The 144179-nt window shown below is 44.7% G+C and overlaps 1 long non-coding RNA gene across 2 annotated transcripts; it reads right to left on the bottom strand.

Annotated features, from left to right (window-relative positions):
* Positions 1-44936: 44936 nt before the first annotated feature.
* Positions 44937-140499, bottom strand: LOC123586494. 2 transcript variants are annotated; one of them, XR_006706829.1, is made up of 4 exons: positions 140141-140499; positions 131757-131863; positions 89374-89521; positions 44937-45296 (listed from the first exon to the last, which is right to left on the bottom strand). It is a non-coding gene; the product is annotated as an uncharacterized LOC123586494 (long non-coding RNA). The 2 variants fall into 2 exon arrangements; XR_006706837.1 differs by lacking the exons at positions 131757-131863; positions 140141-140499 and adding an exon at positions 96922-97605.
* Between the last annotated feature and the right edge of the window lie 3680 nt (positions 140500-144179).

Here is a 144179-nt window from a genome sequence, read left to right as displayed (position 1 = left end):
ACTTCTAACCCTCAAGACTGTGGGAAGATAAATTTCTATTGTTTAAGCCACTTAGCTTGTGATACTCTGTTACAGCAGCCCAAGCAGATGAGGGTGTTTTACTCTAGTTTGTTTTTTTGAAGTTGGAAAAATATCATGTTAGCATCGCTAGTAATTTTCTGTTATTTTCCGAGCATTCTTTCTTTGAGGAAATAACCAGAATGGGCCCCTTGGTCACATGCCTCTAAAGCAGTCACTGCCTCTTGTTTGGGGAGACCCTGATATCACCATCCCTGCCTTCGAAACAGACGCTTCACGTGAGATATGGGCTCTCTGTATATTCAGGGAGGCTGTGTCTCCGTCCTCTTGAGGGCTGCTTGTGTGTCTTTCCGCTAAATTTATTTTCAGTTTTATTAAGATATAATTAACATATAGCACTGTATGGCTTTAAGGGGTACAGACAACGATTTGACTTATATATATATCGCGAAATAATTATGATTAAGTTTAGTTAACAGCCGTCATCTCAGATACAAAGAAAAAAGAAAAAAAAGAGTTCTTTCCTTGTGATGAGGACTCTTGGGATCTACCCTTAAGAACGTCCTAGGAGTCTTCCCTCTAAATTTGAATTGAGGGTGCCTTGACCTTCAAAAAATTGCCTGCTCTTGGGAGATGGGTGAAGCTCTTGGGGGTAGTTCAAAAGTAGCTCCAGAAGGGACCAGCTACTGTTGAGTGCTGTCTCTGCCACATACTGTTTTACGCGCTGTAAAATGGATCATCTCATTGGTTGAGCATAGAGGTCTTTCAAGGCAGGTACTATTATTATTGCCATTTTATAGGAGGAAACCAATGCACTGTTGGTCTTAATAACTTGTTCAAAATCATATGGCTAGCAAGCTGCAGAGCTCAGATTCAAGCTCAGTGTGATTTTCGAGTCTGACCCCACCATCACACGCTCACACACACACACACACACACACAAACACAGGAAGGAGATGCAGAGTTGGTGTCTTTGCCGATGCTGGAAGGAACGATTATAAAAATGACGAGGTTTGGACATTGCAGGTGGATGGGTCAGCTGGTGGCCCACATGATGTGCTGGTTATTCTCCTTCTGCTCTGCGTCTTTCTCAATCCGTTCTCTCCGTTCTCTGCCCTGGGACGCTGGCCCCTGTAGGCTGCATCCCGGGAGCTCCTTGCTGACTGGCTTCCAGGCGGGTTTGGTCCAGACAGACAGTGGTGGGGCGCCAGAGAGGGGAACAAGAGAAAATGGACAACCGCCTCCATCCTTTTGGTTTCTTACAGATTACTGACCCGTGGCCACCTTCCGCTCTTATGGGCTCCGTTAACTCGATTTCCTTCTTATCTCTCTAGCCTTAGTGGTAGCAGATGGCTTCCCAAGTCACTAGTTTCTGGATACCTTCATTCTGTTTTTTCCCCCTCAATCGTGGTCGCACATCTATAAATAGTTTTTTACAAAATCTCTTTGAGCCCCCTGAGATGAATTCTGTGTCTTCTCAGACCCCTGAATGATACATGTGGTTTTGGTTATCACCAAACAGGTCAAACTTTGGCAAGTGCGTTATCAACAATTGTGATTGTCTTCTCTGGGTCGTGGAAGCAAGATCACTGTCAACACTCTTAGGGCTTCAGATTCTTCTCTGGAGCCAGGGGAAGTTTTCAGTATAGACTCTAAAAAGACAGCCAGGGCCCCACTGGTGGGCAGTTATCTGGCCCCTGTAGCATGGTGACAGGTAGAGAGAAATACTAAGAATAGAAAAGACCAATAGCAAATTCCCAGTAAAGGGACATGGCCAATGGGCTCCCACCAAATTGAGTTCAGATTGGTTAACAGTGACCCAAAGAATGGGAAAAGTTACATTGTTTCCTATTCTAATTTTATGAATAGCTTATTATTTTGCCTCACTCTCTTCCCCCACCAAAAATAAAACCAGAACACAAAAATAATGAAAATGATACTTCAAGTTTCAGCCAAAAAAAAAAAAAAAAAAGAGAGTGTTTAGCTTTGGGGATTGGGATATCAGTGTAATCTGTTACAGTTTTGGTTCATAGTTGTCATCATGTGACTGCAGAACAAGAGGAATCCGCCCAGGTGTCCTCTACAGGACACCTACAGGTCCTCTACAGGTCCTCTACAGCAGCCATGGTGTTTTTCTGCCTGCTCTTCCTTTTTTCCTTTTGGAACTCTTTCATGTTCTCTAAAAGATCTGTGGTTCTTCCAATCGAGAGTTCTCGCTGCCTCTGCCATGGGGACAAGTGCACAACTCAGTCTGGCTGATTAGATTATTTGGGGGCCAGCGAGTGTCCAGGGGCGGACTCAAGGTTAACCAGGATCCTTTATGGATGTAGATACTGGGAGAGGAGCTGGGAGGGCAGCGTAAGCTCAAAGCTATCTCCAGCCATCTTGCTGTTACAGACAGCTGTTACAGACAATGACACCAAACAAACAGAGAGATGGAAAGAGAGAGAGAGCCCATCTTATTCTTCCAACCTCTGAATCCAGCCATGCCCGTAGTCCACTCTTTGGACTTTCATTGATGTGAGCCAGTGATTTCGTCTTTAAACAAAGGAGCTAGCGGTTGTGTTTCTGTCCATGTACAGTGAAAAGGTCTTGACTAATTCTCTTGACCTCAAAATGATTAGTGTCCATCAATACAAGGAAGTATGTCTTTTTTTTCTTAAAGCTTTAAAGAAGAGGGTCGTGCTCTTTTACCTGTTTCAGTAGTGAAAGCCTCCTTATATCGATCCCTCTAAATCTCTCCTGTAGCAATTTAACTAGGCTTCCTTTGTTCTTTTCTCAGGGAATGTGCAAAATAGCTGGTTACCATCTTTCTCAGAGCAATCTTTGTATACATTGAGACAATTAATGGGTTGCTTTGAAGCCAGGTTCCTCCAGGCTAAGAAATTCTAGTAGCTTAAGTGTATCTCAAAGATCTTTTTAAAGCACATTTCTCTCTGCATTGCAGAATTTTGAAACTTGTCATTTGATCTGGAGAGGTGAGGGTGGGGGAGTTCCAGACACTGGAGGTTTTTGTTGGGAAAAAAAAATGCTCCAACCGTAAACAGATCCTCTTACTATAATTTCAATACTAAAGAAATGTTGAAGTAAATAGGGTACAAAAAATTTCAGGCAGAGAAAACATAAATATGCGTATCTATAAACCACTTTTGGGTTCAGTTTAAAAGCAGATGGCAATTTTCTGGGGACGCAGTTAGTGAGTGGTTTGGCCATCCTGTCGATGTGCAGTCGTCAATGTGGAGAAGGAGGTGAGGGAGACACCTTTGATGTCTACAAGGTGGGGGCTTTCAGAGGCTCATCACTACCATGCCCGAGTCTCTATCCTCAAAAACAGAGTCAACTCCCCAGAATCGGTTGCTCCTGGTCCCTGCGAAAATAAGCTTTTAGAGAATTAGGCCAAAGGGACCAGAATTTCTGGGACCATGTCTCATATCAGGAAGCCTTAATTAAAGAGTGGGAGGTATAGATTTCCTTAAAGAAAGACCTTTGCTAAAGATCTATTTTTAACCTTAATGAATGTGTTATTAATTAAAAAGTCTTTGGATAAGCCCCAAGGACTTGCCATGACATTATTGTCTCCTCCATTTAACCCAGGAATGCGATACAAAATGCTTTAAATAGAAAACTTGTTACATTTAGAGAGACCTTTCTCTCAGTAAAATAACGTGCGGAATAATTAACTTTCAATTTGCTTTAATTACTTTTAAACATATATACATTTTCAAATACCCAGAGAGCACACCGTGCTGCAGGGAACCTTGGGGGCAGGGGGTGGTCCCGCAGATGAGCCGTTCTGTCTCCAGCAACAGTCCTGTGCGCGTGCCCACAAATGAACCATTGAACAGAAACTCAGCTCTCCTCTTTTCTGTCACTCCTTCCCTTTCTCTGGCTTCTAAGTATGTTCGATCATAGGTTTTGGTCATTTAATTCATTGAATTACTACCACTTGCAGAAAGAACAGGATCTATTCCTCGTTAGCTAAATTATTTTGAAGCAAATGGAACATTGAGAAAAGGGGTTTGAGTCCCTGTCTGCACATTAACATTACCTGCAGAGCTTTAAAAATTACCCGTACCCTGGTTCCACCCCCAGAGGTTCTGATTTAATGGGAGTAGGAGGGAGGGCAGGAGCTATTAGTAGTTTTTTCAGCCCCTCACCATTGTAACGGGCAGTCAAGGTTAGGATTCACTGATTCAGAGACTGAAAGAAAGAACACCACCACCAGTTCAAAAGCAACTCCCTGGAAAGCAGTGTGGCTTTGTGGAAAGAGTACGGGATTCAGAGCTGAGAATTCTAACCCTACCTCTACTCTGTCCACCGTTTGGACTTGCTTATGTTCTCTGCATCTTTGTGCATCATCTCTTTAATGGTAAAACTGGGATTATTGTGGCCATTTTACAGGGTTGTTTTGAGGAAAAGAAATACCTAGCACATGGGGGAGCCTCCATAGCAGGGATTGTTATTAACGTAGTGTGTAGCTCGTCCTGAAAAATATTTTTCTCCCTGCTCTCCTTGTTTCCTTCTGCTGTGCTGATAGGAATCCAAGCCTATACTGTTCCTGGAGACTCTGCATTCCCTGAATGGGCGTGGGTGGCCCCCAAAGCTATAATGAGGTTGCAGTCTTGGGGGTTAGAAATCCAGACACCTGTTCCTTCCAAGCTGAAATGAGTCTGAAGGTCTGAAACCAGCTTTTTCACAAACAACTGTGTTTCTGTCTCTGTTACTGGAAAGGTTACCAACCAGCTCTGGGCCCCTGCATTTCTTGATTGGTAACACAGGATTGGATTAGATGATCTATTCTATTCTCTTCCAATAACACGAATCTATGAGCTTTAAAGAGCCTTCAAGACTCAAATCACATAAGCTTGCAAATATTTTTTACCTGTCTAGAGGAGAAAATAGTGTCCAAGCATTGTCTGCAATAAGGGGGTCCCATGAAGACAGTGGACTCTGGAAAATTGGTTCTTTTGCAATTAGTAGTGGAAACGGGCCCCATCCTGAATTTTGGCTTGGGGACAGCGTGCCCAGTCAGTCTCCATGAGAATACGTGCTCAGGACTGACCTTAGGGTTTTATTTCTTATTGAGGCCCTAGGAGATATGGAATACATTTGCCTATGCGAAATTCAGAGCGAAGTTGTCACACTGAGTATGTCAAAGTGAGGAATGATGTAGGTCATCTGATCCTGGGACCACACTCTCAGGACCCCTGCTCTAGGTCTTATGGCAAAAGCTCCTGTGATGCTAAGAATCACATAGAACACTTGTTAAAAATACTAATTCCCAGGGGCGCCTGGGTGGCGCAGTCGGTTAAGCGTCCGACTTCAGCCAGGTCACGATCTCGCGGTCCGTGAGTTCGAGCCCCGCGTCGGGCTCTGGGCTGATGGCTCAGAGCCTGGAGCCTGTTTCCGATTCTGTGTCTCCCTCTCTCTCTGCCCCTCCCCCGTTCATACTCTGTCTCTCTCTGTCCCAAAAATAAATAAATGTTGGAAAAAAAAAATTTAAAAATACTAATTCCCAGATCCCTCGAATGAAGAGTCTGATTTAGTAGGTTTGGAATGACTCCTGGGGATCTTTCTTTCTTTCTTTCTTTCTTTCTTTCTTCTTCCTTTCTTTCTTTCTTCTTTCTTTCTTTCTTTCTTTCTTTCTTTCTTTCTTTCTTTCTTTTCTTTCTTTCTCTTTCAGGCCATTCTTATTATCAGGGAATTTGGGGAAATCCTGACTGGGTCACTACCCACTCATTACAACAGTATCACTTGGGCGGGTTGGGGAGGGGGGGACTTTTAACAAACACTTGGGACCTACTCCTACTCTCCAGAATCTGATTCTGAAGAGTAGGGCTGGGAGACTGAATTTTTAAATCTTGTCAGGTGGTTCTGAAGTGTAGTTAAGTTGTCTCAGTTTGTAGGTGAGGGTCCTAGGGACGTTGACGTATTGCTCTAGGTTAGTGGCCGATGTCATAGAGCCTGCATGGCTGAACTCCCTGTGCTTGGCCCACATTGCCATATTCCCTTTTACCTGGACAGACAGAGGCAATGGCTCTTTCCTCTACCACTGACTTTCAAAAGGAGAAGTCCGAGGAAATGAATACTGAACTAAGTTCTGATACTGATTCTCTGACACCAACTGTGTGTCCTCCAACCCAATTTAATTCTGGTACTAACTATCTGGAATTAGCATCAGATCTCACAAGTTAAATAGCAAAGTTCCAGTTCTTTGAAAAGATCAACAAAATTGAGGCGCCTGGGTGGCTCAGTCCAGTAAGCATCCAACTTTCAGCTCAGGTCATGATCTTGAGGTTTGTGAGTTTGGGCCCCACACCAGTCTCTCTGCTGTCAGCATGGAGTCTGCTTTGGATCTTCTGTCTCCCTCTCTCTCTGCCCCTCCCTCCTTGTCACTCTCTTTGTCTCAAAAATAAATAAACATTTTTAAAAATCACCAAAATCAGTAAACCTTTAGCCAGACTCATCAAAAGAGAGAGAAAGAGAGGGAGAGAGGACTCAAATAAAGTAAAACAAAAATGAAAAAGAAATAACAACTGACACAAGAGAAATACAGAGGATTGTAAGGGAATATTACACAAAATTATATGACAACAGACTGGACAACCTAGAAGAAATGGATAAATTCCTGGAAACATAGAACTTCCCAAAACTGGATCAGGAAGAAATAGAAAATTTGAACAGACTTATCACCAGCAGTGAAATTCAATGAGTAATCAAAAAACTTCCAACAAACAAAAGTCCAGGACAGATGGCTTCACAGGTGAATTTTACCAAGCATTTAAAGAAGAGTTACTATCTATTCTTCACAAACCATTCCAAAAAATAGAAGAGGAAGGAAGACTTCCAATTCATTCTATGAGGACAGCATTACCCTGATACCAAAACCAGATAAAGGCACTACAAAAAAAGAGAGAACTATGGGTCAATATCTAGATGAACATAGATACAAGGATCCTCAAGAAAATCTTAGCAAACTGAATCCAACAATACTTAAAAAAAATCATTCACTGTGATCAAGTGGGCTTTATTCCCGAGGTGCAAGTGTGGTTCAATATTCACAAATCAATCAATGTGATACATCACACCAACAAGAGAGATGACAAAAACCATATGATCACTTTAATACATGCAGAAAAAGCATTTGACCAAGTACAACATCCGTTCATTATAAAAACCCTCAACAAAATAGGTTTAGAGGGAACATACCTCAACCTAATCAAGACTGTTTATGGAAAATCCACAGCTAACATCATATTCAATGGTGAAACACTAAGAGCTCTTCTCTGAGAGATCAGGAATGAGTCAAGGATGTCCACTCTCATCACTTTTACTCAACACAGTACAGGCAGTCCCAGCCACGGCAATTAGACAACAACAAAAAAAATAAATAAAAAGCATCCAAATTTGTAAGGAAGAAGTAAAACTTCCACTATTTCCAGAGGACATGGTACTCCAAATAGAAAACCCTAAAGATTCCACCGAAAACCTACTAGAACTCGTAAATGAATTCAGTAAAGCTGCAGGATACGAAATCAATATACAAAAATCCACTGCATTTCTATATACTAATAATGAAGAAGCAGGAGAAATTTAAAACATTCCATTTGTAATTGCACAAAAAATAATAAGGCATCTAAGAATAAACTTAACCAAAGAGGTGAAAGACCTGTACTATGAAAACCATTAAAAAACATTGATGAAAGAAATTGAAGACGACACAAACAAATGGAAAGATATCCCAAGCTCATGAATTGGAAGGACAAATATTGTTAAAATGTCCATACTACCCAAAGCAATCTGTAGATTTAATGTAATTCCTATCAAAATGCCAACAGCATTTTTCACAGAACTAGAACAAGCAATCTTAAAATTTGTATGAAACCACACACACACACACACACACACACACACGCACACACAAATACCCCAATAGTCAAAGCAATCATTAAAAAGAAGAACAAAACTGAAGTTATTTCAAGATATACTATAAAGTATAGTAATCAAAATAATACAGTACTGTCATAAAAACAGACACACACATCAATGGAACAGAATAGAGAGCCCAGAAACAAACCTATGATTATAAGGTCAATTAATCTTTGGCAAAGGAGGCAAGAATATGCAACGGGAAAACGCATCTCTTCAACAAACGGTGTTGGGAAAACTGGACAGCTACAAGCAAAAGAATAAAACTGGACCACCTTCTTATACTATACACAAAAATAAATTCAAAATGGATTAAGGGCCTAAATGTGAAGAGAGCACAGGCAGCAGTTTCTTGGACATTTAGAAGTAGCACCATTTTTGTAGATATGTCTCCTGAGACGAGGGAAACAAAAGCAAATATAAATTATTGAGACTACAGCAAAATAAAAAGCTTCTGCACAGCAAGAGAAATCATTAACAAAACTAAAAGGCAACCTGCTGATGAGAGAAGATATTTGCAAATGACATATCCAATAAAGGGGTAGTATCCAAAATACACATAAGAACTTACACAACTCAACACCAAAACATTAAATAACCCAATTAAAAACTGGGCAGAAGACATGAATAAACATTTCTTCAAAGAAGACATACATACGGTCAACAAACACATGAAAAGATACTCAACATCACTCTCCATCAGGCAAATACAAATCAAAACCACAGTGAACTATTTCTTCACACCTGTCAGACTGGCCAGAATGAACAACTCAGGCAACAGCAGTTGTTGGCAAGGGTGCAGAGAAAGAGGATCTCTTTTGCACTGCCGGTGGGAATGCAAGCTGGTGCAGCCACTCTGGAAAACAGTATGGAGGTTCCTAAAAATATTAAAAATAGAACTGCCCTATGACCCAGCAATTGCACTACTAGGTATTTATCCAAAGGATACAAAAATGCTAATTTGAAAGGGCATGTGCACCCCAATGTTTATAGCAGCACTATCAACAGTGGCCAAATTATGGAAGCAACTCAAGTGTCCATTGATAGACGAATGGCTAAACAAAACATGGCATATATACAATGGAATATTACTCAGCCATCAAAATGAATGAAATCTTAGCATTTGCAGCAACATGGATGGATTTGGAGAGTACAACGCTAGTTGAAATATGTCAGCCAGAGAGCGACACATACCATATGATTTCTCTCCTATGTGGGATTTAAGAAACAAAACAAGTGAACCAAGAAAACAAGAGGCAAACCACAAGACAGACTCTCAGCTATAGAGAACAAATTGATAGTTACCAGAGGGGAGGTAGATGGTGGGGGGGGGGGGGAATGGGTGAAATAGGTGATGGAGATTAGGAATACATTTATCATGATGATCACTGAGTAATGTATAGAATTGTTGAATCACTGTATTTAATACCTGAAACGAATATAATACTGTATGTTAACTATACTGGAATTAAAATAAAATTTTTAAAAAATTACACACACACACACACACACACACACACAAGGCAAGGTCTTCCACAAGACTGCCCTTACTTCGGATGCCAGTCGCAGGTGTGGTTCTCAAGCTACCTGCACTTCTGTCTGACTGGGCTACAAATTTGGAGCTTCCCATAATGTTTTCCAGATTGTTGGTTTGCTAGAACAACTCACAGAATGTGGGAAAGTGCTATGCTTCCTCTCACTGTTTCATTCTAAAGGATACCAATGAGCAGCCAGATGGAGAGACACAGGATGAGCTCTAAAAGTGCCCCCAGAGCAGGAGGTTCTGTCCCTGTGGAGTCAGGGCACATCACCCTCCCAGTGAACTTCAATATGTTCACTACCAGGAAGCCTCCTTGAGCTTTGGTGTGCAGAGCTTTTACTGGGGTTTCATGACATAAGCATCATTGATTACATCGTTAACTACGTGATTGACCTCCATCTCCAGTCCCTCTCTGCTCCCTGGTGATCAGGAGTTAGGGCTGAATGTGCCAACCCTCTAATGACATGTCTGATCTTTCTGGTATGGCAGCCGCTTCTTGAAACTATTTAAGGTCCCACCTGAGTCACCCTATTGGCTTAAACTTAGGTATGTTCAAAGAGAGCTTATTATAAATAACAAAATGCACCCCTATCACTCAAAAAATTCAAGATTTTTAAAGCTCTGTGTTAGGAACTCGGGACAAAGACCAGATATATATTTTTTTACTATATCGCATGTACCCACATCCTCCCAAACTTGGCCTCCCAAACACAGTTCCTTAGAGTCTCATCTTCCCATCCCCCACCATGTACAGGGGTAGAGCAATTTGGCAGATTCAAATGCAGGCCGCACAGCCGCTCAGCTCATTAAAAAAGATGTTCTCCTCACCTTCATAGGAAGAGCCTCCGGGTTCCAATTCGGTCTAGCCCCCTGAGCAACTCTTTTTCTCTCTGGATGTGTGTAGGAAATGTGGCTCCCGGCCAGCCTGGTCCCACCTGTAACTTGCTCATTCCAAGTAATGCAGTTCAGAGAGACATACGTCTCTCAGTTAATAATACCTAACTTTTGTTTACTGCATTGCAACTTTCAAAATACTTTTACGTTTCTACCATAGGCCCCTCAACAAGCAACCTTCTGAAGTGAGTAGGGAGGAAAATAATGATTAGCATAGGATCCATTCAAAAACCACTCGGTGTGTACCACGGATGTGCCTGGCATTGTTGGAGCCACCGAGGGACAAAGAGAAATGAAATTTGGTTCCTGCTCTCATCGGATTGGGGAACCATTGTTCACATAAATGGAATGACTTGCTCAAAGCCGTGTGGGTCTTTTGGCTCTTTTCTCATTGCTCTTTCTATCACAGCGTGCAGGAATCTTTCAGGAGAAGAGTCCCCGGGCTAGCCTGGCAGCAGGCAGGGTGTGCTTCTCTAGGACGCACGGGGCGGGGGGCAAGGTGTCCTTGATCCTTAGGTTAATGTACCGTGGCTGCTGTAACAAATAGCCGCAAACCTGGACGCTTAAACCAACAGAAATGTGTCTTTTCGCAGTCTGAAATCACTAGCTGAAAAAATAAAATCACCGTTCTTTGTCTCTTCCAGCTTCTAGCAGCATTCCCTGACGGTGGCCTCGTCCTCCAGTCTTCAGGGCCAACATCGATGAATCGCTCCGTACTCCGTCTTCACACCACCCTCTCTCGTGTGCGTGTGTGCACATGTGGTGTGCGTGAAATTTTCCTCTGCTTCTCTCTTGTAAACACATTTAGAACAGCATTTAGGGTGCCTATGGGTAATCCATGGTAATCTCCCTCACCCGTCTCAAGATCCTCGACCGCAGGTGCAAAGAGACTTTTTTTATAGGTTCCAGGGAGGGTCGGGGACCATTCTTCAGTCTACTACACACCTGCTAACCAAAGTACACTTTGAGAAGAGACCGTGAACGTTTACGTTTTCATCTCCAGAGGAATCCCGCTCGCCAGCCAGAATGCTGGACTTAGAGGGAGTGCGGAGAATCCGGTACAATGGAGGTCCAGGGAAGGAAGGGTCTTTCACAGTTTCCTTGTGCAGAGCTAATAACTATGGAGGGATCTGGTCTATTTGCCTTTCAGTCTAGGGCTTTTTTTGCAAAAACATTTCCCACGGAAATCAGAAATGGGCACTCTGTACCTACAGGCCTCCTCTCCTCTGCTATCATTCCCCTCTTGGGCCTCTCTCGATAGGCCTGTTATGACTGTATACGGGAGGAGAAAGTTTTCCTGCACCCTTCTTGGTTCTTTGGCTGGTCTAATAATTACATTTAATGTGGGACAAATTAACAGGAGAAAAACAAATTTAATTACATATGGATGGGGGTCTCCTAAGAAAATGAGACCCATAGGCGGTCAGGCAATGATGCTTATACACCGTTCTGAGCTAAGGAGAAGGGGGTAGGGGTTTGGGACTTCAAAGAGGAGGCAGACAGTTCACAGGAAGTTGGACAGAGCACATGTTTGGTAAACAAAGAGTTGCCATGCCACTTAGAGACAATGAGACGCAGAGGAATTTGACCTCCAGATTCTGCGGAGCTGAGCTCCCCGAAAGCTTTCCACACCTTGATGGTGTTCTTTGTAGTCATCTCTGGTGATAGATCTCTTCTTGGACCCGGACTCTATTTAAATTCTTTTAGGCAGTTAAGGGAGAGGCGAAAGTGGTTCTTCCATCTGTTGGATCTTGATCGCTTTCAGCTCAGAACAGTCCACTTGCCAAAGCGGCACATTTTAGAGAGATAGGTTCCTTCGAACCCTATCACTCACTTGCTTCCTCAACCACTGTTGCTACAGGAGGGACCTTAGGAGGCGAGGTAGGCTGTTCCAGCCTGGTGTGGGAGCAGAGAGGGACAGGGCAGAAGCTGTTCATCCGGCAGGAGGAAAAATCCTGGTTCTGGTCCCAGTAGACCACTGTCAACCGTTCCTTCCTGCCTCCACCTCTGAGCAGAACTCCAGCAGAACTTTCCAGGTGATCTATCTCAGGGCTGCCAAGGCTGACGAGCAGCCGGAGCAAAGGCACTGCCACATCTCATTAGAGCCAGGCGCCAAGGTTAGGTCTCTGCGAATGCTGAAACAGAGGAGCCTTTGAAGTGGAAATTCCGAACTGCTGAAGGGTCTTGGTTGTTTAAAAGATTTCCGCCTAGTGACTGATTAGATGGAAGTTCTGGAAGTTTCACGTCACACAGCATAAATGCCAAGTACTAGGGGGCTTGCCTAGAAGGACGCACATATTAGAAAGAAACCTCACCTTCCCCAAACTAGCTACTCCTGCAGATGTCTGGCCATTCTCTGTCACCCAGGCGGCAAGCCTGGGAGTCCTCTTCCTTTCACTATCACTCCTAATATCGAACCGGTTGGCACATCTTAGAAACTTGGTCTCTGCAATTCAGCTCACAGCAGTCCCTCCCTTTCATCTTCACCGCCCTACTTCTGGCCCTCTTGGCTTCTCCCTTCTTTCTTTTAATCATAACAGTAACATACACTCGTTTCAGAAGGGGCCAAGAGCCAAGGAGCCAAGGAATAAATACAGCTCTAGGAGCTAGAAAAGACAAGGAAACCAATTGTCCCCTGGCACCTCCTAGATTTTGGTCCAGTGAAACAGATTTTGGACTTCTGACCTCCAGAACTGCAAGAGAATAAATGCCTGTGGTTTTGAGCCATACAATTTATGGTAATTTGTTACAGCAACCATAGGAAACTCATATAGGCTGTTTCCAGCTGTTTGGATTTATAAATATTTTATTACCTTTTACCTCTTGACAAGAACCCCTGACTCCAATCTCCCCTAGCTTCAGCCTGTCCCACATGGCCATTCCTCTCATTCCTCTGCTCTAGGACCTTTAAGGAGTCCCCAGTTCTGGAAAATGAAATCTAAATTCTTTAGGTAGAAGGCCCTCCGTGCACTAGCCTTAACCCACTTTTTTTTTTAGCCTTAAAATTGATTATGCTATGACCACCCCCACTCTCAGCACAGATACTTCCCATATTCAATACTTGGCTTAGAAGATTTTCTATACACGAAACGCCTTCCCTAGCCCATCTATGTCAATGGTATTTGAAGCTCCAGCTCAAATGGAAAATCTCCCAAAAAGGACCCTCTCTATCCTCAGCCGACCCTCAACAAGGTGTGGTCTTTGCCTTCTTTGAACATGCATAACACTTTGCATCTCTCTTGTGGTAAATATCAGTTCTACCTTGTGTTGGAGTTGTGTATTTATACATTAGGTACCTAGCATTTAAATGATTAGCTGACTTACTTCCTCATTAAATATCTGTTGAATTGAATTGACATATGAGCCTTGCTACAGAATGAGGAGTATTTCCTGTTTGTGTTATAACTTGATACCCATGGTGAGATGGAAACACCACTGATTTTCATAATGGAAGATAGACATAAGAAAGGAGGACAGAGGAAATGACTGGGCTTACATCATGCTTCATTTTTCAAGTCTCATCCCTGTGTTGTGCCTTGAGAGATTCTAGAATAAATATGATAGTAGTTCATGAGTAAAGAAAGGACTTGAGAATATTTATTGACCCCAAATTCAGGGATGATTCCCCACTATGATTTGTCGTGGAAAATGCTCATGCCATCTCAGGCTGCACTCACAGGGGTCAAGTTCAGAACAAGAGGGGATTGTCCCACAGTGTTTTCGGACACATCTACAGTAGGTTGGATCAATGTGGTTACTGTTTCCCAGACCTGAATCAGCACCAGAATAACCTGCGAAGCTGTTTGAAAAACGCAGGTTTCTGGATTCCACCTTCAAGAAATTCTGAATGAACAGGTTAGGGAAGAACTGAGGGATATGCATCTTAACCAGCACAAATTGCTTGGGGCTCACTAGGCTAAACCAATCTTTAAGGTTGTTTCTAATTCTGGAATTCTATTATTCAGAGTGTTCGGTTTCTGGTTCCATGGTCTCCAGCTCCCGGCTTACTGCCTCTGCTGGTTCTCATTATTGGTAGACTCGAGTTTGGGTCTCCTGATGCTCTACCTATGGGAAAGAGGACACCTCTGGATTGGCCAGGAGGTAAGATTTGGGGTTTTAGCTAACTGGTTATTTTAGTGTCAGTCACTTAAGGCAGCAAGCCTCAGTTTCCCCATTAGTAATGAGGGCTATAACTCACAAGCCTCAGCAACTCAGTTTATCCTCTAGAGATGAATGAAATGGACCTAGGATATTATCCCAGCAGAGGACCCACCAAAGAAAAACAAATATGCGAGGGTTGTATTAGATGATCTTGAGTACCTGAAGATGAGCAGATCCCAGGTGGCAGTGATACAGATAGAACTGGGATCTTGTCAGAGCTGGTTGTGTATTCTAGAAGGAGGCCTGAAAAGAAGTTGTGCTGCCCATAACCCCTTCATCACCCTAGAGGCAGAAGCAGTGTTAGTTGTGGGAGAAGGAAGCCAGCTTCTCTGGCTCTCTTGCTCTGTCCATTCTGATTTTGGAGGTTTACGGCCGCCTTCTAAATAAAGAAGGCCACTGGAGCTTTAAAAGCCCAATCCAGACAGATGACCAAGAGAAAGGAGTTATTTTTTAGCCTTAACACTATATGTTTATCGTGTGTCCATTGTCGTTAACCCCTAAGAGTGAAAGCAGACTGGGTCATTTCATTTTCCGTTATCTAGTTTATGATGTTGTTAAAATTAATCGAGTGTTCTTCTCAGCATATAACGAGTGGGCCATGTGGAGGAGGCAGCGCTCCTGGAAGATCACTGGTGGCGGGTCTGAGTGTGTCCTCCCCTTCGGCACAGAACAGCCCGGGCCCTGCTCCCATGAAGGTCACGCAACCTGAGCTAGGACCGTTGTGTAGTTACAATGGTCACTACCTGCTCTCAACACACTGTTTCTTGGTAGAAGACGCCTCAGGACCGAAGCACTGCTTGGAGTCAGAGAGGAGAGAGCAAGACAATTTGCACACTTATTTCTTCTGGATTTAAGAGAAAGTGGAGAGCTTCTGTTTGGGACGATGGCAATGTTTGGGAAGTGGGTGGTGGTGATGGCTGCACAATATTGCTGAATGTACTTAATGCCACTGAATTGTACGTTTAAAAATGGCTAAAAGTTCATGGGTAAGTTTTAGATTATGTATATTTCACATATGTATAGTTTACCATTTTTTTTTTTTTTAAAGAAGTGGGTTGGCTTATCCATAGACTAGTCCAATCATTGGGCGGGAGATAATTAACACTTGCCACCTTCCCTCTTGGTTTCAAATGGCACACTGAATGGGTGACCTTCTGTCCCTTCTGTGGGGTTGACTTATCTTGGGAGCAGTGACAGAAGCTGCTTTTTATTGTAGGAACCGTACAGGTGTTTATGCCCATTCTAATTCTGGACCAAATGGAAATTCTCTAATTCATAATACCTAAATATGTTTTAGAAATATGCTTGAACTCCTTTTATCCTCCAAAAGATGGACCTAAGAGTTTGTCTCTGGGGTAGACCATCCTACTTCACCTGTGGAAATGATAAACAGTTCGTCCCATTTAGTATAGGTACACAATACATTTTTTTTTTGAATGTCAACTCCCTCTACCCCGCCCGCCCCCCCCTCCCTTTTTCTCTTCCCGAACTGAATACTTCAGTGCAGAGCTAGAAAAGGTAAAGGCTTTGGATTTATGACCCAGGCTCATGCCATCTTTGGGACTATGAATGTCTTCACCGGCCGGCATTCAGAAACATATAGAATCGGAAGGTTGGGAGAGGACTGGATGGGCAGATTCACCACCCATGTGATGCCTGCCAAATGGTCACAGTCTTTGGTCAGACACATGCAGGATGGCTTTTCTCTTTGATAAAGGTCATACCCTGTGACCATTACTCACCCTGTCTCTCTAGAGAGTCCTTCAAAGTTTTAGACATAAACATATTTTTAAAGTATCTTCCACTCATCCAGAGGCTCATGGTTCTGCTGGCTCTGGATTGGGTTCAGATTGCATTATTTTACTGTTCCCGGAAGCCTTTTGTGAATTCAGAAATTTCAGTTCAATTCACGTTTTCTACTTGTAATTTCTAGCTGGAAATTATACACAGAAGCTGAGTTCACCTCCCCTCGCTCCTGGAGCTTGCTGGCTGTTTCCAGGGCCTTCCTCATTATTCAAACCACTACTCATTCCCATGAATACCAAAAGCAATACTTGATGGTTGTGAAAGATTTTCATCCTCACAGGTCATGAAATGGAACAGAATACTTTCTGTTTATCACCTACACTAAGGATTTACGATTGCCTAAGTGTTATATTTCTAGACACTATATTCTGAAGGAAAGCATCCTGCCCTGAGGTAAGGACAACTTCTTTATTCATATTGAAAATGACAGCAAGTAAAGGGAAAGAATTTTTTAAAAAAATCCCACTTTTGGTATGTTCAGAATGAAAATCATATTAAAATAAGACCTTTAGAGTGCCTCCTTTCACTGTTCACTTGGGAAGATACTTCACAGACGGTACAGATATTCTGAAATGTTGCCTTGTCTGAAATGTTTTATCTGTAGTTTTAGAAGAGCAAAGGGTATGACATATGGAAAGGAGAAACCAGCCATGGGAAGGCATGGCTAGGGACAGAGACAGGAATGTAAATTATATAACTGATTCTCACCTCAGAAGATTTCTGGTCAGTTTCTAGCCGTGGAGTCTCACACTCGAGTACAGGAGGGAGCTTGCATATGGGGCAGTTAAGGGCAGATGTGATTCGCTGATGGTGACATAGACCTGCAAACTTTGTAAGGCCCAGCCCTTGACCAAAGCCACATTGTTTTTAGGTAATCATGGTTGGCAAGGATTGAACTGTGTCCCCCGCACCCCAAATTCATATATTGAAATCCTAGCCCCCAGTATCTTAGAATATGACTTTATTTGGACATAAGGTCATTACAAATGTAATTAGTTAAAATGAGGTCATTCTGGAATACGCCCCTAATTCAATATGACTGGTGTCCTTATACAGGTGGAAATTTGGGCATAGAGACAGACATGCACGGAGGGAAGATGATGTGAAGACACAGGTGGAATCCCATCTACCAGGAACACCAAAGATTGCCAGTAAACCATCAGAAGCTAGGAGAGGAGCACGAAACAGATCCTTCTATTAAAAACAAGACAACGGCACCAAATGGAGTTGCTTACATTAAGCCCCACATCACCAAACCAAGACTTAACTTTATTACAGTTTTGGCTCTCCAGAAATGGAATCTTAAATCAGTCGATCACAAATTGCTTAATGAGCATTAGTTAGGTCACGTGATAGATCCCTGTCACCCCCTAAAACCTTTCAATAACCAGCCTGTTTTTGCCTGGTATAACTTCCTTGTTCCTGCTCCCTTCTGCCTAGAAAAGTCTTTCCTTTTGGATAGTTGCTCAGACCTGCTTTCTGTCTGTTAGACTGGGTGCTGCCTGATTCATGACTTGGTGAATAAAACCAATAATATCTTTAAAATTTATTCAGCCTAAGAGCTCCTGGGTGGCTCAGTGGGTTGAGCATCTGACTTTGGCTCAGGTCATGATCTTGCAGTTTGTGAGTTCGAGCCCCACATCAGGGTCTGTGCTAACAGCCCAGAGCCTAGAGCCTGCTTCGGATTCTGTGTCTCCCTTTCTCTCTGCCCCTCCCCCACTCATGTTCTGTCTTTCTCTCAAAAAATAAGCAAACATTAAAAAATAATAAAATAAAATTTGTCCAGTTGAATTTTTTTTTTTAATACCACACAGCACTCAGAAGGAACCAACTCTATCCACACTTTGATCTCAGACATCTAGCCACCTAAATTGTGAGAAAATAAACTTCTATTGTTGAGGCCACCCAAGTTGTGGCACTTTGTGGTGGTGACCTGAGCTGACTAATGGTCAACCTGAAAGCACCCAGTGTGTGCCTTGTTTTGCAAAGAGTCGTAGAGGCCGCAACACCTAAAGTTGCGATTTTATTTTCAAAACATTTATGATTAGAAATGTGTCTTCTTCTTTTTTTAATTGTTTAATGTTTATTTATTTCTGAGAGAGAGAGAGAGAGAGAGCGCGTGAGGGAGGGGGGGGAACAGAAAGAGAGAGAGAGACACAGGATCCAAAGCAGACTCCAGCTCCAAGCCGTCGAGCCCAACGTGGGGCTCGAACTCGCCAACTGTGAGATCATGATGTGAGCCAAAGTCAGACACTTAACTGACTGAGCCACCCAGGCACCCCAGAAATGTTTTTTAATATCTTGATTTCTAGCCTATTGCTCATGGACTCTCCTCATGAGCCCATGTAGATTTTTATGTAATTCGTAAGGTCTTTCTCTACTCCTGATTCCTTGAAAACTTTCCAAAGACTTGAGAATCTTGATATCTCAATGCTATCACCTTAAAATACCACATCTAAGATTCCTTAACACGTGTTCCACTTTGGGCATCCCTTTCTGTCCACCTTCCTTCTACCTTGAAGAGCTCCTTGCCCACCTGTGTCATTTTTAAAAGTCTGTATGTCTCTGGGGTTATACCGGACAGGTCCATGGGCACTTCCACAGGCAGCTGGAGGTGGGCTCTCTGATTATGTGGTCCCGGTTGTTGGAAGAGGTCTCGTGTAATTCTGGGGCCTCTAGTGAGGTGACAGGGCAACAGGCACCCCACATTTATTATTTCCAGATCACGTTTGCTCTCAGGGAAGCCGCGGATTCCCTTCTCCCACCCCACTTCCAAATCTCCAACTGCAACTGCATTCTAAATCTGGATGTTTTTGCATTTTGCTCTCATAACCTGAGCCGATACATCTTTGAAGTTGTCATTTCTTTCCCAAACGGTTTTGACGAGGAACAAGTTACAAATTTCATATTTAGAAATTTATGTTTCTGTGTGTACACGTATTCACTAAGTTGGCAATTATTAGGCTAATAAGTTTGTTCCTATGATCAGTCTGCTGAGCTATACTCTGACTTTTTGGGTTTTGGGGCCAGAGTTTTCTGAGGTAAAGACATGGGCAATGACGCCTCTGTTACCTGGAGGTGGCAGGTCTCATCATGACACTCTTAGCTCATCGGTGCGACCCAACAGAACTACAAGTCAATTCTCCTAAGAGCATGGAAAAGTCATGCAGACTCTTGAAAAGGCATCAAAGCAGAAATTGCAAGGCACTGAATGTCACGTGGTAACATGTTCCAAAGTCCTTCTCACACAGGAGTGACCCTTCCCTTCGCCATCTCTCCTGCACATCAGGGCAGGTGGACAAACGGACTAAGAACAAGGCCAGTCTGCCCCAGCCCTTCCTGCAATTCACACCCATGGGTCCCTCTCTGGGCCTTTTACTCTCGGGCTGACATTATCATCATATTGATTCATTTAGCATCTCCTGGATTTTTCCACATGTCGTTTTCACTCTTATTTAAATCGGTGGTCTTCAGGGGCCCCTGGGTGGCTCAGTCAGTTAAGCATCCAACTTTGGCTCAGGTCATGATCTCATAGTCCGTGAGTTCGACCACTGTTTCGGGCTCTGTGCTGACAGCTCAGAACCTGGAGCCTGCTTCCGATTCTGTGTCTCTCTCTCTCTGCTCCTCCCCTGTTCCTCTCTCTCTCAAAAATAAATAAACATTAAAAAGATAAAAAATAAATAAATCAGTGGTCTTCAGACTTTTGACTGTTTATACCACGCACAAAAACAGATAAGCAGAGAGAGAGAGAGAAAGTTTTAAAATATGTAGATACTATTGAAGTATATGTGTTATCTATTATAAAATATACAGCAAAATTTTAAAAGTTTGAGACAAAGGTCATATTTATAATCTCTTTTTGTGTATATATAATTTTTTTAATGTTTATTGATTTTTGAGAGAGAGAGAAAGAGCAGGCACATGAGCAGGGGAGGGGCGGAGAGAGAGACAAGATCTGAAGTATGCTCTGAGCTGAGAGCAGAGAGCCAAGTCGATGTGGGGCTTGAACTCAAGAACTGTGGGATCATAACCCAGCCCAAAGTCAGACGCTTAACCAACGGAGCCACCCAGGCACCCCTCTCTCTATATATTTGAGGTAATTTATTGACAAATTAACAAAACTTTGCCCTCACTCTATAACTCATTAATAATAGCTTTTGATGAGAATGGTATGATTAAATATATTTCATTATTTTAAAATAAATTGGTTTAGTACTTGTGATACACCAATTTTAATTCAGGTTATAGGTATAGTTCTCTCTCTCTCTCTGTCTCTCTCTCTCTGTCTCTCTCTTTTTTGGCTTTATTGCTTATAGCAGCTGAAAAAGACACACAGAACCAGATGGAAGAAATGGCTGTTTAAAGGCTCATTTTCATTCCATTCCACTGGTTATGCGAAGGTTTTTGTTTAAATTCTGCTAGTAAATTTTATCTTCTCTGACGTCAGTCGGTGGCTCTTCCTAAGTCATCACAAGTTATTTCATTTTTATGCTTTTAACCAATAGGTTCAAAATCCACTAAAACTCTTGGAGAATTTTCAACAGATTTTTGATAGTCTCTCCAAGTGTACTGATATGGGAGTTTTTATGGGTGACACACAGATTTTTTTTTCAGGTAAAAACAAAATCACATAGACTTGGAGATGTTTCCAAATATCCCCTTTCAAATTGTTCTTTTCATAACACACGTCTCCTCAAAGAGCACTTTCTACCAGATTGACCAATGTCTTTTCAAATCCAGTAGGTCATATCTGATTTTTAAAATACCCCATGATGTGGGCAGATGAAGAATTCACTTGGGGAGTGGGGAAAAGGGTCAGCTCTCCCATGGTCTTGATATTCTCATGCTTGCATTATTATTATCTTCAATTGGCTATTTGGGTTGTTGGGACATTTCTAGGCAAGCTTTCTGTGGTAAAGACATAGGCAGTTCCTTGTAAGTGTCGTTTTGAGCCACTTATTCACTTTGTGAGGATAAGTTTACTTAAGTCTAGATGACATGATCCACAAATCCATGTAGCCAGGGACATGTCTGCTGCAATATCTCTCAGTGACCTGCCAGGTTGGGACTGTCATCAACCTCCTCGATCAAAGAGTCTCCATTCTTTTTTGAGGACATTGGGGATACCATGGGGGCTCCATGACCGGGTTTGAGACATACAGACTAAGTGAGGGTACCAATTCCAACATGCATATCAGTATTGGTTAGGTTAATCTTCTTTATTTTTTAAATAAAACTAAATATACATGAAAGTTCTAACCTTTTCTACTGCATCCCAGTGGATCAATGCTGGACACCTCATTTTGGAGATCACTAATCTAGATCAACACAATGAAATCACAGGACCCAGAGAAACTCAGAAACCTTCTTATTGGGAAGGGTGGCTGGAACGGCTATAAAATGCTCTGATATATATATATATATATATATATATATATTTTTTTTTTTTTTTTTTTTTTTTTTTTTTTTTTTACATTCTGCTGTATTGTTTACAGTCACTTTGGGAAACACAGGGTGAAATGGATCACCATTGTCCAGTGAAGGAAACCCACAGCAAGGCATCCGGGGCACGTCCAGGAGTGTGCATTACTGGGACCATGTCTGTTATATGACCTTGAATCACTAATTGAGCTTTTGTTCCATTTTCACAAAGCTGTGCTGTCCTTCCCTTATGGCTCCAGTGGGGCTTCTAAAGATAAGCCAGAATATCCAATAGCAAACTGTTAGCAACTGTATCAGACTCATTTGTTAGGATTTCTTTTTGGTCAATTAAAAAAATCGCTTTCCAAAGCTCTCACAAAGGCTTTTGCAGAGCTTGTAAAGGTAATGTTCAAACTGTCTCTAATGATTCCTTGACTATGATTAAGCAAAGCAAACAAAACGAAACAAAAATCTCTTTATTTCCCAGAACCCTGGGAATATCACAAATGCTGATGAGGTTCCATAAGGTTGGGAGTGATTATTATGCTTTATTTTTCTACACACACACACACACACACACACACACACACCCATGCACTGATTTGTTTCCGAGTGATTTGCAAGGATATTAAAAAAAATCATTTGGTAAATATATGTGCTAGTGTGAGTGGGTAGAAGTTATTAGTTTTAAATACTTTATGTTATATGAATTGAAAGGAACAAGCTTCTCAACTAAAATGAATTTTTAAAAAGTGATACCGTGGAGGGGTGCCTGGGTGGCTCAGTCGGGTTTTGGCTCAGGTCATGATCTCAAGGTTCGTGAGTTTGAGCCCCGCATCTGGCTCTGTGCTGACAGCTTGGGATTCTCTCTCTCTCCCTCTCTCTCTGCCCCTCCCCTGCTTGTGTGCATGGGCGATCTCTGTCACTCTCTCTCAAAATAAGTAAATAAACTTAAAAAAACAAAGTGATACTGTAGAAACAAGCATGGTCCCAGAAACTCCCGTATCAGTGTCACCTGGTGAGGTCCCTCCCCCCAAATTCTGATGTAAGAGAGCAGTAACACAGCCCCTAGAGGTGATTCTCATGGGCACTGAAGCTTAAGAACCACTGCTTTCGGCTGTGCGTCAACTGGGATAAAGATACCAATCCCGGTGGTCACACGGATCTGCCGCACCAAGGAACAATCACTTCTTTCTTCCAGATCCATTCATGGCTTCTGTTCATGTCAGAATACCTTCCGAGACTCGGCAGTTATACAACAATGAATCCGTTTCCTCCAGATTCTTGGCTGTCACTCTCCTGACCTGCCACCTGTGTTACATTCCATTAGGTTCTGAGAATGAGTCATGAGCACTTGTCACAGACTGACGCATATTGGGGCAGAAACCTGATAGGATAGGATAGGCTGAGCCAAAGCAAGCAAGCAAGCAAGCAAGAAAGAAAGAAAGATGAATCAAAATACAACTTTCCTAGAAAACCTTCTCAGACAAAACCAACTCTGTGACACAGCACTTTGGGGAAAGTTTGGTCACTGATGGAGGTGAAGTCTAACAGGTCTGTTCTCTCTCTATCAGGGCAATGAGGACAATGATAGCTGGTTCAGAACCCAGTTTCTGTGACATGCGTATCTCAGCGTCTGTTCTGTAGAACATGAATCCTACCGATGCTGCAGGAACAAAGGGTCTCATGGTTAAAATCTTTTCTTGGACGTTTTAAATTATTTTTTTAAGCTTTCTGTTTTGAAATAATTACAGAGTCACAGGAAGTTTCAAACTGGCACAAGTAATCCCATGTATCCTTCACCCAATTTCCCTCATAAATACATTTATATAGCTGTAGTGCAATGCCAACCAGGAAATTGACATTGGAACACTGTTATTAACCAGACTATAGGCCTTATTCACTGTTTCACTTTTTACATGCATTTATTTATTTGTGTGTGTGTGTGTGTGTGTGTGTGTGTGTAGTTCTATGTAATTTTATGACCTGTATAGATTTGTGTAACCATGACCACAATCAAGATACAGAACTACTCCCTCAGCGCCAAGGGACTCTCTTATGCTATCCCTTGGTATTCATACACCAGCCCCCAGCCCCCGCCATCTTTCCTCTGGAAACCACTGATCTGTTCTTTCCCTTTACAATTTTGTCATTTCAAGAATGTTATATAAATGGAATCACACAGCCTGTAACCTTTTGAGATTGCCTTTCTTTCACTCAGCATAATAAATCTTAAGTTTGGTCTAGGTTGTTGCATGTATCAATAGTTTGCTCTCTTACATTGCTGAGTAATTAATATTCCATGGGAGGGACGATTAGTTTAACCATTCACCCAGTGAAGAATATCCGGGTTGGTTGTTCCCAGTTTGGGGCTGTGGATAAAGATGCTATGAACATTTGTGCACAGGTTTTTGTACAGACGTAAATTTCCATTTCTCCAAGATAAATGCCCCCAAATGTAATTGTTTGGTTGTATGGTAGTTGTGTGTTTAATTATAAAAGAAATGGCTGGCGTCCCATTTTATACGCTCACAAGGGAATTAGGAGACGTCCAGTGTCTCTGCGCTTTCTCCAACATTATTGTTTTTATTTTAGCTCTTCTAATAGGTATGTAGTGACATCTCATTGTGATTTTCATCTGCAGTTCCCTAATGGCTAATGATGTTGAACATCCTTTTTATGTGCTTATTATTCATCTGTATCTCGTCTATGGTGAAATGTCTGTTCACGTCTTTTGTTCATTTTATGCTTGCATTTTTGTTTTGCTTTATTACTGTTGAGTTTCAGAGTTCTTTATGTTTCCAGGCCCAGTCCTTTGTCAGGCATGTGCTTTGCAAATATTTTCTCTCAGGCTGTAGGTTGCCTTTTCTTTCTCTTAACTGGGTCTTTTGCAGCACAAAAGCTTTCGGTTTGATAAGGTCCAACTTACTTTTTCTTTTATGGATTAGGCTTCTGGTGTCATGTCCAATAACCTTTCACCTGGCCCTCTGTCCTGAAGGTTTTATCTTATGTGTTCTGAAAGTTTTATAGTTTTGTTTTTACATTTAAATCTGCTCAAATACAGTATAGAGTCATAGTTTTACATTTAGGCCCGTGATTCCTGTGGAGTTAATTGCTATATAAGGCATGAGATTGAGGTCAAGGTTCATCCTCAATGCTTTTTAACATTTTAAGGGCTGACGTTCTGTAATGGCAGACATTTATTTTTAGATTTAAGTTGAGTTCCCCATACTTGGCCATCTACTCATGCAGCACATATTTGTTGGGACACTTTCCCAACAAATAGGCCCGGTCTCTGTTCTTTAGTAACTGTTTGTATACGCACAGTTTGCACAACATGCTCACGACTGGATTTTGTGGAAATCCTTTGGGAAATTCTACTCGAGACAGCAGACTCAGAGACTCAGTCAGATACTGGTGTAAGCAATGAGAGATGCAAAATTGAAAGAGCGCCCGGGGAAGAGGCAGCCTCCCTGAGAAAGCTGGACTCGAGAGCCAGAAGAGTAGAAAAAAAAGTGAGGACTCGGGAGGTGGGGAGAGAGCGCCAGGGACAAGGCACCTTGTGGCGGACTGTGTTGTCTGCACCCGCCCCCTCCTTCACGTCTGAAGATATCAGGTGCCTTTTCTTTCCTTACTTGCTGGGCTCTTCAACGTTAATGTCCGGCTCCAACCAGCTACGTCATAGATATATGAGTAAGTGTATGTATGTATACACAGTTGATCCTTGAACAACACCGGGGGCGGGGCTCTAACCCTCCGGCCGTTCAAAAATCAGCCTATAACTTTTGACTCTTCCCCAAACTTAACTACCAAGCGCCTACTGTTGACAGGAAGCCTCATCAATAACATTGACGGTCTGTTAACACACATTTTGTATGCTATATGAATTATGTACTGTATTCTTACAACAAAGCTAGAGAAAAGAAAATGTTATTAAGACAACCATAAGAAAGACAAAATACATTTGCAGTACTGGATGTATTTACCGAGAAAAATCCTCATATTAGTGGCCTCGTGCTGTTCAAACCCATGTTGTTCAAGAGTCAACGGTGTATATACATATATGTAGGTGTATATGTGTATAACTAATATGTATATGTATATTTGTAAGTGTGTGCATATATACATATATATATATATATACACATATGTGTGACACATTTAATATACATATACATATACAGTAAAACCTTGGTTTGCAAGCATAATTCATTCCGGAAATGTGCTTGTCATCCAAAGCACTTGTATATCAAAGTGAATTTCAAGAACTGTTGGCTCAAGACACATGAAAAGATGCTCAATGTTGCTCCTCATCAGGGAAATACAAATCAAAACCACACTCAGATACCACCTCACGCCAGTCAGAGTGGCCAAAATGAACAAATCAGGAGACTATAGATGCTGGAGAGGATGTGGAGAAATAGGACCCTCTTGCACTGTTGGTGGGAATGCAAACTGGTGCAGCCATTCTGGAAAACAGTGTGGAGCTTGCTCAAAAAATTAAAAATAGATCTACCCTATGACCCAGCAGTAGCACTGCTAGGAATTTACCCAAGGAATACAGGAGTACTGATGCATAGGGGCACTTGTACCCCAATGTTTATAGCAGCACTTTCGACAATAGCCAAATCATGGAAAGAGCCCAAATGTCCATCAACTGAAGAATGGATAAAGAAGTTGTGGTTTATATATACAATGGAATACTACTTGGCAATGAGAAAGAATGAAATCGTGCCATTTGTAGCAATGTGGATGGAACTGGAGGGTATTATGCTAAATGAAATAAGTCAGGCAGAGAAAGACAGATACCATATGTTTTCACTCTGATGTGGATCCTGAGAAACTTAACAGAAGACCATGGGGGAAGGGAAGGGGGAAAAATAGTTACAAACAGAGGGAAAGAGGCAAACCATAAGAGACTCTTAAATACAGAGAACAAACTGAGGGTTGATGGGAGGTGGGGGAGAGGGGAAAATAGGTGATGGGCATTGAGGAGGGCACCTGTTGGGATGAGCACTAGGTATTGTATGGAAGCCAATTTGACAATAAACTATATTAAAAAAAAAAAGAACTCTTGGCTCAGTTGTGATCATGTGACGTTGGGCGTCACATACTACCCGTATTGCAAGACATGGCTCATTTATCAAGTTAAAGTTTATTAGAGATGTTTGCTCATCTTGTGGAACACTTGCAGAACAAGTGACTCACAATCCAAGGTTTGACTGTATATATTACATATACACACAGTTAAACATCACCTTTAACGTACAATTGTTTCCTAGTCCGTATCAGTTTGGAGGTAAAAACCTATGGTCCCAGCCACCCTCACAACAGATTTATCTGGCATTTCCAGATGCCTCACATCCTTTCCCATCATTATAGAAGTGCTTATGCGTTGCCCTGTGCTCCCCGGTCCTTCCTGATGACTCTAAGAATGACGTCTGTATTCTTTCCTGTTCCCGCTCTCAGTGGCGACATCTTACGTGGATGCATGGACGTCGGTGTCAAGGGGGCTGCTGATGTCACCGGCTCCACTCTGCCCCCACCGGAAGCACTCGTGTCCCTGCTACTGTCCTGCCTCCAGTGCAGAAAGCATTTCCAATGCACTATAGCTGTGAGCACTTTCTCTGTTTTTTTTCCTTCTCTTTTTCTCTAAGATGTGGGCATTGGTCCATGGGTCCAGCCTGAAGTACGGCGTCTGATATTCAGTCACCTTGTTCTCTGACCTTGACTCATGGTCTAAAAACCAAAGTGTGTCCTTGCTTGTCTTCCTGAGGCACATCAGGCCCTCTTACAAATATGTTTCCTGCGGGTCCTCCTGTCATTTAGAAATGCTCTTACTTATCTGAATCATAGTTCTGGTTCTAGTCATTTACAAGAGAACTGGCTGTTCCCAATTTACAAGAAGGTAAATTCTGGAAGTAAGTCGGGAAGCCAGTTCTTTAGAATGAGGGCCTCACATCCCATAGTTACAGAATTATACATCATGGCAAAGTTCCCAGGCCCATCCACAAAAAAAGCCTACTTATCCAAAATGTAGCTGAACCGAGGTAATAAAGCTATATGCAGCTTAACCATGCTTGGTAATGTGTTTCCATTGGAATGCGTGTCTTGTACCAACTGGGAAGCCAAGAAGGCAGAGTGAAATAAATCTTAAATTTGAGTCTATCTTGTTGTTGGGGATTTTGTAGCCTGTAAACCAGGATCCCGAGGGTGTTGAAATGTTGGATGTAGATGTTCATGGAGTCATTTATCAAATCCTGGGAGCTTCCAAAAGAATGTGCAAAATTATAATTTAGTTCTATGGAAGGAAAGCCTCAATTTAATACCGTCTACCAAAGCACTGCCACATCTATCATCTTGGAATGAGGTTGAAGTCCCAGAATCAAGAGCGGATGAAGGCACAGCTCTAGGGGGTGGCGCCATGTTCTGGAACACGCCCAGAAATTGATGGGCAGAAATGCAGGTGGGACTCTGGCAGGGATAGCATACTGTTGGCCACCTGGTTTGGGAAGCGGTTTTAATCCATTTTGATTACAACTACATCATGCTCTCTGTTCCTAACAGATGGCTTTCTCTTATCAATTTGCCCACTCCCCATTTCTCTGTGCAAGAGCGTCTTTATCATACACTGATCAAGAGAACAGGCCAATAAACAATCTAAGGAAAAATAGCATTAGAGAGAGATTTCTTTAAAACCTAGCAGATGGCAAAGAAGCTTCTTGACCACGGGGAGGAAAGTAATGGACGGAACACCTACTATGTGCTGGGCATTGTGTTATGTCTTTTCACATGAGTATCTTTATCATCCTCCTAAAAATCACAGCACACGGACATTATTATCCTTATCTAGTTGTTGGAAACTGAAGCCTGAGGGGTTATGTTAAACCAAGAACCTTGGACCAATTGTGAGGATTCAAACACAACTTCTGGCTCTAGAGTGAGGCTCTTTCTCCAGCTCTACACCTCCTACCATTGGAATAGAGTATTTCACAGTCCTAGAAACAACTACATGTTACTCACTGGTTTTCAACCTGTAAAAAAAAAAAAAAAAAAAAAAAAAAAAGAGAGAGAGAAAGAAAGAAAGAAATTATTCAAGAGCAAGGATGCCCTCATTTCTTCTTAACTATATTTAATACAGGGCAGGTGGTAAGTGTGCAAAGTAGATTTGGCATTCAGTGGCTTAGCCTGACCCTGCTGGTCAGGCTGAATGAGAAGCCGCAGTTTTCAGAGAGTCATGGCAGACACAGGGCTCCTTTGACATGGACCCCAAGCTAGCCAACGCTAAGGAGAAACGAGCCCACCCACTTGTTTGACTATGTGGAGTGCCAGGCTCAGTGCCAGGAAGAAGAGAAGATTATATGTATTATTTGATAATAGAAACGGGGGAAAAACAAAAACAAAAGCAAGCTGGTGTTACAGAGAAAGCGTTTTGAGCTTTTCGGATAACAAAACAAGGGAGCTGTAACGTTCACCAAAATTAAATCTAGCCACAAAATCATATTGAAGCCAGTATACAGAAAAGAGTTGTATTTCCAGTGAGAAGACACACACACACACACACACACACACACACACACACACACAAATCCAATTTTTTTTTTTTCCAATTCAGCCTCTTCAGTACCGGCTCCTCCTGCTGCCTGAGCTGCGTTAGACTCTCCCCTAGTGGAAGGCTGGGGCTTCGCAGCCCTGAGGATCATCTGATTCAGAACAATAGAAAGGGCTCAGGATTTCCATTTCAAAATGTTTCTTTAGTTGGAATTGAGCGAAGACTGATGGGTTTTTATGGAGTGGGGGAGACAGCAGAACTCTTTATACTCCCCCCAGGCTTATGCTCAGGAAATCCTAATGGAGCGCATGTTCTGGGAAGTACAGACAGATACTCTGCACAACCTCATTCATGCCTGTGCACACATCAGTTTCTCCCCATCCCTCACCACCAGTGGGACCCAACAACAAAATGTATCCCAGGGTGTGGCAGAGACAGCACACAGCGTAGACCTGCTCAGCTCTGACTCGGTTGGGTGGGTAGAATTCCATCTTGGCATCTGCATTTCCTTTCCGCTTGAGGGTTGACCTTGGTTTGCACTCAAAGGGCTGCTGACAAGATCTGTCAGGTGACAGTTTGCTCTGGTCCCTTCTCATTTTACTAACAGGCGGGCAACCCAAGCCAAACATGAGGAGGCTGCCTGCCCCAAGTCACGGTAGAAGGTTGAGCATATGATGGCTATGAAAAAGAATGGGACGCACTCATGGTCGCCAGCCTGGCCGTGGAGAAACCCTCAAAGAGAAGCGTCTGTCTCTCCCCTGGTGTGCTGGAAGGAGCAAAAGGTACAGGTCAGTCCGCTGGCCAAACCCAATTGTCTCTGGAGCTGTGCAACTGACTGGCTCTATGGACCCCTTCCAGAACACCAAACACCCTCAAGAAGGAATGGAAGAATGAAATGCACTTTCTAGGCTGCAAACTCTTTCTTTATGTCACAGACCTCAGGACAGGTCACCCATGTAAATTCAAAAGCAGTGGAGCTTTTAATATTAGAAAAGAAGAAAATGACTGCAGAGAAAAGGCCATTTGAGTAATAGTTGAAAATCTTCTGGGGAGTATCTATCCTCTTTAACTTGTTGGCACGGGGTGAGGGGGGCGGGGACAGAAGGTACAAAGAAAGTCATCACATAGTGGTCTGATAGAATTCCCAGATCCCACAGACAGAAAAAGTCTTAGGACATAGGTATTTGTGCAATACCAATACTGAAAGAAAGTTGATAATGCATTTCCGGCGCTGAAGGTTGGTAATTTGCCAATATAGAATTTCAATGTTCTGAAATTAGCACTTTAGCGTGGGTACAGCAGGGGCCACAGCTCTCCTGGAGCTGGAGATACAGTGGGTGACAGGAGCAGAGAGGCCTTGTCTCTCCAAGACGCTGGGGGCAGGGGTTAGCCCGGGGGTCCAGCGCATCCAAATGGCTCTCCTCCTGTGTGGGGGGAGAGGAGGCAGGAAAGGCCCGAAGCCTCGTGGGTGAGGGCTCCCCAAGGTCCTTGTGGCAGAGACGAACTTGTGCCCACACTTGAGACACTGCAGAATCCGGAAAGCAAAGTCGAGCAGGAAGTTAAGGCCGGTGAAGCAGATAAGAGCATCTGAAGGGACCTGGGCATGAGCGGGTCTGGAGATGAATGGGCAGCCAGTGTTGGTCAAGCTCACGGACCAGGCATTAGAGCCAGGCCTGGCTCAGGTGAGTCAGCAGCAGCCATCCCTTGGGGGAGCTGGCAGTATGTGAACCAATGAGGCATTTCAAAAAGTTCCACCCCTAAACTGTGGAGGTTTTGGCCAAACCTTGCTCAGGTCTGTCAAGAGTAGTGTACCTGAAGGAGTCCCCTACTGGTTTTGGTCCTGGTTAGGTGTTTGCAGCATCGTTAAGTCAATTACAGAGATGACCCCGAGCGGCCAGTTTCGTTCTTTTCTTGCCCCGTGCTGTTCCCCTAAATCCAGGCCGAATGGACACCTTGCAAATACCGTAAGAGGAGGTATGTGAATTTGGGTGGGTCCAGTTGCTGCCGTGGAATCTGTTTTGTTGGGCCATCAGGGATTCGTTCTGATTGGGTTGGTTGGGTGGTAAATTAGTTAACCAGAACCCGAGAAGAGGAGAGAGCTTTGTAAAACCCGTCTGGTACTAACACTTGGCACTAAACACTGGGGAAGTTCCCATCTCTCTCCAGGGGGGTCCTAACAGGTAATCTCTCCATCGCCCCTTCCCCGCCCCCTGCCACCATTTCACGGGCTAGAGGATAACAATGCATGTGTGCAAGCTCCCAGAATGCAGGGGCCGTGTGATGAAATCCTTTACGGCCAATACAGCATTGTCTCATACGGTAGCCACCAACCACATGTGGCTTTTTTTTTTTTTTAACGTTCATTTATTTTTGAGAGAGAGAGAGAGAGAGAGACAGAGCATGAGTGGGGGAGGGGCAGAGAGACAGGGAGACACAGATTCTGAAACAGGCTCCAGGCTCTGAGCTGTCCGCACAGAGCCCGACGCGGGGCTTGAAGTCAGGAGTGGCGAGATCATGACGTAGGCTGAAGTGGGACGCTTAACTGACTGAGCCATCTAGGTGCCCGAGTATGTGGCTTTTAAGTACTTCAGAGTGGCTACTCAGAATTGAGATGTGCTGAATTCAAAGGCTTCAGATGAAAGTATAATGTAAAATATCTCATTAGTATGATTTTATATCAAGTACATGTTGAAGGGATAATGTTTTGGTTAAATAAAATCAATTATTAAAATGGATTTTTTTCTATTCTCTTTTACTTCTTAGCGAATAGACTTTCTATTTTAGAGCAGTTTTAGGTTCACAAAAAAATTGAGGAGAAAGTTCCTAACTACTTCCTGTCCCCACACACAGCCGTTTCCCCCACTATGGCTACCCCACACCAGAACGGTACGTTTGTTACCGTTGATGAACTCACAGTAACTTTGTTAGCACCCAAAGTTCATATTCCCTCTCCTCTTTTTTTAAAAAAAGTTTATCTATTTTGAGAGAGAGAGGGAGAGATTGCTGGTGGGGGAGGGGGAGGGGGGGGGAGAGAGAGAGAGAGAGAGAGAGAGAGAGAGAGAATCCCAAGCAGGCTCTGTGCGGACAGCTCAACGTGGTGCTCAGTCTCACAAACAGTGAGATCATGACCTGCATGGAGATCAGGAGTCAGATGCCCAACCAACTGATTCACCCAGGCGCCCCCTTTAACCTCTTAATGTGGCTGCTTAAAAACTTAAAACTCCATTTGATGCATTACATTTCTGTTTTGTTTTTTTTTTTAAGTTTCTTTATTTCTTTTGAGAGAGAGACAGCATGAGCTGGGGACAGAGGGAGAGCAGAAGAATCCCAAGCAGAGCCTGATGCGGGGCTCGAACCCATGAAACTGTGAGATCGTGACCTGAGCTGAAACCAAGAATCTGACGCTTGACTGGCTGAGCCACCCAGGCGCCCCTGATGCATTACGTTTCTTTTGGGTAACATTGTTTTATAACTTTTCAGGTGGCAAATCTAAAACAAAAAGTTTTCTATATGTTGGATGATCGGCCCACACCTCTACATGAATAAACTGATCTCAGAACTTTTGAGACCTTAACATAATTAAAAGCTGACCTTTGTCCCTTCTTTTTACAGCTAATTAGGAAGGAAATGACTCAGGAAGATCTCCACATACTCTATCAACTAAAAGTCTTGTCTCACACCCAGACTGACTTTCAACCCATTTTCTGACATTTGACCACCCATCAGCAGCTTGCTGTGGCTCACTGAGCTGAGACAGGAATCCTCTGGAAAGCAGAGGAGCCCGTCTCAGGAATCTCTGCCGGCTTCTAGCTCCTGGCCCTGTTCCTTCAAAAGGTCAGTTTCAATCTCTAAGTCCACAGGCCATGCACTAGAGTGACCTCTCCTCTTCCTCCCCTCAGGGGCCTGGTCGGCCAGAGAGAGTCCGAGAGAAGGTAGCGGTTGGAGTTGTTATTCTTCCTTGGCTCCCATGAAACCTCACTGAATACTTATCTTGAAGATTGTTTTTCCTACATTGCTTTCTGCTTGGCTGGAGTTACATGGAAGACTGTGCCATTAGCAAATTGGCTTTCCACACCTCACAAACCAACTCATGTACTTACTCCCAGCGCGCACACAATACCTGCTCTAATTTCCAAAGTTGGCCGGCACTTCAGGCCCGAATCGGTGTGAGCCTCTGTTCAAGGCCTGGTAAGAAGGGCCCGTTTGCCTAAGAGGATTAAACAGAGCACAGTCAGCCAGGCATCCAGGAGACCATTTAATGACTTCGGCTCTAATCTCACACTGGTGCAGGCCTTGTCAGCCACCAGCGGTCGTGACTGGGTTTCTTTCTGACTGCTGTGTCTCTCCTTGCCCTTCACGAACTCCATTTTTATTCTTCTGCAGAATCCCCACCCCCCTTCCTCAGAGCTCACATTCTGCTTCTCTCATCTACGGGGTTGGGCTTCTCAGTGACCCCCTTCAGAGCCTACTGAAATTTCAGACAGGAAGTAGAACTGTAGCACAGGCTCGCGTCATCACGTTGGACGAATTTGCCTAAACGGAACATCCACCTTCACAAAAGAAACATCTACTTGGCTGGAGAAAACAGTCAATGTCTGGGTTTGTGAGCCATCTCAGTCCCCAGCTTTTCTGTGACTTGGAAAACCCAGCGACCTACAGTCCACCTCTTGATTCTGAGTCAATATTCTCCCACCCCATGCTTCGAACACCGACTCTGACCCAGAGGTCAGGCTCAAGAGTCAGTTTTCCCACAGTGCCCCTCTGTATTGTTGAGATCGTTTAATGGTTTCTTTCTTTTGTAATAGGGCTGCCTTTCCCCCTCCGGTCAGGGAGAGGTTAGACAGTGTGTCAGTTGCAAGAAAGAAAATCCCAAGGAACATATCAGTATTTAATTTAAGATTTTTGCATTAGATTTATTAGTAAAACCGATCTGCTGTTTTTGTGAGTTCTGTGTGTGCATGATTCACCATCACTGCCAAGCTTTGGTATCAGGACTATGCTGGCTTTAGAGGAGAGGACTTTGGAAGCATTTGCTTTCCTTTCCCAGAAAAGTTCTTAAAGTATTAGAACGCTCTATGTCTTAAAGATTTAAAATAATTCTCATGTGAAACTATGTGGGCCTGGCAGCCAGACAATGTCTCAGCTTCATATACTCTTTAGGTTTTCACATTCATTTGCTTAAGGTTGAACATAGAATTTTCTTTAGATTTCCTCCATCTTTGTGTTCCTTCCTGATTCTCCTTTCCAATTTTCTGTATTTGCATTTTGTCCTTCCATCTAGGGGAAGGGGGCTATTAAGGGTTTATCTATTTTGTTTAAAAAGCATTCTATTTCAGATTCATTTTTTTTTCTGCCAACTATCTAAGTTTCCAAAATTTACTCATTTCAACTCTCATCATTATTCATTCCTTCCTTTTGCTTTCTGTAATTACCTTGTGCTCTTTTTCAAATGTCTTGAGTTGAATAATGAATTCATTGTTTCAATTATTATTTTTTTATTTAGTAATGCTGAGTGCTTAAGCCTACAAATTTTCCTCGAAGCACTGCTTGCTTTAATCATATCCTTAGGTTATGAAGCATAGCTTTCACATTTATTTATAATTACCATTGTTTAGGTTTTCTGCACAAATGTTCTGGGCTTCCTGCTCTGAATACCTTTCTACTTCAAGTTTTTGGCTTTCCTCTCTTTTGTGGTGAGCAGGGCTGGGGTGGGGGTCTTAGAAGGCCCTGGTAGCTCTGGCCTAGGGTTCCATCCTAGGACCACCACACGTCCCTGCCACTCGGAAGTGGCAAACTTTAGAACACCACTATAGAAATGGCCTTCTTTCTTCTGTGTTCTCTCCAGGAATTTAAACTTAATGGCCCCCAGTCTAGCACTCTTGGTCGGGTTTTATGGAGTTCTTTTATTTACTTTGAGGGACTTCGGCATCCTGCTTTAGATCTGGAGAGTCAATATTTATCGAGTGACAAGTGCTGGTCTGATTGTTAGTCTTCCTTCCTCTTGTTACTCTGACTCAGACAATTCCAGAGAGTCTCCAGAATGGTTTGGGGGTTGTAAGATATCATTTCCAGAAAGGGAAAGAGACAGGCAGCATTTTATTCCATCATCTGTTGTCAGATGTATCAGTTCTTCATTTGTCGAAGAATACCTGTGAAGTTTTCTAGACTCCTGAGGCTCATATTAAACCTAAGCTTGATTTCCACGTGACCACTTTCATGAATAGAAAAAGAATGCTCTCATCTTAAATGTTTCCTCAGTACTAGCTGATTTTTCATCTCGTAAGTAATATTTAGCCTCTATGTCTTTTACTTTCCATTAAGCAAGTAGAGTTTAACGGCCTGATTTATTCTGTTGAAAACATGGGGCACAGAGGGCTGGTAATAAAAGGGGGGATAGCTGACTTCTGCCCTTGCCCAAGGGGAGTACCCAGGCTCCAGCCTTTTGTAGACTTGACTTTGAAAATGTGCTTAGTTTCTCCTGTGATTGCCTGAGGCTGTCTAAAGGGGTCCAGCCACAACAGCTAAATGAGGAAGGTCATTAGGTATGTCGATGTGCCTACTGTCTGGACTCTTTTTTAAACCTGCACGAATTGCTTTGGTCGGCAATGAGCGTGAGTAAGAGGGGCTATTGGTCTTTGGGTCATGCTGTTCCTATGACTTCCCTGCATAAGACAACCTCCAAAGGAAGAAAATAAAAAGCTAATCATAAATCACACTGGAAGGTTTATATAAAACCACAGAATCATCAGATGGAGTAGAGTGTGTCTCAGTCAGAGTTTTGCTTGGGGCCCGCTAACTCATCAGTGTTTACGCCTCCCTCACCCTCTGCTGGATGCCATAGGCTTTCCATGAGCAGCTGGGAGATTGAGGCCAACTCTGCATTCAGGGAAGCCAAAGGCAGTGCCAGGTAAGCGGGTTGACACTTTTCAGCCACCTGCCTTATGTTATGATGCTTCAAAATGCCTCCAGGCAAGAGATCCATTTCCTATGCTGGGTCAGGCTTTTCAAACAAACAATCCTCCTGAAAAAAGAGTTGGCAGCCTCTCCTTTAGGGATGTGGCAAATGCAAGAATTTTGGCCCTCTCTCCGCACAGCTTTGGGTTATGTTATGTCTTTGAATTTTGCCGTTATTTCTAGCACTTTCTGAAAGAAGACAGTATAGCCAGGATATCTTCCAAGACAGATGGCTCTTCTATTTACTTTTGCAAAGGAGGGTGTAGAAAACAGAGAAAAGGCGATTAGAGAGATGATGGTAGGGATGCGTGATCTCCAAAGAATCCGGTGATTGTGTGAAGCGAGAGTTCAGGCTCAAGACATTAAATGCATGGACAAGGACTTTACGTACATTGCTTCCTGAAACATGGTACCGAGACACTATATGACTTTCATCCTGCAAGGTTTGTCAAGCTCCAGTGGCCCGGCCACAGGAGAAAATACCTGGGCCTTCACAAAGCACAGAATCAAGTAGACCTTCACCAGAAAACTGCGACCCCAGTGGGTTGTATCTTTAATGTAAGCATGAATTAGATATATGCTAGCCCCTTCCCCACCACCAGCACTCCCCAAACAGCAAGGCATATCGCCTTCCTTCAATCTTAGCACTTGAGGAAGGAAACAAAATCTCCGCCTTGATTATTCATAAACACAAGACCATTGTGTAATTTTCCAGCTTCAAATCACACTACCTGAGTAGTCCCGAGAAACTCAAGTTGAAAATGGGTGGGGCGCTTCCGGCCTGGAAGCAGCCCTAGTCTCATGGCACTAGGAAAAGTGAAGCCTCTCAGATTTATCTCGAAGAATTTCCATTGAGAAAACTTTCAAAAAATATGAGCTCACCAGCACAGATCACAAAACTCACAAAGATACCAGGCTCCACAAGCATAATACCACTGGGGGAGAAAAAACAACAGACAGGGGATTCAGCTTCTAAAAGGTCTCAGATATTAGACTATCAGCCAAGGAATATAAAACAAGTAGTTTAAACTACATCTAAAGGAAAAACATCGAGGGTCTGTATTAGCTTTCCAGGGCCTCCATAACAAGGTACTACATACTTGGTGGCTTAAACAATAGGTATTTATTTGCTCACAGTGCTAGAGGCTAGAAATCAAAGATCAAGGTGTCAGTAGGATTAATTTCTTCTGAGGGGTCTCTCCTGGACTTGTAGATGGCCATCTTCTCGCTGACTGCACATAGTCTTTCCTCTGTGTATGTCTCTGTCCTAATCTTCTCATAAGGGCACGAGTCATTTTGGATTAGAACCCATCCCCATGATCTCATTTAACCTTAATTACCTCTGTCAAGGGCTCATCCCCAGAGGCGCTGGGTGGCTCAGTCAGTTGGGTGTCCAACTCCTGATTTCGGCTCAGGTCATGATCTCACGGTTGTGAGTACAAGCTCCACGTTGGGCCCTGTGCTGTCAGCACAGAGCCTGCTTGGGATTCTCTCTCTCTCTCTCTCTCTCTCTCTCTCTGCCCCTTCACTGTTTGTGTGCACTCTCTCTCTCTCTCAAAATAAGTAAATAAACTTAAAAAAAAGAATAAAGCACCCACCTCCAAATACACTCTGCCCATTCTGAGGCACTGGGGGTTAGGATTTCGATAGATTAATGTTGAGGAGACACATTTCAGCCCATAACCGGCTGTATTCATATAAGCGAGGGACAAAAAAAATTACAAAAATTTTCAAGCAGATTTGAGAAACTATCCACCCAGAACTTCTAGAAATGAAAAACATTATGACTGTTTTTGTAAGCCTCAATGTATGGTTTCAGAGAGGCTTAGCACAGCTGAAGAAATGATTAGAAAACTGGAAGGCAGACCAGCAGTTTGTCTATTTCACAGAGAAATAAAGAGAAATGATCAGAATTGACAAAAGACTCCAACCCTCGGAATTAAGCATCTCAAGGAACCCAAGCAGGATTTGCAAAAGAGGGAAAAAGAAAAAGAAAGAAGGAAATGTACACCCAGATAGGGCTAAAACCCGAAAGCCAGAGAAAATCTAGAGAGCAGGCAAAGATCGATTACTTACAAAGGAATAACAGATTTACAACTGACTTCTTCATAGCAACCATGGGTGCTGGAAGACAGTGGAAACATTTTTAATATGCTGGGAGAAAGTAGCTACCAATCTCAAACCACATGTACAGGGAAAATACCGTTCAAGAACAAGAATGAAGTAAAGGCATTTTGGGGCAAGAAAAAAACAGGCTGTGATGAAAAGAAATTCCAAGGACTTGTTTGAAGTGGAGGGAAGTTATCTTGTGTACAAATATTGAGAGGAAAAATGGCATAATGAGCCAAGAAAGTGGCAAATGTATGAGTGAATCCAAAAAATATTGACTGTATAAAACAATGGAAATAGAAATGAAATATACAGGACCAATAGCAGAGAAATTGGAAGGGATAACTGGGTTCAAGTGCTCTGTCACTAGAATGTGCAGAAGGAAGGAAACTTATTAATTAAATTTAGAATATAAGTGAAGTACGCTTGTCAACAGTCCTGGATAAGCTCTAGAAGAGAAGTACATTTATAACTTACAAAGTAGTAGGAATAAATGAGAGGAAATCAGCCTCAAAGAAGGCGAAATATGAGAGGAGATCTGGAGATAGTTATGGAACACAACATAAGATAAAGAAAGAAAATATTTCAGTGATTCTGTTTAAATGAAGACCCACTAAATGCCTCTGTTAAAAGTCAAAGATGGGGGTACCTGGTGACTCAGTTGGTTAAACATATGACTCCAGCTCGGGTCATGATCTCACGGCTCCTGAGTTCGAGCCCCAAGTTGAGCTCTGTGCTGACAGTCAAAGCCTGCAGCCTGCTTCAGATTCTATGTCTCTCTGTCTCTCTGCCCCTCTCCCACTCGAGCTCTGTCTCTCTCTCTCAAAAATAAATAAACATTAAAAAAAATTAAAAGTCAAAGATGACAGACTGGATTTAAAATATCTAGTTAAAAGCTCTTTTAACAAGAAACACAGCTAAAACATAAGGATCAAAAGGTTCGAAGCACAGAATGGAAAAAAGATACACGAGAAAAATCTAAAGCATTTCTGTGTTGATGACTTTAATTTCCTGTTTGGAACTTTGTTAATTCTGTTATTCCTCTTTTAACCTCTTAAATTAGATGTTTAACCTGTTAATTTTTACCCTTTCTTCTTTCTTTTTTTTTTTTTTAACTATGAAGTTCAGTGTACTTTATTTATTATTTATTTATTTTAACATTTATTTATTTTTGAGAGACACACAGAGAGAAAGTGTGTGTGTGTGTGAGCAGGGAAGGGGCAGAAAGAGAAGGAGACACATAATCCAAAGCAGGCTTCAGGCTCTGAGCTGTCAGCACAAAGCCAGAACCCATGAACTGCAAGATCATGACCTGAGTCGAAGTTGGATGCTTAATGGACTGAGCCACTCAGGTGCCCCTTATTTATTTATTTTTGAGAGAGAGAGAGAGAGCGAGCATGAGTGAGTGAGGGGCAGAGAGAGAGGGAGAGAGAGAGAATTCCCATGAGGAGGGGGGGGAGAGAGAGAGAGAGTGCGGAGTGCAGAGCTGGGCTTGAGCTCACCTGAAGCGTGGTTCAAGGTCATGAACTGTGAGATCATGACCTGAACTGAAGCCGAAGTCGGATGCTTAACCTACTGAGCCACCCAGGTGCCCCAGCCTTTCTTCTTTTCTAATATAGGAACTTAAAACTGTAAACTTCCCTCCCAAATAGCAATGTCAAGTTATAGCCTATACATCTGGGGGAGGGGAAAAGGATTATTATTATTTTTTTACTATATACCACTTTGCATTGAAAAATATTTAATGGCATGGAGATACACTTTTAGTAATGTGTTGTTAAATATCAAAACCAAATAAAGTGTGAACATGATTCAATTATCCCAAAAAAGATACAGCTGTATGTATTTGTGTCATACATGTATAGATACAGGACGAGAAGGAAATAGAGTAAATTATAAGCAGCAGTGAACTCAGGGTGGCAGGGCTCCAGCACTTTTGGTTTTCTCTCTACTTTTCTGTAATCCTTTTGTACCTTTCTGTATTTCCATAATGAAAATGAATTATTTTTATAACCAGAGAGGTTTACAAAAGAGGAAAAACAACCAATACATGAAGCAGGATGCTAGAGGGAGCAACAGTCTGCTCGTGTTGTCCCGAATAAGCACTATCGGATTTCCCGTTAGAGTCCCAGCCTCCCGGACACGAGCAGACAACCGGGAGAGAATCAGTGTGCCCCGGGACACTGGGTGGCTAAGAGCTGACCCGTGTCCGGTTTTGTGATCTCACGTGCCTCGTGCTGTGCTACATGCAGCCTCGTTCTCTTCTCCCTCAGAGACAAGATGTGAGGGTGGGATGGTCCACAGTCTATAATCCGCAATCGAGACTGGGGTTTTAAAAGAGTAACAACAAATGCTCCGGGAATCTGAATGTTTCATGTGGCACATACACGATTTTTGAGCTACATTTGCTCTTTTGGGCTTTCTAGTAGAGAGAAGGAAAAGTAAATGGCTTTCTGATGAAATCCCAAGAGAAGGCTCTGATGACATTAGAAAAGATCTCCCTTGTTTATCCACTCATTGTTGACTTGGAGGATAGGTCTCCCCGTCTTCAGAAGCAAGAACAATGCTTAATTCCTCTGACGTCCCGAGACGAGAAATGATATATCGCCAGAAAGGTTATTACTGAAACATGGCATTTTCTATCAGTTGCGGGTCTGAGTTGGTCCATCCATCCGTCCAATCATTCATCCATCCATTCGTCCAACTATCCACTCAGCCTAATGAATATACATATAAAGACAATTATGCATTATGCATAGTAATGCTGCAGGGAAGGGAATAAGATATTATCCTTGCCCTTGAGAGCCTCATGAGCAAACAAAGAGAACTATGTACAGAACTAATTATAATGCAAGTTAGACTAAGTGCTAGTGTTTATCATCTGTATGTGAAATGCTGAGGGGAGACAATATAAAAGCATAAGTTATTTCCCCTGCCTTAACGTGATGGACAATCTCACGGGGGATAGAGAATGTAACCCGAGAAACAGTTCCATGACAAATCCTGATGATATTCCCTTGAGTGACCTTGGACTCAGAGTTCAAGGAGAGCAAGCTAGGAGAAGTACATTCCCAGGTCCAGAGATGTGCTCTCCTCCAGGTCCTCTGAGGCAACAATGGTAGGTCTCTGTGAAAATGTGCGTCTCCTCTGTGTGTGGGCAAGTCTGCTGGCACAGGGTTTTACAAGCTGTTTTCATCAGCTTCTTACCTGCTCAACTGAGATTCCCAGGCCTCACGAGACCTATTGCTTAACCAAGATACAGCTCAGTTGCACTGAGGACTGATAAGACTGGCATTCAAGGCAGTAACATGAGCAGGTGGATGCCCTAACTGCCCCAGGAGCCCATTTTCTAGACCAGCTCTGCCCCAAAGAACTTTCTGCAATGATGGAAGGACATTGTGCAATACTGCGGCCACCAGCTCATGTGGTCCGTGAGTACTTGAAATGTGGCCAGTGAGACTCCAGGATGAAATTCTTAATTTTATTTCATTATAATTTTAATACATTGAATTCAAATTAAAATGCCTTAATTGTGATTAATTCAAATTGAAATCGCGGCTGCTGGCTTGGAAGGCAAAGGAGTTCTGGATCATGGAGCTCAAGGACATGTGAGGGAAAGAGGTTTCCTTAAGCTAATGGGCGCCCTGGTGAGTCACAGAATCACTCAGCTACCAAAGTGGGTCAGACTGGACCTTGACTTTCAACAGTCGGATGGGCTCATGCCACAGGGTTCAGCTTCTCCATCCCCTCTCTGCTTCCACCAACAACTGCAGTCTGGTGGTTTCAAGAATTTTTAGTCTGATGAAACAAAGGACTCACAAGACCACTGAATCCAAATGCCATCAACCTAAATGCTGTCCTCTACTCGTGCCACTGCTGGACTCTAAAGATCAGGACGCCTTCAATGGCACAGCAGTAAAGCCTACAATGGGGCCCAAGAATCCAAATTACTAAAAAAAATGGATCGGGACTGCTGGGTGGCTCAGTCGGTTGGGTGTCTGACTTCGGCTCAGGTCACGATCTCACGGTTTGATTCGTGAGTTCGAGCCCCACATCAGGCTCTGGGCTGACAGCTCAGATCCTGGATCCTGCTTCGATTCTGTGTCTCCCTCCCCTGCCCCCTCCTCCCTCCCACTCACACTCTGTCTCTAACTTTCTCTCTCAAAAATAAATAAACTTAAAAAAAATTGATCTAGGTACTTCTCCTGTGCCTTTAGAAACCATGTTGGCTCACGTCAGAAGCAGTGATACAGTATAGAACGTATTACAGTGGGAGCATTTACTCACACAACAAATATTTATTGAGAACACAATATGAAGAAGATATGAGTGTAGGTTAGGGAAACCGCAGTGAACAGGACAGGCCAGATTGCTGTCCTACGGTCTAGTGGGAGACAAAAATAACCACGAGCAAATAAAGAGATGATTTCAAGTAGAGGACGTTTGTTGACGTGTGGAAAACAAACTGTGTAAGGAGAAGAGGGGACCGGGTTTAAGAGCCGGTTTAAACTTGTGTGGTCATATAAGGTCTGTCTCCGGATGTGATGCTGAAGCTGAGACCTAATCAGTGCTGCGTTCATTATGTGAGGGTCTGAGGGAAAAGCATTCCAGGCAGAAGGAATAGCAACGTGCAAAGTCCCTGAGATAGAAACAAGCCAGGGCTGTTGGAGGGCAAAGGGAAAGGAAGGCGAGAGGACAGAAGAGATCCAGAGGTTGGATCCTGGGGTGTCTAACATTAACAGGGCAATCAGGAAGAGAGTAGGAGAAAGCAATAATGTGACAGGAGGAAAACTGAGAAAATGAGGTATCACGGGACCCCAGAGAAGAAAAAACTTTAAGGAGGAGGGAGGAGTCAACTGTGACAATAGCTGCCGTTGTTTTTGTTTTTCTTTTTTGTAAGATGGATCAAAGAATGGACTTCTGGGTTAAGTAAGAGGAGGTCAGTGGTCTCACTCTCATGGGGGTAGGAGTGAAGAAGCTGGCTGGGAGAGAGTGGGAAGTGAGAAGATAGAGATGGTGATAACATGTAATTTTGGAGGAATTTTACTATAAGGGGAAACAGATGAGCCATGGTTGGTTGGGAATTAAGGTCAGGGAAGTTTTTGTTTCATTTTTTTAAAAATGTTTTATTTATTCTTGACAGAGAGAGAGAGAGAGAGAGCGTGAGCGGGGGAGGACCAGAGCAAGACAGGGACACAGAATCCAAAGCAGGCTCCAGGCTCCGAGCTGCTGCCACCACAGGGCTCGAACTCACAAGCTGAGAGATCATGACCTGAGCCGAAGTCCGACGCTCAACCGACTGAGCCACCCAGGCACCCCTGTTTCATTTTTGTTTTCAACATGAGCCATTTCAAGTCAGATGTACATATCAGTGGGAATGATACTGGAGTAAGAAGGATTTTGATGGTGCAAAATGATAAGCAATTCCCACTATCCTATGAGAAATGAGTCTGTGGTCCCCTGGAGAACCCTTCCTCACCCAGGAGTCAGACAGTGAGAACTGCCTCTGTGAACACTCTTGAGTTTCCACGTATGAAAACAAAGGCTTTTAGTTGGATTGGACAATGGGAGTGTGGCCACTAACAGCTGACGTCATGGTCTTTTAACAACTCTTGGGGTGTGATATCATCAGTTGGCATGAATCTTACCACCCAGGGAGGCATACCGCTCATGATATGGCCCCTGGAGGAGTGGGAAACACTGAGGGACTCCCCGAGCCTGGTGCTCCCTTGAGTGAGAGCCAAACATAGTGCAGTCTCCTGGGACGTCCACCTGCTACTACAGCCTAGTGCCCGTGCTGTGCCCTTCCCGAGATGACATGGGCGGGTCAGAGGTTTAGGATCGTTGGCTTGCTCAGCCGGGATCAGCCTCCTTTTACCTTTATCACCCGTTGTCCTTTTTTGCCCTTACCAATCAGTCCCTTTTAGGCAGTGGACACTCAGGAGGCACCAGGAACTCGGTGTGGGAGGGCTGGTTCCTTCCTCCACCTCTGTCTTTCTCCTGAAGTGCTCTGCCGTAGGTGGTCGAAAGGAAATGCGTGAGTGGAGATGAAACCCGTCGCACTCTACACATCAATAAGATATGTTGCTACAGAGTCTGGCCCATGAGATGGTTTCTCTAAAAGGGATAGAATATTTCTGCTTTCCCCACAAACCCCGAAACATAGGATTTTTCAACAAGTGCCTCCAAAGACCTGGTCATGAACTTGGCAGAGCAAATGGCTACCCTCCAGACCCTAACAGTGGGCAAGGGACTCAGATCCACCTGTAGAGTCCAGTTTGCCAGGAATCAACGCATGGTTAAAAAAAGGCTGCTTCTGGGGCGCCTGGGTGCCTCAGTCTGTTGAGCGTCCAACTTCAGCTCAGGTCGTGATCTCACGGTCCCTGAGTTCGAGCCCTGCGTCGGGCTCTGTGCTGACAGCTCGGAGCCCAGAGCCTGTTTCGGATTCTGTGTCTCCCTCTCTCTCTGACCCTCCCCTGCTCATGCTGTGTCTCTCTCTGTCTCAAAAATAAATAAACATTTAAAAAAATTGAAAAATAAATAAAGGCTGCTTTTTAAACGGCATGACAGGTTGCACCTCCAGCCCTCCCTGAACAACTGCCTCGTCCTTCCCAACCAAACTGCCAGCGATCCATGCTGGTGAGGGCACCCTCCCATATCAGGGTGTCTGGGTTGAGAAACGCATGTGTGGGTACTGTTCTAGAATAACTTAGAGGGCTACAACACTCAGAGCCAGGCGTGGTTAAAATGAAGCTTACTTACTCAACACAGAGAGCTTTGGTGATCGCTGTTACTGGAGGAAGCCATTTGGGCAAATACTAGAAAGCACAGCTGTGGGGTGCCCTGCAGCGAAACTGCCTTCTCTTTGCTTTCACGGGAGCTTGTGTCTGAATGAGAGAGCTCCAGTGGCCGCTGGGGGACAATAGAAAGAAAGATCAGATGTCACCATGTAAGCATTAAATAACCTGTGACTCCAGAAAATACCACTGAGGCAGGAAGTCCGAGGAACAGCCCTGGGCTGGCAGGTTCCGGACTGAAACGTTGCCGGGTCTTTTTTTTTTCTTCCCCTTTTTTAATTCTTGAGGGACTGGGCTAAAGGCATTGCTATGGAATTGAAGAGCAATTGATGTAATAATTCATAAGCAATATCAATTGAAATAGTGATTTGGCCATGGTTTGTGAGTCATAATAGAATAATAACATTGTACCCATCACACAAATAATTATGAATGGGAAAAAGCTTGACAAGGACAGAACATTTAAATCTGAATGAGCAAAGTAATAGAAGCAGGACGTTCTGGAAGGGTGCATTTGGCCTCTGCATGTTCTCATTGAAACGGACTTGCTCCTACCCCTTCAGCTAAATGTAAAACCTTGTGATGATGGTTGACCAGGACACCTGGGAAAGACTCAGCAAAGAGAACTTGGGGACAGTCACATCCTGCTTCCAGCACAAAGATCTGAGGGAACGTGTGAGGTGTTCTCAGGGCAGGAAACAGTCACGAGGCGGCTTGCTTAGCGAATGCGTTCAGCTACCATGGAATTTCTAAACCACTTTGCTTTAAATGGCCTTTTTGCATCCAGAGGGGGACCCGTATGTGGCAGAAATGGTGAAGTTGATCTTCAGTAGCTGCCCTCCCCTTTGCCATCCCTTCCCCCTCCTATAACTAGCACCCTCCTAAGCGCTCGTGCCTTTGATGAAGCAGAGGGGCCCTTTGAAAAGCAGGACTGGTTTGGGCTAGCAGCCTGGGCTTGAGACCCAACACCATGGACTGGTTGTGCGACCTTGAGTAAGTTATTTCACATCTCCGGACTCGAGTTTACTCATCTGAGCAGATCTCCCAAAGGTGCCTGTGCATTAGGGACAGGGGGGTTGTGGGGGGCGCCTGGGTGGCTCAGTCGGTTAAGCGTCCAACTTTGGGTCAGGTCGTGATTTCACACTTTGTGCGTTCGAGCCCCACGTCGGTCTCTTTGTTGTTAGTGCAGAGCTTGCTTTGGATCTTCTGTCCCTCTCTCTCTCTGCCCCTCCTTTGCTCACCCTTGCTCTCTCTGTCTCTCTTTCAAAAATAAATAAATACACATTAAAAAAAAAAAGGGGACAGGTGAGTTGGGGAACCAATGTTGAACACAAAGACATGAATACCTGATCCTGACTTCCAAAGCCTGTGCCCACTGGGAGGCCTCTTAGGCAGGTGCATTCAAATGGTGACCAAGTCTTTTCTACTTGGACATAAGGTCATCCTTGGCTCCAGATTCCTGGGTGCACTTTGTGTGACTGTTTGGGACACCTCATCTTGTCCATACGCCCTTTGAAGAGCCAGCGAGGAATCCAGAAACTGGATTTACTGAGGGCCACAGAGAATGGACCTAGATTCTCCCAGAGCCCCGTCTCCCTAGCAGTATGGGGCTCCCTCCAATGGTGAGGGGCCTCCTTCAGATATTTGGACTTAGCAGGGCCAATGCTCATACCCAACCTAAGTACTTTTGCTCTGTTCCCTTGTACACAAAAGGCACAGGTATCCCCCCAGGACTCGCATCGGGGGAAAAAATAACTAATTAATATAATTTGACTTTGCCTGGTCCTTGATGGCTGATTGATTGATTGACACTAGCGCTTTTTGAGTCACAACGGCAACAAACAAACAAAGAAACAAAGATGAATGACGTGTGAAGGTCGTATTTTCGTAAATGCTTATGAGCAAGTTGGAGGGGATACAAAGGGAAATCATGCTTTATACTCGGATGCATCCCTTCCCTTGTGCTGCCAGAACACGCTACAGTAAATTGGGTGGCTTGAATCGGCAGAAATGTATCCTCTTGCAGATCTGGAAGCCAGAGGTCTGAAATCAAGAGGCAGCAGGGCCATGCCTCCTCCAGAGGCCCTCCGGGAGACTCCTTCTTTGCCCTGTACCTCAGCTTCTGGTGGGCCCACGCATTCCTTGGCTCCCAGAAAAATACCTCCAATCTGTGCCCCCCTCTTCACATGGCCCCCTCTCTCAGTGTCCCTCTGTGTGCCGACCTCCTTCTCCTTTCTCTTACAAGGGCATCAGTCATTGGACTTAGGGCCCTCCCTAAAGCCAGGATGCTCTCAAGATCCGTAACTAATTACATCTGCAAAGACCCTATATCCTCAAGGTCAGAATCAGACCTATGAATAGAGAAGAAACTGATGGCTGTCAGAGGGAAGGAGGTGGTGTGGTGATGGGCAAAATGGCCACGGGGAGAGGGAGCTGGGGGCTTCTAGTCATGGAATGAATGTCACGAGAATAAAAGGTACAGCACAGGGAATATAGTCAGTGGTACCGTAACAGCACGGTGTGGTGACATATGGTGGCTACACTTTTGGGGAGGACAGCATAATGTATACGTGTGGAATTGCTATGTTGAACGCTTGAAGTTAATGTAATATCATGTGTCAACTATACTCAAATTAAGAAAAAAAATACAAAATAAGTCTTGAATTCTACTCCTGAAACCAATGCTACACTCCATGTTAACTAACGTGAATATGATTTTAAAAGATCTGGGGGGCACCTGGGTGGCTCGGTTGGTTAAGTGTTGGACTTCGGCTCAGGTCAAGATCTCACAGTCTGTGAGTTCAAGCCCCGCGTCGGGCTCTGTGCTGACAGCTCGGAGCCTGGAGCCTGCTTCGGATTCTGGGTCTCCCTCTCTCTCTCTGCCCCTCTCCTTTTCGTGCTCTCTCTCTCTCTCTCAAAAATAAATAAACATTTTAAAAAATTAAAAAAATAAAAATAAATAAATAAAATTTTTGTTTAAAAAAATACAAAATAGGGTTACGTCCTGAGGTTCAGAGTGGACACGACTTTTGGGAGAACACTACGGAACATGCCGCATGAGGGAACGTATAAGTTAGTAAGAGAGATAAGACAACGGTGATTGGTTAACATACAAGGCAAAACATATGTTCTTTGAGAGACTTGTAAGGAAGGAGTTATGGGCATAAAAAGGAAAAGATGTTGGGGTGCCTGGGTGGGTCAGTGGGTTGAGCATCCGACCCTTGGTTTCGGCTCAGGTCACGATCTCACGGTTTCATGGGTTTGAGCCCCACAGCAGGCTGTGTGCTGGCAGCATGGGGCCTGCTTGGAATTCTCTTTCTCCCTCTCTCTCTCTCTGCCCCTCCCCGGCTTGGTCTGTCTCTCAGAAAAATAAACAAATAAATAAATAAAACGTAAAAAAATTTAAAAAAAAAAAAAAGGAAAAGATGTTCCCATTCCGCAGATCTGGAGGACACTGGTAGATAAAGAAATTGAAGAAATAGGCCTGGTCGGATGAAGACACCTTATAAGGTAGGACATTTCTGGAAGGGGAGAAAGCCTGAGTACAAAAACAGAGAAAACGAGGGTTGCTCAGGAACTGTGGGATTCTGCTCACGGTATTATTTTGAATAATCATTGGCCACTTTATATGTGACATGCACCTTGATCACACGTGCCCAGCACAGTGCTCTGCACACACCGGTCAGTTAATATTTATTGACCGGTAACATGGAAAAGCTTAACTCCGCCTCTCCAATCGAAATTCTTGAATTGCTAAGCTAAGCTCTGTGGTCCCACGTGCTATTTTTTCACCAACAGGCACTAAATAATATAATCAATGTAACGATGACAATAAAACTAATTCAGACAAACAGCTAATTAAAGTTGAGCCAAGAAGGGTAACATGGCCCTCATTACTAAATTGACTAATTGTTTTCTCGATTCCTGGAACAAATTCCCCCTTTGCTGTCCTATCATGCAACAAACTGAGGGTTTACAGCGTGCAAGGGACTGACTAGGGAAATCAGCAATGAACAGCATAGACCGGTCCCTGTTCTGTCCGTCACAGGTGAACATGTAACCCAAATGCTCATATGTCATCCGCCAGTGACTGCAACAGGAGGTCCCGTGTCTTTTCATACCCAGATTATGATGACTCTGGCTTCCCACCTGTCGACTTCCCAAGGGCCCCGTTCAACAGATATTCCCGGGCAGTCGTGAGGTTGCCTACTTTGGTTTGCTGACTGCCAATGCTGGAGGCCAGAAACCCAGGGACTTGAACTCTTCGCCTGACTCCTAACTGCTGCTTCCAGATTGCCCTGCGTGCAGGGGGAGGAGCCGGGGGCCATGGCCCGCTCTACCTAAGTCATCCTAGCTTTCTGCAGAGACTGCCCTCTGCTACCAAGATCCCGCTGTCCCAGGCATGGTCCAGTCTCTGTTCAGCATCTGAGATGCCCACAAGCTTAAGCCTCTGCCTGGTCACTTGATGGTTTAAGCTCCATCTCCTGCACTTGCGCTCGGCCTCCTCTGGGTGCACCTGTCACTTCTCCGCTCTCATTGGCAGGTGCTATCCATCAAATGGCACTGAGAGGACCAATATATCAGAATCTCAGGGAACCACAAGATGCAAGGGATTTCATTAACTACTTGTTCCAGCTGCTTCATCTTACAGAGGTTAAAAGATTTTTTCCAAGGCCATACATATAACTGTATAATTTTATTGATACTTAACTTTATTATCAGTCTCTTGTATAACCACCCTTGAGCTGATGTGAAAAGAGCACCGCAAACCGGGTGGCCTCAACAACAGAAATGGGTCCTCTTACATTTCTGGAGACTGGAAGCCTGAGGTCAAGGCGTCAGCAGAATCGGCTTCTTCTGTGGCTGTGAGGGAGAGTCTGTCCCACGCCTCTCCCCTAGAGTCTGTGGTGTCCTTGGCTTGTAGATGACGCTTCATCCTGATGCTTGCCCTCATCTTCACGTGGCGTTCTCCCTACGTGTACATCTGTGTCCAAATTTGCCCTTTGTATGAGGCCACCAGTCAGATGAGATCAGGAGTCCACCCTACTCTGGGGTGACTTCGTCTAACCAGTTACAGCCGCAGGGACCCTATTTCCCAATTAGGTCAGCTCCGAGATACCGGGAGTCAGGACCTCAACAGCTGAATTTTAGGGGATGCGATTCAACCTCTAACATCTGTCCTCACTCAGATCAAAGGACAGCGGGTGTGGACAGTCCTCTCCACATGTGATCAGAGTCTGTCAAGATAAAAAGATCATGAGTTCATGGAAGCCCACACAACTGTTTTGCGGCAGAGGTGTCCTGTGTTTACCTTAAAACGTGTCTGGGGCGCCTGGGTGGCTCAGTCGGTTAAGCATCCGGCTTCGGCTCAGGTTATGATCTCACGGTTCCCGGGTTTGAACCCCGCGTCGGGCTCTGTGCTGACAGCTCAGAGCCCAGAGCCCGCTTCGGATTCTGTGTCTCCCTCTCTCTCTGCCCCTCGCCTACTTGCACTCTGCTTCTCTCTCTCTCTCTCAAAACTAAAGAAACATTAAAAAAAAAAAAAATGTGTCAACCTTCCAGGCAAACTCCATCTTCTTTCTGTCGTTTAAACTAGTCTGCATCAAAAACGTGTACAGAGGGCTCAGCAGCACCTCTCTGGAAATACAGGCTAAGTGCAGAGGGTGCAGTCGGAACCCCGAGCCCTTTCAGGGGGCACGGCCAACGTAGACACTGTCTGTGGCTGGCCACTTCATTCCAGCCTCGCATTCAGAGCCTCCCCCAGAAGCCGCTGACATTTATTTAGAAACTAATTGCGCTGCGGTTTGGGACCCGAAATGGAAAAAGATCAGTTCACATTGCAATCCATCTTGCAATGAAATGGCTGCTGTGGCACCAGAAGAAAATCGTTCCATGAAGTCAAAGGCAAACCTCAATTCAAAGGACAGAAAGGCCAGAGCCCTGAGCTGAGGGGCTCTGTGTCTCAGCCATGCCTGCTTTTTAATAGCACTGCCATCACCATGGCATTCAGCTCCTGTGCCCGTAAAGCCCCCTTTCTCTCCATCTCTTTCCCATAACAGATACTTCTAATTATCTGTAAACACTTTTAACCACAGCGACATTCTATTCTCAGACTGGTTTGACCCTCCTCTTCTGAGAAAGCGGTGCCTCCCCCTCTGCCATTCGGGGCTGTCTCCATCCTCAGAAGCATGACCGCCTTTAAAACCTGGACCCCCTCATCCAACGCCCAGGAGAAGAGCTCATAGGACACCCGTTCGGCTGCACGCACACATATACCTGGATTTCTCCCGGGAGCGTAGTAGGAATGCAGAGTCTTGGGCTCTACCCAGACCTGCGGAACCAGAATCCGCATCTTAGATGCCCTGTCCGTGGAATACACACTAAATTCTAGAAGTATGCTCTCGCAGGATTAGGGCTGGGTGCAGGCCCTCGATAGCTAATTGTCAAGCCGGTAAATGACTCCTTCTTATCTCTCTGGCACATATTTCGTCCTCACTTGGCTGGCTGCAAACCATCATTAGCATTCATTATTTGTCTCCCCAGACCCACTGAGTTCTCTACAAAACAATCAATATTTTAATATGACTCAGAGGATGGTCAATCTGAATTTCTGAATTGAACATAAACACTGGATTTTCTGCTGTTTTGGACTCTCTGTGTCATTGTTATAACAGCTCTAGTACACTGGGCACATATAGAAAGTTAAATGCAAACTTTCTATATTTTTAAAATTGAGGATTAGAGAATGTTAACTGTGAAAGGGAACTTAGGGGTCAATAAGGTCAACCTCCTCACTTGACAGATGAGGAAACCAAGTCACGGTAGAGTCTTGGCCTTAGACAAGTTCACGTGTCCCAGAGGGTCAGGAACCTACACCTTCGGGCTCCAGTGTGTGGGTTCTGGGCCGACGGATTCATGCTGCCCTGGGCTGGTGAGCAGATTGCCTGGTAGCCTCTCACCTCCAGCCAAGCGGAGAGGACTGGATGCTGAACAGGGCTTCTTGTGCTGTACCCTACCCTCTAAGCTCCACTCCGAGCTCCCTGGTGCAAGTGGAGAGTGAATGAAACGAGAGCCTTCATTGTGTGTTCTCGCTATCATAATAAAATCCTGCTTAAGGTGTCTGCAACCTGTCCCAGGTACAAGGGACCCTAAGGGGGAGCATTCTGATTAGGCATCCAGAAACACTGAGAGGACCCACCACCTCCAGATCACTCCATTCTTTGTGAAAGAACCAGACTTCAGATATGGCTTTGCCTCTCCATCTTCTGTGTTTTCATAACACCGAAAAGCCACCAGCAGTGGGGACACTTGGGAATCAAGCTCCCAGGCTCTGAGTAGTTAACTCACTGGCCTAAATAGAGGGCAAAGACTATGGGGTCTTCCTGAATGTCATTGCCCTTGGGCACGTCGAACTCTCTAAGTCTCTAGCTCCCCAAAAGCCATTGTTGCCTCATCACCACCAGCCTCACATCCACCTCCACCATTCATTGAGTGCCTGCCCAGACCAAGCCCGAGCTAGCTGTTCTCTGTCTGTTTCTAATACCCATTAGCTTTATTCACTGATAAGCATCCTGAGGCCCAGAGGCTGAGTGATCTTTACCCCGACGAAATCAAATGAAAATATACATTGGGGAGGAGGCAGAGATCGTAAAGTATGAAGCCTAAGAGGTACGTGAAAGGCAGAAAGGAGCATCTCCAGGTTGACCTAGAGATGGCCCAGGAATAAATATGTAATATTTATATCATGTCTTCCAATAAATATTTATTTAAATCCTTATGTGAGGATTACTTGTGAGGATTACTTAAGGTAAATAAAATAAAAATAGGGGCGCCTGGGTGGCTCAGTCAGTTAAGCCTCTGACTTCGGCTCAGAACATGATCTCACGGTTTGTGGGTTTGAGCCCCGTGTCAGTCTCTGTGCTGACAGCTTGGAGCCTGGAGCCTGCTTCAGATTCTGTCTCTCTCTCTCTCTCTCTCTCTCGCTCTGCCCATCTCTTGCTGGCACGCACTCTCTCTCTCTCAAAAATAAACATTTAAAAGAATTTTTTAAAAAGTAAATAAAAATAAATGTGTTGAATACTAACTAGCTGGAGCTCATTCACGCACACAACACGAATCTCGTATGTATAGACATATATCTCATATCTCATATACATTTCATATGTAAAAATAAACCCATGTATGTATATTTATATGCACACATAATCTCTAGGACTATGGGTCTGATCTGCTCACATTCCCTAAGGATGTTTTTCTTGGGCTGTGTTTCCTTATTGGCATTCCCGTGAGCCTAGAAGTTTGAAGTGGATGTCAGGAAAGTTCATTTGCCAGAGAAAAGTACTTACTAACAAAAACCAAACCAATGCCATCTGTAGTGAGTCGGTCTGTCCATGGGGTGGTGGTGTTAGTACAACTGACGCGGGAGGGAACAAGATCAGGGCACAGAGATATGTCCATCGAGCTGATTGTGGACTAATAAATCTATGCCACCTTCACCGACTCCCATCCCCATGTCCGACAGATGCCTGGCCTTGGCCTCAGGGATGTTGGAGATTCCGTAAACAGAGCTTCCCAGCTCCTAGACGAGCCCAGCTGGAGGCTTGGAAGCAGCCCAAGTAAAGGGAGCCATGAAAAGCCATGAGGAGGGCCGGTCACGTCAAGTGGGCTTGAGCGGAATGCTCCCACGGTACCCGGACACCCCTCTGTGGTCCCCGGCTGGTGGGGGTTGTCTTCTGCAGGCACTGATCGCCGCAGGAAGCATTCCAGTCGACACACCACGCCTGGCACGGAGACTCCTGCAGCCCTTAGCCTCCCTGGCAAGCTTCTTCTGCCTTTTCAGCACCCACCAGCTTCCACTGGGCTGAGTCTGTAGAGACAGGACCCAGGTCGATGAAAGAGCTCCGCGTATTGGAAACATTCCCAAACCCCGCTCTTTGTGAGCAATGGCTGCTAAAGTCTGAACCACGCTGAAATAGATATTCCCTCTCTGCAGGATCTTGGAGGAAAAAAAAGATGCTACAAAGATAATTCACTACTAAAACCTTCCCTGGGGCCACAGTCTTGTTTTCTAGTTTTATGAAGTTCCATTTCCATGTGAAAAAGTACCCCGTGTCTTCACCACAAAGAAGGGAAAAGCCACGTTGGTTGACTCTGTCTGCTATGGGCCAGGCACTCTACATTATCACGTTCGGCTCATCAGAGACCCTGCCCTTTAAGATTTTAGAGAGGAGAGTCAGGCTCTGAAAGGCACCTGCCTGAGGTCACACGTGTGTCAGACACACAGGTGGTGCAAACCCCGATCTCTTCGGTTTCCTTCACTCTATTGCCCACTAGGTAGATGCTAACAATTGGCTTTTGAATGAAAAGTGGTAACAATTATATAATAACACGCCTGCACATTTGGGTGGCCCTTTCCAGTACACAAATGCTTTTTGGTTGCCCGAGACCTGCTCAGACAAATCCTAGTACTGAGGTGCACCCCCTTATGCGCTGGGTCTCTTCCTCTCTCCTCTCACCAGCCCCAAGCGATGGGTAACCCCACTGGAGCTAGTCCTTGCTCCCCAACCCACTGTAAGCCTGTTGGTTGATTGCTGGCAGTGGCTGCCACCGATGTCCCTGCCCTCGGGGCTCCCAGGGTCATGGATCCCGGGTGGGCCCAGCGTGATGGGGCACTAGAAGGAGGCTGCTCCATGTAAGTAAATTTGGCCTGTCTCTCAGTTTTATCCAGGGCCAGACTTGGCTGATCTGAGCAGAACGTCAGGGGTGAGGGCACTCCCCAGTCTTCCTTTCTTACCTGCCAACAAAGGTGGTCTTTTGGTTAAAGCCCTTAACTTTAGAAAAAAGTCTTCTGTGTAACTCCGAAGTTAAATTGGACCCAAGAATGAATTGGATCTTCATCGAAGAGGAGCCAGAAATCTAATAAGCTCTGGGGTACCTTGAATTTGTTATGTAACAGTTAATTATAATGGCTGATATTTTCTGAGTTCTTACTGCAGACCAAGCTCTCTTCTACGTGCTTCACTCTATCAACTTCTTGTTTCACAACCCTGGCCAATACGTACTATTTGTGCCCAGAAGGCACAAAGAGATGTAGTCACTTGGTCAAGATCCCACGGCTAGTAAAGGGAAGAGTCCGAATTAGAATTTGAAACCACCACTCAGTAATGCCAAAATGGCCCCTGACCTCCTCCCACAGCCATGCCTCACCTTTCCTCTGGGCTCTGAAGCTCCACTGAGATCCTGTTATTTAGGAAGATCTCAACTGAGATCTGACCCTTGGGAGAAGCCCCAGGACAAACCAATCTCTGTGGACCAAATGGGTGGAGACAAGTCCTCCTGGTGGTAGCCCATCATGAGTCTTGGAACCCTTATTTTCTCTCTTTCCTGCTGTTGCTCCCAAATCTTTCCTGCCTTGTCTGTCTTTCAGCTGCTCAACTCCAGTGAGGCCAGTTGAGAGAAAGAGGTCTGAGGACCCCAAGTTATGACTCCACATTGTGTCGATGTTTTGTTTCTTTTAAGGTCAACGGCAGCAAGAATGAGGCAGTGTCCATCCTGAGCGACCATATCAACGTATATTCTTCGTCTTGGTCCGTTTGGGCTGCTTTTACAAAATACCACAGGCTGGGTGGCTTATAACAGACAGAAATTTACTGCTCACAGTTCTGAAGGCTGTAAGTCCAAGATCAGGGTGCCAGCATGATGGGGTGAGGGCCGTCTTCCAGACCACAGATTTCCCGTTATAGCCTCACATGGAAGAAGGGGCTGAAGAGCTCTCTGGGGTCTCTTTTATAAGAACACTAATCCCATTCATGAGAGCTCTACCCCCATGATCTAATCATCCCAAAGCCCCCCCCCCCCCCCCCCCCCGCCTCCTAAAACCATCAACTTTGGGGGTTAGGACTTCAACATAGGAATTTTGGAGGGACACAAACATTCAGACCATAGCAGTCTTCAGTCTTCACTCTGGCCTCCCGACTCAGACCCCAGCCTGCAGCTCACACAAATGGATTGTACTCTGTTTACCCTTATCTTGGTGATACGGCCATGTGGCTGTTTTGTATAGTGGCCTTTTTGGCCCCAGTACATAGGAAATGGGTTTAATTGAAGCTATAAAGTGTATTTGTCAAGAACACAGAATACACTTCACTGCCTATGCTCACTCTAACAGAGACTGTCAATCTAATTAGAAAGCTTGAATTATTAAAGCCCTAACCACTTAGAGCTGCGGGTCACCAAGTCATCACGCACATGTCCCAGAGCGGCACTGGATTAGGAAGCAGCTGGCTCATGACTGGTTGTTATTGTGGACCCCCAAATTTGTCTGATGATAACTCATCTCAATCGTGAAATCCCAGTCGTCTTTTCTAGGCCCAATCCTGCAGATAGAGCTCTGAATTGGCTCAGGTCCTGGATTCTGGTCCTACCTCCACAGTTGACCCTTGGGGTCTTTGGTCAGTTATTTTTCTTCTCAGTGCCTCCATATTCCCACCTGTGCTGTGTAGCTACAAATATTTGCTTAGGATCATTTTAGCAGCTGTGAAGTGTCCCGGGATCTTTGAATGAAAGACGCTCTATTAAAGCTTAGGAACCAAGTGACGACTCTGGCCCCATCTACGCTGCAGAGCTCTGCAGGAGACAGACTGGACCCATTCATCCTTCATACAGCCCTAATTTTATTCTAAAGCCTCACTGTTGGCCAAGGCAGCAGGGCTTGTCAGAGAACGGAGCAGTCTGAACGCTTTCAAAGTACCTTCTATTTCATAGGGTTGCTTTTTCTTCTTCTTCTTCTTCTTCTTCTTCTTCTTCTTCTTCTTCTTCTTTTTTTTTTTAACCATTGCATATTAGCAAAGGTAAAACTATCATGCAGGAGAAAGAACAATCGTGAAAAGAAGAGGCCCTTCTCAAGGGAGATCTGCTTCTTAGGCCATTAAAAAGGTCAAGGGGGCCATTTTGCCCGGAGTTGGGATTTATACTATCTGTATGTTGGGCACTTCTGGGGCCCGCGCTGCATGAAGATCAGGGCGCCATTGTTGCGCGTAATTTTACAGAACTGTGCGCGTTGTTCCAGGGCACCCGCTGTGCAGGAGAGCAGAGCTGAGAATGAATGGTTTGGTATGTCCAAGGCTGGCTAGGGTTAAGTGTGAGTGTCTTTGCTTCTCTAATCTGGCTCCATTGTTGCAACCCACAACCCGCAGTCTCTCGAGGCTGCAGTGACGCTGTCTTAGAGTTCGCATCTCTAGCTTCCATGAACCCTGGGACTCTCTATCTACCTTCCCACACCCGCGTCTCTACTAGCACTTAAGAAAGAACAGCGGGTCTGTACTTTCTCTTCTTGAATCTATTTAGCTTCCTTTTCCTTTGAACTCCTCACTAGCCCTTGGCCTCGGGTGTCCCACCCAGATACCATCCCCCGGCTGTGGACGTGCAAGAAACTCAGCAATGACTCACTTCCTCAGGACCTGTCTCCACTCCCTGTGTGATGAGCCAGAACCTGGATGCTCTGTCACCATGGCCTCTAGCATTGCTCTGTTTCTGGGTGAGCATTGCTGTCAGGGGCAAATGCAAACATCTTATGCAAACTTACCGAGGGCTGACGTGATCTGGTCCGTGTCTTCCTGTTTGATTTCAAATCCTCTCACTCACTTCTTTGTTCACCAAGCCCAGCCACACTCTTCTTTTGTTCCTCAGACTCGTCCAAGTTCATCCCTACTTTAGGGCTTTTTACTTTTGCTGATCCCTTGACCCACCGACATTGATTTTTTGGCTTCTTATCATTCAGATATTTGCTTCAATGTCATTTCTCAGAGGTTAACTCCTTGAGTATCTTGTCTAGAATAGCCCTTCCCACTTACATTGTGAACATCTTAATTGTCTTCAGACTTTAAAGCCGCTGACAATTACTGATGCTAAAGTTGTCTCTGTCCTTCCAACAGTAGAATAGAGATGCCATGAACAGGGACCCAGTCTGACACCCTCTGTGCCATATTGTCAATATTACATAATGTATCTGGTACTTAGTAGCCTCTCTCTATACATGTTTGTTAAATGAATCAATGAATGAACAAACTAGAAACATTTGTCGTGGACTCTATGAGGTTGCCAGGGAGGTTTATGTCTCAAACCTCAGTCTTCAGCATCAACACTGGGAGTCCCATCCCAACCCCTTCTCGACCAGTGGAAGGCCACAGTGCTGGGACTGGTTTGGTTTGTGGTGTCCCACCACTGGACTGGTTTGTGGTGTCCCAGTCACCTGGGCCGTCTGGGACTTGCCTGTGACTAGTAGACCATAATACCAAGGTGAGCCAAGAGGCAACGTCCAGAGAGTCCAGCTGGGCCACTGCTCATTGGAGGATAGGCAGAACAGGAAGTTCTTGGGATGAAGCAAAGATGATAGATTGGGGAAACTAAAAGAGGGTGAGAGCCTGCCACATTGTCTAGAGCCAAGGGAACAGACCCAAGGGAATGCGGCCATGGGCCCTTTGTTGGAAGGTCCCTATAGTTTTGGGCGGGTAGGTGAAGCAGTAGTGAGAACTACTTGGCTCAGAGCCACAGCGACCTACACTCCTCCTCGTGAAGGCTTGAGTTGCTATACTGGCATCTTGATCCATTGCTGAGGACGTGGGGTCAGCACCCAGCAGTGGGTTCTGGGTGGGGTGGCGGTGCTCACTGCTGACTACCTGTCATGCTGCTGGGCAGGGCGTGGGTTTAGAAGGAGGGCAGTTCTCATTAGAAGACCACCCAAAGAGATTACTCAGCTGTCCAGAAAAGAGGGGACGAGAGCAGGCAAGGGCAGAAGGAAGAGAACAAAGTGCAGGCCAGAGGAATTTTTGATTCATACCGAGAACATGTAGGTTAGATCAGATTCGATGGATGGAATGGAGAAGCAGGGAGGCGTGTAAGGGCTGGGGGGGGTCTGACTTGTTTGGCTGTGTAGAGGCTGTTGCACATCTTGACTAAGGACAGCAGGGGAGGGACGGAGTGGAAGAGGGTGATGTGATTTATTTCTGGACAGGCAAAATTTGACAAGCTCATAAGCCCTTGAGAAAGAGATTTTTTTCTTCTTCTGTAAACAGATGGAAATTTAAGCCTAGAGCACATGGGAGTTGAAGAAATTGTATTATTTGGAGTAAAATGAGGCTCCCAAAAGTAACCAAAAATTTTAGTGGAAGGAGAGGGAACCAGGAGCACGTTTTTCCCTTGAATAAAACCTAATACTGATTGAGGTAAAGCCTGAAGCTGGAGGACGGTCTCTCATTCAAATGGAGGGCTTGAGATTTAATTTTCAGAATTGATCAGGTGGTTTCAGATATCTGCTTCTTGCCTTACAAAGAGAGAGAGAGAGAGAGAGAGCTCAGGAGGATCCCTTGAGGGGCAGAGAGGCCCAGAGGCCAAAATTCAAAGGACCAGATCAGGAAAATATAGTTCTTTCCAGTAAAAACAAGGGAATGTGTTCCTGTTCAATGCAGCTGTCCTCACCATAACCACCTGCGAAGAGCATTCTGTCATGTCATTCTGGAAAAAAAAAATCGTATTTAAAAAAGAATCACGTTATGAATACTAAGCATGAAAGCAAAACCGAATTAAGGTCTCTTCTTGCTTCCATGTGAAGAAAAACCAAATGTCAGAAATAAAAACAAGTAAGATAACACACGAAGACGGAAAAGCAGATCAAACCTCAGAGAACACACACGAAATTAACACAAAGAATTATTAACGATGTGAACTGGAGGAATCCCGAAAGAATCCCTCTGCTCCCCAGCCCCCCCAAGTTTTTAAATGTGAGAAAAGGAAATAATATTTCACAGGCCGGTGTTCCAGCAATGAGAGACTATTCATGCTGTAGCCTGGGCCTTCTTGCTGAGTTCTTGTCCTAAGCTCAGGGCCGGGGCTGAAAATATCAAGGAATGGGAACAATCAGGAGTTAGGGGTGAAGCTCGCAGACAGGGCTGGTAAGGGGATGTGAGTGGGAGGTATGACTGGGGTGGGGGGAGCGGGACAGGTCTTAGTGAAGAACAGGAAGGGAGACTCCCCAGTAGGGAGCAGGGAGCAGAGCTGATGGCTCTGGATGGCTGGATCCCCTGCTGTGGCCTCACAGGCTACTTCCAACTCCCCCTCCCCCCACCCCAAGCACGGGCATTTTCCTGAGAAATGTAGAGTGGACTCAGGCAGTGTGGACCAGGAAGTAGGAGGGGGTACGGTAGTCAAATCAACATGGGAGATACTGGGTATAAAACCTGTTTTTGAATTCGTGGTGCCCATTTGCATATTCAAGGCTCTGATAAGTTCTGCTTTTAAAGAAGCCAGTTTAACCCCAAGGAACATGCCAAAAAGCTAGAGATCCACAAAATATGCTTTATGTTTGCTGCCTTCAGGTTATTCTAAACAACAAGAACAATATTAATGATCACCAAATTTGATTTGGCTGATCCGATTGACTTTCCCTTTCATTGTGCTCTGCTTCTGCCTTAAAGTTGCCTGTTACACTGAAAGGAACAACTTTCTCTGAGAAGGCTATCTGAGTAGGGATCTAGAAAACTGCAATACTGATTATCAACGTATTTGTAGAACACCCTGTGTGTTACAAAGCACTTGCACAGAAATCCTATTACTTATCACCTCTCACTATAATATGGCGATACCATGTAGGAAGCTGATCTGATTCCATTCTAGGAGCGCAGCAAACAAGTTTGGTGCTTGGACAGTTTAAATCGGTGAGTAAAGATTTAGGATAATTAGACACCTACTTTCTACAGCAACTTCTCTGGTCAAGAGCACACCCACTGGCTGCTTCGGAGACGTTTCTCCCACTGTTCCCTTCTCAGGTTTAACCTCTGATGACCACCCCTAGGAGGCTAGGTGGACAGGTGGTTTTAGAGTGGAAGACCTAAAGTTCATATTAATTTCCAGCTCCTTGCTGAGTTATGTGATTATTAGACCATTGCCAATAGGGTCAGGACAAAATGGTTCAACTTCCCTTCACATCTGACAGTGACCCAACCTCCTGACATCATGGCCGATCACTTTCCAGCCCTTGAGTATTGCATTCCGACTCCCCACAAGCATTTGGGGATGCTTCCTCCAAACCCCGCCCCTTGACACACTCTGCCTGTGTTCTCTTCCCCTTTCCTTCCCCTGCCTGCAAAATCTACCCTGGCACCCCAAGACAGATCTAGCCCTCTTTTTTTCTAGGCCCCATAGGACTCTGAACCTAGTTTTAGATAGTGGCCGAGCAGTTTGAAATTGTTCATGGATCTTTCTGGTGCTTCCTGAAGGCAGGGCCTTTGTTTCATGCATCATGGTAGCCTCTGGGCTCGCACAGTGCTTAATGGCGCATAGATGATGCATAAGAAATGTTTGATGTCTGGATTCAAAAGCTCACCAGTGATCAGTCACCAGCAATCAATAGAGAAGGGTGAGAAGAAGGAACCAGAGCTGGCACTGACCGTACCAAAGAGGTGGTGGGTAGGACAGGCTCGGGCCCAGTGGTTGCCTCTCACAACCTCTGGGGAGGGGGTATATATGAGAATTTTTTTAAAAAATGCTTTTCAAAAGGAGAATGGATTAAAAGAGTATGGAAAACATGGCCCAGAGGAAGAATGCACTCCAAGTGGGCCATACTGGATGGGAGAGGGAGGAAGAGACAGGACAAAGGGTTATTCCCGGGCCCAGCTGTGTGGTGGGGTGGGGGACGGGGTTCCTCCCATATCCTCAAGGGTCCTCTTTGGCTCAGGGACCCCAGGGCTGGGGGCAGACTGAATGCATTGCCCACCTTCAGCCTCCACGTCATGGATGGGGCTCATCGCTTCTCCTGGAGAGGAAAGAAAGCTAACAGATTCTTCATTACCTGCTTTTTACCTGCTTTTATGATGTTTCCTCCTCATATTTAACCTTTGATTATTTGATTAAGATCTCTAGGAACGTCTTGATTCATTCTGAGCTCATCCACCCTTGCTAACTCTCCTAAGAACTTCTGAACTCGAAGGGACCTCACCCAAGTGTCCGGACGTTTAGCTCGGCCATGCCAATAGCCCCGAGTAATTCCAAGCCAGTAGCAAAGACCAGTGGCAGACGGGGCAAGCTGTAGAGTCGGACTTAACTTTCTCTCTGAGATTATCCATAGCAGAGAGACAGAACAAGCCATTACATTGTGTTTGTTTTCAAAAATTGCTTTCCCTCTTTTGAGCCTAAAAACCCAGCTGTGCACAAAAGGGGACCACAGGCTATTGAAATTAAAAAGGACTACGGGGATTATTAGCCCTTCCTGTTTTACCTTGCGAGGTGGATATTGACAGTAGGAGAAGCGGAAATCGAACATTCATCGCTGATTTGATAGCATTCTGCAGCTCTTTTCCTCTAGAGACCTCAGACTCAGTTTAAGGTACTTATAGATAGCCACCGTTGTCTGACTTATTCCTTCAGAAGCAGGACAGCAAGTGCAAGGCTGGAAACGGAAGAGCGAGGAGAGCAAGAGAAGAGTGGGTACAAGAGCCTGCCTGAGCTTACTCAGATAATTCCACTTGAAACCAATCCTTGTGCAGAGGACACTCCACCAAATATTGAAGAATTAGGGGGAAATGCTGAGTGGCCCACTCCTTAAAATGTACCAATCAACAGTCCCAGTGAGAAGGATACATATTTTAATTGCTAATTCAGTAAACATTGTTAAACATCCACTCCGTACGAAGTCCGTGGGGATTACATTAAAAGTAAGGCCATCAATAGGAGCAATGAGCAGTGACATTTATGGAAGGCTGTGACATTCGAGGAGCTGGGCCAAGGATTAGCTCCTCTAACCTCGACGGTAAGTGCAATTGTTTGCCCATTTTATAGGCAAGGAAACCAAGACTTAGGACAATGAAGTCCCTTGCCTGAGGTCACACTAGTAGGTGTGGTGGCAGTGCTGAATGTCTGGCTCAGGTCAGCCTGAGTTCTTAACCATTAAGCTCTAGAAACTCCCGACTCCCGTGAGACTAGATCCCTGGAACTTGTAGTCGAATGGGTGGGGCACACCTGAACAAAGAGTCTGTCTGGTAAGGACTTCCGCTGGGAAAGGGAATGACTAAGGAAGGTCACAGAGAAGGTAACACCGAGCAGGAGCTTAAAGAATGAGGAAGGAGACGTCCCTTGGGAGAGAGGTGAGGGAAAGTTCGCTTTAGGCATGGTGCCAGGATAAACTGGGGCACCCTATCTGATGCCACAGAAGAAGCAAATGGTCCTAGGGTCGGACTGACCACACCCCAGGGGCTCCGACCCCAGCCCGAAACCAGCTCAAGAAAGAGAACAATCTTGACACAATCAGAATGAGGAGTGATATCTGTAGAGCACTGGAGAGAGTGGCTGGTGGCCATCAGCGTGCAATCGTCACACAATCATCACGTAGGTTGGTCCACTACAGCCTTCCCGGGTAGTGAACTAGACGCTGCTCTGGGGTAGACTTGACCCGGGAACTGTGAGGGTGGGTGCAGCTAGACAGATCTGTCAAGGACCAGGGAAGTTACTGAAGATAGTGTCAAGTTAGTGCATCTTCTCTAGAGCGGCCCATGGCTTTATCCAGCCTCACCGTTTGAGCAGGAGCCATGTGTGGCTGGGGCGTCTGGAAGAAAGACAAAGTAGAGGCTGGGTCCACCGGGGCTCTTCATGCCCAAGGCTCTGTCCGTCACCCGGTGCTTGTTTAGGTAAGTCATCCGGTTCACACGACAAAGACCAAACATCGTGGTCCCCAATCATCTGCGTGACCCCGGCTCCTGGTCATATTCACTCACTTCTCCTTACAGAGTCATTTCCTTTCTCTCCCCTCCATACAGATTTCCTTTTCCCCATTTTCTGCTGTTCATGGTCTTGAATGCTCCCTATTTCTTTCTTCTTCCAGTTTCTCCCATCAGCCTCAGGGGGACTAGCTTCATGGCAGGCAGCTCTAGACCCAGGCTTTTGCCCTGGTGGCCACGGACTACCTAAATCTGAATTCTCTCAGGGAGCTGAGCTAATAGAGAGCCCTGGGCCCGCCCCAGAGCCCCCGAAGGTGACTTGCTGAACCAGAGGCCGTCTTTTAAACAACTCTCCTAGGTAGGTCACTTGTTGTGCACTAAAGTTTGAGAACCACTGCCCTAGAGTCAAAGACCCTGGAAAGCTTCCGGTCTCTGATGGCTTCCTCCCTCTTTCCCCTCAAACCTTCTCTGGCAAATATACATGCAGGGTAGAGGCACAGGGACAATGCGGGGTTTATCCCTTCTCTTTCCTCCTTTTGTGTTCACTCACCTGTCTCCTCTGCTAGACTGTGAGTCTCTGAGGACGGGAGTCATGTTCTACTCAGCTCTCGACCCCTGGGACTCGGGTGGTCCACGGTCACAGTGGACATTTCACAAATGTTTGGGAATGGAATGGATAAATTATTGATGTAGGGCACAACCACCGCCCCCCATCCCTTTCCCTGTCCTCTCCTCCTCTCCTTTCTCTTGGGGCCCTCTTGGCCTTGGGCACTAAACACAAACGTTTTAAGAGATGGTTAATGTTTAAAGGGAGACAGTCAGACACAGGCATGGCAACAGCAGGTTGCTCAACTGACAAACAAACCCACCTTCTTCTGTTCTTTCCTAAGCCAACAGGAAGCAGCCAAAAGTCGGTCACTCACCCAGCAGCAGCTCAGACGGGCTGTCCCGCACGGCAATTGCGCAATGTTGCTGCAACCGCCTGAGGCTATAAATAGTCTTTATTAGAAGCCCCATCTGGGATTGGACAAGCCTGATGGGTGGCCCTTATTTATGGCCCCCTGAAACAAGTGGAGGAAAAAAAATTTTTTTTTTTCGAGCGTCACTTTATAGAATCTAACCCTGGGGCAAAGTATTTATCTTCACCTTCCAGTTCCACCTGCTCTCTCGGCTTCTGGCTACATTTTAGGGTCCCTGTGGGGCTCTGACTCTTTCTGCTTACTATTAGCCAATATGATATAGTGGTGATAATGCAGATGATAGTAATGCTTTAGCAGGCCTTTCCTGTTTTCCTCATTTCTACAGTTCCTATACTGGTCTAGTCTCTTATCTCTTCCATGCGGGCCACTGTCATGCTTTCCATATTGATTGGTGGCCCTACTTCCCTCCAGTCTACAGGATCAATTCTCCGACACACTTGTGTTTTCCTTGCTCATCCCTGTTTGGAATTTTTCAATGACTTCCCATTGCTTAAAACAGTGGCTTCTAATCCTTTCAATGCATACCCTGCTCTTAAATCTTTAAATTTACTTATTTTGAGAGCGAGAGAAAGAGAGAGAGAAAGAGCAAGCAGGGGAGGGCAGAGAGAAAGAATACCAAGCAGGCTCTGAGCTGTCAGCACAGAGCCTGATGCGGGGTTTGAACTCACAGACTGTGAGATTGTAACCTGAGCTGGAACCAACACTTGGATGCTTGACTGACTGAATCACCCAGGCACCCCATGCATACCTTATTCTTAATGTACATATTTGTTTAGAAATTAAATACATGTGCTACTCATGGTCAATACGAAATATTGGAAAAGCTTACACTTATTGTTAACTTTTGACAAACATAAATATAAATAGGAGTTCTAGTATTTTCTACTCTAATGGACCATGTGGAGCACCCCACAGTGGGTACCACCGAGAGCTGAGATTGTATCAGTTGCTGGGTCATCAAGGCCTTACAAGACTTAGTTCCAGGTCATTCATTCACTCACTCAACATTTCTTAGAGACTATGATGGCCAGGCATGGGGTAGGCTCAGAGGGTAATAATAGTCATAGGCCCTATGGATAAGAAGCTCACAGATGAATGGAGGAGATAAACACATAAATAAATAACTCTCGGAGAGCCACGTGTCTCATCATAGAAGTTGCACAAGACCTTAATGGAGAAAAGAGAAAAGAAATAATTTTGCCTGTGCGAGTCAGGAAAGGCTTCACGAGGACTATTTGAACCGGGTCTTGAAGGATGAGTAGCAGTTCTTCAGGGGACAAAAAGAAAAAGGGCCTTCCAGGCACAGGGAAAAGCACAGGCAAAAGCAAAAAGATTTAAAAAAAAAAAAAAAAAAAAGAACATGGTGCATTTGAGAGGTGACCAACAGTTCTCTGAGGCTGGTGGAATGTGTGGGGAGTGAGGAAGTTGGGTATTGGAAGGGAAGACTGAGGTAAAGTCATGGAGGACCTTGTCTGCCATACCGATAAGTTTGGATTTTACCCTGACGTTAGTGGGAGCCGTGAGACGTTTCGACAAGCTACCTTTCCCTCCGATGTGTTTTTACCTATCTTCTCTATGGGAGTATGGGGAATAGGAAGTCGGAAGAAGAAAGTCAGCTGTTTCTCAGGGCAAGTGAGGCATGCCATCCCTTCTCTTCCCTGTACGTGCTTTTCACTTCTGAAGTATTTTCCTTCACACCTGAAAATGATGCAGAGGACAGCCATCTCCTCAATGGGCACCGTGGGTTGTTCTGCCCCAGAGGATGCCAGACTTGTCCTAAGCCACCTATACTCTCCCTCTTGTGACCAGGGCCAGGCATTTATAAGACCCTTGGTCTACGTTTGTGATGGTCTATGTTCAAAGACTGGAACTTTCTCCTGCAGAGGAGGGCTTTACTCTGCACACTGCTAAAAAAAAAGTAGCGTTGAACTTTTGGCCCTATGCGCTAACAAAACGAAATAGTCAGAGGGAGGACATTGTGTCGAATTAGAAATGATAGAGATCCTCATCTGAAGTGGGAAAAGACCCCCTGAGGTCATAAGGCTGAAAGGACACACATGAGGGGTAACTTTGTAGGGATGTGACCGTCAGGGCAGCTGACACCCTGGGAAACAGCAGGGTATGGTAGACGGTGGTCCAAACAGAGTCAGGGACTGCAGTGCTGGTCTCCGTTCTGAACACTGGTCATGTTCTTGAGAAGCTCACGCCCTTTCTGGCTTTCCACACCTCGCTCTGTCAAAAGAAAGTACAGGGTGCTTGCTGGCTCAGAAACTGGTTCTAAAGTATTGTGCTTACTTTCTCATATTTCCACAGAGGACCAACTAAAGCAAGAAATATTAGGTCAACACTGCCTCTTTCTCTGAAACCTGGCTGCCTTCATAATTCTGGTCTAGATAATGATACTGGCCTGCCATCTTAATTTGGAAATTCTTCGGAAGGGAAGAGAATGAAACATTCTTTGCTCTCTGCCGTTCTCACCTAGGCTTCATCCTGCAGCTTTTCTAATATCTTCAAACAAGGAGTGAGGATAAGGAAAGAGGAAAGAGGCATGCAAGGGCAAGCAGGGAACTGATGCCTCGATGGGAGGCAGAAAGACCGAGAAACCATTGTTCCACCCAATCATGAAAGTTGATTGTAGCGCCTTGAGTACTATGTTTAAATGGTCTCCTCTTTGCAAACGAGAGTGATAAAGCCAGCTTATGTCATTAGGGCATCATAGGAGAAATAATGACACAACTTAACAATGCATTGTCATCAAAGTGTGCCAATTGTCACAAGCAACATTAACTGCTTCTTATATGGGTAGTGGTTACCTCCCAAATAAAGCTCATCACCCCATTTTTCCTGTAGGAGACATGCCCAGGCAGCACTGGCTAGGGAGGGAGGATGGTCTGCACAGGGTTTCCTTGGGACGAGGGCCCAATGAACCTCTTAGGCCAAGTGGAGGCTGAAGGCTGGCCTCTGCTTTAAGACTACTAAGCAAGTCAGCATGGATGCTGTGGTCTAGGCCAGGAAGAGCTCAGTAAATAGCAAGATATTCTAGCGGCTCTTGAATAAGATGGCTTTAGGGCTGGGATACAAGTAATTTCACTACTGGAGGCCCCAAGTCAGAAAATACAATGGATACGTGTATTTATTTATATTCATACACTATTGATATATCATTTATTTATTAGTATTTCGATTTCGATTTCTCACAACCACTGAAAGGCAGACCTTACCTCCAGCCCTCACCTGTGCTTTGTCTCGAGCAGAGGTTGGCAAATTATAGCCTGTGCTCTAAACCCTGCCCTGGGTGTGTTTTTGTGCAACCGGTGAGCTGAAATGATTTTTACATTGTTAAAGGGCTGTAAAGAAAAAAAAATCCACAAAGAAGAACAAATAACAGAGACCTTGCATGATACACAAAGCTTAAAGTATCTACTACCCAGCGCTTGGTGGGAAACCTCGCCCACCCCTGGTCTCGAGGCCTTATTGGTCTCTCGTGTATAACCTGATTTACAGCTGTTTTCTCATTTCATCCTTTCAGCCACCCTGTGAAGTAGGTTGGACAATTGTTATGATGTCCATTTTAAAGGTGAGGACACAGAAGCCGGGAACAGTTACATAACTGCTCCAGGGTCACGGACATGGTCGTAAGGCTGGGAATAGACCTGAAGTCTAGTCCCCCATCCAGGACTCTTATCAGGACATCACAGAATCACTGACCCAGCTCATCTTCACAGGGGAAAAAAAAAAAAAAAAAAAAGGTGGTACTGCATCCAAACTGATTTGAGGGTATTGGGTCTGTCCACCCTTTCTTAGCAGGCAGCTCACTGGGGGGAAACCATGAGTATTTGGAAATGCTAGAAATGTTTAACTAGCCTCATTATAGACTTAGGCAGGTCAGGCAACAAAAGTTCACGTTCCCTGGCAGCTGGGGTCTCGGCGCCGCTGGGAGCTGAGCCCGACCGGACCGCCGCCCTTGCAGTTGCCCGAAGAGCAGCCCAAAGGGCGGCCTCCCGCTTGTGCTTTCTGCCTTCTGGCTTCCTCCTCGCCCCGCTGGGCGCGCCGAGAGCATATGCGCATGCGCGGCGCCAGCGGCTGGAGGGTTTGAATGATCACATTATCCCCCCCGGCTGTCAGCCGCTTCCCCGCGCGGTCGGGCGGCCGGTGTGGAGTGCCCGTGTCCCCGATGTAAACAGCCGGCCCCGGCTGAGTAGCGGCTTGTTCTCCCTGCCTCCTGGGCAAGGGCTCCCTGACCCTGGGACACTCCCGCCCCCCTCCCCCGCTGCCCCGGGGGCTGAAGAGGGGCCTTGTGCCCTCGATTCAGACCTTATCCTCTTGAATGCTACCAGGGTAGAGACCTGAAATAAAGACACGCGTAAGACTGGTGTCTGTGTCACCTGCGGGCAGGAGGGATTGGGGGCTGCCAAGACACAGGGCTTGTCAGGGGTGATTTAGGAAGTTTCCGTGCACATGGTAGGAGGCTGGACTCCGTGCCTTTAGGGGCTCTTCGAAGAACTTACAATTCCAAGTCCCCAGATGTCTTCCTACCCGCCTGCCATGGAGCGACAGAGTGCCACTCCTGGAGATAGACCTCGAAGAAGCAAATTGGTTGGGTCATTATAATTTAGTCATTCTGGCCATTTAGTAATTTAGTCCTCACTATGCAGAGAACCAGGCTGCTGGGGAGGGAGAGGAGAGAGGGGGAAAGGAGGAAGGCAGGCAGGAGTGGGCTCCTGCTGACTTAGTCGGAGTTCTGAGGATGTGGCTGAAGTTGCAAAGGAAGGTCAAGGTCAGGGAGAGGTCGTACCACTGAGGGGCCTGGCAGGGGTGACCTCTTGCTCTCCTTATACATGGCTTTATATATGGCTTTGAGATTTCCTCATATTTCCTCTTGTCCCTGCCTTGCACTTCTAATGACCCTTCTTTCTTTCCACCTTGAATTACAATTTGCAGGGTCCTGCCCTCCTTCCATCATTAGCTTGAAAGCCGCTTGAGGGAGGGCCCTGCCTGACTCAGCAGCACCCCGCACGGTCCCTTGTCCCTAGAAGACATGCAATAAATATGGGGCCACTGCAGTATTTCCTCGTGGTTCTTCTAGCCACATGCGAAGAAAACCTTTTAAAACCCTAGGTAAGGACCACCTAGGGGACTGAGAGCAGCTCTAAATCTAAGAGAGATTTCTTCTGGTCCAGAACATTTTTTTTTTTTTTAAATAATGTTATTCAGGACATCAGTTGCATCAGACACTAACAGACATTTCCAAACTTGTTAGCAATCCACCCATCCGATACTGCTGCCAGTGCAAACATTGCCAACGATGGGGGAGAAGAAGGAGCCTTCTTTCCCTCTCAGAGTTGTTCACATATAAAGATCAGCTAGGATTTACAGAAGACAATTCTTACAAACGGGCTCACATGCTCGCTCTGAAACCACATTTTTCTCTCTCGTGCGCGTACTTTGTAGGTCCCTTATACCTGCCAAGAGAGGCAACCTGCTGTGTCTGCTTACTTGCTGAATCATTGCTGATTTAAACTCAGCAAATAGCGACAAAAAGCTGTTTTAATGAGATTTTCAAGTTCGGCCGTGAAAATTGAAAACTACCCACTCCCAAACCGCCCAGCCACCCCTGAAATGTTCTTGTCACTCACAGGGATTCTATTCCTGACCAGTCTGCAGTAGTGGGAAAGTGCCACAGGGAGGAAGGACGAGCTGAGCTGCTGTTGGCTTGCCTCAGCTTGCCAGGGACGCCTTTGGGAAAATTACAAAGCTAAAGTTTCCAAAGGGCCCAGCCTAGTGCCTGACAAGGAGGAGATGCTCGGTAAATGTCGGTCATCCTGTCTACACTCCCTTTTCTTACATCTCATCTGAGTCGGGTTCGTTTCACTGCTTAGCAGTCTTCAGTATGGAACTTGGAGAATGAATACATTCATCACTGTGAATAATTAAATAAATGCATTCACCCAGACGCGAAAAGAAACCATGACTTGGCCAGTGATGGCAGTGTGCCACAAATCAAGGGTTAGGGATCATCCAATTCTATTGCTGAGATGTACTAAAAATAAAAATATAAATTAATCTGTCCTTTATTGTTTCAATCAATCACTTAGGCCCTGACTTGGCCTATTAACAGGAAGTCAAGTATCTGCCTCTTGAGAGCCTCCGTGTCTCATTCAAAAAGTATTCCCGTGGCTCGGGGCTAGCTCAGTCCAAAGGAGCTGATGCTCCGTCCTGGTTCCGAGGCCGGGCACAGGGGGAGGGAGCTAAAGACTTTTAGCGGTCAGCTACAGTCTCTGAATGTCCATGGCACTCAGCATTATGGACACAGCTTCGTGTGGCACAGACCACAGATGCTCACCCACGCAGTGGCCATGCCCCGAGTTTCTGCTTCTGAACTCAGATATTTAGACTTCAGCGTCAGTCACATGTTGTACAGAAACTAGTCTTCCCTCAGGTTCAGGGACCCTCAGACTAGGGGTTGAAAGATGCATACCTATAGAGCAGGCAGGTTGCAGAAATGAGCAAAGTGGACTGGATTTGAGAACAGTTAGCACACAGGCTTTCTTTTTTTTTTTTTTTTTTTAATTTTTTTTTTCAACGTTTATTTATTTTTGGGACAGAGAGAGACAGAGCATGAACGGGGGAGGGGCAGAGAGAGAGGGGGACACAGAATCGGAAACAGGCTCCAGGCTCTGAGCCATCAGCCCAGAGCCTGATGCGGGGCTCGAACTCACGGACCGCAAGATCGTGACCTGGCTGAAGTCGGACGCTTAACCGACTGCGCCACCCAGGTGCCCCACACAGGCTTTATTTTCGATTGAACTTTAATGCACGCAGGTTATCCATAAATATGTGTAACATTGCTCATATTTTATATTCATAAAAATGCAAATTGAGAGAAAGAGGTATTTAATAATAGAGCAAAACTTTCTTTTTATAAATCATTTTTGTCTTTAATATAAATCTGGGTATCTGACACCTTTTCTTCCATACCAAAATGTCCATGTCTAGTCCTCTATTTGGTTCTCCAAACACATATAGAATATTTGCCCTGTTATAATTCTGGTACTTCCATATTGTCATGCTTAGCTTTTACTGCTATTTTGCCCTACAATTCAATAATATCAGTCTATAGTGCTCCCTTTATCCTATTAAACTTAATTGACAAAAGCAAACTCAACAGAGTTACTTCATTTTCATTAAGCTTGAAATACCCTTTTTGGAGTCCAGTCTTCCGATCTACAATTTTGAGAATGAAGTTCAGGCTATGGCTTTTCTTTCTGGGAAACGTATTCCAGGGTAGGTAAGTGAGCCAGATAATTCCTCCACAAAGTGAGTTTCTTAGAGGTTAATTTCTTGATAAATGAGTGAATTGCAACTTACATTTTTAGACTGAAGTGTAGAGAAACATAACTCACGGACATTCTTGAAGAGAAAGATTCCAAGCTTTTCAATGGTCTAATTTTTTTGTGGGTTGGTGTGGAGAGTTTTCCTTGGGTCATACGAACATGTCAGTTGCCGTCAACCACTCAAAAAACCCTCTCAACTCACGACCACCTAAACTGATCCAACCCAAACTCCACGAAATACAGCACAATATGGTATCCATGCTTCAAGAGGATTCCTCAACTCATAGAACTACAAGCAGTTCAGGCCACAGAAGCATATCCAGTGCTAGTGTTAATTATTACCTCCCTAACAGTTTCCAGCCCTAACCTTTTATGACTAAGCAATTTCTGGAAATTAGTGTAATGAATAGGCATTAGTTCTATGTCCTTATAAATGTTGCCTTACTAAGTTTCATAAAAAGTCAGACATCAACACAAACCAGATCACAGGATCACAGCCTGTAACCATGCTAATATTGACCAGTCTACACCCAAACTATCAAGACTGTCTTCTCAACTCACAATACGCCATTTTCTGATAATTATATTTATCATAATGGTATCCTATCCAAATGGTCTTCCAGCCCACGAGTCCTAATCCACTCCATGAAAAAATGTATATATACTAACATACTAACTCATCAGATGCAAGAAAACTCTAGAAATTATTTAACTTTCTTATGTAAATTTTGCTGTAGATTTTCAGCCATGCTTTTAAAACACTAAGCAATGGGCTTTCTGGTTGCTTCTGTTTGGGATGTATTACATCTATTGCATTGAATAGATAGTGTTTAATAAACTCACTATCTATCAGCATCTATCGTCTGTCATCCTTCTTTCTTTTTTGGTGCCCAGGCAACATTTTCCTTTGACGTATAGTGGCATTTAATTATAGCCTCATTAAATATATTCACATTTTAAAAAATGTCCTAAAAATGAATGTCCTCTTATTCTAGTTTAGAGCTTTTCCATCACTCATTTTTTCCATACTGATCATAGTTACGACTGCATTTTATTGCACAACTTACATTCTTTTGACACAGAAACACAAATTTCTCAGAGTATCTTTCCATTCAGGAGAGCAGTGAGTGGGAATTCAGTCTAGCTGGTGTGTGATATTGAACTAGGCAACTTCTCTGAATCTCAACTTACTTCCCCCTCCATGATGACTGGTGACCAGATTACCTCTGGGGTCTTACCAATCCTAAAAGTATTTAAAAATATTATGACCCAAAGTCCTAATGGATCTTGTGGCCCCAGATGTCTCCTCAACCTTCTGGGTGAGCTGCTTGAAAGAGGGACTTTCCCCCCAAGGAAAGTGAGCTGCCAGCTGTCACAGAGACTTGTAGCAAAGCAACAGAATTACTATCCATCCTGGCGTTTCCTAACCTAGATGTGATTTCTGCAGAGCATTTGGTTGGTTTTCACTTTGTGTCCACCCATCTATAAGGCAGAGAAAGGGAAGCAGGAAGACAGGAGACTTAGATGTGGGAGAGGATCTAACATTATGCACCTATGGCAGATCAGCAGTGTGAGTCCTTTTACGTGCGTCCTTTCTTCCTCTCAGTCAAGCTGTGCGTGCCAGGATGATACCATCCCCACCTTACAGATAAGAAAGAGGAGCTCAGGGGCGCCTGGGTGGCTCAGTAGGTTAAGCGTCCGACTTCGGCTCAGGTCATGATCTCATAGTCCGTGAGTTCCAGCCCTGTGTTGGGCTCTGTGCTGACAGCTCAGAGCCTGAAGCCTGTTTCAGATTCTGTGTCTTCCTCTCTCTCTGACCTGCCCCCTTCATGCTCTATATCTCTCTGTCTCAAAATAAATAAACGTTTAAAAAAACATTAAAAAAAAGAAAGAGAAGCTCAGAGAAGCCAAATTTCTGGCCAAGGTGATACAGTTAGCAGCAGATCCAGGATGTGAGCAGCCCAGCTCAGCAGCCCAAAGCCTACACTGTATCTACGAAACACTGCATGATTCTTGGTGCCAGTGCACAGCCTTCCTTGCTAGTGAGTTTTCTTGGGTCCCTCATCTCCTGGGTCATCTGTGCTAAACAAGAACACTCTACTCTCTTATGCTTATTGGACCCGGGGCCATGGATCAACCTTGGGTTGAGTGGATTGGAGGCCAAAATGAAGAGGGACAAGGCCAGGATGAAGAGCCTGGTGTAAAGGCAAACAAGATGAGAAGCTGAAGGCCGAGGCAGAGTCCCGGGTCCTCGCTGGGTGAATCTGAAGGAAGCAGGGTCAAGATGAGGCTGACCCTCAGTGACCAACTAGGAGAGGGAGGGAGCCAGTCCGGGGCACAAGGCTTCATTGGACTTGGGGTCTGCAGCACCTCATGCCTCAACTTAAAAGCAGTGACTGACTGTCAGAGAGTCCAATCCTTCTCAGAAGGAGAAGGAAAAATCAACCAAAACCATCAGACTGATTTTATACCATCTGATACCTGTGCTGGTTTGTATTAATAGAACATCAGTGGTAAGATATGGTGAGAGGTAACATCCTGATAGCATTTGGCATTTTCTTTTCTCTCTCTCTCTCTCTCTCTCTCTCTTTCCCCTTCCCTCCCTCACCCATCTTTCCTTCTGTTCTTTCTTTCCCCTCTCATTTCCCTCCTAATGTTTATTATGAACATTGAAAAAAAGGAAAAGAAGGAAGAAAGGGAGGGAGGGAGGGAGGGAGGGAGGGAGGGAGGGAGGGAGGAAGGAAGGAAGGAAGGAAGGAAGGAAGGAAAGAAAGAAGGGTCTTATAATAAGAAGCTACAATTGGCCACCCACGCTTCTTAGGGCCTACCCTAGTTTCCAGAAGTGAATGCTTTCTGCTCTTAATTCTGGTGGTTACCAGCCTGACTTTAAATTTACACACGCTTCTTGACTTATTAATTTAAGACATGGTCTAATCATTCAGAGGATTTAATGCACTTTTTCCTCTCCTCTCCCCAATTTTTTGTGATTATTTTTATCCTACTATTCATGTCCGTTGTACCTCTGACTAATATTGTAAACATATATTTTTATATCCCATCAACTTTAGAAAGTACCTCTTTTTTCCCCAACTTTATTGAGCTATAATAGACAACTGTAAATTTAAGGTATACAACATCATGATTTGGTATACACACACAGTATGAAATGATCACCACAATAAGATTGGTTAATATATTCATCTTCACTTTTCACGTAGTTACTTTTTCTTTGTGTGGAGAACACTTAAGATCTACTCTCTTAGGGGCACCCGGGTGGCTCAGGCGGTTAAGCGTACATTTCGGCTCAGGTCATGGTCTCACAGTTCTTGAGTTCAGGCTCCGGGTTGAGCTCCGCACTGACCCTGGAGATCCTGGAATTCTCTGTCTGTCTCCCTCTCTCTCTGCCCCTCCCCTGCTGGCTCTCTATCTCCCTTGCTCTCTCAAAATAAATAGATAAACCTTAAAAAACAAGATCTACGCTTTTAGCAACTTTGAAGTATACAGTAGGGTATTGTTAATTATCCTCACCATGCTATATGTTAGCTCCCCAGAATGCAGTCCTCTTATAATTAAAAGTTTGTATCCTTGGACCAACATCTAGCCATTTCCTTGACTCCCCAAGCTCTGGCAACCACCATTCACCATTCTACTCCATATTTCTAAGAATGTGTCTTTTTTTTTTTTTAGATTCTACATGTAAGACTATGTACTATTTGTCTTTCTCTGACTTATTTAACAGAATGCTCTCAAGTTTCATCCATGTTGTCCCAAATGGCAGAATATCTTTCTTTTTTTTAATGGCTAAGTAATATTCAATATTAAGATTAAAAACTCAATAATATTCAAATATGTATATACATATATATGTATATATATCACATACATATACATACATACATATACATACATACATACATATACATACATATATACATATATATGTATATATATTGTATATATATATCACATTTTCTTTATCCATTCATCTTCCAAAAGACACATAGTTTATTTCCATGTCTTGGCTGTGATAAATAATGCTGCCGTGCACACAGAGTATAGATACCTTTTCAAGATAGTGATTTTGTTTCCTTTGGAAAGATACGCTGCAGTGGGATTACTGGGTCATACGGTAGTTCTATTTTTAATTTTTTTAAGGAACTTCCATACTAGTTTTCCATAATAGCTGTACCACTTTACATAGAAAGTGCTCTTGATTCCCAGCTAAATTGGATGAAGATGTAAGTGCTCTACTTTTCTTCTCTCTGTGTCCTTCTCATTTTCTGACATCTGGAATATGTTTTCACACTGTCAAGGTTGATCCTGGTATATTTTTTATAACCATATTTAAGTCTTCTGTGTTCTAGTAGGCTGATTCTCAAGGTTAGTAACCAATAAACTTTATGTTAATATAAACTGAAATGACTAATACCTTAATCAATTCTTTCCCTACATATTGAGGCAGGCACTGGGCTGGTAATATACTATGGGGCCCAATATCATGCAGCATGTCCTGTGCCTTTAAGTTAAATGGATTTCCTTCATTAAATCCATCGGCGTCCGAATACCATGCGACCATTTGGTGGGGCTGGTTGATGGGCAGGCTTCACTTTGGTGTGAGCAGAAAAAGGATTCTGGCTAGAAAGCTATCAAATGTCAAAAGCAGGGGGGTAGTTAGGGATTCAGAAGCCTTAATTTTCAGAAAGAACATTCGACATCTGTAGAGAAGGGAGCTCTGATATTTGCCTGGCGTCTGGCCATCCAGGGGAGGAGAATGTGGGGTGCCACCAACTGGCCAATTCTTCTACAGACAATTTCGGTGATCTCTGCAATCCCACCCCTCCACCCTCACCACCATTCTGGAACGTGGCTTCTTTGTGCCTCTTGGATTTCAGTGCCTGTTTCCTTCCCCAGATAGGGGAAGTTCTCAGCTATGGTTTGTTCAAGCACACCTTCAGTCCCTTTCTCTCTCTCTTCTTCTTCTGGAATTCCTATGATATGGATAGTGTTCCGTTTGATTGCATCACTGAGTTCTCTAATTCTCCCGTCATGCTTCTGGATTTTTTTTTTATATATATACGTTTTTACATTTATGTATTTTTGATAGACAGAGAGAGACAGAGCACAAGTAGGCGAAGGGCAGAGAGAGACGGAGACACAGAATAGGAAGCAGGCTCCAGGCTCCGAGCTGTCAGCCCAGAGCCTGACGCGAGGTTCAAACTCACAAACCGTGAGATCATGACCTGAGCCGAAGTCGGACGCTTAACCGACTGAGCCACCCAGGTGCCCTGCTCCTGGATTTTTTCATCTCTTTTTTTCTCAGCTTCTTCTTTTTCCATAATTTTATCTTCTAATTCACCTATTCTCCCCTCTGCCTCTTCAATCTGCGCTGTGGCTGCCTCCATTTTATTCTGCACCTCATTTATAGCATTTTTAAATTCATCATGACTATTTTTTAGTGCCTTGATCTCTGTAGCAATAGATTCTCTGCTGTCCTCTATGCTTTTTCAAGCCCAGCAATTAATTTTACAACCGTTATTCTAAATTCTTGTTCAGTGACATTGCTTAAATCGGTTTTGATCAATTCGTGAGCTGTCGCTACTTCCTGGGATTTCTTTTGAGGAGAATTCGTCCGTTTCATCATTTTGGCTAGTTTTCTGTCCCTTATGCATTTTAAAAGCTTGTTGTGTGCTCTGCACCTGTGAGCACTGCTATATGAAAGGAGGGTCACACACTGTCCAGGGCCTGGCCCTTCAGGAGGTGTTTTTCCGGAGATGGGTACTTGCTCTCTGTTGTTGTGACTGTGGTTATTTTATTGCCCTACTCGTAGTGATATTTTGGACCCTCCACCAGGTGTGCTTTGATTTGTCCCTTGGAGGAGCCCTGTGTGGCAGGGCAACATTTCTTTACCACATATTTCCTTGTCTCATCTCCTGTGATCTGCCTTCTTGCCTTTTGAAGCGCCCAGACCCCCTCTCCCTTTCCTTAGCTCAGGATGGTATACAAGGCTCAATTGCTTGCTTTTTGGAGTCTCGTATCTTTGTGGGGCTCCTGTACATAATTACAATGGCTTTTCTACCATTAACTTGACCGACTATTGTGTTTCATCTTTCGTAATGTGGCTTCTTCGATCTGATTGTCCATCAATGGGCTTTTATTCTCTTCACCTCCACTGAAGACATGTTGGGATCCCTCCTACAACTACCTCCACCATTTTGAGTTTATTCCCTCATTGTAGTTTTACTGAGGTCTCTGAAAAGAGGCATAAGACACGATCACGTGTATTTTATTTTGTACCTGATTATAATATAGTTCAGCTTTATTATAAAGAGAAATTTCAAACAATCAAGAAAGATATAAAAAGGAAGGGAAAATCCATAAAATCTTGCAGCATGGAGATAACCACTGTGAATATCCTGATGAAAATCCTTCCTAAATCCTCCAGCTCTTCTGGCTCGGCATGGAATTTCCAGAGGGAGTTTGCTTGTACTTTTATCTCTGAGTCTGCACTCCTTGGGTACCAGTAAGCTAAAAGTAGGAACAAATAGAGGAACGCTCCTCACTTTCTATATTGTAGTCACCGTCCAGGTCTTTACTGAAAGAAGGAGTCTGGGTATATTATTTTTCCCCCACAGGATGGTCCCCTTCTTTTCTACTTTAATTGCTTCTGACTTTTGAAGCCTCTTATGATAGAGATGTTGTATCCCCTGAGCAGTCTTTGTGCTTCTTCAGAGAAGCCTTTCTAGAACAGATTCTTCTGGGTTCTTTTTTCCCTGAGTCAGAGTGTGGGCATGTGAAATACCAAATTTATTGGTTTCTGAAACCTCATAGTTAGATCAGGCTGCTGAGTGTTCTTGGGAGTTAAAAAAATAAATGCCCATCGAGTCTCCTTTTCCTGGTGAGTGGGCCTTCTCTCTGAATAGTGGCTGGGGTGGCAGGGAGGGGGTGCTTTGGGACAGATTTGGTCAAGATTGGAGGACCTGAGAGTAAAATGCTTGGGGAATAGCTATCCTTACCATCCTTCTTCTCCTTAGGAGCAAGGTCATTTCCTTTCTTCCTGTTTCTCGGGAGTTGTGTTTGTTTGCTTGTTTGTTTTGGATATGAGTTGGGAAAGAGACAAGTTTGACTCTTCTCCAGTTGATTGCTGCACCAGCTAGAGTTAGCAGGAGGTTACTTTTCCTTCTGCTGTGCGACGTGACCCACAGGGTCACCCACCAGAGAACTCTCCACGGGCGTGGGCCTGCCAAACCCAATTACAGTATTTTTTACATGAGGGGTCCACGCAGGAACCCGTATAAAGACATCAGATGGTTTGTGCTTCTCTGGGCCATCAGTCAACTTGGCGGAGCCTGGGCTCCGCTTCTGACTTGGCCCAAGCTCCTGGCAGAGAAGGGGCTGTGGAGTGGGGAGGGCCTCAGTCTCTCAGCCACAGACTGGCTTAAAGGAACAAAGCCATCACAGCCTCTCTCTGAGAAGGACTTTGGAACCTTCTTTGAGTTCATTCTTTTCTCCTCTATCCCCTTGTGGGACACTTCAGACAGGACGCTGAGGCTCTGTGCCCGGGCAGGGAGCGCTCAGAGAGGACAGGGTTCTGCCCCGGGGACAACAGCTTGGAAAGTGGCCTCACTCTCTTGCCAACACTTGATGACTGTCCCAGGGATCGGGAAGCAGAAGTTTCTCACCTTGGATACACAGATCATTGAAGTATTCTTTGAGACTTTGATTGAATCTCACTTTTTCTGAGTCATGGTCCTTGTGGAGATGGTCCATTCTATGGTTACTTTGGAAGTAAATTTCTCTATAAGAAATGTGTCTGTTCTAAATTTGTTCTCATGGCCAAAAATTCTGTAGCTATAGCCTGGCAATGAACGCTTTCCAACATTGTTTTTTTGTGTTTTTTTGGCAATGCCTCAGGTGATTGAACCGAGAGATCAAATATGGACATAGAAACACAAAAATAAAAGCTTCCCACACCCAGGAAAGAACTGGTTATAGAACAAGGGCTCCTTGAGAACAACTACTTATCCTTCCAGACCCAACCCTCTTCCCTTATTGAGGGTAGGTTTCTTGGACCCCGAGAGACAGACCTGAATGTGCTGTTCTTTGTGCTACAGAATATATTTCTTGTTGCACCATTCTGTAATTATTTGTTTATGTCTTTCTTCCCTATGAGAATTTGAGCCCCTCAAGGGTAAGGATTCTTAACTATTGTTGTATTTCTATCACTGAATATAGGACCTCCCTCCTAAACTTTTAAAAAAAAGTATGGTAAATGAACAGATGAATGACTAGCATGGAGGTCATACACTTTCCTTCCCAGCTCAAAAGTCCAAAAGGGTATTGTCCCTTGAAGCATACCAGTAATGACAGAAATGACAGCTACAACTTACTGAGCACTACCGTGTGACAGAGACCACGCTAAGCACTTTATGCGTAGTATCCCATTTAATCTGGATCCCTCCCCCAAATATGCATACATCGTTATATGATCCCAGAGTATGTTGTCCTTCCCCATGTGATACTCATCACACTTACAAATAATTGTTTACTTTCTGTTGTTCCTCGTGTCAAAAGCCCCTGAGGGCAGAAACGTTCTCTTTACTTATATGACGCCGAATCATCCAGCATGTAGTCCATACGATATAACAAATACTAAATTCATATTTTCCTTTTAATTGATTCTTACAAATCCCTGTTGAGTGTTACTGTGAGTACTCTTTAGTATAATTCTTGCAATCCTGAGTGTCTCTGTTCCTTTCCATTCCTCAGACAGAACATAAAGGCAACTGGCAAATTTTCCTCGTGGTAGTTGAAAATATTGATGACCTCTAATATCACCTCTGGGTTACTCTGTGCCTTGAAACGTGGAAGAGACTCTTCCCTGCTCTCTGACTGCTTATCCTCTTGGTCACCATCGACACATCTGTGGTGTCGTCTCCACCAACAAGACATCACTTCCAGGCATTACCATGGTTGCTTGGGGATCCCAAGCACTAACAGAACTAGAATAAAGTAGGCACATGCAGGAACAAGGAAAGGCAGGGCAGCATTCAATGCAAAAAGTGCAAGAGTCTGATGTTGAGATCCCCAGTCCCGGGTCTGAAAGCTTAGAAAGCTAAAAGTGCTCCCACTTCCCTTGAAGGAGTGAGGTGGGTCCTCGGTCAGAGGGGATTTCGCTTTGACTTCAGCTGGCTCCCATCCCAGCCCATTTTCCCTTCTGCCACATTCCACATTCCACATTTCCATCCTAATAGGATTGTCTGCCTTTGTCTGTGGTTTGTTCTGCTTACTGGGGCTCCTTGCCATCATCATAGATCCCAACTTCTCTTCACTGTTCTATTTCCAGAGGCAGCCATCTCCTTGTGGTCTATTCCCCATGCCAGGACAGAGTCGAGCAATCTCCACAAAGTGGGCTAAGAACATCCCCATTATGCCAGGGCGCGGAACCAAGTTTCTGAAAATGGTACGTTTGTTGGACGCTGTTCTCCCTTTCTCCTTCACGAATTCCAGAAATGCGGATTACCCCCACAGATCCCGGACACTCTGCCAACCTCCGGAGTTTTTGCCATTCTGGTTCGGGGCATCAGGAACTAACCATTTCAGAACTAAATTGGCTGAGAGTGGCAGGAGTGTGATTTCAACTGGCACTGGACGTCTTTGGCATCCCAGGCTTGTTGTTGGGATCACGTAGGGGAACAGTGGCGACTCACAGTTTCCATTTTAATAATAAACTGCAGATGCCTATTTAAAGCACGCAGACACTTATTTCAAAGCTAGGGAGGCAGCCTCGAACAGTGGAAACAAACAGGACTAGGTGCTTGGAGTCTTGGTCACTCATTGTGTGACCTTGAGAGTCATTCAGTCTCCTTGGACTCAGTTTTCTCAGCTATAACATGTGGCGTTTGACGGGATGGAGGTGTTAGCTGACGCCATGGTGGTTGGTACTCATTTTGCAATATGTAAATGTATCACGTCAACATGTCTACACTTTAAACGTACACAATGGTGTAGGTCAATGACATCTCAATAAAGCCAGGGAAGAAATGAGGGGGCTGACTAGTTCATCTCTGAGGTTCTTCTTAGAGCAAAAACTAGGGTTTGGGGAAGGACTTTTATTTCTCCAGTGAGGATCACTTCAATCTTAAGGCAAGATACCTGCACATCACTGGCCCCTCTCTCCCATCCTGAGGTATTTATTGGGAAGTTACTTCTTCAGATCCATGCACCCGGACTTGAACCAGACCCCAGGTCTTCCACCTTGGAAGACGGTCTCCTTTTGTAAGTCACAACTCTGGAAATGGCCTTCGCAGCCAATCTCCAGTATTACTGAAACTACCTTGTCCATTGTGAGTCGACACACACAGCTATATGTCACGTAGGAGAACAGCTCCAAATGGGAGATAAGAAAGGTGTCTCATGAGAGATCATGTTTTCTATTTACACAAGACTTTCTCCGATTCTTTTTAGAAAGATTGCTTCTTAATTACAAAACGAACTCATTCTCATTTAAAACTTGGAAAACTATGATCAATTTAGGGAAAAGGGTAAAATCCCTTTTAATCTCATCATTCTACCCCTCCTATAGAGAAACTTTAGCATTTCGGTGTATTTTCCACTTTCTATGTAGTTTTTTTACATCGTTAAGATCGTGCTACCTGTATTATTTCAACCTTTCTTCCCACTTAAGACTGCATAATAGGCATTTCCTCATGCCATTGAAGCCATATCTAACTAATATTTTAATGGCTTCATAAGAGTCTATGTTTTGGGCACTGCCCTGAAGTTGACCAGCTAAGTCATTTGTAGCTTTATAATTATTATTTTTTTTTAATTTTTGTAAGTAATGGTAAGATGAACATCCATGTTCACGTATCTCTGGAAATTTCCGATTATTTCCTTAAAATGCATTCCTAGAAACGAGTTGCTAAATTAAAAAGTATAAATAGTTTTTAAGAGTCTTGAGGCTGTTTAGGTCTTCATTTTTCCAGCACATTTTAAGACTTAATATCACCATTTTTTCTCTTAAGGACTATCACATCCATTTTCATCAGGAGAAAATTTCTAACATTTTTCTTGAAGCAACACAGGCCTACGTCTCCTCCCAGAAAACATCAGAACCCAGATCTTTGTCAGCAGCTGTCAATCAGCTTCGAGAATGCCTGTCTGACCCCAGGTGTCTCCAAGGCCCCAGGGTACTTATTCTCAATGCCATTGTGAAATGGGGGATTATAAAGAAAGCGAGAGCAGGGCTCTCGAGTGTAAGGAATAGAAAATGAGTGCAAAAAAATCCTAAACTATATTTATCAGAGCCCCGATTCAAAACCCTGTACTTGAGCCACCTTAAAACATCATAGGGCCAACTCTTACTAGGACAAGCTGTGTGACTTTGGGTGTTCTCCCCAGCCTGGCTGCAGTCCAGGCTCCTCCTGTGTAACGAGAGAAGAGTGAGCCAAGTGATTTATAAGGTGTTTGTAGGCCAGCATCAGATGATTCCATATTTCTTAGGACTGTGCGGACCGTGAGGTCATGCCCTAAAGTTACCTTGAAACGATTTTGAGGTTGATGTTTTCTTTGAAATGATAATTGTTAAAAATGGCCATCTTGGGGGTGTGGGGTGTTGCAGGAGTATAGGTGAGGAGTTTGGATTGAAGCTTTGCTAATTATAAGCCATGTGTGTCTTTTGGTCAACGACTTAAATACCTTGAGCACTTGTTTCTTCGACTGCAAAGGGGCTGATAACACAGCCTGTTCCCCCAGACCGTTGGAGGATTAGGTAGATAATGTGTGTGACGGGCACACAGGAAACACACAGGAGATACTGTGAGTTTGCTGTGCCAGAACGAGCACCGCCCCGAGCGCAGCAGGGGGAAAACAGGGTCAGGGAAGTTGCCCATTGACGAGAACCACACAGCAGATTAGTAACAGCGCCACAAAGCCAACTGCCGGCCTTATGCGTGTACAGTCATATATTATCCAAGCAAGATGGGAACGTCCTGAGTAGTCACCACCATCTGAGAAGGATGAGTTCTGAACTCTCCTGCCTGATGTTCGGGATCTCTCTTAGCTTGGCCTTGGTCTACCTTTCCATTCTCACCCCCCACCACTGCCCCTCAGGGCCCCAGGTTGCACTAAAGCCTGAGTTCGGCATCCTCCCAACACAGGGGTTTCACCGGGGCTCTCTGCAGAAGCCACCGCCTTCTTCCAGAACACCTTAGCCCTGTGCCACCTGCAACTTCCTCCTCATCTTTGGAGGCTTAGCCCAAATGATGGCCCTTCCTGGATGAAGCCTTCTTCCCCTGCCCGGACATATTCATTGCTCCTGGCCTTGGCGTGAGTTACCAACACGCCCATGTGGTAGCACCACGTTACATGGTGTGACCGCTGCGATTTAGCTCCAGGACGTGTGGGCAGAAGAGGTCCTCCTCCTCTGGCAACTCCAGCCTAACCCCGGGTGGATCGGATCTTCCAAAAAGTGCACAAGGTTCGCCTCTGCAAGCCCTCAGAAATCCAGAGAGTCTGAAACTCAACACAAAGGCGTAGTTGCTCTTCTAAGAAGACAGCTAGAAGGAAAACGTTATTTCCATTTTTTTTGTTGTATCATTCAATAGCAAAAGCAATTAAGAAGCAAATGCCTTAAACACACTGCCATGCCACGATCATTATTTCTATTTTTCTTCCACTGTTACAATGGGAATCTATTTTTGTTTTTCATCTCTGGAGCCCCGATGTCTACAGTAGGGCACATTGGAACAGCCACGGTAGCTGCTCTGTGGTTCACTAAGGGCTCTGACAGTGAGTCAGTCACTTACTGCATGGCCATTACCGTGACCGGTAATTTGCTGGGTGCGCTGGAGACTCTCGGAGACACCTGCCTTTTCAGCTGAGTTCAGATGTAGCCACAGCAATTAGCCTTTTCAACCCCAGAGATGCTCACTCTGTTAAGTGTTAGTATTAAGGAGTTGGGGTGGGTTAAGGCCCCACAGGGGTCTCTGTGGTTCTTTGCACCTGCATTCCAACCCTTCTGATCTGTGTTTATTTCAGCGTAAGCTTATCACCCCTCATTTCTGCCGAAGCACCACCGTGCCCAGATGGGTGTCTCTCCTCGGGACGCCTTCCGGTCACAGGTAGGCTTTCGAACACAGTCTCCTCTGTTTCACTCGAGTGGCTTTACGCTTGCATGTCTTATCTCCTCTGTAAGATTCTAGGTTCCCACACAAGGGGGTTCGCATCTTCTTTTCAGCGCTTCGGGGTCCCTAGCAGATTGCGGGGCACACAGCAGGCACTTAATAAATAAATCATTCGTGAGGACGGACATCCTTCACGTTCCAACAGATGAAACTGGGATCCTCTAATCTCATTACTCAAGTGTGATCTGGACCAGCAGCATCAGCATCTTCTGGAAACTTGGTAGAAAAGCAAATGGAGGCCTGGCCCAGACCTACTCCCGCGAAATCTGCATTTTAACAAGACCTGCAGGAGAGTTGTATTCATGAGAAGCAGTGCACTAAATGACACTAATCGCCAGGGTCTCCACTGTTTCTTCCTCACTCGGTCCACCTTTTTTGCTTCCCTCACCACATCCCCTCACCCCTGTGCTGCATCCCCCCCACCTCCCAGGGCATCACTCCAACCATTTTCCCTATGATATCCTAGTTTTCTCATTTCTTCAAGATCTCTGTTCCCACCCGCAAAATGCCAACAGCTCACTTTCTTCATCTTTGCCTATTGTTCTTTGAGCTTCTGGCACCTACCGTGCGGCTGATACACGGAAGGGCCTCCTGTTTTGTGAAATCAATGCTCACGTTCCTCACCGAACTTCCCCGGGAGAGGTATTCAGCAGGAAATCTGAACTCAGTCTTTTCGTGAATGGGTTATAGCTCTTTCTGCTGCCTTTTCTGTTTATCAACTGACTCCTAACCGAACATAAGTTAGGAATTCATTGGTCAGCAAAAAAAAAAAATGTGCGGTGGCGGTGAAATCCGGGCTCTTCATTTAGAGATGCAGCTGCTAGAAAGAATTTGAGAACTGAGCCGTCTTCATTAGTCAAGCCTAAACCTTTGACTGAAAGAAAAGTATGCCTCACATTAAGGCAATCCAACACAGAAATCATACTTAGAAGAAAGACCGGCAGAGTTTGCTTTAAACAATAATTCTTCTACTTAAAAAAATTCTGGGAGATTTTTAAACTCTCTTTAAAGTGACTTTGAAAATTATACATGTGGGGCACTGAGCTGAGCACTCAGCTGAGCTTCCTACTTTCGATCTTGGCTCAGCTTGTGATATCAAGGTTTGTGGGATCGAGCCCCGCGTCAGGCTCTGTGCTGACCGCATGGAGCCTGTTGGGATCCTTTCTCTCCCACTCTCCCTCTGTCTCCCTTGCTTGCATAGGTGTGTGTGCACGCTCTCTCTCTCTCTCTCCCCAAACAAATAAAGAAAGGAAGAAGCATGAAAAATTTTTCAAAATAAAAATTACATTTGTTCGCATTTTGATAAGCACACAGATGTCTTCAAATCCAAGGGAGACTTATTTTTAGTTTGAGTTGCTGTATTTATGTGGAGTCCAGGAAAAAGCAGGTTTGGGGCCTGAATAACAGAAAATTACTTCAATTCCCCACCCCCATATTTTATAGCAGGATCTAAGCAGTTAAATACTGCTGTGAAGATCATATTACTTTTTGACTCATGTCCTACCTGAGGCTTGATTTACAGTGATAATTTTCTTTACACATTTTAAAAAGTGATTGTTCATAACGAAAAGAGATATATTGAATAGACTTCCTTAAGGCCAAGGGCTGACAATAATTGGGTCGTTTGATTTCTATTCATTTTTCTTAAATCTCCGATTGCTTGCACAATAACTTCTTCCCCAATCAATTAGTCTAACAATTCATATCAATATTTTATTTTTAATGGTTGACTACTCATTTCATTAAAAATGTAAGTGCATTAGCTCTGTGTAGAATGATTCCATTGGGATAGGCTTATTTAAATATTCATACCATAAAAATTAATAAATCTGAGCACAGTGTTTGCATTTTAAGAAGTCAGGCTACTGTCAGGTGTATTTGGTCCTAGATGAGATTCACTAAATTAAAAACCTTGAGTGTCATCTTTTTATTGATTCTTCTTTATAATGAAACAATGCAACAGAAATGCTATGAGAACAGAATTACTACCCAATAATTCATTGGTTCTCTCAACTTCATCCACTGATAATGAGTTGCCCTTCCCTTTTCTTTCATGCTACTCCCCACTCTTATCACCTAGATTCCGACCACTGAATCAGCCTGTCTGAAAGCAAGGAAGTTGAACATTGGTGATGAATGTATTTACTCCCATTTTATTCAATCTCCCTCTTCTTCCCCTACTTCCTATCCCCACCACCAAAGTAAAATCAATGAATCATAATGGCATACAGCAAGAGCTCTAGGGACAATTGCTCCCAACTGGAAGAAAAAGCATACCTCTCACAGGGGGTAAGGGCTGTTATATGTTGGTTCATGAGCACATATAGCCTTAGAATTGGCAGATTTGATAAATCTATACATTGAGTTAGGACGTGGAAGAATCCAACTAGAGCAGGGCATCTCTGATAAGCTACCAAAGGCTTGGAATGCCATTTACCTCATGCACAAAAATGAACTTCAGATGGATTAAAGACTTAAATGGGAATGTAAATTGGTGCAGCTACTATGGAAAACAGTATGGAGGTTCCTCAAAAAACTAAAAATAAAACTTGCATGTGATCCAGCAATCCCACTCCCAGGCATTTGCCCAAACAAAATGAAATCACTATTCTGAAGATAGATCTACAGTCTCAGGTTCGTTGCAGCATAATTCACACTAGCAAAGGTACAGAAGCAATGCAAGTGTCTAGCTATGGATGAATGGATCGAGAAAATGCGGTTCTAAAATTCAGCCTTAAAAAAGAAGGAAATCCTACCATTTGTGACAACACGGATGAAACTAGAGGGCTAAGTGAAGTAAGCCAGACAGAGAAAGACATGTCTGATGGCATGGTATCAGTTACATGTAGAATCTAAAAAATAGTAATTATTTAATTATAGAATTAATTGTATTACATATTTAGGGTATAAATATATAATATGCAGATAACTCTATTATATATTTATTATATATATGATAATAATAAGTATTGTTGTTATATATCGAATAAATAATTATTTGACTCTGATAACGAAGTCAAACTCCTAGAACCAGAGCGCAGAATAGTGGTTGCGTGAACAGGGCGAAATGGGGAGACGCTGGTCAAAGGCTACAAACTTCCAGTTACAAGATGAAGAGCTGCTGAGGACCCAATCGATGGCACAGTGACTGTAGTTTCTAATACTGTATTATATGCTTTAAATTCGCTAAGAGAGAAAATCTTAAGTGATCACAACACACACACACACACACACACACACACACACACACAAAGTAACTATGTGAGGTAGTGTATGTGTTGGTTGGTGATCATTTCATAATGTAGAGGTATTTCAAAATCATCACATTCGAACATATATACAATTCCAATATATACAATTCTATTTGCCAAATATACTTCTGCAAAGCTGTGGGGAAAATAAAAGGAAGGGGGGATGGGGAATCTGAAAAGTGCAGGGCATTACTGAGAAGCTACCAAAGGCTTCAAAATTCAGAAATAAGGACATGGGGGTAGTCACGGCATGCTCTCCCCTCAGAACCCTCAACAGTCTGGTCTGGGGCTGCTCTTTTCTCGTACTCAACCTCAAATCACTTCTGTTAGCAAAGCGTGGCCGGATTCGCTAGAAAAGGCCCCTGCCAGAATGGGACCCAGGGGGTCCCATGCAGCCAGCCTCCAAAGGTCCCACCCGCACCAGTATGGATAATGCTTATGAAGAACACAGAACACAGAATTTGGAATCAGGAGACTGGACTTCTAACCTTTATTCATGAAACCTCTAAATTCTTGTCCAGTTCTAAAATTGTGTATTAAAAGAGTAGGCTTTTGAAGGAGAAAACTCAGGATTGGACTGGCAAAGAGGTGGTACAAAAGTGACCCCATCCTACCCCCTAGCGACCCAGATCACAGTTCCTCGTTTGGAGCACACAGAGGGCCCCAGGGTCCTTCTGTACCCACTCCTTTGGTCAGACTTTACAAAGCACTCACCATCAATTCATGAGTTCAGACTCACCTGCCATTCCTGAAGATGTTGAGTTAACAGAGGAGAAGATGTCCTTTCCACTTGGCCAAGGCCGGGCAAGGCTCTGGAGTAACAGCTTCTAGATCCCCGAAGCCTCCACTGGGCATCAGACTCCGGAGGTCAAAATGCAGGTTCGACGCTAAAAGGAAAGACAAGGACAGTCAAGACAAGGTCCCCGAGTCCCTTGGAAACAGTGCCTGAAGTCGAGCGCAGAGACACTTCCGCGTTGAGTTCTCAGAGATGCGGAGCGGTGTTTGTGATTCTGGCTGTCCTTTATAAATTAAATTCTTCTCGTCCAAGTGAGGAAAGAAAATACTCAAGTCTATACACTGTATTTATTTGGCTTTACCGGAAACTTATAAAATTCAGTTGTTCTATAATAAATGAAGCACCCACGGAATCCTTATACACAGAGGAGAGACAGATGGTGCATAGTCTCTCTCTGCTTGTGTGCATAGAGGGGATGAATGTATAAGATATACAAAGAATTGAATGTTTAGAGATTGTGTGTATATTATACACAGCTGGAAAATCCTGGAGTCATCTGCTCCAGAGTTTCTTGAAATGCGGTTTACGAACCATCTGCCCCAGAGCCTCCTGGTGTCTGGATGGGGGCCCCACTGCAGACCTTCCTGAGTGGGTCTCTCCCAGACTCCACCAAGACTGGTCCTGGGCAATGGCGTCTCACCGGCTGGCAGCTGTCTCTTAAAGCAACAAGCGCTACCCTGTGATTCTGGAGACCGAGGCACGTGCTTCCGGGCACAGCTGAATTTCATAGGCAAATGTACATGCATTTTAGACTCAACAGTGGATTTTATCCCTCGTTAGCCCTTTCTTCCACTCTCAGCAAACTGTGGCTTTAATCAAGTGTGCGTTGCTTTCTTTCATTAGTCCTTCCTTCTGGGTTGGTAGTACACTATGTTGAGCTACGGTGAAGCTTCTAGAAGCATCCTTTGTTACCTCTGGACTTGCCTCTTCCTCCTAAGTCATTAGAGTCTCTTTGCGGTTTCCCGGCTGTGCTCTTGACACCATTAAATGCTCCTGATTTTTTGAAATCGAATAATGAAATGGGCAAGAATGAGCTAAGGTAAAATGAACATGAGCAATGCTGCATATTTATACCCTTCTCCCTGCGTCTGGAGGCAGCCCACAAATTGAAGCTCATATGATTAAGCCAGAATGCAGTGGATCTCTTTATCATTACAGAAAAGCAGGCCCCTTGGAGGAGTACATTATGGCACCTGTTTAGTTGCATTACAATCACTACCCAAAAGGTATAGATAAGAATTAAGTAATATACCATAAGTGACAGAAACCGAAGGGAGAATTTTGGAAGTTAAATGTACTAAAGGTCTCAAGTTGCCCGGGGCCCCGAGCACAGAGCCTTAATTTGTGGAATCCAGTGACGGCTGCACCTGATAAAGGACAGACAGATCGAAGGGCCTCCTAGCATCATTTCAGGACCAGAGGGAGGAAGGTTGCTGTCCTCTGAGGAATTACCTGGACTATTCTGCACAAACAAGGTGGGCCGTCAGCCTGAGGGTGAAAACGGCAGCCTTGGGATTCCAAATGCTAAGCCAAGCTCCTGAAAAATGCTGAACCACATCCAACGCGTTTTGGGGTGTGGAGTGATTTTCTCCCGGAGAGCTATTTTCCCTTAGCATAGGCGGGCCTCTGGGCCGTCTTTGGGAAAAGAGCCGTTGGCAGAATTTCTGCTAACGGAAGAATCTCGCAGATCTTATTATGCTACAAATTGTTACATGCAACCTGGAGTAAAAGTTTACGGCCTGACCTGTGGGAGTCAGACCCTGATACAACACCTTGACTGCTGCCACCTCATCCGGGAGCTAACATCACCCAAACCCCACTGCAGTTGTGCAGACGGGACTCTTATACCTTAAGCCAGAGGATACATCAGGCAGAACTGAGTGAGAACGCGTGACTCAGACGATAATGGGTGGTCAGGAGTGGCAGAAGAAATCAGCATGAGCCACAGTGGTTGGGAAAGATCCCCTGGAGGAAAGGGATTTGAGGTGCATAGATATCTGGAGATGCAGAGAGCCATTTAATATGCATCTTTGCACCTAATACTTTCATATGTTCTCCATGTGCTAGCCATGGTGGGGAGGCTGAAGAAATATGAAATACACTTTCTACTCTTAAGCGGCTTAGAGCCTAGTTGGTGAAATAGAACATATGGGAAGTGACAGAGATCAATACTAACCAATATCCAATTTAGGGCTAAATTTTGCTCCATTATCTCAAAGTGCTATAGAGTTTCGGAAGACGAGAGATCAGTAAGGGGGGGTGGGGTGGTCAGAAAAGGCTTCCTGTGGGAGGTGGCCCTTGATCTATGGATACAAGAATGCAGGGGCTGGAAGGAGGGAATAACACCTCTAAACGCAGGCGATGGGGACAGGACATGCTGTGTTCGTGAGTCAGTGAGCAGGGGAGGGGGCAGAGGTGCTTGGAATCTTTGGTAGCATCTCCGTATTTGCAGGTTGGGAGAAAGCGGGTCCCTCAAATTTACCCAGAATAATTTGGAATTAAGGTCTCTACTCTATAAGTTAAACCATGAAACTCACACGCAGGGAATCAAAGCAAGAAGTACAAAATCACCCAAGAGAGACTGCCTCCAGCCCTGTGGCACTCAGCAATGGCGGGGACTTAGACATGTTTTCTCTTCCTCTGTAAAGATAGGGCCATCAGAAAGAGGGATCGTCGACCACAGAGCTAGGAGCCTCATCGAGTGAGTGTCCACTATGCCTGTCTCAGGTTGTCCACTCTGAGTAGCCAGGGTAGTTGATATTTTTAATCACAGCGGCCTCTGCGAGCATAGCTAAGGTGGGTCCTTCCCCAAGAGGACCTCGATTCTTCTCACAAATGAGGTGGTCAAACCTCTGAAATGAATGGTAAGTCCAGACTGTGGCAAAATTGCCCCACAAAGCCACTCTCTAGGGATGTGCTTGTTAGCCACCAGACTTCCCGAGATGACCCCAGGGCCATTGCACATGCCTCCCTGGTTGTGCACTGTACAACTCCAGGTGTCATCACCCTCTCCCATGTGTGCACCTGGCAACCCTGTGGGATCCCTTAAATGAGGTTCTATTCGAACTTCAATGAATAGATGATGAAGGCCCTCAGAAATTCTCGGTGCTGGAGAGCAAGGAGAGCTAAGTTAGAGCCCCTTTCTGGGCCCCCCTTGGGCTCTGGCAGCTGATTGCTCTGAGTGCAATCACGGGCAGCAGGAACCACATATGAGGGAATGACTTCTCCTTCGCCACCAGCACGGGGGGAAATACTCCACATTCATGTCCTATCTTTCACAGAGCCCCCGGGTTCTGGCAACTGTCAGAAAATCATCAGTGTTCCCAGGCTTGTGCACCAAAGAGACAAGATTGTGGGACCAGCTACAGCAGATACTTGAAAATTCCAGGCTGTGCTTATCTGACCTGACATTGACCTGATTTCAGAGACAGTCTTGTTTTCCTGATGGTTCATTTTGTGCTAGAAAACGCTGCTGTTTTATAAATGACCAGCCAATACCGCTGGGCAGTGCAGGGCTCCTGGTGTTGTGGTTGAGGCAAATGGCCCCAGGAATCTTGAATAGAAATGAAGCTAAAATGATCAAATCAGGAGACTATAGATGCTGGCGAGGCTGTGGAGAAACGAGCACCCTCTTGCACTGTTGGTGGGAATGCAAACTGGTGTAGCCACTCTGGAAAACAGTGTGAAGGTTCCTCAAAAAATTAAAAATAGATCTACCCTATGACCCAGCAAGAGCACTGCTAGGAATTCACCCAAGGGATACAGGAGTGCTGACGCAGAGGGGCACTTGGACCCCAATGTTTATAGCAGCACTTTCAACAATAGCCAAATTATGGAAAGAGCCTAAGTGTCCATCAACTGATGAATGGATAAAGAAATTGAGGTTTATATACCCAATGGAATACTATGTGGCAATGAGAAAGAATGAAATATGGCCTTTTGTAGCAACGTGGAGGGAATTGGAGAGTGTTATGCTAAGTGAAATAAGCCAGACAGAGAAAGACAGATACCGTATGTTTTCACTCTTATGTGGATCCTGAGAAACTTAGCAGACGACCATGGGGGAGGGGAAGGGGAAAAATAGTTACAAACAGAGGGAAAGAGGCAAACCATAAGAGACTCTTAAATACAGAGAACAAACTGAGGGTTGGTTGGGGGGGGTGGGAGGGAGGGGAAAGTGGGTGATGGGCATTGAGGAGGGCACCTGTTGGGATGAGCACTGGGTGTCATATGGAAACCAATTTGACAATAAATTTCATATTAAAAAATAAAAAAAAGAAAGAAATGAGGACATCCCTGACAATAAGAAGGTGGCTCTTGAGAGCCCTGGGGTCTTTCACAGAGCAGGGGCTCAGTGCATCTCTGCACGTGGTGGAGGAGGCATGCCCACATTATCCGAGCAAGGGCATGATCCAAGCCACCTCGTCACTGATAACTTTCCCCTCGGTGGAAGGAAGCCAAGAGTCCTTTCGTGCCAGCTAATCTCGCTTGATGTGTTAGGGGCCTGGAACCTGGAGAGGAAGAGAACAGACTTTGGGAACGCTAAAGCAGGAGGGAGAAATCGTGTGCGTTGGAGGACGGTTAGGATAAGAGAAGGGTAAAGGGTTTTGTTGAAGCTGGCTGGGAACTGGCAGGAGGGCTCATACATAACACCCAGTTTCTCCATCTGAGCTCAAAACCCATAGGGAGAAAGATACAGTCAACGGCTGGAGAGCCACAGGTTGGCTTTATTATGAACAAGATGGCTACTCAGTGCGAATGTAGATCTGTAGCCTAAGGGATGTCCCTGAAATGCCCAAGCAGATGAGAGCTCAGCAGTCCTCCCCCATGGGGATGGGCCCCTCTGCAGGCAAAGGAGCACCAGGATGGATCCCCCCTGTCTGCAGGCAGATCTGGAGCAGGAAGGAGCCAGGAAGAGCTGAGCCACGAAGACCGAGATTCTTCTCCTAACACACCGACCAGACAGCTGACTTCCTGCTAAGCCCGAGGGTTGGATGTAACTAAGATACCTTAAAAGTATCTCCCTCCTCATGGAAACATAAACCCAGGGAGGAAAGTCCCCCCAGCCCTTAACATGCCCTATGCAGGCACAAAGCAAGGGTTAGAATCCTCAGTCACTGCATGGCAAGGCTTCCCTCATGTGCGCCTGGTCTACACGGACTAGCATCAGGTACCTCTCTGAATGTCCTGGAGACTTCCAGGATGCGCATTGGTCATTTGCTGTCACCAGGCTTGGTTTTCCAGGCCCAGAGAGGCCTGTACGTTGCTATAGTGCAGACCGAATTCTGGGAACAGAAGAAGAAAAGTGTCTGTGTAGGTAAAGAGGGCAGCCCCAAACTTGCCTGTATGCCTGTGCTTACTGAGTGTTGGTCGTACCTCTAGACCAGAATGGTCGCTCCTTGAGACTAGGACACATGCGTGGTCTTTCTCAAAATTATCGCTGTCCGTCCGCAGTTTGCACACATGATGGTTCGGCGATCTGGTCCCCATCTGTCCCATGTGACTAAAAAGTGGCAGACAGAGAGTCCCTAGGACCGTTCCCACCCATCATTATCGCCATCAACAGATCCCACAGTTGGAAGGTCACCTTGTCCAATCTCCTCCCCCATTCCCGAAGGTTCCCTCAGAGAGGCAGGGGCAGTGTGTGTGTGTGTGTGTGTGTGTGTGTGTGTGTGTGTAGGGGGGGAATTGGGGGAAGGGGGCCAAAAGGTACAAATGTCCAGTTAAAAGTTAAATAAGTCCCGGGGATGTAATGTACAGCATGGTGATTATACTCTATTTTGTATTTGAAAAGTTTCTGAGAGAGTAGATCTTAAAAGCTCTCATCACAAGAAAATAATTATGAATATGTGAGATGATGAATGTCAACTTATTATGGCAATCATTTTGTCATATATGCATGCATCAAATCAATGTGTTGCACACCTAAAACGAATACAGTGTCATATGTCTGTTCTATCTCAATAAAACTAAACAAAAATTGGGGGCGCCTGGGTGGCCCAGTCAGTTGAGCATCTGACTTCGACCCAGGTCAGGATCTCACAGTTTGTGAGTTCGAGCCCCGCGTTCAAGCCCCGAGTTTGAACCCAGCCTCACTCACTTTGGATTCTCTGCCTCCCATTTTCTCTGCCCCTCCCCTTCTCATGCACTCTCTCAAAAAGAAATACAACATTAAAAAAGGGAAACTGAACAAGAACTTGTTAAAATTCTCTCAACAATCCCTTTCAAAGAGTTGTCTGCATAGCTTCTGTTTTCCATACCTCCTTTAGTAACGGTATTGAATCCCACACTCATTCCGGGACTATAATCTCAGTTAGCTGGACCCTTTATGGTCGGATTGTGTTCAAGTTCATTTTAAGCTTACCTGGTGCCTCACCCCTTCTTTTAAAATGCTGTGGTGTTACAGAGCTTTCTAAAATATGTTGAAGGAGTTGAGGCTCTCTTACTGAGCCAGTTTGGTGGGGTTAATCTGAGACAGGACGACGCTAACGGGCTGGGGTTGAATATTTCGATGTCGGTGGGGGTTACAGTGGGAAGCCAGGTGGAGAACATGGGGGGACCCTCTCGAGGTTGCTAAGTCAGGCCACAAAGAGAAGAGGTCAGAGTCAGGGAGGGTTTCCCATTAGGGCCCAGAGTCACAAAGAGAAGGCCCTCAGGGGCAGAGAGGGAGCGGTGGGGTCTCAAGCACCAGTGAAATTCTCTTCACGAAATGAGGCTGCCGGGTAACTGTTAGTCTCCAGTGTTCTGCTTCCTTTTCAAATCCTGGCACCCTGCCGTATGAGCACCGGAACCTGGACCCAACTACAGATGTTGCAACACCCACCAGAATAATTCTGAACCTCGTTGTCCTATGCCAGAAGACTTTGCCTATATTAAGGCATTAATTACTTCCGCGAAGCACTTCCATGTACCTAACAATGGTAGTAAAATCTTGAACGACGTCTAGCGCACCACGGATACAGATGGAATGGAAACTGGAGTTTTTGGTGTCCACGTTACGGAAAGGTCAGTGTAATCGTATTTAGTCTCCTTTCCAACTGGCTTCTTGGCTATGCGGTGATGTTCACCAAGACTGGGAAGCTCTTCTTCTTACGGATCTCCACCCAGATCTGAGAAAATGGCTGCTCTCCCCCTGACGGAAGTAGATGAGGTTAATCTTGCTTCTCTGTGTGGCTCTGGAGGGCACCCAGGATCTAGACAATGTGACTTTAGGAAATGAGGCTGCCTGTGAATCCAGTTTATTTTTGGAGTCCTGAGGCTGGAACATTCACCAGAGCAAAATAAACACGTAGGAGGTAACTAATTCCGTGAACTGCCTTCTGACCACTGTTTCTCTCTCTTTGCCCTTTAATATAGTTGAAATGCCCCAGTTTGAGCTAGAAAATGAGTCTGTGCTTGTTGATGAAATCCAATTGTGTGGATAAGATGGTGTTCATAAATCCCCTGAATTCAGCCCTCTGGAATTTCCCCAGATTGAAATCAAGTACTCACACTCCTGCCTGGCTTTCCAATTCCAAGTCAGCAGAGTTTCCCATCACACACAGCCTGTACGTGACATTTTAGTGGGAGGTTATCATAGTGTAAGGACTGTGCGAGTACTTGGGGCTTATCTAATCGGGTTTTCTTGACGCTTGTTTTATTGCATTCAAATCTCACCACCTGATCAAGTGACTGCACTGTTTAGCCAGCTGTCGGAAAAGAGAGCTTCCTGACCAATCTCTGCCCTTGTTTTAAACCCATTCTCCCGCCAGGTAGAGGAGTTTCTCCTACGGGTTTGGGCTATATCATTCATTCCTGCCTTATCACTGACCTGGAAACCTGAGCCCTAAACCATCTCTCCAGTTTTAGGAAACATTGCTGAATGGGGTAGGTGTTTGGTCAAGAAGATTCTTAAGCTCCCTTTCAAGTGCTGTTCTCAAATGCGGTTGCTACAGCACTCCTGCCCACTGCCACCAAAATAAACATTCAATAAATGTTCGTGGAATAAATGAATGAGTGAAAAAAGGAACGCATGAATGAATCAATGAATAGAGTTGTCAAGTGACCACGGTCCCAAATCCTTCTCCTAAATTCTCCCCGGAAAACCATTCTGCTTTGGATTAAAATTCATGCAAATCGGTCCTCTGATTCCAAGCACGCTCCCTGATACGCCAGAGATCCAGGTAGGCCAACAAATGTTACTCTGGGGGTTCTCACACCATGGAAATGTAACCGATACCCTTCAAAACAGATCGGGTTCTGGGGCGCCTGGGTGGCTCAGTCGGTTGAGCATCTGACTTCGGCCCAGGTCATGATCTCACAGTTCGTGAGTTCGAGCCCTGAGTCAGGCTCTGTGCTGACAGCTCGGAGCCTGGAGCCTACTTCGGATTCTGGGTCTCCCTCTCTCTCTGCCCCTCCCCAGCTCATGCTCGCACTCTGTCTCTGTCAAAAATAAAAATGAACTTAAAAAAAAAAAAAAAAACAGATCAGGTTAGCACTTCCCCCCATTAAGATGGCTATTATTTAGAAAAAGGAAAGCAAGTGTTAGTGGGGATGTGGAGAACCTGGAACCCTTGTACGTTGCTGACAGAGATGAGAAACGGTGCAGCCACTGTGGAAAACGTTCTGACAGTTCCTCAAAGAGTTGGACATAGAACTACCATGTGATCAGCAATTAAACTTCTAGATCCTTATCCAAAAGAATTGAAGGCGGGACCTCAAACAGTTACTTGTGCATGAATGCTCATGGCAACATCACGCTCAATGGCCCAAAGGTGAAAATGACAACCAACAGGTGAATACGTAAACAAGATGTGCTTAATGTCTATGCGAAATATTATTCAGCTTTTAAAAGGGACATTTCGATACGTGGACGGTATGCACGAAACTTAAAAACATCGTGCTAAGTGAAATAAGCCAAACACAAAAGGACACGTTTCGTATGATTCCACTTTTTTAGGAAATACCTAGAGTAGGCATATTCACAGAGGCAGAAAATAGAATAGAGGTTATCAGGGGCTGAAGGGAGTGGAGAATGGGGAGTTATTATTTAAGGGGTACAGAGCCACAGGTTGGGATGATGAAAAAGTTCTGGAAATGGGTAGTGGTGATGGCTATACAATATTGCGAATGTACCTAACGCCCGTGACTTGTACACTAAAAAATGGCCGCAATGGCAAATTTATGCGTATTATAGTGCAATAAGAATTAGTGAAAATAACTAAACAAAACGAAAGGGGTATGTAAGGGTCCAGAGGTAGAAGAAGGACATCAGGTAACTTTTGCCTTAAAATCCTGCTAACCACAGGTGCTGGCATTTCATGGCACTCTCTCTCATATATCACGACCTCAAGCCTTACAACATCCCTGGGGGGGATTATTATCCCATCTCCCCAACGAATAAACTGAGGCTTGGAGACGTTGACTCACCCTACATCACGTCACTAGCCAGTAGCAGAGCCGTGACTCGAACACCTGTCTTCGCATTGGAAATACCGAGCTCTTCCAGCCTCCCCCCAGGCGCCTCCCTAGAGTGGTCCCCACATCGCTTGCAGAAAGGCTGCCCACACTTAGGACCAGCCAGTGAGGCTGATGAGGCAGGGGGGTGTGAGGACCCCGAGAACAAGAGCTTGGCCTACAACCCCCAGCTCACCTCACTCTCACCCCGCCCTAGGAGAGAAGGCAGGTCCCAAAGACAACAGCTGCACCGAAGGCATTGAAAGGCGTTCGCTTTGAAGATATATCTCGACTGTAAAATAAACAGAAGCCCTCAAGCCCCCCTTCCTCCTTAAGGCTTATATATTCAGGGATCTCTTCAAGGCATTTGACATCAACTTTTAATCTTATGCACATAGAATCGCACACTTCCTCCACGGCCCCACAGGCAGTCTTTCAAGAAAACTTTCCCACAGTTTGACATTTGAATCCAGCATCCTTGGTGTGAAATCAGTATCTGTGGGGATCACGAGGCATTTCCCCCACCTGGTAAAATTCATGCATATCATTTTTACTTTCTAGGTGAGGTTAATCTTTTCAGGGCCCCATTTAGCACAGAGATAGCCATACATCTCCTGATTTTATGGTCGCAGAAGTCACTACATCAAACCATCCCCCGGCTTGTTCTGAGCAAAATGATCCATCTGTGTAATTAATCTTGACCACTCTCCTGCCAAAACCGGGCATGTTCAGCTCTGCCTGTTGCTGTCCATCGCAGCTTGAAAGGTGGCAACAAAGGCCCCTCCATCCTGGTTTTCACCCCCAAGCCGTTCACCCGTGGACTTCTGTTGTTCTTGGCATTAACAGCAAGTGTGCTGTTAATTAAACTCACCAAATTGGTATTTTCAGACAGTGGCTGCCTCAGGGTGCCAAGGGCAGGCCATGCACACTCCGCCTACCGTCCATCTGGCCTTGATTTCCAGTACTCTGTCTCTGAAACAGTGAGTCTTGAGTTCCCAGGCCTGGCAGCGTGTTCTCCCAAACACCCGCCCACTGCAGTCAGAGGGCGGTAGTGGTACCTAGTGGGTAGGAATAGGGGCTCAGAGACACTGCTGGGGTTTAACCGCCGCTCCACCATGAACAAGTCCTGCGACTCAGTTTCCTTGTCTATAAAATGGTGACAGTAATAGTTTGCCCACCTTTGAAGTGGTTGGGGTTCAACAGATTCTACCGTGTAAAGCATTTAAAATAGTATTGGCAGCAAAGTAAGAACTCAATAGAGGCCAGTCCCTACTGCTCTTAGTATTATTAATACGTACCAGGATATACAGAGCAATTCACCGAAATGCTAATCTTCAAAAATTTCCTGGCAGCACCTTGTCAACACCCACGATTTAAGTTCTCAAGGGCAATCATGTTGAGTGACCATCCTTGGCCTTCCCCAGATCCTCTATAAATCTTCAGAGGCTGCAGCAACTTGGAAGTCAAAGATTATGAATGTTCAACTGCCAGAGTTTTTGAGTCACTTACTCCTACACTGATTGTTTCAAGAGCACTTCATAATTTACAGGAAACTTTGCCCTCATAGCTCTCGTCTCCCGCCATATTGATTGAGCTCTTTGATGTCAGAGTTCTGGCGCTCCTTTTGCACATGCCTTTCTCTTTGTGTGGCATGGCTCCTTGAGGACATTTTGACTTTCCCCTATTCTCCATAACTCCTCATGTGGCTCATCCTTCTAGACCTTCATGCATTGCCTTAGGTTTCTCCTTCCTTAGGGACCTTCCCAACAGGTCTTGGCCCAGTCCGCACGACAGCATCTTGTATGCGTCACATCCCACCGTCGTCGCATGTTACTTTTCTCTGCTAGACCCTAAGTTCCTTGAGGACAGAGACCGTTATTTCTTGTGTTCTCTCTGGTCCTTACCATAGTATTTGGCATCTCAAGAGTGTTCAGAAAATAACATGAACCACCCCTTGAGGGATACAGAACTGGACAGGGAGGGTCCTTGGAGAGGAGAAGCAGTCAACATGACTGGGAAATTTGGGAATGGCTTCCCAGCATAAGTGACATGTGGAACTGAGCCTTAAAATTTTTTTTTAATATTTATTTATTTTTGAGAGAGAGAGAGACAGAGAGAGAGAGAGATAGTGTGTGAATGGCGGAGGGGCAGAGAGATAGAGGGAGACACAGAACCCGAAGCAGGCTCCAGGCTCTAAGCCTTCAGCACAGAGCCTGAAGTGGGGCTCAAACCCACAGACCATGAGATCATGACCTGAGGTGAAGTTGGTGCTTAACCAACTGAGCCACCCAGGTGCCCCTGGAACTGAGCCTTTAAAGGTGAGAATGATTTGGCAAGCAGAAGAGGGAAAGCAAGGGTCTCCAGACTCAGCAACTGATAGGAGTGAGTGAGACTCGGGTTGGAGATCTGCTGAGGCCAAAACCTGGAGGGGTGGGGAGCTGGAGGGAGGGAGCACTGGGCTGGAAGGAGGTGGCCAGGGTCTGCTGAGAATGGGAATCTATTAAAGTATTTGAAGCAAGATAGTGTTTTAATTTTTTTAAGTTTATTTATTTATTTTTGAGACAGACAGAGACTGTGCACGAGCAGGGGAGCGGCAGAGAGAGAGAGAGGGAAAGAGAGAAAATCCCAAGCAGGCTCTGTACTGTCAGCACAGAGCCCGATGTGGGGCTCGAACTTCAGAGCCGTGAGATCATGACCTGAGCCAAAATCAAGAGTTGGGCACTTAGCCAACTGAGCCACCCAGGTGCCTGGATGGTGTTTTAGAAAGACCACGCCTGAAACAGCCAGGTGTAGTGGTGCGGCCTGAGCTCACATCCGCAGAGAACTCGGACAGATAGGTCCTTGTGCTGATATAGGCACTCGCCATCTCTGGAAAGACATACTCCAGAAACTGGTATCAGCGATTGGCCCTTCACAAGGGAGCTCTTTGGGGAGACAGGCGTGGTAGGAAGACAGTTTTTGCGACATTCTGTTTGCACGGTTTCCGTTTGCCCATGTGTTTGTATTATATTTTCTAAAAGAGTACAGGTTTTAAATAGCTGGTAAAACTGAGCATGAAAAATGAATTGACAAAAGGAAAGAAAGGAAGGAAGGAAGGAAGGAAGGAAAGGAAGACAAAAGGAAAGAAAGAAATGAATCATGCATGGCAATGTGAGAAAGTAAATCGGCGGGGAGACAGCGGGGACAGGGAGGGGGAGGGGTGGTCATCGCCCACCCAGGGCTCTCCTGCCCAGACAGCCAAGCCCATGGCAGCCTTGAGCTTGCACGCTCCCAGACGCAAATTCCCAACCATAAATCTTATTTCAGGGGCGCCTGGGTGGCTCAGTTGGTTAAGCGTCCAACTTCGGCTCAGGTCATGATCTCACAGTTCGTGGGTTCGAGCCCCACGTCAGGTGCTGTGCTGACGGCTCAGAGCCTGGAGCCTGCTTTGGATTCTGTGTCTCTCCCTCTCTCTGCCCCTCCCCTGCTCATGCTGTGTCTCTCTGTCTCTCAATAATAAATAAACTTAAAAAAAATATATCTTATTTTGAACTGTGATCCCAGCTTCAGATGTTCAACAAGGCAAATTCCTCCTCAGTTGTCATCAGAGAGATGGCTGTCGTTCCTCTGTTGACCTCCGCTCTGCCTCACCCCCATCAGCGTCCCCATCGGCGTCCTCAGCTGACAGACCTCTGTGGGCAGGGTCTGCTTCCACTCAGCAGGTCACATTGCTGGGGCTCTGTGCTGAGGCCAGCCTCTCTTGGGGACACCAGTGGACACTAGCAGGAGGAAGGAGAAGAGGTGCTCCCTTCCTTGGAAAAGCACTTCGGAGTGTTGACCAGAGGCTTCCCCTCCCAGCCTCCAAAGCCTGCTGCTCTGTTTTCAGAATATTCGGAAGCTGATGACCAGGGTGAAATGCCATGTCATGTGAGAAGTCCAGATTCAGGAAGATCAAATCAACAGGAACACCTATCTGGGCTCTCACAGTGGCCTTGGGCTTGTGACGAGCTAACAGTTTTGGGCTGCCAGTGAGAGAAATTTCTAGAAAAAAATATTCACCGTATTTTTCACTCAGGGACGTATCATTTAAGGTACTGATGGCAACACCAATACAGGTATGCCTCGGTTTAAGAAAACCCAATTTTTAAAAATCTGGACTTCGGAACTGGATGTTTTAAAAGAGTACTTCAAACAAAAACGTAACTTTCCCAGGTCTGGTCTCAGGAGGACATCTCCGGCCCTGTCTCGTCAATCTTGAGCAAATCATTTCACCCATCTGGGCTTCAGGTTTTCTTTTAGATCCACGGGATACATTTCAGCTGTCTCCTTAATTCTAGCAGCAAATATTTGCCCTTGGAAAACTTGTTTGATTTATTCATCGATGCCGTTACCTGTTGACCTGAAGTACAGCCAGCACCGTTTCTCAAGCTGCTGACAGCTGGACTGAGGTCAGGTCGGTGGGGGGGGGGGGGGGGGGGACCTGGGGCATTTCGATCACCCAGAGCTTTAGTCTTTCAAATATTGGGGAGGGGGCTGCTTCGTTTTGCTCTAAGAACACTCCCGGTGCTGCCCATCATCTCATGACCCAAGCTGGGAGGTGCCCGTGATGGGGGCCCTCTCGGTGGCAGCAGGAACCTCCTCTTTTGCACGTGAATTTGTTGAGATGAAAACCATGCTTCTGACACTCCTCGCAGACCAGCGCTTGCGTCTGTCAGTTTTTCAAAAGCCTCTGTGGGTGGGAGCTGGACTTCTGCTTGCTAACAGGGATCCAAAAGCGGTTTGAAAGAACTTGAACAAATTTTTCAAGATGTGCTTGCCTTTTAGGAATATGCAGCAAATAGTAAATATCATTAAAATTAATTGCGCCGAACACACTCTCACAATTTAAATGGAATTGTCAGCTTTGTGTAATAAAAGGTTAAAATTATGCACCGCACAAGGAATAAATTTGACCTGATTATTTGACTCAAAATTAAATTAAAGACTGAATGCACTTACATGTTAATATGTTTTACGTTGTTATATGACTTCCCTTAGAGTCATTTATATCTCAGCCATATTTCTTTAAAGCAGGTAATGTAAATTTGCTACTTCTAGTATCTTTTACATTCCCAAAGCATACGATATTTCTTCCAAATAACTTTGTTTGCTGGTGATAATAGTTCATGCATCTTAGTATTTCTTTTTTTTTTTTAATGTTTATTTCTTTTTGAGGGGGGAGGGTGGGAGGCACAGAGAGATAGGGAGACACAGAATCCAGAGCAAGTTCCGGGCTCCCAGCTGTCAGCAGAGAGCCCGACGCAGGGCTCGAACTCACAAACCGTGAGATCATGACCTGAACCGAAGCTGGATGCTCAACCAACTGAGCCACCCGGGCGCCCCTGCATCTTAGGATTTCTAACATCTGCTCTCTCTTTCTCTCTCAGATTCACATGGAGAACAATCTATTTCCATATGGTCTTTAATCTGGGGTGACCCTACTGGCCATTGTAGCAAATGCTGAAGATACTGATCCTTACTCCTCCCTGTCCAACAGATCCTGTGGTGTGGAAAGACCAGACAAAAGAAAAGACCAACTGGCCTGGGCTTTTATTTAAGTCAGGCAACCCAATACAAGGGCCCTGCTCCCATTCTTAGCCCTCCACCTCTGCCTTGTTCTTCCCCTCCTCTCTGTATCCTCTTTGTACTATGCCCACTGTCCGTGGTCTTGATCACCTGCTTGCTCTCGTGGCCCCCTCCCACACTCACCCATCTTGAAGCGCTGACCCTGTGGACAGGGTGCTCCCCATTATAGGCCTCCATCTCTAGCCTTGGCTAGACAGATGGATGGACGGATAAGCTTCCCTCTCACTCCCTGGGCTCAGTCTTTTGCCGAATATTTCCTATGTCTGTCATGCCCACGTGCTCAGCTCTTTGCTGAGGGTGACAGGAGGGATTCACCCCGGTCCTGGAGCACCTTTTATTCATGGCGGTGGGTGACCAGAGCACATGGATGAAACTAACAGGAGACAGAACCAAAAGACCATCACCCTGGGGTGGGTTCCTAATGTACAGGAACTTCTTAATGTGAGCAGCCCTCGGCCAAGACCACAACCAAACCATCCTGCGTGTCTACAGACCATCTAGACCCTAGAGGATGTGCATCTGCTTTCTTAGTACCGAGTCACTATGTCACGAAACGAGCTGGACTCAGAGGAGCACAGGCAGAAGGCAGTGACACTATTTTCTCTGTGCTAAGTTGAGTGCTTCTTCTTTGCTCCTGGATGAAACCCCAGGCAGGTGCTGTGGGATTAACAAACCTCATGTTTCAGATAATAAAGTGTCCAGGTCAATCCAGATATCCATTTGGCATACAATTTACAAGCCCTCGCTTCCTGCCAGATTGGGCCTGATACAAGATTAGGAACCGGAGGTGAAGTCAACTCCGTGATTGGCTTCCCTCACGACTTTCACTCCTCCTGTCGGATTCAGGCCACCCCGGAACCGGAGGAGAGTGAAAGGAAGGGAAGCGGGAAAGAAAGGACTTGCTTGATTGTCACCATTATCATCTGCTGTCAGGCTGATTCTTTGTCCTGTGCAGCATTTTTGTGGGTTCTCTGGGGGGGGGGTCTTCCCCCGGCACCTTGCTTAACCTCACGGGGCTCTCCAACTGAACTCTTTCAAAGAAGTCACAGTCGTACCCAGTTGGCCACGCACCCCCCCATGCCCGTCGCCCTTGGTATACCCCACGTTAGGGTACCTTCGCCTTTTCATCTTGTCTCTTTACTCGGCTTCCTGGCAAGGGAACTCCAACCACCCACCTTCTCTTTGGGCTTTCCAGATGGAAGGCAGACATCAGTCTACACCCACCCAATTCCGGGCCACACAGGTGAAGCTCTCTGAGTGGTGTCTGAAGTCTCTCTCACTTTGCTTAGGTTGAAGGGAAGATATCTTTTCTCTTCCTCCCAAGCCAGGGTGAAGACAGGGTGGTGGGGACGCCCAGCTACTGACAACTGTCTTGAAGCTAATCCTTGCTACTGGCTGCTTCGACTTCCTAATAAGTTCCTGGCCTCCTCTTTGAAACTCTTGAAGTGGGTGGCAGGCAGAGCAAGTTTTGGACCACTCCTTTGCCAGCCCCACACAGATGGTCTAGCACCCTCTTTGGGGGAGTTCTCAGCTCTGGGGACTCACCCAAATTTCAATGCAGGAAGAGGGTCACATTAATATCCTATTACAGTCACTACTTAGGAAACTATATGACAGAATTGAAAAGTCATTTACAGTCAGAGAGCTTGTAGAAAGCTAATTGTGCTAAATTTTGCCCTGTTTTTATCCTGCATTGATTTCTCAGGTGGGTGAGAATCACACAAAGACTACTGAATGTACCAGGGGTGTTCGGAAGGGAACACTGGACACAATTACACGAACTCCTTCTGTTTTCTGGAAAGGAGATTTCAAAGGAGGAAACGTGCATCTCAAATGTTCCCATGTGAGGCACTAAAAGGGACACGGGGCCTATGATACTCTGAAAGTCGGAGTTATAACAAATGCTCGGGTGACAAAGACAAGGGGCGAGTCTCTAAGGAAAGCCATGTGGTCGTAGAGTATGTCCCATCGAGCTGGGCACCCGAAGGACATGGGCGTAGGCTACAAGGAGACCACAGGCAGAAACACACGGAGAGGAGCAGCCCAAACCTGGAAGGGAAGTAGAAGGAGAGTCAGAGGCCACGATGAGTTGAAGCTTGTGAACAGTCAGGACAGCACATGTTCTGTGTTCAATGCAAAACAAACAAACAAACAAACAAACAAACAAACAAACAAATCCACTAGGTTCGACTAGGCTCGGTTCTATGCACTTATATTTGAACGTGTCTGCGCATCACAAGGACTAGGTACTACTATTATCTGTATTTTACAGGTGGGGAAATGGAGGTGTGGAGAGTTCAAGCAATTTGCCCACAGCCAGACAGCTAGAACATGGCAAAGTCACGATTCAAACCCAGGCACCTAGGCTTCGGAGACCGCGCCCTAGACTCCCACCCGCTGCCTCTCTGTTAGTTCGTCCATTCTGAGTTCTACCAGGAGCTCTGATCCTCTGAGGGGGTGGATTGTGTTTTGCTCACATTTGTAATCCCAGGCTTTAGCTCAACGTCTGGCGTGCAGCACACCCCAAGTTTGTCCAATTGAATTAAGCAAGTGTAACAGATAGGATGAGCGCCTCCTGTGTCCTGCTTTTGCCAAAGCCTCCAAAGGCTTTTAGAAAGTATATCTACTTTCTAAAGAGAGGGGCCGGCCACATCCACCTTGAACTTACGGGAGCCTGAGCAGACCCAGCAACCCCCTATGCATATGGCTCGTGGCTCTTAGGAGAGAAGAAGATTTCTTTGCAGTTGTGGCCCCACAACATCTCCATTTCCCCACCTGTAAACATGGAGGTGGGGCCCCTCCCCTTCCTCCCCGCAGCCTCCTAGGAGAAGCGAAGAGGGACCCTAGGGAACCATTGGTGGATATTAGAGTTTTCTTTTAAGGAAGGGGGTGCTTACACCTCACTTGCTGGCCAGGTCCTGGCTGATCTACCCGACCTCTGGGGCCTTCCTTGTGCTATGGCTGGACGAACACAGGAGGGCCCCTGGGAGAACTTGAAATACAGCCCTTGGGTTTGCTGGTCATTAGACTCTTCCCTCAAGTGGCCTGAAGGTAGGGGTTGGCTGAAGCCCCTACAGGTGGCTGGGAGAGGAGAGAGGGCAATGGTAGGAACGCCTTGCAATGCCCTGGCTTGAAAAGGACCACAGCCAAGAGGGCTACCAGCTTGGACGAAGGGAGCCCAGGAGCAAACTGCAGAGAGGCAGAGCTGAGGGGCATCCTGAGAGGCCATTTAAAAATGCATTGCCCCCACTGGATGGTAGTGTCTTCCTGAAAAGTCCATGTGCATCTGAAATAGAGTGGGTTGGGGGGTGAGGGGAGTGATAGTGGTAGGCAGGTGTACCTAATGAACCTACAAAAGGATCCCCTGGGAATTTTCCAGTGTGTGCACATTAGCAGTAAGGGGTGAGCAGTACACAGCTGAGAAAAGTACAAACCCATAGGCCCTTTTCCCTGGCATTGGCCTTGGCCCTGGCTCTGGAGTAACCAGAAGTAGTGGAGAGAGCACTGGAGGGGCAGGTCTCAGACCTGAGCTCAGGTGGTGGGCTGGAGAGAACAGAGAAGCTTCTGCTGAACGGAGGGAGCAAAGTTTTGATTGGATTGTGCTGGACTTTCTAATGCTTGAAAGTGACCAGGGCACGGTAAGATCTGCTAGAGATGCCACCAAGGCATGGGGACAGGAGAGCCGACTGAATGGGCCTGAGGGAGACCGTGGAGGGAGGAACACAAAGCTACTTCCTGATTTCCTCCTACCAAATCTGGCCTGTTCAATAACCCATCACACAAGGAAGTTTCCAGAATGTTAACAGGTAACACCGAGTTTTCCAATTTTAAGACACACTTTTTTTTTTTTTTAACATTTTAGTATTTCTGAAATCTGGTGCCTTATAAATCCAAATGCACATTTACTATTTTTCCCCCTGAAAACATTTTTTTGAATTTATGCTGTCTTAAAATATATTGCATTTTAGGACTGAGACTGTTTTGGGGAGCCATTTAGAGGTTTTACAAGTTTTCAAGTGCTCTCACTTGCATCACTGCAAGTTGAATGTCACTCTCTGACCTTCTGGCTCTAGGAAGTTGTGTTGTCCAGCCTTGGTTGGGGTGTCAGAAAAAGGGCAGGATAGGAATGAACAGTGAATGGCCGGAGACCAGAGGGCAGAAAGTACAAGGATCTCCCACGCCCATTCACCGCAAAAGACGTCCCGGGAACCACAACACAACACAAGGTTTCAGAAACGGACCAAAGGGGGAGGTGGGGGTGAAAATCCAAGCTAGAGTAAAGGGTTGGTGGCACAGCATTGTGAGAGTGAGTCCAGAGAGATTTTAAAGGATGGAACCTTACAAATTAAAACGAAGCAAGACAAAACAAAACAACAACAAGTATCCATTCATCTATTGATGGATACTTAGGTGTTTCCTTATCTCGGCTATTGTAAATAATGCTGCAGTGAAGGGGGGGGGGGGGGCGCGGCGTAGATATTTCTTCAAGATAGTGGTGTTGTTCCCTCTGTGTATATACCCAGAAGTGCGATTGCTGGATCATATGGCAGCTCTGTTTTCAATTTTTTGAGGACCCTCCGTACTGTTTTCCACAGTGGCTGCACCAGCTTACATTCCCACCGACAGCGCCCGAGGCTTCTGTCTTCTCCACATCCTCGCTGACATTTGTTATCGCTGTGAGGTGATGGCTGTTAATTAAACTTACGGTGGTCATCGTTTTGAAATATATACATATATCAAATCATTATGTTGTACACCTCGGAATAATACAATGTTATATGTGAATTATACCACAATAAAACTGGAAAAATAAGCTATGGCAAAAAAAATTTTTTTTAAAAAGAGTTGTAAGTGCATCGGGTTGGTTCTATTGACAAAAAGGGAAGCTAAGGGGGCCAAGATAGTATAAATAGTCACAACTGTGTAAATTTAGCCTAAGAAAAAGTTAAGTTGAACACTTTAAAATAAGGTTAAGCAATTTGCTCAAAGTCCCGCAGCTAATAGCCAACGTCATGAATCACCCCCAATTTTTCTTCAATTTTATCCTTTAATGCAAAAAGCCTTTAAAATGAAAATGAAATAAGACAAAGACACATAAGGAAAATAAAGCTTAGGATGGTAATGAAATCGTGGAAATCATCTAGCTCCAGATCAGAAATACAGCCTTCTGACACAGCCACGCTTCTCATTGGGGCCAGTGACCGACCTTGACATTGCATGACAGCAGGACTTCTTGCCGAGCCTGGATAAGGCTTAAGAATCCTGCCAGGGTCGCGCCTTGGGCAATAACCACCAACTGGACCTGTCTGCCCCCACAAAGTTGCCTCTACTACATGAGTTTTGCCCTCCCCGGCCTGGATGTGATCTCACAGCATCCAGGAAGAATTTACAGGCAGATCCTAGAACCTTTGTCATAATCTCTGAGACATCATGGGGAAGGAGATCTCCCAAATTTCAAAAAGGACACAGGAGGATTGCTACTTCCTGGCAAAATTCTAGAATTGAATATTAAACAGAGGAACTGAGGCTTCTTAGAAAATAAAGATCTGAGAGTCCACAAAAACAAATCATGCAATAATAACCTCATAGTGTTTCTATACTAGCACGTAAGGGGAATTCACAGACAGAGTCAGGCGTTGGATAAAGTTCCTTAAAAACAGGTAGAAATGTATTCATTGAATGAACGACGGTTTGGTAAACTCATACGTGATTGAAAGCCTATACCCAAAGAGAAAAAGCTGTTCCATGAGTAGGTATTAATAAATCATTGTCAAAAGAGAAGGAACATTCATTTATTTATTTTATTGCCTATATTGCAGTCAACATTCCTATTAATGATTTGAGGCGATAAAAAAATATCTGTTGGCGGAGTTAACTGACATTTCTGACAAGAACATGATTACTTGGGGAAAGTAACAGATGTCTGATCTTTATTTGTGGGTAAGGATGATTTATACCCCTTGTTTATGGAGAACAATGGCTTGTAGAATATCCTAATTTATACCCCAAATCTTATTTTTGGGCGAAGGGAGCAGGAACTTCCATGCTTGGAAGCTACTTTTGACTATCCCAGGTCCTTGGATGGTACATTATGAATGTTGCTTCATAGTCATAAAATTTGTATGAAGTTCAAAGTATCATCTGATCAATCTTCGTGTAGCTTTTGGTTGTTTCTTCTGGCTAAACATCCTAAATTCTTTTAAGGTGTCATATGTCGTGACATTTATAGTTTTAGCCTCCTACACTCTGTGCTCTGAACACAGTCTAGCTTATCAATGTCCTCTTTAAGACATGACACCTGATTATCAATTCCAATACTCCAGGTGGGGTTTAATCACCTAAGAGCACAGTGTAATGATGTCCAGACTTGATCTAGAAAGTATTCAAAACAGCCTAGTATCACATCAATTCTTTAGTATGTGCTTCATACATTTGGTTTCTACTGACTTGTGAACTGAAGTTCTTAGATCTTTTTCATTTGAATTGCTGTTGAGACAAGTATTCTCCCCCTTGTCCCCATTGATTTTTTGGAAACAGAATGCATGGCTATACATTTACTCCTGTTACATTTGAACTTACTAATTTTAGCTTAATACATCAGTTACAAGTTTTTAAAAATTTAAATGTATCACCAGTGTATTAGTTTAGCACAGCTCATCTGCAGTATTCAACAAAAATTTTTGTGCTTTGGATATTCTGGGCATGGCAAAAGCAACAAAATTTAGGTTACGAGTTCCAAATGTTTGTAATCCACCACAGAACCAGTATCTATTTATTTAAAGATTTTTATTTTCTATTTTTTTAAGTTTATTTATTTTTGAGAGAGAGAGAGAGAGAGAGAGAGAGAGAGAGCGCATGTGTGTGTACATGAGTCGGGGAGGGGCAGAGAGCGAGGGAGCGTGAGAGAGAATCCCAAGCAGGCTCTGCACTGTCAGCACATAGCCCGATGGAGGGTTCAATGTGGGGCCCAAACTCACAAACCATGAGATCATGACCTGAGCTGAAATCAAGAGTCAGATGCTTAAATGACTGAGCCACCCAGACACCCTAAAAGATTTTTAAGAAGATTTTTAAATAATCTCTATACCCAGAGTGGTGCTCAAACTTGCAACCCTGAGATCACCAAGCCAGCCAGGCACCCCGAACCAGTATCTTTGAGAAGACATGATGAAGGAATTCTAGACAGTGGGAATGTATCCCTACTTCCAGCAGATTTCTCTCCAAGCATCATTTTGTGAAGCAAGGTTGTCCTGAAACAGGCCACCAAGCGTCCCCTTGCACTCTGCTTACCAGCTCCCAACCCTGCTTACTGCAGACAAAGGTTAGGTTCACGTTTTCCTAATTGTCTAAACAAGCTCTTCCAAAACTAGATCTTCCAATGACCCCGGTCCTGTCAAATGTCCTGGATGCACATGTCAGCTCTCATGCCTTTGATGCTGGTGGCTTGAACTTTTTGCCCTACCATTAATTAATCACTGGAATGAATAAATAAGGAACAGTCAGGCATTCCTTGGGGGGGGCATGGTAGCAAGAAAAAAATTCTCAGAGTGAGGAGAGCTGATTTTTCCTAAAGCCTGGCTGTGTGACGGAGAGGAAGTCATGCCACATCTCCAAGCTTTGGTTTCTCTGTCAGCTGGGGCGGGGGGGGGGGGGGGGGGGGGGGGGGGGGGGAGGGAGGGAGAGGAGGTTTGGCCAGGCGCAGATGCATCTCAACCATGGGATTGGCAAAATAACCACAACTCTTCCTTTTGCATGAGAGCTATTAAAGTGGAGCATGAAGAAAAATGATTATAGTTGAACAAATAGTTGTAGAGAGTATGCTCACGTAACCACTGGGAGATCCCTTGGGAACTGCTTAAAATGCTCAGATTAAAAGTTCAACGGGGCGCCTGGGTGGCTCAGTCAGTTAAGCATCCGACTTCAGCTCAGGTCATGATCTCACGGCTCATGAGTTCGAGCCCCACGTCAGGCTCTGGGCTGACAGCTCAGAGCCTGGAGCCTGCTTCGGATTCTGTGTCTCCCACTCTCTCTGCCCCTCCCCTGCTTACTCTCTCTCCTTCTCAAAAATAAAATAAAAACATTAAAAAAAAATTAAAAGTTCAACGCCAAAGTGAACTCACCGATCCCAGGTTGTCAGCTCACAAGAGCTGAGGGCCCGGGGCCTCCGTCTGGCTGATTTCTCTCTTCCAAGGCTGGAAAGTGTAAATGGCCACCTGCATGCTAACTGGTCCTGCCTTGCCCCAGCTCCAAAGGAGCAGGATGGAGAACCTCCCAAAGGAACAGGAGAACAAGGGGTTTGCTGAGGTCACCGTAGGCTTCAGCCAGGGGTCCAGCCCTGCCCTCTGTCCCACTGGAAAGGCCAGCCCCAGGAAAACTTGAGAAACAGGGACACACATCTTTGGAGCTCTTCCGATCCCTCTCAGGTGTCCCTATTAGCTACCTAAACTGTCTTCTTTTTGATAAGGACAGGAATGCATTCACTGCCGTTGTCACACACAATCCCAGTAAGCCACAACCGAGAGTGAGCTGAAAAGGGCTTACAGAGTAAATGCTGGAGAACACCCTGCCAGGCCAGAAGGGAAGGAGCTCCGAAGCTGAGCGACAGGAAGAAAAGCAGAATACTTCCCTCTGCCCCCTGTCCCCTTGCCCCAGGGATGGCCGCAAGGTCACTTCAGCACAGGCACCTTCCAGCGGGGCTCACCAGCTGTCATCTGTCCTCCCCTTTCCCTCCTCCAGGCCGGTCTCCCTCAGAGGTCCAGGAGTTTGGTTCAGGGGCCTGGACGCACAGCTAACAAGAAAGTGCATCCAGCAAAAACTAAACCAAACCTAAAAGCGTGCGTTTGAGTTTGCTGCTGCTCCTCACACAGGTACTACAGCAAGTTCGTGGTGGAGTCTAGGCGAGCACGGAACTCACAGCAAGACGCTTCTATGGACACCCCAAACCTTAGCTGTTGTCGTCATCGATATCAACGACGATTTAAGGCCACCTCACCGCTGAGGGCTAAATACGGCAACATCTACCACCTGCACTGTCTGTCCCTTCAACTGCTTCCTTTTTCTCCATGAGAATTAATACCATCTGACACACTGTATTTTTTCTCATTTGTTTATGCACTGCCTGGCGACGTCCCATGGAGTGTCATGTCCATGAAGGCAGAGGCTCTGTTTGGTTCATTGCTATAGAGCATAGATCGGCGCCTGGCACACAGGAGGTTCTCAGTAAATACTTGTGGTGGATGAATGAATGAATGAATAAATGGTATTTATAACAATACTTGACACATAAGAGGTCAAGCATTGGGTAAATAAATGAATGAAGAGCATTTAGATTGGCACATAGGAAGCACTCCATGTTGAATGAATGGATTGAAGCATTTAGAATAGTAACAACACAAAGTAAACGGTAATAATCTGTTTATTATTCAAATATCAAAATTCCATCAACACGAGCTACTCCTTTCCCCCATACCCTCGAAGGACAGGAGAAGCTCCTAATTTGGCAGTGAGGGAAGGTCACATCAGCCCATTCCTGAGATCTCCTGTTTCAGAGGGCCCCAGGATAGGAACTGGGAACACAAGGACCCTGTATGGGACTGAAGGCTTTCCTTATATGTCCATACAGAGGTTTCCATGATTCTCATCTAATCTGACTGTGGATCTCCAAATATTTGAGGGTTACCAGTATCATCTGCTATTCCCAGATGCAACATTCCCTTCCTATCAGATTAAGGAGCACAAGAAAGGGAAGTCTCAAGACGTAAAACCTTTTTGCTGTTGGTGTTAATGAATGAAACGCCACCATTCAAGAGGTTAGCTTTTAAACCCTGAAAGTGTGTAAGCAGGATGCTTGAATTCGCAAAAAGTGTTAGGATCGCTCCAAGGATTTATCAGCTATTTACTTGTTAGTGTGAATTCGTTCGCTCCAACCTCCTTATTGATGCCAGTCTGAAGTCGAGAATGGGGATTTTGCTTGGGACGGAAGAAAGACTGAGGGAGGGGAATTTTATAGCCAAGCCAGCAGGGGAAAGAACAGTGGAGGCGTTGTTGCAAATATTTGGGTCTTCGAATGACAGAGTCAAGCGGATACGAAGAAAGAAGTTTGGGGGCGAGGGTGGGATCGAATGTAAATTTCTCCCAAATGAAAACCAGGCATCACCAGCATTGACTGTGCTCATTGTGCGAGGCCAGGGAAACCAATTCTCATGACCCTGTTCCAGGGCAATGGTTTGATGCTAATTCAGTTGGGCAGCTGGAACCCAAGGGAAGCCTCTATGTAAATGTTCCTCCAAACTTATTTTTTCTTTTCGCTCCTTTGAAGGGTGTCAGTTTGCAAGACTAGGTCAATACTCAAGCAGTCCAACCGAAGCATCTAAGTATACCGTGCTCTGTGGCCAGGGATTGGCCTCGATTCAGTAAACGCACAGGCCTGGCAGCATTTGCCTGCCTCTCCCCTACTTGCACAGACGTTTTATTACTTCTGTAGGCAGAGCACATCCCCTCTGCAAATGCTGGCTCTTATCTGGAAGCAGCACCGCCGTCCCCTTGCCTTGACTCTGCAGCTACACAGATGTTTAGGAAGCATCCACTATCCTCTGCAAGGATCAGGGGAGTTGCATGAATAAAGTTATACACAGGAACCACATTTCAAGAACACTCGCCAAAGGAAACCTGAAAGTCGACCATTGAGGGGGCTGGTTTGCAAAGTTTATTTCTAGATTCTGTTCCTTGATGGGTAGTCTACAAGACCAAAGAAACCTGAAGCAAAAATGATAAGTCTCCAGGGCTGCTTAGAGACCTGTGATGCCCATTTGGGATCTCAGAAAACTTAAAGTCATCAACACAAACAATTTCCAGGTCCTTCCATGTCCTGTGCTATGTTCTAACCAAGAGGTCCACAGCCCTACCCTTAAGCCATCACCTGCCGTGGTGATGAGCCCACACCTCACTAAAGCAATCGGTCCATTCTTGGTTAACTTTGCCTGCCAGAAAAATCCTTTATGACTGGCAAGAACAGGCAACTCAAGTTAATGATACATTTAATTTTACAGAATTAATTATGATTTTTTTTATGACAGTAGGGATAGCTCTAAGTACTCCCATTTTGGTTCTTACAAATCCATGGTGGTCACTGCTGATAAAATCCAAGTCTCAAGGTCCATAAGAGTGGCCCCTCCACCCTGCACTGGATGCTGGGAGCCTTAACAACAGGCAGGGCGGTTGGACTCTGTTAGCCATGGATAACTAACAGTTACCAGTGATGCAGTATTTACCACAAGATGGGCATTACGCCAGCTGTTGGCCCATACATGGATCATTCCATTCCCACCATAGCCCTTTCAAAGAGAATGGTGTTACCTCCATGTTTCAGATTAAAACCAAAAACCAAAAAACAAAAAACTGAGGTTAGGTGACAATGTGAGTCAGCTGAGACTTGAAGCCCAGTGGGTTTGATTTCTAAGTTCAGGCCCCACACATAATGTTCCCGCTGAGGGTGGTCCTATCCCCAGCCAGTCTGCATGGACCCTTCAGGGCTGGGCTGGATGATGGCAACAAAGGGAGTTCTCAGCTGACCACAAAATGGCCCGATTGCGGCCATCACAAGGTCATTTCCGTTCTGATTTCTCCGCAGCCTAGTGGAAATGTGACCTGCCAACTGTCAATGCCTGAAAGGGATTCCAAGAAGGCACTAATATGCAATGGCCTTTCTAGATTCTCTTAAAACTTGTGATGCATACCTTTATCTTTTTTTTTTTAATTTTTTTTTTCAACGTTTCTTTATTTTTGGGACAGAGAGAGACAGAGCATGAACGGGGGAGGGGCAGAGAGAGAGGGAGACACAGAATCGGAAACAGGCTCCAGGCTCTGAGCCATCAGCCCAGAGCCTGACGCGGGCCTCGAACTCACGGATCGCGAGATCGTGACCTGGCTGAAGTCGGACGCTCAACCGACTGCGCCACCCAGGCGCCCCTACCTTTATCTTTTATATAACATTGAGTTGAATAACAGACTTGCCTAGTTGGGACTTTGAAGATCATCTAGTCCAGGCTTCTTCCTGATGTACCCGTTGGGAATAACTTTACAAAGAAGGGACTGAAAATTGATGGAAACCAACCAAACATGAACGTGGATGTGAACGTGGCTGGCGGGGCTGGAATAATTGCTTTTGCTATCCAGCACCTTTGGGGAAGACAAGGGAACCTGAGGTCCGGTTGTTTCCTTGGAAGGATTTGGAGCGTGGGGAAATGAACAGAGCTGAGTTGGAGTCCTATTGAGCTCTGGCAGTCTGTCTCAAAGTCTCCACGAACCAGCTCCCGTTCCACAGCTCTGTATATTGAGGCAAAGGATAGAGAAATATCCCTGAGCATATAGAAGGTTCTCTGCTAGCTACATGGAGCTAAGAAGAAAACTATCACCCACACTTTTCCTAGAAACCATTCAAGATGAGAAAGGTGGGGTCAGTGACAGTCCCTACTGTGTGAGGATGACCGCTACCCTTTCAGGAACCCCAGTTGTCTGGACACCCTTCCATTTCCTGAGCAGTTGTCTGCTTCCTCCTAAGTTAGTTCGCATCTGCAAGCCCCAGGTTTCTTAAAATCTGCAGAAAGAGAATAACAAATGTATTTCTCTCCCAGGATTCCCGTGAGGGTTAAATAAGACAATCTTAGTAAAACTTGTGAAAATAAACTTGGGAAAGACCTCGGCACGTAGAAAGCCCTCAGCTTACACTGCCTGCCATCATTATTATCACTCTACCTACTGGCAAAAGTTAGACACGTCTTAGGGAAACACTTTTCAAAAAAAAAGGGGGAAGCTTTATATTGTGTTTCACTTTCTTTTTTTTTCCCCCTTGCATTGTTGTTGCTGTTGTTTTTTTTGTTTTGTTTTGTTTTTTTTTTTAATATAATGTATTGTCAAATTGGCTAACGTACTGTGTGTAGTGTGCTCTTGGTTTTGGGGGTAGATTCCCATGGTTCATGGCTTACATACAACACCCAGTCCTCACTTTCTCTTTTAAATTTTCTTGAACCATCTAATGTACCAGTTTTCTTATAATTCAGGCTATGGGGTATTTAGAACTGATGATGAGATTGAACTTGATTGAGATTGTAGATGTGACCCCAGCCCAATGGGGGTGGGGGGGACAGCAAGGAGAGGAGAAGCTGAGAATATAAATGAGCGAATTTTAGGGATTCTTGTCTCGTTTCCTAAATACCTCAACTGAGAGGGACTATTTCTGCAATGTTTTTTCCTAGGAGGAAATTTTACAGTGTCCTTAGTTAATGTTATTAATGATCTATCACTGATTGAGGATTTAATGTGCTTAATCCCTGCGTACATGATCTCTCTTGATCCTTACAACCACTGGTTGAGATGGGCTAATTTGTCCCATGCCACAGCTTGCAGGGCTGGGATTTGAACCCATTTTTATCTTACCCCAAGACTCAGGCTCTCAACCACCCCACTATACTAGAAGCTCACTGGAAAGACAGTGGATCTGGGCCTTATGGTCAGGTTCAGACCAATGAAGCTGAGAAAGAAAGGAGTATGTCACTGTGCTATTACCCAGAATACCTGCCCTGGGAAACCTAGGGACCTTTGAATAAATCTCTTTAATAAAGAATGGTTCTTTGAAAAACAGTGTTGCCGGAATCGGGCTCTAAGGAGCCCCGCCGGGCAGGTGATGGGAGCAGCTTCTATGGGGAAGTTTCACCGAGACAGACTTCAAACTGGCCAGACCTGAGGTGATTCACTTCTGGGAACAAGAAGGCACATCCAAACAGCCTCCAGGGTCACCTATTGTGAAAACCGTCTGGGATCCCGCCATCATCCCAGGATATAAGGGCAGGGGGCGCTGAGAGAGGGCCCGCAGCCCCGGGCTCCATCACTTCTTCCATCCACCCCAAATACAAATGGTAAAAATAACATTTGATAGGGACAACTAATATTTTCTTAACCTTGTTTAGAGTAAATGAAATCATCTTGAAAATTTTTTTTAAATTTTTTTAATACATTGTTGAAAGCTTATCTATTTATTTATTTTGAGAGAGAGAAAGCATGAGTAAGGGAGGGACAGAGGTGGGGGTGGGGGGGGTAGCGAGAGAATCCCAAGCAGGCTCAACACTGTCAGCACAGAGCCCAAAGCAGGGCTCGATCTCCCGAACCATGAGATCATGACTTGAGCCGAAGCCGGACGCTTAACCAACTGAGCCACCCAGGCGCCCCTTGAAAATTTTTAGGTGGAGTAATATGAAATCTGTTTTTTCAAATGCAGCTTTAAGGTAAGACCCCAGGGCTGGCCTCCTTACTGCCATTATCCGTGTTTCTACTTCATGTCCCTCCTGGCTTCCAGAGCTGAAGCCAGATGAAGCCTCACTGAGAACAAAACAGTTTGCTGACTATCTTCAGGATGTAGGGGAAGGCTGGAGAGACAAGTCGTCAGGGAAGAGAACTCTCTGGTCGCAGGCGGGGTACAGATGGAAGAGAGGTGACAACAGATGTACAGGGACAAAACAGCACTCATCACAAAGGCCCTGCTTTACGCACTTCTCTGAGAAGCGTCTGTGAAAGAGAGTTGGTACTTCGACAGCGACCACTATCCAATTCCTTCTACAAAAGGTAACATCTTGACCCAAGAGCTTAGAAAACGTAGCCTGTTTTTAAGTGTCTTTATTCTGCCCTCATACATTTGGTTATGGTTTTTCTCTCCCTACATTTGATCGGTTGTCTACCAGGGTACGGAATTCTACTTTGGAAATCACCTCCTTAAGGCTCTCGAAACCTTGCTCCAATGTCCTCCAGGATCCCCTGTTGCTCCTGAGAAGTTTAAAGACATTCTGTTTCTTTTTTGTTTTTTAAGTTTATTTATTTATTTTGAGAGAGGGACAGAGAAAGTGCACGTGTGAGTAGGGGGAGGGGCAGAGAGAGGGGAGGGAGAGGATTCCAAGGGGGCTCCATGTGCTGTGAGTGCAAAGCCTGATGCGGGGCTCGAACCCACGAACCCTGAGATTGTGATGGAGCTGAAATGAAGAGTCGGATGGGCACCTGACTGAGCCACCCAGGCACCCCAAGAAGTTTTGTTTCTTAATACTTAGTGAGTGTCTAGTTCTTGAGGATCTTCTCTTTATTCCCAACTTCCGAAATCTGACAATGATGTGTCTTGATAAGAATCTATTTTTACCTACTGGCCTGGCATCAGGTGGGCCCTTTTTGTCTGGGAATCTATATTCTTCAATGCTGGGAAACATCTGTCAGTTATTTCATTGAGTATTTCCTCTCTCTGCCTTCTTCGTCTGAATTTTTTTTATTATTATTATTTGGATGTTCATCTTCCTAGACCAGCAATTTTCAACGACTCTCCTACACTAATCCTTAGATTTTTCTTTCTTCTTCCTATTTTCTTTGTCTTTTGGCTTTACTTTTTCGTTTTTTTTGTTGAATCCTTCATTTCTACTATCATATTGTTAAATTTTCAAAAGCCTATATTTGTTGTTTCCTAAAGGACTCCTTTAAAAAAATAGCTACCTCTTCCTGTTTCACAGATGAAATATTTTTTTCTTACCTCTCCAAGAGTATTCATGTTAGTTCTTTCCCCAGTTGGAGTTTTCCCACATGGACTCTTTTTCGTCAAAGACTGTTATTTCTTCCAGTTTATTTTCTTCTCCATCTTTCTTCTGATATATGCCCATCCTTGACTGTCCATGTTTATAAGGAAGGGAAACTGCATCCACGGTGAGATTTGCTAAAGAGCAGCGGTTCTCAACTTCAGTGTGTACTTGAGGGTCTTAAGATTTCAGGGCCCCACCCCTAGTGGTTCTGATTCTGTTAAGTCTGGAGCGGGGTGCAAGAATTTGCATGAAAAAAAAATTTTTTTAAGTTTATTTATTTATTTTTGAGAGAGTGAGAGCACTCACTGGGAAGGAGCAGAGAGAGAAGATCCCAAGCAGGCTACACGATTTCAGCACAGAGTCTGATGTGGGGCTCGGACTCACCACCTGTGAGATCATGACCTGAGCCACAGCCCGACACTTAACTGACTGAGCCACCCAGGGGTCCCAAGATTTTGCATCTTTATCAGGTGCCTAGGTGGTGCTGAACCACTGATCTGACTGGTTGTTTTCTTGGGGACTTTCCAAGATTATCCTGAGGTATTTCTCTTTGGGCTGGCCAGGTTCCTCAGACAAGGGCCTCCCAATCTCATGCTCAGGGTCCAGGCCTGGCTCCAGTATTTTCTTAGCCTAAGAGGGCCGGGAGGGAGGATCTCATCATTAGATATGTAAATGGCCATTTGACCCACCTCTTTTATTGGGGTGTTCTTGCCACAGCTACTTCTGGAGTCTTCCAGTCCAGAGGCTCTCTGTTTCACACTCCCCAGAGGTAGACACGTCTCGACCTGTGCCAGTGTGGGGAGGGATAGTCCCTCAGCTGGGCAATGTGGAAGAAGAGATCTGGGGATCTAAATGCTCCCTAAGCAGACCGTCAGCTGATGCTTTTAGAGCCCCACCATTACTCCCCAGTTACTAGATCCCCAGTTTTGGGAGGAGGGGTGTGAGGGACAGTAGTTTTGCTTCTCACTTCCCAGTCTGCCAGCATCAGATTCCCCTTTCTTGGGCTTACAAACCCAACTGCCCTTGTTTTCTAGCTTCCAGCTTCCAGGATTCTGTTGTTCCTGTCATCTGCTTAATTTCCTCTGACCTTATGGGTTTCTACCCCTTTTATGCCCCCAAAGGCTTTCAAGAGGACAGAGAAATAAATGAAAATGTTCAATCTATCTTTCCCCCAAAAGTCCCGCACCGCACTATGAAAAGATTTGGTTTGGTATTAACTTCAAACCATTCTGAGCTATTTGTATTTGTAAAGACAGATGTGGCCTCATTGTGACCATTTCGGGTTTATGGGCTATTTTTTTCTTTCTGTTGTAAAGAAAGCTTCCTATTTCAAAATTATGTTGTTTTAAGCACATCTCTAATAATGACCCCTAGAAGAAAATATGGAGACTCTCACTCCTCTGGCTTCTCAGACTTCTATTAATTAGCAAATGCCCTCAAGAAACAGTGAAGCTCTAAATCAGATTCATTTTGAGATTCCATGTAACATATTCAAGTTGTCAGAATTTTTACAATGCGTCTAATGAAGTGCTCAGCATAATGAATTGTACAATTATAACAAAATGGGGTTCTAATGAGCAATTCTCATTCCAAGCAAGAACATTCCAGGGTCTTTTTATTCTCCTTCTCTCAAACTGGAGGCTAACAAGTAGTTATGAAAAAAAATTAATGGGGAGTATGTAGCACAGCACTCAGTTGAAATGACTCTTACAAACTGAGTTTTGCTCTAAGTTTGTAGGTGGCAATATAGCTTTAAAAATGGGTTCTCAGGGCTGTTGGTGGGAATGTAAATTGGTGCAGCAACTCTGGAAAACAGTATGGAGGCTCCTCAGAAGGTTAAAAGTAGAACTACTATATGATCCAGCAATCCTACTTCTGGGTATATATCCAAAGGGTATATATATCCAAAGGAAATGAAAATAGGATTACTATAGTTTACTCATATGTTTGTTGCAGCATTATTCACAATACAGAGACAATATTCATGTCTGTCAATGGATGAATGGATAAAGAAGATATTGGTGTGTGTGTGTGTGTGTGTGTGTGTGTGTGTGTGTGTGTGTGATGGAATATTATTTGGCCATGAAGAAAGGGAAACCCTGCCATTTACGACAACATGGATGGACATGTAGGGCATTTTGCTAAGTGAAATAAGACAGAGAAAGACAAATACTGTATGATTTCACTTGTATGTGGAGTCTAAAATAGCTGAACTCTTAGGAAATAGAGAATCGAATAGTGGTTATCAAGGGCTGGGGGGGAATGGGGCGGGGAATGGAGAGATATTGGTCAAAGGTTACAAACTTCCAATTATAAGATGAATAAGCTCTACGGATTTAATGTAGAGCATGGTGATTTTAGCTAATAATTCTGTATTATGTATTTGAAAGTTTGTAAGAGAATAGATCTTCAATGTTTTTACCACAACAGAGAAATTATGTGGCATGATGGAGGTATTAATTAATTCTATGGTAGTAATAATTTTGTAATATATAAGTGTATCAAAATCAACATGTTATACACCTTACACTAAGGTCTCAGGTATGGTCCCAAGATCCTTCCTGATCCACATATATGAGACGGAGCTGTATGGATGCAGAGGTCAGGCAGAAATTATTCACTAGCTGCCCTTGGCTGTGAATTGTGTCTCTTCCATGGAACACACTACCCTTCCCTTCTGTCCTATGAATTTGTGGTCTCATGTGACAATAGAAAGGTAAATGGCCCAGAGGTTCTTCATTGCCATCAAAGATCTGAGGCTGAAATGTCTGTGAATCATTGCTCTAGTTAAAAGCTTCCTGTTGCTGAATGCCCATCTTGTATGCACTGCAATCACTACATTAGATGATTTGCCGGGAGTGATTTTGTATTCTTACAATAATCTGCAAGGTGCGTATTGTACAGATGAGAAAAGCTGAAGCTTTGTGATGCTAAGGGAAATGGTCGAAGTCTATAGGCAAAAAGAACCAGAGGCAGGCGTGCCTGGCTCCACACTCCAGCCAGACTTTAAGGAGCCTCCATCTTGGCTGGACTCTCCCTGGTTTTCTTACTAATCCTCTCTGTGACCCAGATGAATCTGTTTGCTCCCTGCCTGCTTCCGGGACCCTGCTTTGTACAGCTCCAGGGGCGCTGATCACGTTATGGCCTAGACATTTGTAATGTGGGAGCTCCGCTTTGACCGTCTGTTTTCCTCACTGGGATGGTGAGTAATAATAAAAAATTACCATTGTTATTGATTAGAGTGCTTCTGCTGCAAAGAATAGGAAACTCCAATGTGACCAGCTTAGAAAAGTAAAGAAAATGGATTATCTCATGGAAAAGAAGTCTTGGTAAAGAACACCTATAAGCACAGTAAAGTGGATGATTTCACAATGCCACCAGAGTCCTATGTTCCTCCTGTCGTCTTGCTCTGCCATTCTCAGGGCACTGGCATTGCTTCAGCTGGGCTTCCCCGGGGCTGTAAGGGGGCGACTGCTATTCCAGGAGTCACATCCAGACACAACAGCAGCAGGTGGAAGAAGAGAAACGATCGGTGTTACCGCTCTTCCAAATCAAAGTGACAAGAAAATGTAGGAAAAAAGCTCCTTCGCGTGGACCCTAGAAATGATTTTTTGGATATGCCATCTAAAGCACAAGTGATGAAATAAAAAATAAACACGCGGACATCAAACTAAAAAGCTTCTGTACAACAAAAGAAATGATCGGCAAATGAAAAGGCAACCTAGAGAATGAGAGAAAATATTTGCGAACCATGTATGTGTAAAGGGTTGATATCCAAAATATATAAAGAACTCCTATAACTCAATAGCAGAAATCAAAATAATCCAATAAAAAATGGGCAAAGGACCTGAATAGACATTTTTCCGAAGAAGACATACATATGGCCAACAGGCACATGAAAGGTGCTCACCATCACTAATCATCAGGGAAATGCAAATCAAAACCACAATGAGGTACCACCGCACACCTGGTAAAATGCTTATTATCAAAAAAGACAAGACACAACAAATGCTGGCGAGGCTGTGAAGGAGAGGGGACCCTTATGCACTGTTGGTGGGGATGTAAAATGCTGCAGCCACTATGAAAACCAAGATGGAGGGTCCTCAAAAAATTAAAAAAAGAACTACCATATAATCCAGCAATCTCACTTCTGGGTATATATCCAAAAGAAATGAAATCACTGTGTCGAAGAGATATCTGCACCCCTATGTTTGTTGTAGCGCTATTTAGAACACCAAGACATGGAAATAACCTAAGTTTCCATTGACAGATGAATGGGTGAAGAAAACATTATACATAACAGATATATCCATATATACATAATGAATATGTATATAATATTTATTTATTTGTCTGTTTAGGTAGTTAGCTATGTAGTGAAATGGTGTCCAGCCACAAAAAGAAGGAAATCTTGCGATTTGCAACAACATGGATGGACCTTGAGGACATTGGGCTAAGTGAAATAAGTCAGACAGAGATAGATAAATACTATATGATCTCATTCATATGTGGAATTTAAAAAACAAACAAGCAGATAAAAATCCCAGACTCATAGAAGAAGAAATCAGATTTGTGGTTACCAGAGGCAGGGAGTGGGGGGGGGGGGCGGGTGGGACTTGACACAAAGGTGGTCAAAGGTATAAACTTCCAGATATAAGATAAATAAGTACTGGGGTCATGTACAACATTACCACCATAGTTAACACTGTTGTATGATGTATTTGAAAGTTACTGAGAGAGTAGATCCTAAAAGTGCTGCTCATAAGGGAAGAAAACACATTTTTTTTTGGTATCTGTATGAGAAGATAGATAAACTTATTGTAATTACTTTGCCATATATGTGAGTCAAGTCATTGTGCTGAGCATTTAAACTTATATAGCACTGAATGTCAATTATATCGCAATAAAACTGAAGGAAAATAACCAAGGTGCTATTTCCAACAAGTCCCCACGTAGGCCTGTACTTACACCTCATTGGTTAGAACTGGGTCAACCTTAAGCCCATCACTAACAAGAGGTCCAGTTTTTGTGATTATATCAGACTAGTTTGGGTTTGCTCCTGAGTCAGGTTAGGAAGAAGTGGCCAGCTGGACATAACCAGGGCTCTGACAGCAAGGAGTAAGGAAAGGACCGGCCTTTGGATTGACGACCGACAGCAACTTCTACTCAAGTGAAGTGTGTTTAAACTTCTCTGAAGACAGATCACATAAAAATCAAGATTTTCATGTTTCTGTGTTTTCTACCTGTTCTTTTGATTGGGGAAATAGGTCTGAAAGGGATTGGCTGGGACCTCTGTTGAAGAGCTGCAAAGAAACTAGGGAAACTTCATCTATGTTAGGACTCCAACTAAATCTCCATGCGTTTGGAAAGTGCTGTCATAGAGAAGTGCATGTAACTATCAATATTTCAGGGCAGCAATAGGACTGAGAATCCACGAAGAAATGGATATTTGTCTCTTAGGTTAAAGATTAAGCTACAGGCTGTCATCAGCTGATGAGAAACAAGTTGAAGGCTATGCCAAAGACGACACACAAAAAGAGTCACTGCAACTGCCTGAAATCTAATTTTGGGGTTCCGAGCTACACCGTGGAGTTTCCAGTTGCTCTGGTTCTCCCAACAGCACTTGGACAGAGTTCTCTGCCAGGCTGACAAGTGATGCCTCCTGCAACTCTCCTTACCCATTATAGTTCCATCAGTAGGGGGTTGGCTCAGTTCAGTAAAGTGGGTCATATAGAGACATTTGATTCTCCTGTGTTACTCTTGCAGAAACTGAAGAGTCATTATCTGTCATTTAGATGTCCACTGACCTCAGCCAACAATCAAATACATGGAAAAGAAAACATCTCTTTTAATAACATAAATCTGATTATGTTACTACCTATTCAAAAAGGTTTCATGGCATCCTTTTGTCTGTGGAACAAAACGCAAACTATTCACCCAAACATCCAAGACCCTTGGGAATCTAGTTTCTCTTCCCCCTCCAGTCTTGTTGCCTCCAGTCTTGCCAGATCCCTTGGTGTTTCTGAAGGTACGAACTTTCACATTTCTGTGCCTTGTCTAAACTCATTGCTTTATTTCGACCATTTTGATGATACCTAGTCATCATTTAAGACCCTGAACAAACTCAATTCCTCTAGCAGACTTTGCTTATCCTGTGTTGATTAATCAGAATGAATCAATCTCATCTCTATGGGCTCCCCTCTGCATTTCCACTTCTGTTTAATGCTTTTGACAGTTGTCCCCTAAGTGTCTTCTGGTCAATCTGGGCCATTAATTCCTAGACAGGAGATCAGCTGTATCTTCATCGACCCTATTTCTTCTTTCTGGGCACACAGGGAGACCTCACCCAGTTTCCCTTGAAGTTAGTTTGAGGTTATGTGTTTGGGTTCTGACTGATGGACTTGGGTAGAAATATAAGCGTCTTCCAGGAAGGTCTTTAGAAAGCTAGTCTTTAATAATACCTGATGAGCCTCCAGTCCTGTTTTGACCTTCTGTGGATCAAGGTCAGAATCACAGGCTAAAAGGAGCCTGGATCCCTAAGCGATTGCTCGTAAGACAGCTACCTATGGGAGAGCTGCCTATCCTCCCTGGAGATTGTGTGAGTGAGGAATAAACCACTAGTACACCAGGCCGTGGAGATTTGGGGATTTCTTGTTATTGCCATATCACCTAGCTTTTCTTGACTAATACAATTCCTAACGTAGAGGGGATCATGTATTATTCATTTTTTATTCCCCCTGGTGCTCAGTGCTTTGCATGCCTTTCCAAAGCGAAACGAAGAGTGAATAAAATACCTGTCCTAAAAATTATATATTTTCATCTAAGAAAGGACTGAAATTCCCTTAAGAGTAACATGTCTGTTTTCTGTGAACATGAGATTAATGATTTAACAAACATGTGTTTCTGGTATTTTCTGGCAGACTTCAGCAATGAGAGCGAGGGGAAGGTGGGTGGAAAGGGTTGCTGCAAGGAACAACCCCATGGCGGTTCTCCCCATGGTTAGCTTTCCTCCTCCTTCAGGACACGGCTTATCGTCCACCTCTGCAGCAAGACCTTCACAGGTCACCCCACTGTAGGAATCCCACTTCTCTAATATTCTCTATCTTAGCAGTTATCTTCATAGAGTTTGCCCCGGACTTGAAGTATTTGCTTGGTTTGTTTGAATTCCAGATTAGACAGGAAGCTCTGTAAGGGAAGCAACCACCTCTGTCTTGTTCACTGTTGTTTCCAGGTACCAAAAGTATGTGTGGTTCATGGTAGGCACACATGCATGATGATGAGTAAGGGAAGGAAGGAGACAGAAGAACCATGGAGTAACAAAATCACTATCTAGTGGTGGTCGTGGTAGTGGGTCCCAACAGCTCACATTTCAAGACCCCCGAAGCCACAGTTGTACACAGCAAAATAACTAATGCTACTTCCCAGAAGAGTTAAAATTATGTTCAGGAAAGTATACTGAAGAAGAAACATGACTGATGCACTAAAAATATGTCCACATGGCATGGTTCAAACACACTTTCACATTTATAGAAAGAAGCCTTAGTTAACTGGAAAAATTATCCAACCCAACACAGTTCCTCAAAGGGTCAAAATAAGTACGATATCGCTAATCATTCGTTCACCAATCCATTATCATTGCTCAACAAACATTTACTCTGTGTCTAGTACACACAGAATACAGAATATTTCCAGAAGTTGCTGGGAATTCTAAGCAATAGATGGCATGCTCCTTCCTCCTCCTCTTCAATGATTTATATATAATTGAAAACATAAAGGAAAGAGACTCTTGTCTCTTAGTTACATCAAGACCAGGTGCCGTGGTCCTATTTCCATTTTGAGTCCAGTGTTGCACCTGACCTGGAACCCTAAGGAAAGTGAATTTTATACTAACCACAATCCCTATTCTCAAATCCCTGCCTGTAGCCACCCCTACCTCCTTCTATAGTACTTTTCATGAAAAGATGCAATGCATTCTACATAGTAAATACTCAGTCAATATTTGCTATGTGGTTAAACAAAAACACCCACAGAGCTCACATTTCTATGGATTTCCCCTCATGAAGAGAACACATCTCCCCTCTCTTGTGCTCTACCAAAGGACTGGTCTCCACATTGTCACTCAGTTCCTGTAATCTGTGGGTCAAAGGCCAGCAGTATTTCCTGAAACCCTCATGGTCACTAGGACCTTCTAGAGCCATTGCCAGCTTGTCTCCCAGACTTGCCAAAATGGCTGCCTGCCCCCTCTCCCCATTCTGAAACAGCGGCTCCATCCTGGAATCTGGGGTGAGGTTCTGAGAGGCAGAGGCTTTTCTTCCTTGATGCCTATCTCAAGTGTAAAGCAAGTTGAATATTTCTGTTTACTTTTTAAACTCAAGTGATTCCAATGTGTTCCCTAGGAGGCAGCTTAGTAAAAAAGAAAGAGCCCTGAATCCACAGTCCAGAAAACTTGTTTTCGTGTTCTGGGACTGCCCATAACTAACTGTGTGATCTAGGGTGCACAGGGTCTTAACCTCTCTGGGTTGGACCAAAAGGTCATCACCTTTCAACTCTAAAAAACTACAAATGTGTTTTTCATCCAAGAAAATATCTCATATGGCAAGGTGTGCCTTTGATGTTTCTTAGTCTCGGTATTCACTTGACATGCGGGGCTTTATTTCTACGGAGGCTTTTCTAGAAAACAGGATGTTTAAATCAATAAGTCTTATGGTATTATTTAAGTTAAACAAACAGCAATTTTGAACAGAAGCTGATTTGAACGCCTTGAATTTATTTGCACGTGAGATGATAATTAGCTGCATAATCCACTGCTTTGTTCAAGGCTTGTGCTGAAATCCCATGTCCCTGGACTGTGATTAGACTTCCTAATAATCCAAAGGGCTGTTCAGAGATTATCTCCACTTCACTCTGGAGATGGGCATCTGAAGGATACTCTCCCCTGAGCTTCCTGAATATGAAGAAACAGCACTTACAAATCCTTCATTAAGTAACTATTTAACTATCAAGGTCATGAAACTGAATGAAATGAAGCACTCAATCATTAAAGATAGGCTTTTTAAGCAACGCTCATTGTTACTGTCATTACTTCTGCTATCAGGAGGGGAAAGAAATCACTACCTCGTTTCTTTTTGCCAAGGGGAAAGTAGCTTCAGTGGGTTCTGGATCTAGACCTGGAGAGTTTTTCGAAGTCATACAAGTTAATGTGGAGATACAGACTCCCGGCAAGAAGACTGACAGGTGACCAGGGATGGTCTCTGCTCTGAACTAGTGGGGATGTCTGGCCCATCCCCGTTTTCTCAAGTGGGCTCGTCTGGGGACACGTTCTCCCAGTGAGCCTACCCTGTACGTTCTTTTTTGTTTCTTAAGCCACCATCTGGAAGCTGCTCACGATGCTGGTCCAGCCTAAGGGGAAATCACTCCCTCTCCATCAACACCCACCAGGCGAAAATAATCAGATATCAATTACTTGGCTGAGGGAGTGAACAGTTGCTAATTAGAAAGGGACTGCTTTCCTTCGTGAATTGATAATTTGGCTTATTATAGTAAAAATAATTTTTAAAGTTTGTTTCCTCAGGAGAGACATGGCATAAACTGAAGGGAAGAGTGGGAAAGGTCAGGCATGGGAGGTTTCTCCTGCAGGATTTCTTCCCAATGCTCTCAATCCATAAAGCCTCTGGCTATTTCACTGTGGCGTTTCAAGGGATCCCACCACCTGCCTAGGTCTCAGGATTGGTGAACGGCTTAGCCATGCTTTTGGGAGGCACATGTGGACAGGGTGCCACCGTTGTTGTATTTTGCACATGCTGTGTAAATGACTAACGTAGCCACCCTCCCCTTCCTCCAACGTAGCAGAGAGACAAAGCGGTGGGTCCTCCACTTTGGGCAGGAGGTCGTTTATGCCAGAATGCCAAAATGACGTGATGAAAGTCACCTGTGGTTCACCGTGGCTTCGTCCTCACCTCACGAGGAGGCGGGGGGGGGGGGGGGGGGGTGGCTAAGAGGCTACAGTGTATTGCCCTGTTTTCTCCTCTGTTCCTTTTCCTCTAGGAAATGGTATTTCAATGGGCTCAACATGTGCCAGGAATTACTTTAAGGGCTTAACACGTATTAACTCCTTTTATCCTGACAACAGCCTATGTGGCAAGGGCCATCCCTGCCCCACTTTAAAGATGAGGTAAATGAGACACAGAGGATTTAAGTAACATGGCCAGATTCACAACTTGTAGCTGGCAATGCCAGGATTCAAACCCAAGCTCCCTGACCCCACTGCCCATGCTCTCTACCATTTCACAAATTGAAATTAACGAGTAGGTGCTAACTTTCAGCTATGTGATGATACCAAGAACACCAGCGAGGAAAAACCACAGATACGGTCTTGTGCTTTCGGATCAGTTGCCTTTAGAGACTGCTCTAGCTGGCGTCGAAAAAACTACAGACGAACAAAGCTGGGCTGCTTTGTTCACTCCTTGAAATCTGCCCTCCGCCTCCAGCCCAGGTCTCTGCTACCTGCCTACCTGGGAAGCCCACATCTCTTCATAGTCCTAACCTGTATCGTCCATCGACGCAAGTTCTCCCAATTGCTGGTCTTCGAGGCGACGACCTCGGCTCTGGGTTCTCCTCACTGGAGGCACAGGGACTCCTAATCCCCTCCCCTCTTTCCCGAAAGGCATTCAGCTGCTGGCTCTCTTCCCTCGCTTCAAGTTTCTCCACACTAAGCATCTCATCCCATACAGTCTCTTTTCTTTGACTATGCACTGTTTGCTTCAACATTAATAGAAAAAAGGCCAAATTCTGACCACCCAATCCAGTCCCCTGCGGGTCACGTGCTGGGGTCCATGACCCAGCTGTCTCTCCGCCTGTGGGTCTTCTTGGTCTATCCGGCCCTCTTGCTTCCTCTCCACCTGCAGGATAGATGCCCCGTGGTGGGCTATACAGGGAGAGAAAAGCCGGGCACAACCAGAGACCAGGAGGGGCATCTCACAGTGGGAAATGGGCACAGCTTCCTGAGTCTATTACATCATTGCTGCTATTAAGGAATGACCAATACCTGTCCACGAGTCACAGGCAGGAAGCTGAGCGGAGTTTCCAGAGCATGACATCGGAAATTCATTTAATTCAGACAAATAGAGGCAAACGTTAGACTAAATGAGAGAATGTTAAGAAATAGATGACTAACGGGCCGCTTAAAGTTGCCGTAGCTGCCGGACCCGGCAGTCCCCACCAAAGCGACTGTTTGTCCCCCAAGCCTCGACAGTTGCTGGCTTCCTTGAGTTCTCCTTTCCTTCACGTTCGGTTGGCAGGTCCTGTCGGCACCACCTCCAACGAACGTCCTAAAGCTTTCATGTATCTGCATCTCCGTTTCTGCCTCCCTGGTCCACGCCACCCTCCTCTCTGCCTGCACTCTCCCTCCAACGTCCCGGATCCACATCGTCCCTTCCCGTCCACCATCCACACAACGGCCAGAGCAAGCTTTTAAAAACAGACAGTGGATCCTGTGACTACCCTGTTCAAAGCCTTCCAAAATCCCTAGACTGCATAACGGAATAAAATCCAACCTCCTTGCCATAGCTTGCAGGCCTCTGCAGTTCTGGACGCTGCCGGCCTTTCTGACCTCACCACGTGTCACTCTCTCTCTTGGTCCCCAAACCGCAGCCACACCAGACTTTGTCTCTTCACTGTGCTCACCTCTGGGCCCCTGCTCTGGCCGCTGTTCCCTCTGCGTGGAGGACTCTTTCCCGAGTAACCAAGCGGTTGGCAACTTCTCATCACGTGGGCCTCAGCTCAGGCGGTGTCTAGAAAAATCACAACATTCCACAGGTTAGAACAGCGCAGCTCCCGCCAGTGCTGGATGGCAGTGTTTCCTAAGTGGCTTCTGAGTAAGTCTACGAATCCACCGGTGAACAGCTAAAGAGCATCTACTCAGAGAGAGGCCTTTGACGATGTCAAGTCGAAACCACCCACTCCTGCCTGGCCCTTTGATTTATCGTATCACATTCTTGTAGTTTGCTTTCTTCATACTACCTGTGCCCACCTGGAGTGCTCTCGTTCCTTTGTGTTCTGTCTTCCCCCCAAGATGAGAGCTCCCTGGCTCTTGCCCGCTGCTCTATCTTTAGCATCCAGAAGTGCCAGGCCCAGGGCACAGCATAACAAAGGTTACACACGGACACAAGGTACAAAAGGGCCTGAGACTAGGCAGCATTGAGTTTTCTTGCTGGCTTTCCATTTACGAGCTGTGTCAACTTGGAAATGCCGCTTCGGTTTTTCCTTCACTGAGGCTTGGATGATAATGAAAATGCTGTTAAGATCTAGGTTCTATACATGGGAGGAAAAGGCTTAACCAAGTGGAGTGCTTGGTGCTGGGTCTTTCAGAAATGGATGGGAGCAGGGCGCCTTGGTGGCTCAGTCGGTTGAGCGTCCGACTTCGGCTCAGGTCATGATCTCACAGTTCGTGAGTGTGAGCCCTGCGTTAGGGTCTGTGCTGACAGCTCAGAGCCTGGAGCCTGCTTCCGATTCTGTGTCTCCCTCTCTCTCTGCCCCGTCCCCACTCATGCTCTGTCTCTCTCTGTCTTAAAAATAAATAAAACATTAAAAAAAAAAAAAAAAAGAAATGGATGGGAGCAGCTCTCAGGCCCTGAAACACTTTATGATTCAAGAGAAAATGAGTTTACGTTCTTTTTCAGTTTTAAAAGTCACATGTATTATATTCTAATTTCTCCTTAAATTGTTCTCTGTGCAAGGCCTAGGTTGTATTTCTCAATCAATCCCAGCATTTTCTAGATTACATCCGCTTGTCTCCTACCAGCATGGGATGAGTTAGTCTGTGACTCCCTCAATGACCACGAAAAACCTGGGTCATCATCTGAGTCTCTTGTCTCCTAGGTGGGAAGCCGAGGTCCCGAGGGTGTTATGAGATACTGGGGAAGATGTCGAATCCAGAAACTGTTCTTGCCTCCAGCCCCACTACAGCAAATTTCATCACCAAGAGAGCCGCCTGGGCTCATGTCTTGTCAATGGGCTACCCTGGGGCCCAAACAATGGTCTTATGATTCTTCAGCCAATAAACGTTTGGGTGTCTACACTGCCAGATACCATCCTGTCTCACAGAGTTTTCCCTCTGCGGCAGAAACATCAAAGAGTCTCACTTCAAGAGCCCAGGGTTCTATAACTCAAAGCCACTTTGGTCTCCCCTTCTAAATCGTAAGCTGAATAAGACCAGAAACTGCTCTATGACCTCAAGCCGTTGTAAACATACGAGGGTCCATTAATCAATTAAAACAATAATAAATCTATGAATGAATACATTGGAGGTGGGGGGCAAGCAGATGTTTTCAAAGAACTGGCACACTATAATCTATGAAAAGCTGCATATTCAAGTAGGACACTTGAGATTCTTGTATGAATGGAAAGACTGGAATTTTTTTTTTAAGCTCTTCCCAAAGTTGAGAGCTGGCCAAAGAGTTTTCTAGCCTACTGCCTCTTCCCTAGTTTCAGGATTAAACTGTATTTGATTTGATTATATAAGAAAAAGAGAGAAGAGACTTTGGCCTGAATAACTAACCACAGGGCCATTCTTATCTAAAAGTGCACATAGAGGTATTTTTTTCATCCCTAAAGTAAGGTCATTTCACACACGCACACGCACATGAAACATGCCAGCGTGGCAGGTGGCTCCTTTTTCCGGGTCCTCTGCCTGAGGATGCAGAGCTGGCGGGCTGGTCTACACTGGCCGTAGACACAGAGAAAATCCAGGTTTCCTAGGAACTGGAGGGCTGCTTTGTCTTGGCTCAATGTCTTCAGCAAGCCAGCTGCTGCACATGGTTCCCTGGTAGTAATTCAGTCACAATGCTCTATAAAGTGTTGGCCTCCCTAGGGCTTCAAGGATCTAAGGGATCAAAGACAGAAGTGGAACTTCTGGTTCCCTTTGTAAAACTATGCAGAGAGCCCTATGGTCACCCCAGAAACACCTTCACTGTGCTTGGTCCTGGGTTTAACCCTATGTGTCCCCTGGGGACTTCAGCGTCTACTGAGCCTTCTGATAAGCCTGCTATGGAAATGCAACTTGGATCCAGCCACTAAGATTTCCAATCCCAAATCGGGACCCATGGTCTGGAACATGATCTGGTAAGGAGTCCATTCTGGAGTATTAATTACTACATTTATCACTTTACCACTCATGGGAAACTCTACTGGTTTTAAATACTGAAATATGGGAATATGAATCCTGGCTCAGGATTTGTTAGTAATAATAATACTTTTTATTAATTATTATAATATAATAATATAATATATGATATAATAATTATTAATTATTATAACATAATGATATATGATATAATTATTAATTATTATAATATAATAATATATGATGTGATAATTATTTATTATAATATAATATATGATATAACAGTTATTAATTATTATGACATAATAATATATGATCTATGATATAATTATATCATATATGATATATGATATATGATATAATAATCAATTATTAATAACAACTAATAACAATTATTAATTATTATAATATAATAACATATGGCATAATTATTATCGATTATTAATAATTAATAATTATTATTAATAATAATGCCCCTGCAACCACTTCCACCACCCAAGATGTCCACACCTTAATGGAACCTATAACAATGCTACCTCACATGGAAAAGGGACAAAAATTCAATTAAGCCCCTTGAGATGAGATGGTGACCCTGGATTAGCCGGGAAACCCAGTGTAATTATCTAGGGTGCTAGAGGTAGGAGGCAAGAGGCAGGGTCAGAACCACAGGAGGAGATGGGACCATGAAAGGTTCAGTCAAAGATTTGCAGATGCCATCTTGCTGGCTGTGAAAATGGAGGGCGGGGTCATGGGCCAGGGGACGCCAGCAGGTTTCAGAACCTGGACAAAGCAAGGAAGCAAAGTCTCCCCACAGCCTCCATAGGGACACAGCCTGAGTCTGGCCAGCACCTTGACTTTAGCCACATACAACCCATATCAGATTTCTGACTTCCACACCTGTAATAGAGTACATTGATATTGTTTCAAGCCACTAAGTTTGTGGTTCTTCATTGTAGCAACAAGGGGACACTAATACAATAGCTAGTGTCATCACTTCTTCTAATCTATGCACAAATGCCTCTTTGACCATGGATTTGATAACCAAAACAGAATATTAACTCACTGGATGCTTGAGGAGATAAAGTCAAGAAGACCAAGAGAAAGATGAAGAACTCAAAAGTAGGGGACCAGGAGAACACAGATATTTCATGATTGCCCCTACAACTTGCTTATTAGATACAAAGTAGGTAACACTGATTCGTTTTGTTTTATTTCATTTCATTTTTAAATGTTTATTTTTTTACTTTGAGAGAGAGTGTGTGTTCACAGGTGTGGAAAGGGGCAGAGAGAGAGGGAGAGAGAGAGAATCCCAAGCAGGCTCCACACTGTCAGTGCAGGGCCTGATGTGGGGCTCAATCTCACAAGTGTGAGATCATGACCTGAGCCGAAATCAAGAGTCAGGTACTTAACCAACTGAACCACTCAGGTGCCCCTTCACTGATTTATTTTAAAAAGAACTTCTAGGTTATAACTGGAATCAGTATCCAATTTGGCTCAAACTTTCTTTTTAACAACATCAGTATCTGAAGCACTAAAGTAGGATCCCAGCAATGAACTTCAGATCTTACAAGAGGCTTTTAGTTCATTAGCCCTTCTTTCTACTATATTTGCTCCATCAGGAACATGAACCGAACACATTAGTATTTATAAACACCCTTCTACAACAATGTAAGAAAAAAAAAAGAGTACTTGAGAGTTAACATTCTTTGGACTAGAAAATTCAGTTAATTAAAATATTCTCTAAGCTTCCATTTTAATCAAAGTTTTATTTGAATGTGCTAGTGGGTATAGTAAATCACAAGGCTGAGACAAGAGGGAATTCTTTCTGCACTAGAAATGAATGGATCCGAGTGCAGATTTCATCACGCCAGAAAGCCCTTCTGCGACCCCCTACCCCATTGCCCTATTTGATTATCTTCATTGACAATCTGAGCTTATGTTATTTATTTATCAGGTCCTTGCCTCTTTCTTCTCGCTAACATGCCAGCCCTTCAAGGACAGGAACTTTATCTTGTTCAGAGCTACCTCTGTAGTACTCAGAGCAGTGCCCAGCACATAGCACGTGCTCAATAAATAGCCATTGAATGAATAAACTGTTAGAAATTAGTCAAAGGGTCTTTGACTTCCATTGGCTTCCCCCATTGGGCCATCATGGTGTGGAATTTCATGTAATCCTCGCAACAAGCATAGTAGGACGAGGGTGTTGGTCCCATCCTACACATGAGGAGATGAACGGACAGCACGACTTCTCAGCGAGTTAACACCAGAAGCCAGAAGAATAGCTTTTTCTCTCCAAGGGTTGGGTGAGGATGGAAGGATGGTGAAAGAAAATATGCAAGTGTCAGCCTGAGTTTTAACTGAGAGTAGCAGTGGGGTTAGCTGGAAACCTAGACCTTCGCACAGGCTCAGCCTAGTCACTGGGGGCCTCAGGTCTGCCCGGCTTACTTACCCTGCTCTGCTCAAATGTCCACTCCCACCCGGGCTTTATTTCTCCTAAGAAACCATCACTCAGCTCCCTTCCTTTCCAGGGAATTTCCTCTGCACACCCAGGCAGAGGGGGCCGTGGCTCTCAGAGACTGAGGGGACTATTATGTCTGCTGTATCCATGCCGACGTGGTCGTTGGCACCTCCTGTGGGGTGAGACGTAGGTACAGAAAGGCCCCTTACCCACAAGCCTCTTCTCCAGCAATCCCACAACGCCTACATTTCCGCTACTAGAATTCCACTTTTGATTGAAACAAGGTGTTTTCAGAAGGTATCATCTGAGAGCAGATTTCTGAGACAACGAATGCTTAAATAGGTAAGTGTGGTTGGGGCAGGTGGGAAGAGGTGGGTGGGGGTGAGGAAAGAAGGAAAGGAACACATATGTGCCAAGCAAGGATTTCAGAGTCCTAATGAAGACATGATCGAACATAAGGTGTGATCCTCATTATGGTGGAGTCACTGTATATTTATCAGGCACATTTAACTGATCTTAATTTAAAATGAGAGAAAGAGAAAGACTGAAAGAAAACTTAAATAAATCTACATACCATGGATACCGTGGGACCCCTGCCATCCCACTTAACGGCCCATGTGCCCCACAGTGCGTGAAATGAAGGAAGCATGAAATCACTGGTCTCGTGTCCTGGGGGCCTCTCAGAGTGTGAGCGGCTCCCTAGGCTGTGAGGGATTCTAGTGTTTGGAGATACACATTTTCCCCCATACAATATGGCCCCCAATTAGAAGACAACTACTTCACCAGGTGTTCCTTTAAGGAAACATTATGGACACTGGAGGAAAAAACAACCTGGTTGGATTTAGTGGCAAATAATGGTTATCTTTGACTTATTCTTGATTCCTTTCTTTCTCCCACACCCCACCCAACCCCTCAGTTACCCCCATCAACTCGCCCTCCAAAGCACAATAAACTCAATCTGTCGCTACCCCCCCATCCCTGCCACCGCCCCAAGTCCGAGCTCCCAGCATCTCCTGCCTTCACTGCTACAAATTTCCTCCCCAGTCTTCGTGTTTCCTTCCTCCCACACTGCCATCCCTCTCCATGCAGCTGCCAGAGAGAGCTTGAAAAGGGGGACCGGTCACATCCTGCCCCTGCTCAGAACCCTCCGGGCACACTTGGAAAACAAATGAGCCCGAAATGATGTAGTTCCCCACCTTAACCGCCCAGCCTTAGTTTGGACAACTTCCCCTTAGCCTGCTTTACTCTGGCTCATTCTCTCCTTAGGAGCTTTATCCCGGCTGTTCCCTCTGCCTGGATGCTCTTTCCTTTAATCTTCACATGGAGGCTCCTTCTTATCACTCAGATTCCCGATGAAATGCTGTGCTGTTGGAGGGGCCTTTCCTCATCATTCCCTCTTACTCCTAAGTCTGCGAGTAATGCTTAATGTTCACAGAAGGGTGAGGACTGTCACCCTTCGCCAAATAGCTGGCCCCATTAAAGCAGTGACTTTGCCTATCTTGATCACCTTTGGAGAAAGGTCTCTGACATGCAGTACAGGCTTCAAGTGAATTCATCAAGGACACACCTAACTATCTTCGTTCTCTGCTTACTTGCTCATTTCAGAACCTGACCCCTGGGGAAAAAAAAATATGGGTCCACTATGAAAATAAATAAACATTTTATAGATGAGGAAAGTGAGCCTAAAGAGATTCAGTAATTTGCACACACATTTGGAGCACAGCACATGTGAGGCCACTTCTCACGACCTTTAAGAAAATATATTTTCCGCTTTAAGAGAGTAGACAGTGGCTCTTCTCAGCTGGAGACAGGTACTTCAACAGGGTAAAGTGTCAATCTCTACAGAATACAAGTCCTCATTTAGAAATAACACCTATACAAGAAAAAAAAAAACACCTAAAGTGTGTGTCCATTTGGGTTTAATCCAAAGGACCAATGACAAACGAGTCTCTGGTGTTCAGTGTGGGCCCTGGAGACCAGGGTCCATCAGCAGAGGAGGCTGGGCTGCACGTCTCGGAGCCTGGGCAGCCTCACACTCTCAGCTCATGGTATCTCTAGATCCCGTGACTTTCTCTAGAGGCAAACTCCCTTGGCTAGATTGTCAGGAACGCCCAGGAAAACATTGGAATCAGGGTTTGAGTGGCAGTTTGTTGGGTCGGGCCAGAAGAGTCAAGAATCAGAATCCCAGGGCTACTAGGAGTCTTGAAGATCGTCTAGTCCAAGGGCCCATCCATTGCCTGGACCCTCTCTACTCCATCCCACCACTGCCCCTTCTGAGCTCGAACACCTGCAGCAACAGGGAGGCTCTTCCCCTTGCGGAAGCTCCCATCTCTGCAAAGATCTAGTCAAACTAGACTATTAGAAAACTTGGCCTGTATTGATTGGAGGATCTGTCTTCCTTTTGCTTTTCTGCTCACCCTCATGACAGTTCAAGGCCTTTTAACATGGAAAAGCAGCTCTGTTTCCTCTCCTTCAGGCCAACCTCTCCTACTTCCTTCAGCCTCAGCTACGTTTGCAGGGATAATCTTGGGCCCTTTCACTAATCTGATTACATTTTCCAGTCTGTCTACATCCCTTTTTCAATGCCGTGCTCAAAATGGTGAACAACACTCCACATAGGATCTGATATGTTGTACACAGTGTTTCAGACAGTGTGGAAATACCATCCCTCATTCTGTATTTCTCTTAAGGCGGTGCAAGCATATGGACGACCATGTGCCTCAGATGTCTGTGGCTGTGCTTACCATCCGATGGAATGCCTCGGTCTTTCAACACCCTCGCCTGCATACATAGGTATCTCAGAGTCAAGGAACATTTTAGGGAAATTCGACACCACAGAAATGGTTCCACATGCATCCTGTGGACTCTGGTCAACCAGTTCTGATGTTCCAGCCTTTACCCGTAGCAGGGGCCTCGTCAGGACCTCATTCTAGGGGCAGGGCTTGAGGACTATGGGCCAAGTCATACATAGTCATGGTCCTAAGGAATCCAGTTCAGGTGGCCAGAGCTGGTGCTTTAGCATCTGATCTTACAGGTGTGGGCATCGTCAGGAATTGTGCAGAGCTATAGGGTTGACCATGGGAACGTGAATCCAAAGATAAGTCAAAGCCTGAAGGGTCACTCTACATGTTTGTGATAAGCAAGACATGCTTATTACCTCGTAAGAGCTCCAGACGTTGTCCAGTCCAGATCCTTTCTAGCAAAGATTCAACACACAAGTGAGCAATATCCAGAAGTCTGGGAACAGTCTGGAGAAACTGGGTTCTCAGATCTGAGAATTAGGACACTGGGGTGCACAGCAGTCCTCAGTACCAGAGAAACCAAAATGCAGGTCAGGATCAGAACGAGGACACTGAGGTCAGATAGACACTGACTGCATGATGAATTGCAGCCTGATTCCAATTCAGCAACCTATTTCCTCACAGCCTGTAAGTGGAAATGAGAAGGAGCCTCATCTTTGCTTGTTGTCCAACAGCATCAAAGGCTCACCTTCTCCTATGTTCTCTGGCTTCCCCCGCGGAACCTCTGGCAACCTCATCTCTGGGTCCCAGGACACACAGTCAGGTCTGCACGTTCCCTGAATCACCAAACAGTAACAGCTGGTGCAGCTATAGATGCAAAATGCAAATTAGCCAACCGCCACTCGACCTTTGTTTCCATTTTAAAAACCGATACCACAATTTCCCCCTTGTCTTCAAGCAAAGTTAGGTGCCCCTTTAATAAACGTTCATTGTATGCTGTGTTTTCCTTTCACAACTTTCGCCACAAACACAAGTAATTGTCTGTGTAGTAATTTGTTTGGTATCTGTCTCCTTGATAGACGGCGAAAACAAGCACTATGTCCGTCTTATTCATTGCCTTATCGCTCAGTACCTAAAACTATGTCTGGCACACAGTGTGTTCATAAATATTACACAAATACAATGAGCAAGACAAATCAGGGCCAGAGGTGGGATTCCACTTTGAGACCAAGATATTTCTATAACTCCCTATGTAGTCTTAAAGGTTAAAAGGTTTACCAGCTGGCCCACTCCATTGACTCAGACAGTTTGGGATCTGGTGCCTGATTCACTCCCAGCCTGTTGACAATATCCAGCCATCTTTGATGTCACCTCCCTTATCCATTTTTCTGGTGTCCTTCCTCATTTTCCTGTCTTTGGATCCCAATTTCTTCCATCTCTGTTCTCTGGTATGGGTCTGACTTTCTTATTTAAAGGACTGTGGATACTATTTTTACTTGGTTTGTTTTCTTCCTAAACTATAGGCTGTGGTATTCTTGTATTTAAGGCCACCAATGTTGGATTGTCTTTTTGCATATTTTGTGAACCCTTAGCAAGTTCCTACAGGAGTCCTTCTGCCAATCCGGCCTCCCTGAAAGGCCGGATGCTATGGCCTGGATGTCTCTGCAGAATTCAGTTGACTCATTTTTGTGATTAATCCAAGGAGACTTTTATTCAACATTTATTTACATAACGATACAGAAAATTGAAGACTTCCTCCTTCTCCAAAATTGACAGTAATTTTTGAGGGAGGTGCTCTTTTACAACAGAATGGAGAGAGAATTGGGACAATATCTAAGACAAAGACATCAAGAGGGGCAAAGTTAAATATCATTGGCTAGTTAAGAGGCATAGGCTGGCCATTTAATGAGCCACAGCTTCCAAATCTCTAAAATAAAGGAATTAGATAGTTTCTCAAGTCCTTTCCATTATGATTGTCTAGTATTTTGAATTTTAGAAAAAAAGTTCTTTATAGAAATATGATTTTAAGAATAATCGCTAACTGTCACAGTTTGAACAAAATCAGAACTTTGTGTTAATTTTTTCATAGTCCAAGTTGGATTTACATTTGTGCCTTTGACAAAATAAGTATTGGCTTTTTAGATTTTTTTAATTACCATGGGACTAGCATATTGACATGGTTCTCAGAGCAATCTTAGAGCACAGGGAACTGCTTGTAATTCTAGTAATCCCGCAGTAGGTTACTCACACTTTGGTATTTGGTTTGACATTTATTTTTCTTTTTCACTCAAATTGATTTAAATATCATTAGCCTCCCAAAATGCACCAAAGGGTAATTGCATTGACTATTTTGGCTCTGCCCAGCTATTACTTTGCAATTCATCTTTTACGGCAAAACTTCCCTTGTGAGCAGGCCAAGGAGGGCTGAGCTTGAAACTTGGTCACACCTTCTGAACAAGCGTAGAGCCTATTTTAAATGTAACTGAAGCAAATCAAAGGATAGGACAAAACACTTGCTAAATGGCAAATGGCTGATTTGGAACTGCGTATGTGAGAGTGTATGTTAGGCGAGGTCTGAATGGAACTGTTGAATTGTGCTGCATGACAAAGGAAAAAAGGATAAACCAATTCCCATAAAGGCATCTTTGCTGAAAAATCTCCCTGATTGATTACACATCTCACAACATGGGTTAATTTGAAGATTCAAGTAACCCAAAGGCTTCTAAGAGCCCATCAAAGAAGAGAGCAAGGACCTTTGGGACTGTAGGACTAACAGTCTCCAAATAAGATACTTTTCTTCCCAGGGGGTCCGAGCCTAGAAAAAAAGAAGAGAATAAGGCAGTCTCTGTCACCTAGGAATGTAAATATTTTGGGAAACTGGTTTTTTGAAATCTCCTTTTTCTAACTGAGATTCCAAATCTTGGGGAGGTTGGGTTTATATGGGAGGAATCTCCCACCGTCATCTTATCCTTCTAAATATCTGTCATGATATTAACGTGGGTTCTGTTGAAACTGAAAAGGAGCACTACTACAGTGGTTCTAACCCTAAATTGAAGCAGTTTGCCTCGTGATTCTTCTGCTGAATTTGTGTTAATGGATCTTACTTTGCTAATAAAGCAGCCAGTGCCCTGCCTTTAGGACAAAGGAAGAGTCAGCCAAGATGGGGCACGAGCAGACAAAAGAATAATAACAAGGCAACAAGGGGCGCCTGGGTGGCTCAGTCAGTTAAGCATCTGACTTTGCCTCCGGTCACGATCTCACTGCTTGTGAGTTCCAACTCTGCATCAGGCTCGTGCTGACAGCTCAGAGCCTGGAGCCTGCTTCGGATTCTGTCTCCATCTCTCTGCCCCTCCCCTGCTTGCTCTCTTTCTCTCTCTCAAATGTAAAAAAAAAATAATGATAAAAATTTTAAAAACATCAAAAAATTTTTGAAAACTAAAATTAAAAAAAAAAAAAAAAACACAAGGCAACCAAAGCAAAAATAAACAAGTGGGACTATATCAAAAAACCTGTACAGCAAAGGAAACCAACAAAAACAAAAAGGCAACCTACCGAATGGGAGAAACTATTTGCATATCTGGTAAGGGGTTAATATCCAAAATATGTAAGGAACTCGTGCAACTCACTGGCGGAAGAAAGCAATCTGATTTAAAAATTGGCTGAGAAACTGCATGTACATTTTCCCAAGGAAGACATACAAGTGGCCAACAGGCACATGAAGAGGTGCTCAGCATTACAAAACACCAGGGAAATGCAAGCCAAAACCATAAGGAGATACTACCTTACACCTGTTAGAATGACTATTATCAAAAAGACAAAAAATAACAAGTGTTGGCAAGGCTGTGGAGAAAAGGAAACCCTTTTGTACTGTGGGTCATAATGTAAGTTGGTATAACCACGGCAGAAGCAGCAGGAGGGATGCTCAAAAAATTAAAAATGGGGTGCCAGGGTGGCTCAGTCTGTTGAGTGTCCGAATCTTGATTTTGGCCCAGGTCATGATCCCAGGGTCATGACATCAAGGCCCCCTCCACCCACCCCCATCTGACTCCATGCTGAGTGTGGAGCCTGCTTGGAATTCTCTCCCTCTCTCTCTCCCTCCCTCCTTCTCTCTCTCTCTCTCTCTCTCTCTCTCTCTCTCTGCCCCTCTCGCCTGCTCATGCTTTCCTTCTTTCTCTCTAAATAAATAAATAAATAAATAGATAGATAGATAGATAGATAAATAAATAAATAAATAGAAATAGAACTCCCATACTATCCCACAGCCCCACTTCTGGATATTTATCTGAAAGAAACAAAAACACTACTTCAAAAAGATACCTCTGTGTTGATTGCAGCATTATTTACAATAGTCAAGAGGTGGAAACAATCTAAGTGTGCCCTGACAGATTAATGAAATGGATTATTCAACCAAGGAAAGGTAGGAAATCCTGCAACATAGATAGACCTTGAGGGCACTATGCTAAGTGAAATTGGTCAGAGAAAGACAAATACTATGTGATCTCCTTTTACCTGGAATATTTTGAAAAATGAACTGAAAGATACAGAGAATAAATTGGTAGTTGCCCAGAGGCAGGTGGGAAGGTGGGTGAAATGGGTGAAACTGATCAGAAGGTACAAACTTCCCCATAGAAGATAAACAAGTTCTAGGGATGTAATGTACAGCATAATGACTATATTAGCAACATTGTATATTTGAGAGTTGCTATGAGAGGAGATCTTGAAAGATCTCATAACACACACTTACTATGTGTGTAACACGATGGATGTTAATTAGACTTACTGTGCTG

Source organism: Leopardus geoffroyi, chromosome B1, assembly GCF_018350155.1.
Source record: "Leopardus geoffroyi isolate Oge1 chromosome B1, O.geoffroyi_Oge1_pat1.0, whole genome shotgun sequence".
NCBI lineage: Eukaryota > Metazoa > Chordata > Mammalia > Carnivora > Felidae > Leopardus > Leopardus geoffroyi.
Note: the sequence above shows the minus strand (reverse complement) of the source record. Positions and strands in the feature narration are given on the sequence as shown.